Source organism: Coregonus lavaretus (assembly GCF_964263955.1).
Source record: "Coregonus lavaretus genome assembly, chromosome: 6".
Lineage (NCBI taxonomy): Eukaryota > Metazoa > Chordata > Actinopteri > Salmoniformes > Salmonidae > Coregonus > Coregonus lavaretus.
In genome coordinates this window covers 29,422,628-29,528,395 of record NC_139993.1, presented here as the reverse complement: position 1 = coordinate 29,528,395, position 105,768 = coordinate 29,422,628, and the positions used below count along the sequence as shown (strand labels likewise).

Genomic DNA, 105,768 nt, shown 5'->3' with positions numbered 1-105,768 from the left:
AAGTAGGAGATTTGGTGTGTGCGTTTAGTTATCTCTTATCTTGAGTAAGTCTGTGTGTGTGAGTGCATCTTTGCAAAAGTCACGAGATGTTATTGTCTATAATCAGCAATGACCCTAACACCCTGTGGTCAGGCGTTACCTGTTTCATCAATGTCTATGCAAGGTTGGTGTCAGCATTCTGTCTCTGAGTGTGTGTGTGTGTGTTCAGCATCATGTGCCTCTTGTGCAATGCAGAACATGTTTTCTGCAATATATGTGCCTTTGAGTTTTTGACAAAACTTGTCTTGAAAAAGGAATTAGTTATAGCAATGTAATAGCAATATGCTATTTATAAAAATAGCATTTCTTACACTTGTTTTCCATGAAAACATAAATGAAATGAGTTTGAATAGGAAACATAGCAAAATGCATAGGAAATGTAGTCATTGACAAGGTTAGAAATAATGATTTTTAATATAAATAATAATTGTGTCCTTCAAACTTTGCTTTCGTCAAAGAATCCTACATTTGCAGCAATTACAGCCTTGCAGACCTTTGGCATTCTAGTTGTCAATTTGTTGAGGTAATCTGAAGAGATTTCACCCCATGCTTCCTGAAGCACCTCCCACTAATTGGATTGGCTTGATGGGCACTTCTTACGTACCATACGGTCAAGCTGCTCCTACAATAGCTCAATAGGGTTGAGATCCGGTGACTGTGCTGGCCACTCCATTATAGACAGAATACCAGCTGACTGCTTCTTCCCTAAATAGTTCTTGCATAGTTTGGAGCTGTGCTTTGGGTCATTGTCCTGTTGTAGGAGGAAATTGGCTCCAATCAAGCGCCGTCCACAGGGTATGGCATTTCGTTGCATAATGGAGTGATAGCCTTCCTTCTTCAAGATCCCTTTTACCCTGTACAAATCTCCCACTTTACCACCACCAAAGCACCCCCAGACAATCACATTGCCTCCACCATGCTTGACAGATGGCATCAAGCACTCCTCCAGCATCTTTTCATTTGGTCTGCGTCTCACAAATGTTCTTCTTTGTGATCCGAACACCTCAAACTTCGATTCGTCTGTCCATAACACTTTTTACCAATCTTCCTCTGTCCAGTGTCTGTGTTCTTTTGCCCATCTTAATCTTTTATTTTTATTGGCCAGTCTGAGATATTGCTTTTTCTTTGCAACTCTGCCTAGAAGGTCAGCATCCCGGAGTCGCCTCTTCACTGTTGACGTTGAGACTGGTGTTTTGCGAGTACTATTTAATGAAGCTGCCAGTTGAGGACCTGTGAGGCATCTGTTTCTCAAACTAGACACTCTAATGTATTTGTCCTCTTGCTCAGTTGTGCACCGGGGCCTCCCACTCCTCTTTCTATTCTGGTTAGAGCCAGTTTGCGCTGTTCTGTGAAGGGAGTAGTACACAGCGTTGTACGAGATCTTCAGTTTCTTGGAAATTTCTAGCATGGAATAGCCTTCATTTCTCAGAACAAGAATAGACTGACGAGTTTCAGAAGAAAGTTATTTGTTTCAAACCCACAATTGCTGATGCTCCAGAAACTCAACTAGTCTCAAGAATGCCAGTTTTATTGATTCTTTAATCAGCACAACAGTTTTCAGCTGTGCTAACATACTTGCAAAAGGGTTTTCTAATGATCAATTAGCCTTTTAAAATGATAAACTTGGATTAGCAAACACAACGAGCTATTAGAACACAGGACTGATGGTTGCTGATAATGGGCCTCTGTACACCTATGTAGATATTACATTAAAAATCAGCCGTTTCCAGCTACATTTACATTACATTTTAGTCATTTAGCAGACGCTCTTATCCAGAGCGACTTACAGTTAGTGCATACATTATTATTATTATATATTTTTTTCATACTGGCCCCCCCGTGGGAATCGAACCCACAACCCTGGCGTTGCAAACACCATGCTCTACCAACTGAGCTACATCCCCGCCGGCCATTCCCTCCCCTACCCTGGACGACGCTGGGCCAATTGTGCGCCGCCCCATGGGTCTCCCGGTCGCGGCCGGCTACAACAGAGCCTGGATTCGAACCAGGATCTCTAGTGGCACAGCTAGCACTGCGATGCAGTGCCTTAGACCACTGCGCCACTCCATTTACAACATTATAGGCCTCTTTCTAGAGCTCCGACTTTCCGACCTGATGATCACTGACGTCATGACTCAACCTAATATTTTTCAGAGTTCCCAGTTATTTTGAACGCTGCATCCTATCTAGAAAGATGCCCGAGTTTCCGACTTGGAATTCCGAGTTGGATGACCATTCAAAACTATTTTCACCAGTCGGATCTCTTTTTTCCCCCCGAGTTCCCAGTTGTCTTGAAAGCACGGAAGTTGGAAATGTCAGAGTTCCTAGTTATTTTGAACACCCGTTTCAGCGGGAGGGAGAGAGCGGCAGAGGGTCCGCCTCTCACGGTCGCTGCTCTCTCCTTCCTGTCCTCCGGTGAGACTGACCAGAGAGAGGGGATAATATACCTGTCGGTTCTGATTGCAGTTCCAGTGCTGTGGAGTTCATACCGACTGGGCGATAACATCTACCTCCAGTGCATTGAGGAGAACCCCAGTCTGGGAGCCTGTGGAGTGCCTGCCTTTCTCCTGCTGCCTACAACTGCGCAATGAGGTCAGACACAAACAAATAACAACCTCAAATAGTAAATCAGAAGGATGCATTGCAAAAGGAAATAGGAAATAGTAAAATGAGAGTGTACTGGGAAAGATGGGTTAGTCTGTGGACATCTTAGGGTTGGAATTAAGATTGGAGTGATTGATTGATTGATTGGCCGATACACTTGGAGTCCAGTGCGATTAGGAAATATAAACACACATATATATATTTTACATTGCAATGTTCTTCAACCAGGGGAGAGGGGGGTGGGGGCTTCACATTAATCATGAATAATGTACTATTTACTATTTCCTTCACTCAGCTTGAATAAAGCATTACAGTATATAAATTACCTCTGGGAACAACCTTTGCTATGATAATGAAATGAGAAGAAATGGACCACAACACTATGCACTGCATAGACAGAACAATGGACAACGGACCACTGACTCGGCTGTAATACTTCCAAGAGCAATTTAGCACAACCTACTGTCCTAGAACATAATGATGGAACTGCAGTGAAGCAACTCAATCTTAACCTGGAAAAAAGGTTTAAATCAAGTTTATTCACAAAAATTTGAATTTGATTGGGTAAAACCTGTTTAGTTTGCTTGGCTGGATATTCCAAACATAGTCGATCCCGGAGAAGTGCAGATCAGACAAGTGCAAACTCCTTTTGAGTGCAATGCAATTTAGCAGTCACAATTTAAATAGATTTGTTTTTACTTGCTCTGGATATCTTTATGCCCCAGTTAAGGCAACAAACGTACATTTCAAGTCATTAGGAATCAACTGTATGCAGGACCAGTAAGAAGATGGCATGTACAGTGGGGGAAAAAAGTATTTAGTCAGCCACCAATTGTGCAAGTTCTCCCACTTAAAAAGATGAGAGAGGCCTGTAATTTTCATCATAGGTACACGTCAACTATGACAGACAAAATTAGCATTTTTTTTCCAGAAAATCACATTGTAGGATTTTTAATGAATGTATTTGCAAATTATGGTGGAAAATAGGTATTTGGTCAATAACAAAAGTTTCTCAATACTTTGTTATATACCCTTTGTTGGCAATGACACAGGTCAAACGTTTTCTGTAAGTCTTCACAAGGTTTTCACACACTGTTGCTGGTATTTTGGCCCATTCCTCCATGCAGATCTCCTCTAGAGCAGTAATGTTTTGGGGCTGTCGCTGGGCAACACAGACTTTCAACTCCCTCCAAAGATTTTCTATGGGGTTGAGATCTGGAGACTGGCTAGGCCACTCCAGGACCTTGAAATGCTTCTTACGAAGCCACTCCTTCGTTGCCCGGGCGGTGTGTTTGGGATCATTGTTATGCTGAAAGACCCAGCCACGTTTCATCTTCAATGCCCTTGCTGATGGAAGGAGGTTTTCACTCAAAATCTCACGATACATGGCCCCATTCATTCTTTCCTTTACACGGATCAATCGTCCTGGTCACTTTGCAGAAAAACAGCCCCAAAGCATGATGTTTCCACCCCCATGCTTCACAGTAGGTATGGTGTTCTTTGGATGCAACTCAGCATTCTTTGTCCTCCAAACACGACGAGTTGAGTTTTTACCAAAAAGTTATATTTTGGTTTCATCTGACCATATGACATTCTCCCAATCCTCTTCTGGATCATCCAAATGCACTCTAGCAAACTTCAGACGGGCCTGGACATGTACTGGCTTAAGCAGGGGGACACGTCTGGCACTGCAGGATTTGAGTCCCTGGCGGCGTAGTGTGTTACTGATGGTAGGCTTTGTTACTTTGGTCCCAGCTCTCTGCAGGTCATTCACTAGGTCCCCCCGTGTGGTTCTGGGATTTTTGCTCACCGTTCTTGTGATCATTTTGACCCCACGGGGTGAGATCTTGCGTGGAGCCCCAGATCGAGGGAGATTATCAGTGGTCTTGTGTCTTCCATTTCCTAATAATTGCTCCCACAGTTGATTTCTTCAAACCAAGCTGCTTACCTATTGCAGATTCAGTCTTCCCAGCCTGGTGCAGGTCTACAATTTTGTTTCTGGTGTCCTTTGACAGCTCTTTGGTCTTGGCCATAGTGGAGTTTGAAGTGTGACTGTTTGAGGTTGTGGACAGGTGTCTTTTATACTGATAACAAGTTCAAACAGGTGCCATTAATACAGGTAACGAGTGGAGGACAGAGGAGCCTCTTAAAGAAGAAGTTACAGGTCTGTGAGAGCCTGAAATCTTGCTTGTTTGTAGGTGACCAAATACTTATTTTCCACCATAATTTGCAAATTAATTAATTTAAAAATCCTACAATGTGATTTTCTGGATTTTTTTTCCTCAATTTGTCTGTCATAGTTGACGTGTACCTATGATGAAAATTACAGGCCTCTCTCATCTTTTTAAGTGGGAGAACTTGCACAATTGGTGGCTGACTAAATACATTTTTTCCCCACTGTACAAATATACAATAATATAATGTATATTGTATAATGTAAACAATGTATATTTGTAGTGAATTGTCAGCTGCAGAGGGGACATAAAAACCATAATTAGATTAACAGTCCAATAATATATTTAATCACATTTGAAGAGATACTGTATAAGTTCAGTTGAGAACAAGCAGAAACACATAGAAAGCTACACAAGTCACAGAGAACAGAAAGGCAATGCTTTACATTGGAAAAGCTCTAATGAGTGGATGAACATGTTGATTTAAACAACATTGTATGAAATCATGTTAGCAAAGAGTCTGGAGAAAAATAATACAGACTCCAAAAAGATATGGGAACGATTCTAAATAATATCATGACCATGAAATACATATAATTTATATATGTATTTATTTGTGTTTTGTATTTCTGTTTTTTTGGTGTAATATGTTGGTTGTTTTATGTTAAAGATGAAAAAAATATAATAAATTGTCTATACAAAAAAAGAAAGGAAATGCTTTCTAAATAAACAGAAAGACAGTGCTTTGAAAAGGACTTGAATATATGAGTGATTGTAGGCATGTTTGTAGAATGCCCATACTTATTTCTCATCATGTACGAAGTTTTTGTGTCTTTTTCTTGCAGCTGTGTAGGATCACTTTGGCATCTTGCCAGGTGTGTCACATAAAGACGGTCCAACAGAGGGAAAAACAAGATGGTGGAAGAGAGCCTTCCTTCACTAGAGAAAGACTAGACAGCAATGTTTGGTACCCTGCTTCCTGGGACTTCAATAACAAATGAGAGGGCCCTTCTCTTGGTCCATTGGAGTTGTTTAGCAACAACTTTGAACAGAAGTAGTCTGTACGCACTGTGAATCTATGTACTTTATTGTCAAAAGGTTGTTCAAGAAAGTGCTGTGTGGTACACCTTGATTTTTGTATTGGTTATTGAAACTGTGATTTTGATTGTCGCTGGGTTTTTCATTGCAAGCCAGAAGGCAAAGACATTAACTATTAAATACATGATTTCCAACAACAGGAAATGTCTGATTATTTTTATTCTAGCATTCTACAATATATGAACATTTTAATAATAATATGCCATTTAGCAGACACTTTTATCCAAAGCGACTTACAGTCATGCGTGCATACATTTTTGTGTATGAGTGGTCCCGGGGATCGAATCCACTACCTTGGCGTTACAAGCGCCGTGCTCTACCAGCTGAGCTACAGAGGACCACAGCTGAGCTACAGAGGACCACACTGAGTGTACAAAACATTAGGAACACCGTTGCACTCCCTTTTGCCCTCAGAACAGCCTCAATTCGTCGGGGCATGGACTCTACAAGGTGTCGAAAGCATTCCACGGGGATGCTGGCCCATGTCGACTCCAATGCTTCCCACAGTTGTGTCAAGTTGGCTGGATGTCCTTTGGGTGGTGGACCATTCTTGATACACATTTACATTTACATTTTAGTCATTTGGCAGACGCTCTTATCCAGAGCGACTTACAGTTAGTGAATACAACTTTTTTTTATTTTTTATACTGGCCCCCCATGGGAATCGAACCCACAACCCTGGCGTTGCAAACGCCATGCTCTATCAACTGAGCTACATCCCTGCTGGCCATTCCCTCCCCTACCCTGGACGACGCTGGGCCAATTGTGCGCCACCCATGAGTCTCCCGGTCGCGGCCGGCTGCGACAGAGCCTGGATTCGAACCAGGATCTCTAGTGGCACAGTTAGCGCTGCGATGCAGTGCCTTAGACCACTGCGCCACTCAGGAGACATGAGAAACTGGGAAACTGTTGAGCGTGAAACCAGCAGTGTTGCAGTTCTTGACACACTCACACCAGTGCACTTGGAACCTACTACCATACCCTGTTCAAAGGCACTTAAATCTTTTGTCTTGCCCATTCACCCTCTGAATGGCACACATACATAATCCATGTTTCAATTGTCTCAAGGCTTAAAAATCCTTATTTAACCGGTCTCCCCTTCATCTACACTGATTTAAGTGTGTAAAGGAACATTTTATGTTCTTGCTTTTCTAATAACCAATTCGACTGGGTTCATGCAAGTGACTGATTGATCGTGCCTGGGAGGAATCCTCACTATCAGTATAAGCAATTTGGCAGTATGCCCAGAACATTGCTTTGAGATCCGAAAGGGGTATCTCAGTTTCAAGGTCTCAGCTTGGAGAGAATACGTTTGTGAGGTATTGGTCGGTCACATGCATGAACCAAGCGTTAATGATGAATTAATTATGAATAAGCTAAATCATGCAAATATAACTTGTCTTTGTAAGCAGTATATAAGAGAACTAACGGTACTGCCCCGGCAGAGCTCCTGACCGACGTGTACTATGGTGCATTAAGTTTGTTGGAACCTCTCCAGCTTGCTGATAATAAATAATTATTATTTTAAAGTTTGACTTTGAGTCCCTGGTGGTAATTTCCACGACAAGTGGATTTAACAAGTGACGTCAATAAGGGATCATAGCTTTCACCTGGATTAACCTGGTCAGTCTATGTCATGGAAGGAGCAGGTGTTCCTAATGTTTTGTACACTCAGTGTATGTGTGCTTTGTATAGCAATTAGCCCTTAAATGTTCTGTATATTGACACTTTTACACATAATCACAGCATTTTGTAACAGTTTGTATACAGTGAGGGAAAAAATATTTGAACCCCTGCTGATTTTGTACGTTTGCCCACTGACAAAGACATGATCAGTCTATAATTTTAAATGGTAGGTTTATTTGAACAGTGAGAGACAGAATAAAAACAAAAAAATCCAGAAAAATGCATGTCAAAAAATTTATAAATTGATTTGCATTTTAATGAGGGAAATAAGTATTTGACCCCTCTGCAAAACATGACTTAGTACTTGGTGGCAAAACCCTTGTTGGCAATCACAGAGGTCAGACGTTTCTTGTAGTTGGCTACCCCGTTTGCACACATCTCAGGAGGGTTTTTGTCCCACTCCTCTTTGCAGATCTTCTCCAAGTCATTAAGGTTTCGAGGCTGACGTTTGGCAACTCGAACCTTCAGCTCCCTCCATCCAGATTTTCTATGGGATTAAGGTCCGGAGACTGGCTAGGCCACTCCAGGACCTTAATGTGCTTCTTCTTGAGCCACTCCTTTGTTGCCTTGGCCGTGTGTTTTGGGTCATTGTCATGCTGGAATACCCATCCACGACCCATTTTCAATGCCATGGCTGAGGGAAGGAGGTTCTCAACCAAGATTTGACGGTACATGGCCCCGTCCATCGTCCCTTTGATGCAATGAAGTTGTCCTGTCCCCTTAGCAGAATAACACCCCCAAAGCATAATGTTTCCACCTCCATGTTTGACGTGGGGATGGTGTTCTTGGGGTCATAGGCAGCATTCCTCCTCCTCCAAACACGGCGAGTTGAGTTGATGCCAAAGAGCTCGATTTTGGTCTCATCTGACCACAACACTTTCACCCAGTTCTCCTCTGAATCATTCAGATGTTCATTGGCAAACTTCAGATGGGCCTGTATATGTGCTTTCTTGAGCAGGGGGACCTTGCGGGCGCTGCAGGATTTCAGTCCTTCACGGCGTAGTGTGTTACCAATTGTTTTCTTGGTGACTATGGTCCCAGCTGCCTTGAGATCATTGACAAGATCCTCCCGTGTAGTTCTGGGTTGATTCCTCACCGTTCTCATGATCATTGCAACTCCACGAGGTGAGATCTTGCATGGAGCCCCAGGCCGAGGGAGATTGACAGTTATTTTGTGTTTCTTCCATTTGCGAATAATCGCACCAACAGTTGTCACCTTCTCACCAAGCTGCTTGGCGATGGTCTTGTAGCCCATTCTAGCCTTGTGTAGGTCTACAATCTTGTCCCTGACACCCTTGGAGAGCTCTTTGGTCTTGGCCATGGTGGAGAGTTTGGAATCTGATTGATTGATTGTTTCTGTGGACATGTGTCTTTTATACAGGTAACAAGCTGAGATTAGGAGCACTCCCTTTAAGAGTGTGCTCATAATCTCAGCTCGTTACCTGTATAAAAGACACCTGGGAGCCAGAAATCTTTCTGATTGAGAGGGGGTCAAATACTTATTTCCCTCAATCAATTTCTAACATTTTTGACATGCGTTTTTCTGGATTTTTTTGTTGTTTTTCTGTCTCTCACTGTTCAAATAAACCTACCATTAAAATTATAGACTGATAATTTCTTTGTCAGTGGGCAAACGTACAAAATCAGCAGGGGATCAAATACTTTTTTCCCTCACTGTATTTGTCATTTCTACATGTCTCGTGATGAAAACGTTCATAACATATGCAAAAAAAAATCCCTACATTTCACAGAATTTTTTTATAATAAGTAATGTGTATAGCTGATTTAAAGCAAGCGAATTGAGCTGACAGACATAGCCCCTATTTTCATATAATTCCGTGTGGAAAACTGAACCCAACTTACTGTATACAGTAGCAGCACACCTTAGAACATTATATAATGCTAGAGCTCTACAATTGACACTACGTCTGTTATGGTATGTCAGTTTCCTTACAACAGTTGGCATGAGTGAGAGGGTTTGGTCTTGAGCATCAGGGCCATGAAGTTAAACTGAGCAGGATTGTACTCAGGGATCTCTGTGATGACGCTGTGAGGGCTGTCTGCACTCTTCTCCCGGGACGTGACCCTGTACTGTGCCTTGACATTCCGGAGTGGGTTGTATTCCGGACTGACGTCATCCGGACAGCGGAATCCTTCCTTGATGACGTAGCCCAGCTGAGAGATTGCCACGAAGCCATTCCTGTAGGTCAACATTTTGGTGACAGGAGCATAGACGTACTGGACGAATAACAGACTCCCTGGGTCAAAAAAGGGATAAAGAATATGAAAGGTTATCACATTTAGTGGTATTTGCCAATTTGTGTATACCAATATCGGTTTGACATATGGTTTGAAATAGTAGCGAACAATGTTTTGTAATAGTAGTAAACAAACAATGTACAATTCTCAAAAAACTCAAATAGAGAAATGTCATGAGCACATACCACTAGCAACATCCCAGACTTTAATAGTTCTATCCTGGGATCCAGTGAAGACGTACTTGTCACTCTCAGAGAAAGCTGAACAGAGAACCCCTTCAAACCAGAACCCCTGTATTTCAAAAGGTACAAACACATTTATGTCAATGAGTCAATCTGAGGTGTGTCTGAAAAATAGATTCTCCCTAACTAAACCGTTGACCTTTAACCTCTGACCTTGTACTCCATGGTGTGATCCAGCACCAGGGGGGTAAGCCCCCACAGCCTCTGCACGGCGTCCTCTGAGCCCACAAGGGCGTGCGTCCCCCAGTTGCTGGCCGTCACACAGGTGACCCTGCTGCGGTGGCCATCCAGGGTGGCGGCTGAGGCGGACTTGAAGTCATACATGGTGACCTTATATTGATAAGGAGACAGGACATCATAATGTTAGTTATAGCAACATCTTTACTAAGTTAAAACCAAATATGTTGTAGGCATACAGAGCATTATGGGTAATGTAGGCCAATCTTGCTACAGACCTCCCCGCAGGCCGTCCCGTACAGCAGCCTACAGTCTGGGAGCAGGGCCATGGAGGAGACGGGCGAGTGGAGCAGGGAGAGGGCAAACCTCGCGGAGGGCCCCTCCACGCTGGGGAAACTGTCCCTGGCCGTGATCTCGAACAGACACACTGAGTCCTCGTAGGCCACGGCCATGTGCTTCTCCTGGCTGCCAATGGCCATGCAGCGCACCATGGGTAGAGCCTCAGGAGGTGGGATGCACAGGGTCTCTTTGGGGAAGGCCAGGGGGTAGATGAGGACCGTGCCAGTCTTGAGGCCACAGAAGAGGAGTTTCTTGCGCTGGGCCAGCTCCAGGCAGCACACCTCAGCAGAGACAGCCATTGTGTCAGCGGAAGAGCCTGAGATAAACATGAGAGAGATTCTCTTTAATGGACCCCCATTGTCAAATACAAGCCATTATTTTCCCTGTTGCATGTGGATATTGAGAACATACAATGAGACTTGTCCGTTAGCCCCTCTAGGTTTACATTATACACTTACATTTGTAACATTATTTGCTATTCTTTCTCTATGATAAATATATCCCTATGAACTTTTGCTTGACAATTTTTATTCCACATAGTTCATATTTTCACCCAAACATATGGTGCAAGTATGTATTTTTACCTGTGTGACAATTCCATGTAATCACTTCTTTCTGGCCTATGTTTCTAACATAGTACACCATGTCGCCATCTTTAGTGAGGGCAACCTGAGGGCATCCAGCTGGGATGCAGCCTTTGGGTTTCTGCTGAGGGTCGTTGGGTGAGGGCAGCTGCCACAGCTTCAGGTAGTAGGCTGAGGAGGAGGCTGAGACGACAGTGCCCTCATACAGAGCCAGAGTGGTGACAGGGGCATCCATGCCAAGGAAAGAGTCAAGGAGGTTTCCCGTGGTTATAGACCACACCTGTAAAAAGCAGAGCGGATCAATGTTAGCCTGGTCCCAGATCTGTTTGTGCTGTCTTGCCAACTAGTAAGTGCCAGGCGCACTGGTTTGTGTCAAGAACTGCAACGCTGCTGTGTTTTTCACGTTCAACAGTTTCCTGTGTGTATCAAGAATGATCCACCACCCAAAGGACATCCAGACAATTTGAAACTGTGGGAAGCATTGGAGGTGCAACTCAATATTAGGAAGTTATTCATGTTTTGGGGCACAATTTAGGAACGTAGGATATCACAAGGACACATTATCTAGGGATGTTACATCAAAGTTGTAGCTATACCAATGACCAAACAGATCTGGGTCCATGCTAAAACAGTTGGTTCAAAGTTCATTATTGGGAACAAGTGACTTCTTTGAGTAAGCCCATCTATACAGTGGGGAAAAAAAGTATTTAGTCAGCCACCAATTGTGCAAGTTCTCCCACTTAAAAAGATGAGAGAGGCCTGTAATTTTCATCATAGGTACACGTCAACTATGACAGACAAATTGAGGAAAAAAAATGCAGAAAATCACATTGTAGGATTTTTAATGAATTTATTTGCAAATTATGGATGAAAATAAGTATTTGGTCAACTACAAACAAACAAGATTTCTGGCTCTCACAGACCTGTAACCTCTTCTTTAAGAGGCTCCTCTGTCCTCCACTCGTTACCTGTATTAATGGCACCTGTTTGAACTTGTTATCAGTATAAAAGACACCTGTCCACAACCTCAAACAGTCACACTCCAAACTCCACTATGGCCAAGACCAAAGAGCTATCAAAGGACACCAGAAACAAAATTGTAGACCTGCACCAGGCTGGGAAGACTGAATCTGCAATAGGTAAGCAGCTTGGTTTGAAGAAATCAACTGTGGGAGCAATTATTAGGAAATGGAAGACATACAAGACCACTGATAATCTCCCTCGATCTGGGGCTCCACGCAAGATCTCACCCCGTGGGGTCAAAATGATCACAAGAACGGTGAGCAAAAATCCCAGAACCACACGGGGGGACCTAGTGAATGACCTGCAGAGAGCTGGGACCAAAGTAACAAAGCCTACCATCAGTAACACACTACGCTGCCAAGGACTCAAATCCTGCAGTGCCAGACGTGTCCCCCTGCTTAAGCCAGTACATGTCCAGGCCCGTCTGAAGTTTGCTAGAGTGCATTTGGATGATCCAGAAGAGGATTGGGAGAATGTCATATGGTCAGATGAAACCAAAATAGAACTTTTTGGTAAAAACTCAACTCGTCGTGTTTGGAGGACAAAGAATGCTGAGTTGCATCCAAAGAACACCATACCTACTGTGAAGCATGGGGGTGGAAACATCATGCTTTGGGGCTGTTTTTCTGCAAAGGGACCAGGACGACTGATCCGTGTAAAGGAAAGAATGAATGGGGCCATGTATCGTGAGATTTTGAGTGAAAACCTCCTTCCATCAGCAAGGGCATTGAAGATGAAACGTGGCTGGGTCTTTCAGCATGACAATGATCCCAAACACACCGCCCGGGCAACGAAGGAGTGGCTTCGTAAGAAGCATTTCAAGGTCCTGGAGTGGCCTAGCCAGTCTCCAGATCTCAACCCCATAGAACATCTTTGGAGGGAGTTGAAAGTCTGTGTTGCCCAGCGACAGCTCCAAAACATCACTGCTCTAGAGGAGATCTGCATGGAGGAATGGGCCAAAATACCAGCAACAGTGTGTGAAAACCTTGTGAAGACTTACAGAAAACGTTTGACCTGTGTCATTGCCAACAAAGGGTATATAACAAAGTATTGAGAAACTTTTGTTATTGACCAAATACTTATTTTCCACCATAATTTGTAAATAAATTCATTAAAAATCCTACAATGTGATTTTCTGGATATTTTTTTCTCAATTTGTCTGTCATAGTTGACGTGTACCTATGATGAAAATTACAGGCCTCTCTCATCTTTTTAAGTGGGAGAACTTGCACAATTGGTGGCTGACTAAATACTTTTTTTCCCCACTGTACAATAACTACATTACAGTCTAGAAAAAAGTTTTAAATAAGTGCATCATTTTCATGGGGACAAAAAAAACAATACTGACCCGTATCCTTTGGTCCTCAGACCCTGAGACGACCACTCTGCTGTCGCTGGACACACAGGCACACAACACCGTGTCCTCATGGTGCAGATCCAGGAAGCTCTGGACATAGTCCGACTCTCTATGGAACAGGACCAGTGTCCTCTCACAGCCTGTAATGATATGAATATTACTGTATATAATAGTCATTTGCCAGACACTTTTATCCAAGGAGATTTACAGTTAACACATTCAGTATGTGGCCTAGCCTAGTTCCAGATCGGTTTGTGCTAATTCCCATAGTCAAGAAGTCAGCGAGACAGCATAAACTGATCTAGGACCAGGCTATATGTGGCCCCTATGGGAATGAAACTCTACTCCATTCCATTGAACCATAGAGACACAGAGGTAGGCTACACCGTGTCAATGCCATTCATGGGGTTCCCACTAAGGTCCTCCCGTACTGTAGTACTGCTACCTGCCAAAAGTATCCTTTCGTCATCTGAGGCGTAGAGGAAGGTTGCACAGACTGGAAGCTCTGTGACTGTCTGTCTCAGAGTCCACTGTGACTGTCTGCCCTGTACAGTGCTGGAAACCTACAAACGACAGATGGTCAAACAGAATGCGATGAGAAACCAATTATGCCATTAAAATCAGAAATACAGTCCATCTATAGCAAATTGAATCATCCTCCTCCTGGACATGTTTCATCAATTTGTACCTGATAGAGGAAGCCCTCCTTGGATGCTATAAGTAGTCGGCCATGTTTTTGCAGTGTAAGGGTTGCTGTGATGGTCAAACTATGTGAAGTGTTTTCCAAATATATCTGCGCTGTCTTGGCCTCGGCGGATGGGTGGGAAAACGTGACAAGTCCTCCGTCTGAGAGGGAGACGACCATTCCGTTCAATAATCCAAGAATAATGGAGACACCGGTATCTTTGACTTGGAAGAGTAGTTCTGTTGTGTTAAGATGCCATACTTTCACCTGCAGGTAAAGCAGAAGCGTTACTTTGGTTAAAGTGCAGATTATAATAATTTGGGGAGTCCATAGTGTAAATATAAAAAAGGTTGGAAACAGAATGATAGAAAATTTGATAGAAGACAATTAACCCCTTCACATCTTTGTCATACTTGGCCTCCAGAGTGGGTGAAGACAAGCGCCCTCTCCTCAGACACGTGGATGTGTGTGGTGGAAGGTGAGGAGTTAATGGACACCGCCTCCTGGGTACAGTACAGCTGCCTGCCACTCAGCAGGCTCCACCTCCTCAGAGTCCCGTCAGCAGCCAATGAGAGACAGTGGGCGCCACTGTCAATCACTCTCACTGATAGCACCTTAGCTGTAGAGCATAAATAAGTAGACACACAGAGAAAGAATTTGCAAGAATAAGCAGAATGTGGATATGATGTACAGTGATTCATTACAAACTCAAATAACTTTCCTTAGAAATACACGCACGCACGCACACACACACACACACTTGCCCTCACCTGTGTGTCCCACTAGGGTTTGGATGACCTCTAGATCATTGAGGTCCCAGGCGATCACCTTCCCATCCTCTGAGCCTGCCAGCAGGATCCCTTTCTCTGGGCAAACATCCAGAGCTGTGACCCCTTCAGACAGACAGACAAGAAGTTGTCCTTAAGCACAGATGTAGGATCAGCTTACCCATCCCATATTCTAACCTTAACCATTGGAGAGGTGAAATACAGACGGATCTTAGATCAGCATCTGGTGGCTACTTCATCCTACTCCTGGGCTCAACTGCAACGAACAAGCAAATCCTACACTATGTGTACAAACCTTTATGGAAACCAGCAAGTGTTGTCTTTAGCGCCCCCCCTGGAGGCTGGAGGAAGGTGCACTTGGGGACAAGGATGGGGTCGGGACAGCACGAGAGCCAGTCGTGACACTGGCAGCAGAGTCGTCCTATTAGTGAAGGGTACATCTCAGCGAAGGAGTGGAGCCTGGCCAAGACCTCTGTGTAGAAGAGGGAGCGGTCTTTGGAGAGGAAATATAGTATTAGAATGGAGTGAGACGGTTGGTGAGACAGTGTGAAGAGAAGGCTCTCCTGATACAGTACCATCCATCCACCCATCTATCCATTACATTTACATTTTAGTCATTTAGCAGACGCTCTTATCCAGAGCGACTTACAGTTAGCGAATAGATCCTTTTTTTTTTATACTGGCCCCCCGTGGGAATCAAACCCACAACCCTGGCGTTGCAAACGCCATGCTCTATCAACTGAGCTACATCCCTGCCGGCCATTCCCTCCCCTACCCTGGACGACGCTGGGCCAATTGTGCGCCGCCCCATGGGTCTCCCGGTCGCGGCCGGCTGCGACAGAGCCTGGATTCGAACCAGGATCTCTGGTGGCACAGTTAACACTGCGATGCAGTGCCTTAGACCACTGCGCCACTCGGGAGACTTCATCATAAGTATAATGTCAATGTTTCTGGTTCCAAGCCATAGAGGGACATATGAGGGACTAGAATCATCAATAACCAAATAATCTACCCTACAGTTAGCACTCATTCTCTTTTGATCTATGATTTTTTGTTGTTGTTGCATGGCTCGTAAATATGTGAAATAGTGATCTAGCTACTTTATCTGAAACAGGACAGATTTAAACCCAACAGAACATGCATTAATTGAACACGTAACACTCGACTACAATACCACCCCCCCTGACCAAATAGATACTGACCCATCTGTCCATCTAGAAAGTCCAGGGTGGGCTTGAGGAGAATGAAAGTGTCTCGGATCAGTTGAGTCTCGGGACAGTCCATGAGCTCGGTGCAGAGGGTCAGGTCCTCAATGACACTGGCCACGCCACAGGTCAGAGTCTTACAGTACAGCCACTCGCTACTGCCTGTGGGGCAAAAAGTCGCAGCTTAAAGGTAGACTTTGTAATATGACCTCATCATACACAGTAAGGCAACTTCCTGACATCAACAATAAGAGAATTCAAATCAGCCAAGCCTGTCTGCCAGTATCGGCTCTTCCCACCATTGACTCTTGCATTCCCTTGGGGCATGTGACCTTGGGCCTTACCAATGACCTCCTGGCACAGCTCCTCCCAGAGGCCTGCGTGGAGGAGGTGGTAGGGCAGCTCCTGCAGCTTCTTGACATTTGCCACTCCTTTAGCGAACCACAGGGGCTGACGGGGCACCTTGGCAACATGCCAGTGGAGAGAGGAGACAGGTGTACATTAATGATTCAACAAAACACAACTAACCTGTGGAAACATTGTCACTATGGAAACACGTCCGGTTAGCTTCATGGTAGTATCAAAAGCGCCATCCATGTCATTAAGTGGAAAACATGTCCTCTTGTGCATCTCTATCAATTTGACTTCCTTAGTTCCATTTCTTATTTACTGTAGGGTTTTGTTGTTGTATTGTGATCTCTCTAAAAAGGCCCTGAGGGTCAGAGATTTTATCCAGCTCAAACGGACCACCATCTCTCTAAACATCTAAGGGACCACACACATACCACACCGAATGTTGATCTACCGTTCATCTGCTGTTTGTTTGGCGCAGTGTGTTTTAGGGACCACCCTGGTGGACGTCTGACTGCAGACATTTTCGCGAGATTCTACCTGTAGAATCGGTTTGCAAATCATGGCCGCCACTCTGTTGAGGTGCTAAGTACTCTCGGCTAGCAAACGCTACCGGTGTGTCCGAGCCTTAAACAACACCGTGCCGTGCGTGAGGGGCCCCACCGACCCAGAGGACTGGGTGATCTTGCTCTCCGAGGCCGACGTGAGTAAGGTTTTTAATCAGGTCAACACTTGCAAGGCCAGACGGTATTCCAGGGCACGTTCTCAGAGCACACGCAGAACAGCTGGCAGGCATATTCACGGTCATTTTCAACCTCTCCTTGTCCCAGTCTGTAATCCCCATGTCTTAAGCTGACCACCATCATTCCTGTTCCCAAGAACTCTAAGGCTTCATGCCGCAATGACTACCACCCTGTAATACTCACATCTGTAATCATGAAGACCCACTCTAATTTGCATTTCGCCCCAACAGATCCATAGATTATGCAATCTTAATTGAACTCCACACTGCCCTCACCAACCTAGATAAGAGGAACACCTATGTGAGAATGCAGTTAATTGGCTACAGCTCAGCATTCAACACCATTGTCCCATCCAAGCTCGTCACCAAACTTAGGACACTGGGACTGAACACCTCCCTCTGCAACTGGATCCTGGACTTCCTTACAGGTCGACCCCAGGTGGTGAGGTTAGGCAACATCACCTGTGCCACGCTGAATATCAACATGTGGCCCCCCACAGAGGTGTGCGCTTAGTCCCCTCCTGTACTCCCTGTTCACCCACGACTGCATGGCCACGCACCATCAAGTTTGCTGACGACACGCCGGTGGTAGGCCTGATCACCGACGACGATGAGACAGTCTACAGGGAGGTGGTCAGTGACCTGGCAGTGTGGTGCCGGGACAACAACCTCTCTCTCTCAACGTCAGTAAAACCAAGCTGAGTGTAGACTGCAGGAAACTGGGGTGGGGGGGGGGGGGGGGGGGGCAAACACACCCCCATCCACATTGGGGGGGCTGCAGTGGAGGGGGTCGAGAGCTTTAACTTCCTCTGTGTCTAAATCACTGAGGACCTAAAATGGTCCACACACACACGCACAGACATGAAGGCACCCTCAGGAGGTTGAAAAGATTTGGCATGGGCCCTTATATCCTCAAAAAGTTCCACAGCTGCACCATTGAGAGCATCTTGACTGGCTGCATCACTGCTTGGTATGGCAACAGCACCGGCCTCGATCGCATGGCGCTACAGAGGGTGGAGCGGACAGCCCAGTACATAAATGGGACCGAGCTCCCTGCCATCCAGGACCTCTATATCAGGCGGTGTAAAAGGAAGGCCAGGAAAATCGTTAATGATTCCAGCCACCCAAGCCATAGACTGTTCTCTCTGTTTCCGCAGGGCAAGCAGTACCGGTGCATCAAGTCTGACACCAACAGGCTCCTGAACAGCTTCTATCCCCAAGCCATAAGACTGCTAAATAGCTAACAAAATGGCTACACAGACTATTTTTATTTTGGACTGTCTTTATGCACACTCACAGGACTCTACACACTCACGCACACTGACACTCCAACACACACACACACACACACACACACTCACTGCATTTGCTCACACACACATTTATACTGACTCCAAACACACACACATCATACTGTATATGCTGCTGCTACTCTGTTAATCGTATATATCCTAATGCCTAGTCACCTTACCCCTATACATATCTACCTCGATCACTCCAGTATCCCTGCACATTGTAAATATGGTATTGGAACTGACCCTGTATATAGTATGCTTACTTAGTGTTCTTATTTCAATTTTTTGTTTTTGTTCATATTCATCATTTAGCAGACGCTCTTATCCAGAGCGATTTACAGTTAGTGAGTGCATACATATGTTTTTTTTCTTCATTCTACCTCATGTTATTTTCGTACTACATTGATATTGACTACTGCATTGTTGGGTTTAGAGCTTGCAAGAAAGGCATTTCACTGTACTTGTGCATGTGACATTAAAACTTGAAACTTAAAAGGTCCCTGGTTTGTTATCGAGCTTCAATACCACTCTGAGGACGTTTCTTACACTATGACTAATGACTAGAGGAGTACACAAATTCTTATCTTATCTAAGGGTTCTTTGAGGTGCCATTCTGTGTCATCATAGGAACTGAAATCCCATCATTCTGTTACCTTGCGGTCAGCGTCCAATGTGGTCGTCAGTGGAGGTAGAAGGACAGCTTTGAATCGGCCTTGGCTCCAGCTACCCAGGAAGTACTCAGCCATGACCCTGTGTCTGTCAGCCTGCTGCTCTGACCTCTGGTACCTCTCTTGCACTGTTTCAGTCAACAGCCTATTACCATATTAAAGTATACAGACACAGTACAGGATTTGAAGGTGCAAACACAAAGTTCTGCCATAAGTAGATCAATACAAGTAGTCTTTGCCGGTTTCCCGGACATGGATTAGGCCTACTCCTGGACTGGAAGCATGCTCAATGGAAAATCTCCATTATTAAAATAGATTTTAAGCCAAAAAATAGGCTTAATCTGAGTTTGGGACACCAGCCCCTAAACCCATTTGGCTGAGATATATTGAGAGGATATTTACTTGTGGTGGAAGTTGAGCACCCTGATTCCATTGGCCTGTCCCTCCACGAGGAGTTCTCCCAAGTCGTGCCTGAGGCGCACCCACAGTAGAGGGGGGAGGCGAATGAGGGAGTGGTTGGGGGGAAGCCAGTACTGGTAGACTTCAGCCAGGACATTGTCATCAAGGGACAAGATATCACGCAGCTCTGCCTCTGATAAACTACCCCTGGAGAATAGAATGAGTAATAATCATTAGGAAAATAAATAATTATAAACATAAGGATGGATTACCATTTCTAACCCCAATTTATGATCCTGTGATAAGGGGGGAAATAAGGCAACTTTTGACCTGGGAATTTGTGATATGGATTGTCTGTAAATTAAAGTAGGACTCTGGCTTGATATTCCAGTGGTCTATTGATTGAATTATCAATGTTGTATTGTCGGGTAATGCACCAGGTGTGTCTGTGTGTGTGTGCATCACAGGTGGCTGGAGGCACCTTAATTGGGGAGGACGGGCTCATAGTAATGGCTGGAATGGAATCAATGGAATGGAATGAAACATCAAACATATGGTTTCCATGTGTTTGATACCATTCCATTCACTCCATTCCAGCCATTATGAGCCGTCCACCCCTCACCAGCCTCCTGTGGACTATGCATCTATGTGTGTACACAAACACCTCACCTAGCAGAAACAATGTATCCTAAGGCCGCGCCAACCAGTTTCTTCCCATGCCTCTCCTCAAGGGCCTGGAGTAGCTGTGACATCACTTCCTGTGCACTGCTGCTCAGAGCCAGGTCAGTCACGGGGGTATAGGACGCCCATCGCCTGGCCAAGTCCAGCAGTAGCTTCAGATGCAGAGGATTCCCACTCAGCTGAAAGCTACGCAGGACCACTTCACACTGTTCTGGAGTCAGGCTTCGTTGCGCTTCCCTCATGTAGGCATCCATGATCTCTCTACCCTGGTCACATGATAGGGGTTCTACTTCAAAGAAATTTCCCAGCACCTCGACCGTTCTCCGAAGGTTAGCCAAAACTGGAGAGCCTGTATCGGTGGACACCACCAAATGGACATTGGGGGGGATGTCTTTGGGTAGCCAGTGGAGTTTCTGGCCTTGGGTGGCCGGAGACAATTGGTCCAGGGAGTCTAGTATGAGAAGAAGTGTGTCTCCTCGCTCCGACACCTCAGCTAGAAGGGCATGGAAGAACCTCACAAGGTCCTCGCGCGTGTGTGCTGTTATCGGGGTGGGGGGCGGCAAACTGAACACAGAGCAGATCTGGAAACAGACACTCTGGAGGACACGGTCCAAGTCGGAGCTCTCTGCCGACGTCCCCAGCAACCTGAGCACCACCACAGCCCTGGGGTCCAGGAGGCCACGCATCTCCTGTGCCAGCTTGCAGAGCAGCGTTGTCTTGCCCACACCCGGTAGCCCGTGCACCACCAGGGGCATGTGGCGGGTGTTGGTGTGCTCCCACATGGCCAGGCAGATCTTCCCCAGGAGCCCCTCCCTGCCGCGGAACACACCCAAACACTTCCCGGTGCTCAAAGCCATGTGGTGACTAAGCTCCTGGAGCAGCCAGCCTCTGTCCTCTTCCCCCTCCCTCTGCCTTGCATCTCCTCCTCCTGCCCCATTCATCCTCCCTGCACCAGCCTTCATTGGGGAACCAGCACCAACCCTCCTGGCGATGCAAGCCTTCGTCTGGGACACGAGCTGCTCGCAGAGACTCTCCAGGTACTGTGCGTGCTCCTTGCGGCTGGGCTCGATGGCTCCCTTGCACAGCTCCACACAGTGTAGGTTGAGGATGCCCGGCGAGGCGGCGTAGAGACGCGACTTGAGGCCCGAGAGGAGGTCCTGAGCCTCTGTATCTAGCAGGCCATCAGCCGTCACATCCATGTACTGGGCCAGCCGCTTCGGGCCGTCCTTCTTGCGCAGGTGAGGTAGCTCCCGCACGAACAGGACGGCGGAGGGCTCGCTCTCGTCCCCATCTGGCGTTCGCAGACCCTCCTCTATCTCATGCTCCGCCACTATGGAGGAGGAAGAACAGAAGAAAATGGGTTGATCGGTTCTACAAATGTGGATTTTCTACAATAAGTTACAGCTAATAAGCAAATAAGTCATTGTGAATAAATAGTAGTTTAAGTGGAAATGTAACTAGAAAGCCACCACGACAGAATCTAGCAACACTTGTCTACAAATCACAAGGTAGAACATAACAGATTTTTAGCTTGCTCCTATTCTAACATGACTGGTCCAAGACATTGGCAAGCTCTGACCAGATTTGAAGAACTGGTGTTTTTGTTCAGCAGAGATATCCCCGTCTTCCTCAGCCTGCACGGCCGCAGTGCGTAAGAGCTGCAATAGTCGAGCCTCTGTGTAACGCCAGGAAATGACACTGTTGTCCTGCAGTGGCCCACTCTCAGGCCAAAGGTCATTGTAGTGGGGCAATAGAGTTGTGATTGGCTGAAGAACGTAGACGGGCGGGATGGCATTGTTGTCTTTCCTGAACCATTGGTGGAGAAGCCCCACCTGGTCCTGTGGTAGCTTGGACAGCAGCACCTCAAATTGTTTTCCTGGGAGGACACGGGGGATAGGGCGGTGGCCATACCGGTTCCCCAGCAGAGCCTTGAGAACCAGGAGACATATCAAATCAAATCAAATCAAAACATAAAACACTGCTGGGATTATATCTTTCAAAAACCATTGAATTCAAGGAAAAGAAGAGCAATTAACATTTGTGCAGGGTTCTCCAACTCCTGTCCTGGCGAGCTACTGGGTGTGCAGGCTTTTGATCCAGCACAGCAGACAGCACTTACAGTACCAGTCAAAAGGTTGGACACACCAACTCATTGTGGGTTTTTCTTTAATTTGACTATTTTCTACATTGTAGAATAATAGTGAAGACATCAACACTATGAAATAACACATATGGAATCATGTAGTAACCAAAAAAGTGTTAAACAAATCAAAATATATTTTAGATTCTTCAAAGTAGGCACCCTTTGCCTTGATGACAGCTTTGCACACTCTTGGCATTCGCTCAACCAGCTTCATGAGGAATGCTTTTCCAACAGTCTTGAAGGAGTTCCCACATATGCTGTGCACTTGTTGGCTGCTTTTCCTTCACTCTGCGGTCCAACTCATCCCAAACCATCTCAATTGGGTTGAGGTCGGGTGATTGTGGAGGCCAGGTCATCTGATGCAGCACTCCATTACCCTCTCCTTGGTCAAATAGCCCTTACACAGCCTGGAGGTGTGTTTTGGGTCATTGTCCTGTTGAAAAAAAATGATAGTCCCACTAAGCACAAACCAGATGGGATGGCGTATCGCTGCAGAATGCTGTGGTAGCCATGCTGGTTAAGCGTGCCTTGAATTCTAAATAAATCACAGACAGTGTCACCAGCAAAGCACCCCCACACAATCACACCTCCTCCATGCTTCACGGAGGGAACTACGCATGCGGAGATCATCCGTTCACCTACTCTGCGTCTCAAAGACACGGCAGTTGGAACCAAAAATCTAAAATTTGGACTCATCAGACCAAAGGACAGATTTCCACCAGTCTAATGTCCATTGCTCGTGTTTCTTGGCCCAAGCAAGTCTCTTCTTCTTATTGGTGTCCTTTAGTAGTGGTTTCTTTGCAGCAATTCGACCATGAAGGCCTGATTCATGCGGTCTTCTCTGAACAGCTGATGTTGAGATGTGTCTGTTACTTGAACTCTGTGAAGCATTTATTTTGGGCTGCAATCTGAGGTGCAGTTAACTCTAATGAACTAATCCTCTGCAGCAGAGGTAACTCTGGGTCTTCCTTTCCTGTCGCGGTCCTCATGAGAGCCAGTTTCATCATAGCGCTTGATGGATTTTGCGACTAAAATTGAAGAAGCTTTAAAAGTTCTTGAAATATTCCATATTGACTGACCTTCATGTCTTAAAGTAATGATGGACTGTCGTTTCTCTTTGCTTATTTGAGCTGTTCTTGCCATAATATGGATGAGGTATTTTACCAAATTGGGCTATGTTCTGTATACCACTCCTACCTTGTCACAACACAACTGATTTTTTCAAACCCATTAAGGAAAGACATTTCACAAATTCACTTTTAAGAAGGCACACTTGTTAATTGAAATGCATTCCAGGTGACTACCTCATGAAGCTGGTTGAGTGTGCAAGCTGTCATCAAGGCAAAGGGTGGCTTTTTGAAGAATCTCAAATAAAACATATATTTTGATTAGTTTAACACTTTTGTGGTTACTACATGATTCCATGTGTTATTTCATAGTTTTGATGTCTTGACTATTATTCTACAATGTAGAAAATAGTACAAATAAAGAAAAACCCTGGAATGAGTAGGTGTGTCCAAGCTTTTGACTGGTACTGTACATCCCACTGGTTGAATCAACGTTGTTTCCACATCATTTCAATGAAATTACATTGAACCACCATGGAACAGACGTTGGGGATACTGGTTTCAAATTCTCAGTCTTCAGTCTGGGCCACAGTTATTTAATGTCCTGGGTTAGAAAAAAAGCCTGTAGCTCTCCAGGATCGGAGTTGGACCCCTGTGCTAGAGGAACAGCACGGAACAACACTTACAATGAAACTTGGTCCTACGGATACTTTCTTGCAAGCCTCTATTTCCTGAAGACACAGTTCTGTGGTCATGTGGTCCACAGCAATTGCATCCCGGAGACCCCATCTCATATCCACAACCTTCAGGGATAAAGAACTTTAAATACAAAAGTTCCTACAACAATACTAACATCACACTCTCAGAATAATGATCTTTGAATTCATACAAAATTAAAATTAATTTACATGTATTGTATCTGATGGCCACCCGTAATGTACTGCTACTCACCTCAAACGCTAAGCCCAGACTCTGACAAAAGACTTGAAGTTCAGGATAGGCTTTGTTCAATAAGGCATTCCTCTCACTGCTCATATCTGCCAACGGTCACATCAGGTTAGAAAACACACAAGGTTTGCAGTGTTACCCAAAACTAAACACAAGGCTATTCACTGAAAGATTACAAATTAGCAGGGGCGCAACTTTCACTGGGGACATGTCTCCCCCACATTCTGAAATTGCATTTTTGCCCCCCCCCAGTTTTATTATTGGAATGTGATACAAAACGAGGCAACGGACCATGCGGACGCCTCCGAGCGGTCAGGTACACTACCGTTAAAAGGATTGGGGTCACTTAGAAATGTCCTTGTTTTCGAAAGAAAGAAATATATTTTTTGGTCAATTGAAATAACATAAAATTGATCAGAAATACAGTGTAGACATTGTTCATGTTGGAAATGGCTATTGTAGCTGGAAATGGCTGATTTTTTATGGAATATCTACATAGGCCTACAGAGACCCATTATCAGCAACCATCAGTCCTGTGTTCCAATGGCACGTTGTGTTTGCTAATCCAAGTTTATCATTTTAAAAGGCTAATTGATCATTAGAAAACCCTTTTGCAATTCTGTTAGCAAAGCTGAAAAATGTTGTGCTGATTAAAGAAGCAGTAAAACTGACCTTCTTGAGACTAGTTGAATATCTGGAGCATCAGCAATTGTGGGTTCGATTACAGGCTCAAAATGGCCAGACACAAAGAACTTTCTTCTGAAACTCGTCGTCTCCACCTCACAGGTCCTCAACTGGCAGCTTAAATAGTACCCACAAAACACCAGTCTCAACGTCAACAGTGAAGAGGCGACTCCGGGATGCTGACCTTCTAGGCAGAGTTGCAGAGAAAAGGCCATATCTCAGACTGGTCAATAAAAAGAAAAGATGGGCAAAAGAACACAGACACTGGGCTTTTTCTTTGCAACTCTGCCGAGGTCAGCATCCCGGAGTCGCCTCTTCACTGTTGACATTGAGACTGGTGTTTTGCGGGTACTATTTAATGAAGCTGCCAGTTGAGGACCTGTGAGGCGTCTGTTTCTCAAACTAGACACTAATGTATTTGTCCTCTTGCTCAGTTGTGCACCGGGGCCTCCCACTCCTCTTTCTATTCTGGTTAGAGCCAGTTTGCGCTGTTCTGTGAAGAGAGTAGTACACAGCGTTGTACGAGATCTTCAGTCTATTGGCAATTTCTCGCATGGAATAGCCTTCATTTCTCAGAACAAGAATAGACTGACGAGTTTCAGAAGAAAGTTATTTGTTTCTAGCTATTTTGAGCCTGTAATCGAACCCACAATTGCTGATGCTCCAGATACTCAACTAGTCTCAAGAAGGCCAGTTTTATTGCTTCTTTAAATCAGCACAACAGTTTTCAGCTGTGCTAACATAATTGCAAAAGGGTTTTCTAATGATCACTTAGCCTTTTAAAATAATAAACTTGGATTAGCAAACACAACGTGCCACTGGAACACAGGATGGATGGTTGCTGATAATGGGCCTCTGTACGTCTATGTAGATATTCTATTAAAAATCAGCAGTTTCCAGCTACAATAGCCATTTACAACATGAACAATGTCTACACTGTATTTTTTATCAATTTGATGTTATTTTAAATTGACAAAAAAATTGCTTCGCTTTCGAAAACAAGGAATTGTCTAAGTGACCCCAAACTTTTGAACGGTAGTGTAGGTTGTTTGGAGTGTTAATCTGACTGGATAAAAAAAAAAAATGTCCCACCCCACGTCTAAAACCAAAGTTGCACCCCTGCAAATTAGGGATATGATTCTTTCAAAACAGATATATCATCACTACAATGGCCCAGTAGCCGTTGTAACATCTGCTAAATTATGAAGAATCACATCTCTGATAAATACAGTTGCAGCCAAATATATTGGCACCCTTGCACTTTTCTTAAATAATTCCCAATTTCTTCTAAAATAAGTTGAAATGTAAAGTAAATAAAACTTTGTCTCCACATCTTGTTATTGGATTTTCAACATTACAAAAATACAATTGGTTATGCAAACTTAAATTCACCATTTTAATTGAGAAAATAAAGACAAATGCATGGGCAAAGTTATTGGCACCCCGGAGCTAGTACTTGGTTGCACAGCCTTTGGCCAAGATAACTGCCAACCAAATGCTTTTTGGAGCTACCAATGAGCTTGCTGCACCTTTCTACTGGCATATTTGCCCACTTTACAGCAGCACAGTGCTTTACTTCTTCAATGTTTGAGGGGTACCCTCCAACAACTGCTGTTTTCAGCTCTCACCATATGTTACGGATGTGATTCAGATCTGGACTCTTCGATGGCCACTCCAGAGTAGTCCAGTGTTTCATAATGAACAATTCCCAGGGTGCACACATCAAAAAGCACCCAGGAATGGTTCAATAAGAGACGCTGGACTGTTCTGGAGTGGCCAGTGAAGAGTCCAGATCTGAATCACATCCATAAATGATGGCAAGAGCTGAAAACAGCAGTTGTTGGAGGGTACCCCTCAAATATGGATTAATTAGAGCAGTTTGCTGCTAAAAAGTGGGCAAAATTGCCAGTAGAAAGGTGCAGGAAGCTCATTGATGGCTACAAGAAGAGTTTGTCTGCAGTTATCTTGGCCAAAGGCTGTGCAACCAAATACTAGCTCTGGGGTGCCAATAATTTTGTCCATGCTATTTGTCTTTATCTTCGAAATTAAAATTGTAAACTTAAGTTTTCAAAAATAAATGTGGTTATGCAATGTTGAAAATCCAATAAGGTGTGGGGACCAAAGGTTTTCTTCAATTTCAACTTATTTGAGAAGAAATAAGATATTTAAGTGCAACGGTGCCAATATATTTGGCCGCAACTGTATATGCCTTGTTATAATGCGAGGCTGAGCCCGTGCTACAATGAAAATACTGAACCCATATCATTATGAAAATACTAAGCCCATGCCATCATGAAAATACACCTACCTGTAAATGTGGAGCTGACAAAGACTCGGACCACGTTGGACCTGAGCTTCAGTCCTTCAGTTGACTGTCTGAGCACCTCCATGAGTGCTCCTCTTGGCGATGCCATGGTCCTCCTCACCTATCACTGTCCCAGGCTAAAACCTTCCTCTCATCACAATGACCCACACTAATTTCTCAGCTCTCAGAAGTAATCAGAGATGCATGTGAGCAGATTTATCTACTCTGACTGTAAGCATGTACTTGTCGTACAGGTTAAGATATTTACTGAAGCATCCAATCCAATTGCCTCTTGCTTCATGTTGCAAAGTGAAATTAGATGGAGATACACACCTGAATGCTTTTTCCCCCTCTCCCGTTGAATCCTATTTGTGATATCCTTGGAGATCAAGCTCTCCAAGACAACCTTTGGCGCTGTTCAAATACTTTCAAATGGCACCCTTCGTTCCTCTTTTCCTTGAGGTAATCACTGGTGTAACACTAGTGGGTAGGTGAAAGCCAAGGTTTTTCTAAATAGCTTTCCCCCACCCAGTCTGATCAGTGATTGCATTAAGGAGGGGAGGAAGGTAGGATGCCTTTTCAAAGTATTGGAGCAGGGCCTTTGTTTACGAATGGTGCCTTCCTGGGACTGGAGGTCCCTAAGGCAAGGAAAGGAGAGGAGGGAGTTGGCTGTTGCCTTGCAGCTGAGGCTCACCTTTAATGACATGGGGGAGAAGGGGCGAGACTAATAGAGTGTTTTAATATATACAGTCATTGGTTTCAACTTATCAGACTGTAACTTTCACCAAGCACTTTTAGGAGCTGAATGGCTTGATGCCACTAAACAAATCAATTATCAGATATCTCAGAAACTGAGCTTTTATTTTTTAACGTGGGACACTTAAGAATGTTCTGCCACAATGGTAGCTTGGATTATACTTAAGCATAACATTTATTTGATGCTTTATGAAGCTTTTCTGAAATATCAAATTTTTACTATTTCATATAAAATCAGATATTTCAGAAAGCTTTATACAGAAGTATAACCTGGTTATAGTTGCTTGCCTCTCAAATAAGTTCGAGATCTGAGATCTTGTTTTAATGTACTTAATTTGCACAATGACTAGGCATTCCAGCTCATTACCCTGACCATACGTCATGATGTTTGTTCCCCAGTACTGTACTACCTTTAAGCTGTTTTGACACTGGCTCCATTTGACCAAATGGAATCCGGAGAACACGACAGAAATCTCCTGGGAGTTCATTTGATCATCAGGGTATTTAACTACAGAGCTTACAAAGTGAGTCAAGGCTGAGTTTGCCTCTGGCTACGACTGGCAATAACATCTACTACAATATTCCTGGTAGTGCAAGTTAAAAACACCTAACAAAACACCAAAGGCTGCAACCTTTGTAACACAAGGTTATACTTCACTTGGAATGTACTACTGCTATACAACCATGAGGTTTCTAAAGTAAAAATATTCGATGGTTTCTCTGACGTGACTCTTGACAGTGACCAATCCGCAGAGATATGTTAAGATTATAATTATACAGTAACAGTTGTATTTTTACGACAGTGTGTCGTAACAGCTTTATAGCAGCGAGTGTACTTCAAGGCTACAGACTCATTCTCAGGGGAGTTCGTATTATGTAATACTAATGAGACACAGTATTATGCCTCGTTTCAAAGGATACTGAATCTGTATGAGATACTGGCTGAATGCCTCTATATCAGGGCCTTAAACATGCGGCCTGAGAGCCAAATGCTGCCAGCGAGCTGTTTTAATGTGGCCTGTGATCATCTTCGTATAAAATCAGCAAAATAAGTTTGAAACCCCTGAAGAGCTACTTCTTTTGAGAAAACTGACAGAAGGCGACAAATGGGTCAAGTCAATTCTTTGCTAATGTATTTTGTTCAACCTTCCTTGCATACAATCACAGTTTGTATTTTAAAACATCTCCAAACCAAAAAAACACAGCACAAAAAGGGTGGAATAGCACATATAAATTCTTGTTTTCATCGTTTCTTTCTAGAACATGTAGGTCCTGTGTCCTAAGTGTATGTTTGGTTGGGGGGTGTTTACGCTGAGCTGGTTGTGATTGGTCAACAGGCACATGGAGTGCCTGCCTCCAGCTCTACCGTTAGTCCTTTGCTCAGGAGGAAAGCTTCTTGCTTTGGCTCCCTCCCTAGGAAGTTCTTGAGCATAATTTCAGCGTCCTCCGAGCCTCCAGGCTTTAGGATACAGTTTCTGTAGTCCAGCCCCACCTAGAAGAGATGGAAATACACTTCATCAGCATCAAGTAGGTGACCATTTTAGCCGACAACAATGACATTTCTGCCAAGGTGAAATGATTTGGCGCTGAAAAAGACAAGTCAGACTACATGACTCCAGTTCTGGAGGGCTGCAAGCAGTCACTGCTCACTAGCATCAATAACCAATGATGCCTGATACCAACTACTAGATAATAGGTGATGGTCAAGTGTAAAAACAGCATTGTAAATAACAGCTAAGATCGTAAATAACTAGCTCAGCTGTGCCAACCTTGGGGTTCATGATGCCTTCCTGCTTGAAGCGGGCGTAGAACATGTCCATGGAGAAGACCTCGCTCCAGAGGTAACCGTAGTACTGGGCGTCGTAACCACCTGCCAGGTGGCCAAATGTGGCTGGCATGTCGGTTCCTATGGGCACAATGGCGAAGGAAAAATGATTTGTTTTAAAAGCTGACAATGACTATAGGAGTTGGCAAGATGACTAAAACAGATCTGGGACAAGGCTACCAAACTACAGCTGTGATGGTGGTTTGGCCCATTGGTTGAGGTTGTCTCTGACCTGAGGATGCAGGCACGCCCAGGATCTCCTGGCTCAGCCGGGCGTACTCCTCGGCCGGGTCCAGCCCATTCTTGGTGTGTAGGGCCTGGTCCACCTTGGCCAGGACGATCTGACGCAGGTTAAACAGACCTGCATGGGAGGGAGAGGGTTAACGCATTAACACACTGAAGCCTTTAAACCTAGTAGCTCTTCAGGAGTGCCCAATAACCTAAACTCCAGCACTGGTGTAAAGGGTATTATTAAGCGGGGTGTTCTATGAAAGAGCCAGGGTGTTGTTTCATGGTGACCCACCAGTGTTGGCCAAGCGGGACTTAATGAGTTTGTCCAGCAGGTCATCAGGGATGGGGGCACCCGTCTTGTAGTGTTTGGACATGCGCTGCAGGGGCTCCTTCTCCCACACCCAGTTCTCCAGCATCTGGGAGGGCGCCTCCACAAAGTCCTGCTCCACGTGTGTCCCACTGAACATGGCAAAGTCCGCCTGGGAGCAGCAGAGAGAGGAGAGACATGCATCTGTTAATCCCAGCATCCTGCAGTATAACTACTATTAGACATTAAACTAGACAGAAAAAGGGGAGGGGCATATCATTTTGGTGTTCATTTCAGTTTGATTACATTTTGTATACCATATCAAATATATATTTTATACTGAATAGTCATTGAGGAGTACACTGCCCTCTCAGGCATTAAAACGGGCTAAAAGTCACTGCTTACAAATGTGTTTTACGTTGATTTTACAGGTATTAAATAGCTAATGACGTATTGAGAGCAGGAAATATATTAACCATCACACTAAAATGCCTTTACTCAAACATTAATTTCAGTGCTTAGGAACTAAACAACGTTGTATACTGTGTACCAGCAATGACACCACACACACAAACACACCTGAGCGCAGAGCTGGTGCATGACGTGGCCAAACTCGTGGAAGTACGTCTCCACCTCATCGTGCTGCAGGAGAGAGGGGGCGTCGGCCGTGGGCTTGCTGAAGTTGGCCACCATGGCCGCCACCGCCATCTGGTGGGTCCCGTCCGACAGTAGACAGCCGGGCTGCAGGCCAAAGCAGGCCGCGTGGCCGAACTTCCCCTCTCTGGGAGGGGTTACGCACAATTACCATGACTGTTCAATATGACTGGCTAAACATTTGTATTTTATTGTCTCCCTCATAATGTGGAGGAGCAAAGGTGGGCTCTTCTCTGTTTCAATTGCAGTAGACAAATTCAACCGCAACTCTGGAGAGCAATGAAATAAAATACCTTACCCCCAAAACTATAAAATCCTTACAAAAGATGGTTATATCAAAATAAATCATCATACATAACTAATTGTATGCAGCCATCATTAAAATCCTCTGCCCTTTTCAATCTCCTCCGCTTTCCTCTGACTCACCTTGGGAAGAGGTCCAGGTAGAACTGTCCCACCACCGTGCCCGTGGTGCGGTCCTTGACGGAGTAGAGGGTGACGTCGTCGTGCCACACGGGGGCGTCCTCCACCAGGTCAAAGGTGAGGTTCAGCAGTTCCTGGTAGATGTCCAGCAGGCCCCGGGTCACAACCTCCATGGGGAAGTACTCCTTCAGCTGGTTCTGGTCCACCGCATATTGGGTCTCCTCCACCTACAGTGGGGCAGATTCAATTCAACACTTTATCCCTTCAGGGGAAAATATAGGCCGCATAGGCCACTAGGTCAGCTCTACCACCGCAGTGAAAAATACAGAGCTATGATTTTTTAAAATTACGTTATATATTTTTTGCATTATACACTGCATTCGGAAAGTATTCAGACCCCTTGACATCCTTGAGATGTTATTACAACTTGATTGGAGTCCACCTGTGGTAAATCCAATTGATTGGACATGATTTGGAAAGGCACACACCGGTCTATATAAGGTCCCACAGCTGACAATGCATGTCAGAGCCAGTGGTGTAAAGTACTTAAGTACAAATATTTGAAAGTACTACTTAAGTAGTTTTTTTTGGGTATCTGTACTTTACTATTTATATTTTTGACTACTTTACCTTCACTACATTCCTAAAGAAAATGATGTACTTTTTACTCCATACATTTTCCCTGACACCCAAAAGTACTCATTACATTTTGAATGATTAGCAGGACAGGAAAAGGGTCCAATTCACGCGCTTATCAAGAGAACATCCCTGGTCATCCCTACTGCCTCTGATCTGGCAGACTCACTAAACACACATGCTTCGTTTGTAAATTATGTCTAAGTGTTGGAGTGTGCCCCTGGTTTTACGTAAATAAATAAAAAACAAGAAAATGGCGCCACCTGGTTTGCTTAATATAAGGAATTTGAAATTATTTGTACTTTTACTTTTGATACTTAAGTATATTTAATACCAAATACTTTTAGACTTTTACTCAAGTAGTATTTTACTGGGTGACTTCAGAGCGCTCAGGACCTCAGACTGGGGCGAAGGTTCCAACAGGACAACAACCCTAAGCACACAGCCAAGACAACGCAGGAGTGGCTTCGGAACAAGTCTCTGAATATCCTTGAGTGGCCCAGCCATAGCCCGGACTTGAACCCAATCGAACAGCTCTGGAGAGACCTGAAAATAGCTGTGCAGCGACGCTCCCCATCCAACCCGACAGAGCTTGAGAAGATCTGCAGAGAAGAATGGGAGAAACTCCCCAAATACAGATGTGCCAAGCTTGTAGCGTCATACCCAAGAAGACTCAAGGCTGGAATCGCTGTGAAGGTGCTTCATCAAAGTACTGAGTAAAGGTCTGAATACTTATGTAAATGCTCAATGTTAAATTCAAATCTTCCTACCATCATATCTAAGCCAATATGACACCAATGTCGATGAAACTTTGCAAATAAACTTGGAGGTACACAACACACACCCCGCCTCTTGGCATGATCAGTTCAGCCGTTACCGAGAACCACGTACTGGATTTTTCAAAGTCTTTAGCGTAATTTTTTTGCCCAAACCTAGCTCAAATTCTAGACGTCGGATTAAAACGACACTACAGCGTCCATAAAATGACCATCAGACTTGGTTCCATTTGGACGGAATAAGTTGAGCTGCAACAGTTTGTACGATGCACAATTTATCACCCTCACGTGCCCAATAAGAACCAACAATGTGCTACCTTTTTGAAGCATTTCTGACAATGCCAACATACAGTACCAGTCAAAAGTTTGGGCACCTACTCATTCCAGGGTTTTTCTTTATTTTTACTATTTTCTACATTGTAGAATAATAGTGAAGACATCAAAACTATGAAATAACACACATGGTTAAACAAATCAAAACATATTTGATATTTTAGATTCTTCAAATAGGCACCATTTGCCTTGATGACAGCTTTGCACATTCTTAGCATTCTCTCAACCAGCTTCACCTGGAAAGCTTTTCCAACAGTCTTGAAGAAGTTCCCACATATGCTGAGCACTTGTTGGCTGCTTTTCCTTCACTCTGCGGTCTGACTCATCCCAAACCATCTCAATTGGGTTGAGGTTGAGGGATTGTGGATGCCAGGTCATCTGATGGAGCATTCCATCACTCTCCTTCTTGGTCAAATAGCCCTTACACAGCCTGGAGGTGTGTTGGGTCATTGTCCTGTTGAAAAACAAATGATAGTCCCACTAAGCACAAACCAGATGGGATGGAGTATCGCTGCAGAATGCTGTGGTAGCCATGCTGGTTAAGTGTGCCTTGAATTCTAAATAAATCACAGACAGTGTCACCAGCAAAGCACCCCCACATCATAACACCTCCTCCTCCATGCTTTACGGTGGGAAATACACATGCGGAGATCATCCGTTCACCCACACCGCATCTCACAAAGCCAAGGCGGTTAGAACCAAAAAATTCCAATTTGGACTCCAGACCAAAGGACAAATGTCCACGGTCTAATGTCCATTGCTTGTATTTCTTGGGACAAGCAAGTCTCTTCTTATTATTGGTGTCCGTTCGTAGTGGTTTCGTTGCAGCAATTCGTCCATGAAGGCCAGATTCACACGGTCTCCTCTGAACAGTTGATGTTGAGATGTGTGCTGTTACTTGAACTCTGTAAAGCATTTATTTGGGCTGCAATTTCTGAGGCTGGTAACTAATGAACTTATCCTCTACAGCAGAGGTAACTCTGGGTCTTCCATTCCTGTGGCGGTCCTCATGAGAGCCAGTTTCATCATAGAGCTTGATGGTTTTTGCAACTGAAATGTTTCGTATTGACGGACCTTCATGTCTTAAAGTAATGATGGACTGTCGTTTCTCTTTGCTTATTTGAGCTGTTCTTGCCATAATATGGACTTGGCCTTTTACCAAATAGGGCTATTTTCTGTATACCCCCCCTACCTGTGGTGAATGATGGACGGAGTCAGGCGCAGGAGTAAAATAACCGGATGCAGAATTTATTCCTTCCAGACATACAATGCGCCTACAACGGCAATCGAAACAGGTACAGGGGAAACAATCCTCCCTGACCAAACACAGTCTCAGAAAATACAATAAATGTAATAACACAGGGGAAAAATCAACCCTGGCTAAATAAATGAGAGTATCTCAACCGAGCTACTCTCCTCCCACATAGAACAATCACTCACAAAGACAAGGGGGCAGAGGGAACACTTATACACAGACTAATTAGGGGATGAGCACCAGGTGTGTGTGATTGACAAGACAAGTGGAGTGATGAGAATGGGAGCGGCAGTAGCTAGTAAGCCGGTGACGACGAACGCCGAAACCTGCCCGAACAAGGAGGGGAGGCAGCCTCGGCGGAAGTCGTGACACTACCTTGTCACAACACAACTGATTGGCTCAAACGCATTAAGAAGGAAAGAAATTCCACAACTTTTAAGAAGGCACACTTGTTAATTGAAATGCATGTGACTACCTCATGAAGCTGGTTGAGAGAATCCCAAGAGTGTGCAAAGCTGACATCAAGGCAAAGGGTGGCTATTTGTTTAACACTTTTTGGTTCCTACATGATGTGTTATTTCATTGTTTTGATGTCTTCACGATTACTCTACAATGTAGAAAATAGTAAAAAGAAAAGAAAAACCCTTGAATGAGTGTGTCCAAACTTTTGACAGGTAGTGTATTTTTCAGCCGATTCTCCGAGTTCTAAAACTGTGTCTAGCAACTCGGTTGCTCAGCAACTCAACAACATGCCTGCACCAGGTAGCCAGTCATAAGTGGACGGCAACAAACCTAGTCTACTGTAGATACAGTGGAGAGAACAAGTATTTGATACACTGCCGATGTTGCAGGTTTTCCTAATTACAAAGCATGAAGAGGTCTGTAATTTTTATCACATGTACACTTCAACTGTGAGAGACGGAATCTAAAACAAAAATCCAGAAAATCACATTGTATGATTTTTAAGTAATTCATTTGCATTTTATTGCATGACATAAGTATTTGATCACCTACCAACCAGTAAGAATTCCGGCTCTCACAGACCTGTTAGTTTTTCTTTAAGAAGCCCTCCTGTTCTCCACTCATTACCTGTATTAACTGCACCCGTTTGAACTCGTTACCTGTATAAAAGACACCTGTCCACACACTCAATCAAACAGACTCCAACCTCTCCACAATGGCCAAGACCAGAGAGCTGTGTAAGGACATCAGGGATAAAATTGTAGACCTGCACAAGGCTGGGATGGGCTACAGGACAATAGGCAAGCAGCTTGGTGAGAAGGCAACAACTGTTGGCGCAATTATTAGAAAATGGAAGAAGTTCAAGATGACGGTCAATCACCCTCGGTCTGGGGCTCCATGCAAGATCTCACCTCGTGGGGCATCAATGATCATGAGGAAGGTGAGGGATCAGCCCAGAACTACACGGCAGGACCTGGTCAATGACCTGAAGAGAGCTGGGACCACAGTCTCAAAGAAAACCATTAGTAACACACTACACCGTAATGGATTAAAATCCTACAGCGCACGCAAGGTCCCCCTGCTCAAGCCAGCGCATGCCCAGGCCCGTCTGAAGTTTGCCAATGACCATCTGGATGATCCAGAGGAGGAATGGAAGAAGGTCATGTGGTCTGATGAGACAAAAATATAGCTTTTTGGTCTAAACTCCACTCGCCGTGTTTGGAGGAAGAAGAAGGATGAGTACAACCCCAAGAACACCATCCCAACCGTGAAGCATGGAGGTGGAAACATCATGCTTTGGGGCTGTTTTTCTGCAAAGGGACCAGGACGACTGATCCGTGTAAAGGAAAGAATGAATGGGGCCATGTATCGTGAGATTTTGAGTGAAAACCTACTTCCATCAGCAAGGGCATTGAAGATGAAACGTGGCTGGGTCTTTCAGCCACGTTGGTCCTCTGTAGCTCAACTGGTAGAGCACGGCGCTTGTAACGCCAAGGTAGTGGGTTCGATCCCCGGGACCACCCATACACAAAAATGTATGCACGCATGACTGTAAGTCGCTTTGGATAAAAGCGTCTGCTAAATGGCATATTATATTATTATTATTATCCCAAACACACCGCCCGGGCAACGAAGGAGTGGCTTCGTAAGAAGCATTTCAAGGTCCTGGAGTGGCCTAGCCAGTCTCCAGATCTCAACCCCATAGAAAATCTTTGGAGGGAGTTGAAAGTCCATGTTGCCCAGCGACAGCCCCAAAACATCACTGCTCTAGAGGAGATCTGCATGGAGGAATGGGCCAAAATACCAGCAACAGTGTGTGAAAACCTTGTGAAGACTTACAGAAAACGTTTGACCTGTGTCATTGCCAACAAAGGGTATATAACAAAGTATTGAGAAACTTTTGTTATTGACCAAATACTTATTTTCCACCATAATTTGCAAATAAATTCATTAAAAATCCTACAATGTGATTTTCTGGAGAAAAAAAATCTAATTTTGTCTGTCATAGTTGACGTGTACCTATGATGAAAATTACAGGCCTCTCTCATCTTTTTAAGTGGGAGAACTTGCACAATTGGTGGCTGACTAAATACTTTTTTCCCCCACTGTATTGGCTTGCACATACTTGTATAGCAATTATTTAATACAACAGCACAATAACCTTTGCATTCTACAACTCTGACATCCCCCCACGCCAATGTATTTATGTATGTGTTAAAAAGATTACTGTTGGGTGCCCAGCATAACAGAGCTGCAGACATTTGTTGTTTTTCCCTATGGTCTACCTGGGTCATGAAGTAGCGTGTGTCCCACGCATATAACTCGCCCTTGAAGGGCAGGCCCCTCTTCTGGCACTCCTTCTTCTTCAGCTTGAGGATGACCTTGCGCTCCTCCTCTCCCAGGGGCTTCAATTTACAGGCCAGTTCCTCTGGAGAAAAGGAAGATTACCTTACTGTCAAATGTACCCAAAGGAAGTTTGTCTCCTGCTTGATCCCAATCCCTCCCAAAGACAGACAGACACACACACACACACACACATTAGAGCAGAGATGTGAGGGGTGGAAACTGTGTGTGCGTTAAGGTTTTTTCTGGATCAAAATGGAGTTTAGGTAGTGGGCGTGACAGGGGCAAAGCAGTGTGTGGTTAGGGGCGCAGTCGCCAACTGAACATTTTAGAGGCCCTCCTCTTGGCCGCAGAAACAAAATGTTGCTGTTTTAAAGGGATACTTCGGGATTTTGGGATTTAAAGGGATACGAGGCCCTTTTTTATCTATTTCCCCAGTCAGGTGAACTTGTGGATACCATTTTTATGCAGTTTGTGGCATCGATATGAGTCAGAAACATTTATTCTAGTGTCAAAATTGCCTACAAAGTGTAAATAGGATAACTGGTCCTAAAGTCAGTCTCATCAAAAAAAACAGTTTTGTAAGTGCGTTCGTCACAACTTACTTGACGGTTGGGTATGAATTACTTACATGCCCACTTTTGCCAATGATGCCCAATTGCCCAGAGACAATGCATTGTGGTCCGCCCCCAGCTGCCATGTGGAGTTAGTGGATAATGTTGTCAAGTCTGTATATGGGTGCAACGCACGCACATTTCGATCAATAAATAGGAGTGAAAATGGGCTTCAATAAAGTTGGTGCAAACTTCCAATGCATTTCAACAGTATTGCCAGATGGCCAGGAATGGATTACATCCATTGTTGAGTATGTTAGCTAAGTGCAAGATAGCTGGTACTACCTAGCTAGTAGCTACTTTTGGCTATACAACATTATAATGCTAGCGAGCCAGGCTAGCTATGATACCACAGATAAAAGGGGAATGATACTGTAGCTAGCTAAATACACCAAGCTAACTTGTAACGTGATGTAGCATGTCAGAGGAAGATGTGCATAGCTCACGTTAGCTAGCTACCTTGCTAACAACAGCTAACTGTAGGCTATTTGCATTTAGGATCAATGCAGGGCAGGCATTGGATACTTGCTTTCAATAATGTTGACTCGAACTGGCTCACTAGCTAGCCAATACATTTCAACTCGGACAAAGATATTGATACAGTGCCTTCAGAAAGTATTCATACCCCTTGACTTATTTCACATTTTGTTGTGTTACAGCCTGAATTCAAAATTGATTATTTTCTCACTCATCTACACACACAATACCCCCAATGACAAAGTGAAAAAATGAAATTTTTGCAAATGTATTGAAAATGAAATACACAATACTTTTGTAGAAGCACCTTTAGTAGAGATTACAGCTGTGAGTCTTTCTAGGGAAATCTCTAAGAGCTTTAGACACATGAATTGCGCAATATTTGCACATTCTTTTAGAAAAATTTAAGCTCTGTCAAATTGGTTGTTGACCATTGCTAGCCAACCATTTTCAGGTCTTGCCATAGATTTTCAAGTAGATTTAAGTCAAAACTGTAACTCGGCCACTCCGGAACATTCACTGTCTTTTTGGTAAGCAACTCCAGTGTAGATTTGGCCTTGTGTTTTAGGTTGCTGTCCTGCTGAAAGGTGAATTAATCTCCCAGTGTCTGGTGGAAAACAGACTGAACCAGGTTTTCCTCTAGATTTTGCTTGTGCTTAGCTCCATTGCATTTATTTTTTATCCTGAAAAACTCCCCAGTCCTTAACAATTACAAACATTCCCATAATATAGGGCGGCAGGTAGCTTAGTGGTTAAGAGCGTTGTGCCAGTAACCGAAAGGTCGCTGGTTCTAATCCCCGAGCCGACTAGGTGAAAAATCTGTCGATGTGCCCTTGAGCAAGGCACTTAACCCTAATTGCTCCTGTAAGACGCTCTGGAAAAGAGCGTCTGCTAAATGACTAAAATGTAAAATAACATGATGCAGCCACCACTACGCTTGAAAATATGGAGTGGTAGTCAGTAATGTGTTGTATTGGATTTGCCCCAAACATAACACTTTGTATTCAGGACAAAAAGTATTTGCTTTGCCACATTTTTTGCAGTATTTTGAGGAAGCCTTGTTGCAAACAGGATGCATGTTTTGAAATATTTTTATTCTGTACAGGCTTCCTTCTTTTCACTCTGTCAATTAGGTTAGTATTGTGCAGTAACTACAATGTTGTTGATCCATCCTCAGTTTTCTCCTATCACAGCCATTAAACTCTAACTGTTTTAAAGTCACCATTGGCCTCATGGTGAAATCCCTGAGCGGTTTCCGTTCTCTCCGGTAACTGAGTTAGGAAGGACCCCTGTATCTTAGTGGGTGTATTGATACACCATCCAAAGTGTAATTAATAACTTCACCATGCTCAAATGGATATTCAATGTCTGCTTCTTTTTTTTTACCCATCTACCAGTAGGTGTCCTTCTTTGCGAGGCATTGGAAAACCTCCCTGGTCTTTGTGGTTTAATCTGTGTTTGAAATTCACTGCTCAACCTTACAGATAACTGTTTGTGTCATTCAAAAAATTATGTTAAACAGTATTTTTGCAGTAAGTCCATGCAATTTATTATGTGACTTGTTAAGCAAATTCTTACTCCTGAACTTATTTAGGTTTGTCATAACAAAAAGGGGTTGAACACTTCAGCTTTTCATTTTTATTCATTTGCAAACATTTCTAAAAACATAATTCCACTTTGACATTATGGGGTATTGTGTGTAGGCCAGTGACTAAAACATCTCAATTAAAATTCACGCTGTAAAACAACAAAATGTGGAAAAAGTCGAGAGGTGTGAATAGTTTCTGAAGAAACTGTAACTAACCCAGATTTGCAAGGTAGGTAGCTAGCTACCTACCTAGCATTCGGGGGCTTCATCTGCTAACCCAAAACAACATGCCTTTTCTTAAATGTTTGTGTATTTTCTAGGGCAAAATAAATGAAGGATGGTACTCGTCTAGCTATGGCACTGGCAACAAATAGCAAAACATGTCAGCAACGTACACAGCTGGTTGCATAGTAAGGGCGTCAGCATCTCTTGCCTGAATCTATTCTGTAGTTACAGTCCCCCTATTAGCATATAAATTATATACTTCCAAACTAGAGAAAGTAATTTTTCACTATATGTTAATTGAGTGGTGCGATTCTATTTCACTTTTTTGTTTTTGATAACTTGTTGAGGGTTGACCTAAAATTTCTGGTGGTAACCCATGGAGTTCCAGGACTGGCGATGGCAAGTCCATTTATGTGGCTTGGCTAGCTAGCTAGTACAGTGGTTTGCGAAAGTATTCACCCCCTTTGCATTTTTCCTATTTTGTTGCCGTACAACCTGGAATTAAAATTGATTTTTGGGGGGGTTTGTATCATTTGATTTACAGAACATGCCTACCACTTTGAAGATGCAAAATATTTGTTATTGTAAAACAAACAAGAAACAAGACAAAAAAACTACTTGATCGTGCATAACTATTCACCCCCCCCCCCCAAGTCAATACTTTGTAGAGCCACCATTTGCAGCAATTACAGCTGTAAGTCTCTTGGGGTATGTCTCTATAAGCTTGGCACATCTAGCCACTGGGATTTTTGCCCATTCTTCAAGGCAAAACTGCTCCAGCTCCTTCAAGTTGAATGGGTTCCACTGGTGTACAGCAATCTTTAAGTCATACCCCAGATTCTCAATTGGATTGAGGTCTAAACTTTGACTAGGCCATTCCAAGACATTGAAATGTTTCCCCTTAAACCACTCAAGTGTTGCTTTAGCAGTATGCTTAGGGTCATTGTCCTGCTGGAAGGTGAAACTCCGTCCCAGTCTCAAATCTCTGGAAGACTGAAACAGGTTTCCCTCAAGAATTTCCCTGTATTTAGTTTCCCAGTCCCTGCCGATGAAAAACAACCCCACAGCATGATGCTGCCACCACCATGCTTCACTGTGGGGATGGTGTTCTTGGGGTGATGAGAGGTGTTGGGTTTGCGCCAGACATAGCATTTTCCTTGATGGCCAAAAAGCTCAATTTTAGTCTCATGTGACCAGAGTACCTTCTTCCATATGTTTGGGGAGTCTCCCACAAGCCTTTTGGCGACCACCAAACGTGTTTGCTTATTTTTTTCTTTAAGCAATGCCTTTTTCTGGCCACTCTTCCGTAAAGTCCAGCTCTGTGGAGTGTACAGCTTAAAGTGGTCCTATGGACAGATACTCCAATCTCCGCTGTGGAGCTTTGCAGCTCCTTCAGAGTTATCTTTGGTTTCTTTGTTGCCTCTCTGATTAATGCCCTCCTTGCCTGGTCCGTGAGTTTTGGTGGGCGGCCCTCTCTTGGCAGGTTTGTTGTGGTGCCATATTCTTTCCATTTTTAAATAATGGATTTAATGGTGCTCTGTGGGATGTTCAAAGTTTCAGATATTTTTTTATAACCAAACTCTGATCTGTACTTCTCCACAACTTTGTCCCTGACCTGTTTGGAGAGCTCCTTGGTCTTCATGTTACCGCTTGCCTGGTGCTGCCCCTTGCTTAGTGGTGTTGCACACTCTGGGGCCTTTCAGAACAGGTGTATATATACTGAGATCATGTGACAGATCATGTGAGACTTAGATTGCACACAGGTGGCTAGGCCCCTTAGTTCCAGTGAAGGGAAATCTTAACGCTACAGCATACAATGACATTCTAGACGATTCTGTGCTTCCAACTTTGTGGCAACAGTTTGGGGAAGGCCTTTTCCTGTTTCAGCATGACAATGCCCCCATGCACAAAGCGAGGTCCATACAGAAATGGTTTGTCGCGATCGGTGTGGAAGATCTTGACTGGCCTGCACAGAGCCCTGACCTCAACCCCATCGAACACCTTTGGGATGAATTGGAACGCCGACTGTGAGCCAGGACTAATCACCCAACATCAGTGCCCGACCTCACTAATGCGCTTGTGGCTGAATGGAAGCAAGTCCCCGCAGCAATGTTCCAACATCTAATGGAAAGCCTTCCCAGAATGAGTGGAGGCTGTTATAACAGCAAAGGGGGGGAAACACAACACGCCCCCAAGGCAACTCTCGTTTGGCTTAAGTCATGATCGCTAAGCATTTCTTAATGACCAAGCTTCAAAATGAGGCCAAATCAGGCAGTTCAGTGGCTCTTTAAAGCTAATTTCCTGCAATTCTACACTTTTTGCCATGGCTTATGCTGTGTTCTTATGCTATCGGAGTGACTCAAACATAACAAAAACAACAGAGGCCCCATGCCATGACAGAAATACCCCTGAATGCATTATTTTGCTGATTGTTAGTTCTCAAAGATGATCTTATTAAAAAAAATATAGGTCCATTATCTTTTCTACATACTTTATATCAGGTGTTAGTCGTTTGAGTTTACACTGAAAACGTTTTCCATCCCGAAAATTATAAAACATTTAAATAGAAAACACTTAGGGCGGCTGGCCCAAGACTTTTCTATGCAGAAAAACATGCATCCTGTGTGCACTGCTGTCATTCCATTTTTGCAATGTGAACCATTTTGTGTTGTAGCAGTTTTGTTTGTAAATGCATAGTTGAGTGTGAGCAATGCCCTCAACAAATACAATATGACATCAATACTTTTACTAAAATGGAACAGGGTGGTTACGGCCAGTGGGGTAAGGGGAGTATAGTGAAGCAGATGAAGCACTACATTGTTTCTGATACAACTGACAGCAGCCTCTGCAGCTATGAATAGTTAATCACAAAACAACTAGCAAAATGTACACTGGTCATTTGGAAATGGAACAACGCACCATAACCTTTCAGTTAGTTGTACCCAGTCTCGATCAGTAACACCCACCTAGGAAGCCGGCCACCTTCTTGCCAGACTTGGCCATGTTCATCTCTAGGACAAAGTCAGCGTGGGTGTTGAAGCCCAGCAGGGAGCTCTTCTGGGCTCTCAACTGCACCAGCTCCTTCAGGATGGCAGAGTTCTTCTACACCAGGGGAAAATGACAGAGGGTGAGGGCTGAAATCCATTCCAGGGGACCATTTTAAGTAACTTTACAGGTTATCCTTGGTGCTCAGAGAATAAACTAAAAAAAAATTGTAAACGTTTCGTGCAGCAGTTCGACTTTCTTTGAGTTTCTCGGGGGCTCTGCGATTTTCTTGTTTCAAGTACTTTCTCTGGTCAACCCTTTCCCAGTACAGGATAGTATCACTGTCTCACACAGAACAGACAATGGCTCACCTCTTTGCAGCGAGAGTTGAAGGCCTCCTCCAGCTTCTTGCGGGTCTCGGGGATGAAGCACTTCTTCATGGTCGGGAAGTAGTGGGGGTACTTGAGCGTGATCTTCAGCTTGTCCCCGTCCTGCTCCAGCGAGCTCAGGAAGTCCTCAGGGAGACCGCCTGAAGTGCATCGTCATACATGTCAGAAGTCATACTTATGGATTTACTTTCAATGTTAGTGCTTTTAGAATCTTCTTTTTTTTAAGCAATCAAATTAGAAACCTGAAAACTCGCTAGATCTTTCATATAGCCAAGAATGAGACATTTAAATTCTACAACAGTTTCCATTAAGTGGGATTCCCCTTAATGTTGATGAATCAGTTAAGGTCGAACGGCACAGCAACTGTCGGTGAAAGTTATGTTTTTGGCATCCTTTTGATCGTTACTGCTACAAGAGAACAGGGAGGCTTCGATAGGTGCCTGTGAGCTTATAGTTTGTAAAGAGCCAGGTTGGGATGAATTTCACTTTGGTTACTTCAGTTCACTTTGAGTCAATTCAGTAGATAGTATACTGAAATTCCAATTCATAGGGCCATCTATTTTTAATGAAGATATTTTAACAAATTGGAATTGATACCAATACTATTAAGTACTATTTAGTTACTATTATTGGATAGTACCTATTATTTATATGAGCAAAGGTCCAACAACAGAAATGGGGTCTGAACTGTTAGGCCCAGTGAACATGGACTCACCCAGCTCCTCTCTGGTGAAAGCCAGACTAGTGGTGTCCTCGTTCAGGTGCTTGTTGAAGTCAATGCACAGGTTGCTCAGCCTCTTCCTGATCCTCTTGACTTCCTGTTTGGATTAGATAGGTAAAGTCAATAAGTTGACAACAGTGAACCTACTGTAGATCAAAGTATGACACGAGTCATTCCACCTCAAAAAGCACAAGAAAGAAGATTGACACCCACCATCTCAGATTGTTCTGAAATCATTTCTGTTAGGAACAGATAAGATTAGCATGCCAATAACATTATTTTGTTGAAAGATTATTTGAACTGTGAGAAATTAAGCTAATCGACTGCACCCAAAATTGGCCATTTCAATGTATAGGATTCATATACTACTCAATAGATATAGCACTAAAACATCCGATTTGGACCAAAACCAAACCTTTTAACAATGATTAAGACGTGAGGAATCCAAATAAATGGTCAAAAGACACCCACAGACCCACCCAAACCTCACACCAAGCCCACCCCAAAGGCCAGTATAAATTCTGTATGTTTGACAAGTAGTATGAAGCTGCGGCTTACAGTATTCTTTATTCATCCTATGTAATGTATTGGTGGTTTTTCCTCCGTTCAGAGAAATTAGCCATTGAAGTCGCTTGCATTTTCCCCCATAAATCACTGTGAAAACACCAGATTTTTCCCAGTAGATGCCGCTGTTCCTGCGGTTACTGCCACACACTTTTATCCATGTCGCTGGTCTCTTGTGTTTATTAAATGGATCACAAAAATGCTTTTGCAACTTTGGGTAGAAAATATATAGTTTTTGCGCATTATGAAAATAAATAGTGTGGTCATCCTCACAAGTCAAGCCAGTCCTCCATGAAAGCAATTCAGTTTGTCCTTCTCTTAGCAACCTAATACTTCAACCCAACAATCGGCAGCTCCCTGAGAGGGTTATCCCTATGGTGCAATTCTCATATGAAGACTTTTCCTACAAGTCCAAAAATGTGATGGAGAAATGGGCTAGAGACTAAAATGTTGTGACAACCCTAATAAAATAATACAATTATAAACCATTACATAGCAGTCTTATGTTTTTCAATAAAATGGTTAGAAAACATTTCTATGTTGTTTGATTAGTGATATTTACCATTAAACCCAACACCATTACAAAACAATATACAGTGTGTATTTGGGACATTGAAACCTTTAGAACTGCTGTTGGTTTGCTTGTTCACCAGAAATGGTCTAACTAATCCAGACCTTTTTGGAAGGGAATAAACTACACACACAGGGGCCGTTTCCTGGACACAGATTAAGCCTAAGAGAAGGACAGTTTGTGTGTGTTTGAATTGCTTTCATGGAGGACTGGCTTGAATTGTATGGATGACCAAACCTTTTCATCATGGACAAAGGCTAATGTTTTATACACAAAGTTGCAAAAGGGTCCATTTAATAAACACAAGAAACCAGCTAAATGGATAAAAGGGTGTGGCAGTAACAGCAGAAACAGCTGCATCGAATGGTCAAAAGTGGTACTTTCACATACATTTATGGGGGAAAAATGCAAGACTTCAATGGCTAATTTCTCTGAACAGGGGGGAAAAACATTACTAAATTCACTGAGAATACATTGCATAGTATGAATAAACAATATTCCAAGCCGCAGTTTCATACTACCTGTCAAACATAGAGAACTGATACTGTATACTGGCCGTTGGGAGTGGGATTGGTGTGGGGTTTGGGGGGGTCCGTGAAAACGGTAAAGTCTCTTACATCCTGTGTTTCTTTGGGCAGGTGGAGGCCGTTTCTTCGGCCCAGCTTGATCAGCCTCTCCATGTACCTCTTGGATTCCTGAGTAAGCGTGTCATCGTCAACCTTCCCCTGTGAGAGGTTAAAAGCAGAACTCAGCCAATGAGAATGATACTCCACCCAACCTTTACGTAGCCATAAGATAATTCTAAAGACAACATGAGGCAATAGCATGTAAAAACATACAGGAATCACCTATCGATATCTTCCTAGGTACAGCTCAACAGGTCGTGGCTCCCCTTTTCCTCTCCTTTATTAGTACTGATCTAATGAAGTGGGAAGATGAAAGCACATGCACTGATTGTATTTTAAGATCAGTGCAGATGAAGAATAAGGAGATGAGGAGAGGAAGCCACTATAGACTATTGACATCTTTTATCTATTGGTACCCTCTGTATTGATCTCATATGGCCCTCCTCACCTCCAGTGCCACGATCCTCCGGTAGACGTCCTCCCTCATGCTCATCTCCACATCAAACTCTGACAGCTTCTTGTCGGCGTCGGTGCTAGCCGTGCGCACGTCCTTGGAGGAGGACACATGCTGGGGGAAGTCCAGCATGTTGCGCTCAACTGGAATAACATGTCAAAATGTAAAAGTGAGCAGGTAATATGAGCGTCATTTTCATTGTAAGTGATACAATTGTCATCATGATACAGTGCATGTCGTGCTTTCTCAGTGCTCAAAGTGCTTTCACACTTAAATAGGGGGACTCAATCCATTACCAATGTGTAGCACGCACAAATAGTTTATAAAACCAGTCTAAACGGATTTGAACACCTGACCATTGTCTGCTTGAAACATAGGCTTAGGTTTTGGGGAATGTGCGTTGTGAGCAAACAGTCTTAAAGGCCTAAAATGATGCAAACAATGATAAAAACAAGCTCTTTTGTACATTTTGAATTAGATATTTTGCTGCTCTGAGTCTATAAAAGGCTACAACTGACTGATTTAACATGTACAGTCCAGTGTCCACTGCCTGTGCCTGGCTTCAACACAATGCCAAAAACACTATTGTAGGGAGCATAGGCTGGTCAGCTAGTCTTTATGTAAATGTGCTGATTTGTCTATACCATTGCATACCAACTTAGACATTTTCCCAATTGCTTACAATGACAGTGGAGTAGATGCTTTGTGTGGTTGCTATGGACTGAACTGCTAGACTGAACCGATTATGTATCCTCAGTTTTGTTTTAGTGAAACCTGCCCATCAGCTACCAACAAAGTGCAGGGACTTGTTCTTTGCCCTCTTTAGCTACATCATAACCTATTAATTTCAATCCACTGTGGTCATACAGGAAAGGGGTTGAAGAAATGATGCTATTTTGGAGTCACACCCACCTGTGTACTCCACCTCCACATCAGCGAGAGCTTTCAGGGTACTCTCATAGGAAACACTGGCCAGGTCCAGGGCCCCGACAAAGTCATACACCTTTTTGGTCTTGGCAATAAGCTCATCTGAGAGCTGATTGATTTGCTCGGGGGTCAGGTCCCAGCGCAGGCGGTTGTCAGCACATAATGGCGCACCACTGCCAGATGCCAACTCTTCTGTTGGGTGAAAGAAAGGTTGGTCATGAGTTGGATGGTTCGTCTTGGAAAAAGGTCTACTTCTAAACCGTGAGGAAGTGTTTGAGGAAATATTTTTTTTTCACTATGCAGGGGATGATTCATGTCATTCAATGGCATGTGGTATGAACTAGGTCTAGTTTCAGCATTGTTCATGCGGTTAGAAGATACTGTGGCAGGTGTACTATCAGATAGTCAACACTACATTTTACATTTTAGTCATTTAGCAGACGCTCTTATCCAGAGTGACTTACAGGAGCAATTAGGGTTAAGTGCCTTGCTTAAGGGCACAGACAGATTTTTCACCTAGTCGGCTCGGGGATTAGAACCGGCGACCTTTCGGTTACTGGCACAACGCTCTTACCCACTAAGCTACATGCCACCCCGTAACACTACAAACACTAGCAACATTTCCCTGTTCCCTTTAAACACTAGCAACCAATTGGCAGTCTGTAAATATAACTGACATTGTTCACATTTCAACTCTTATCTATAGAAACTATGTGGATGTGCATATTAGCTAGCTAATGACATGATAGGCATGAAGAGGTCCAGCACTGCCACCGCACAATGTGTTAACCTCTTAAGGATCTGACCCTTTTTTTCCAATTTTCGCCTAAAATGACATACCCAAATCTAACTGCCTGTAGCTCAAGTCCTAAAGCAAGGACATGCATATTCTTGATACCAGTTGAAAGGAAACACTTTGAAGTTTGTGGAAATGTGAAATTAATGTAGGAGAATATAACACATCATCTTTGAAATGCAAGAGAAAGGCCACAATATAATATTGCAGTTTAGGCGCAATTTAGATTTTGGCCACTAGATGGTAGCAGTGTGTGTGCAAAGTTTCAGATTGATCCAGTGAAGCATCGCAATTTTATTTATTTATTTTATTTAACTAGGCAAGTCAGTTTAGAACAAATTCTTATTTACAATGACGGCCTACAACGGCCAAACCCGGACGACGCTGGGCCAATTGTGCGCCGCCCTATGGGACTCCCAATCACGGCCGGTTGTGATACAGCCTGGAATCAAACCAGGGGGTCTGTAGTGACGCCTCAAGCACTGAGATGCAGTGCCTTAGATCGCTGCGCCATTCAGGAGACCAATACTGGACTATTTTGTATCAGGTCTGCCCAAATGTGCCGAATTGGTCAATTGATACATTTTCAAGTACATAACTATAGAGAACATACAAAAATGATATGGTAATACAAAATGTAAGTTTACAAACTCCCAGAATGTCATACATGATGGATCATTAGCTTATACACTAACTTTCACACATCTAGATGGCCGGGCGGGGTGGGTGTGGAGCCAGAGACAGCAGGGGTTCAAACTGTAGAACCCAGTTCCTACATTTGAATATAAAAATTGATTTTACCAAACAAAACTATGCCACATTTTATATTTGGGACCCTCAGGATGACAAATCAGAGCAAGATTACTGAATGTAAGTACATTACCTTCAGAGGTGAATGTATCAAACCAGTTGCCGTGATACATTTACATTTTACATTTTAGTCATTTAGCAGACGCTCTTATCCAGAGCGACTTACAGTTAGTGAGTGCATACATTTTCATACTGGCCCCCCGTGGGAAACGAACCCACAACCCTGGCATTGCAAGCGCCATGCTCTACCAACTGAGCTACGGGGACTGTTGTTGCGCTGTTGTGCACTCTCCTCAAACAATAGCATGGTATTTTGTCACTGTAATAGCTACTGTAAATTGGACGGATAAACCATGTGATTCTATGTTTAGTGGAGATCTTCGGTGTATAAAGTGACGCGGGAGGGCAAAAAAGCATCTAACGACACATGAGCAGTGATACTGGCCTTCTATTAGAAGGCGCTGCAGGAACGCCTCTCTGCAAACTATGATGCTGAGACAAAATAAATAACTGTCTAAATTACAGACCTGCTCATCCAATGCATTCAGGGCAATGCTGAAATTGTTGGAAAATTATTGGCACTGTCTATTTGTATTTATTTGTATTTTTTTGGGGGGTAGATCAGCTTTAATCTTATGTTTCACCGAGTCGTGACTGAACGCCGACATGGATAACATCCAGCTGGCAGGATATACGCTACATCGGCAGGATAGAACGGCTGACTCCGATAAGACAAGGGGTGGCGGTCTGTGTATATTTGTAAACAACAGCTGGTGCATAAAATCTAATACTAAGGAAGTCTCGAGGTTTTGCTCGCCTGAGGTAGAGTATCTGTGCACCACACTATTTACCAAGAGAGTTCTCATCTATATTTTTCGTAGCTGTCTATTTACCACCACAAACCGATGCTGGCAATAAGATTGCACTCAATGAGCTGTTTAAGGCCATAAGTAAACAGGAAAACGTTCATCCAGAGGCAGTGCTCCTAGTGGCCGGGGACTTTAATATAGGGAAACTTAAATCCGTTCTACCTAATTTCTACCAGCATGTTAAATGTGCAACCAGAGGGTGAAAAAAATTAAAAATAAACTCTAGACCACCTTTACTCCACACACAGAGACGCATACAAAGCTCTCCCTCGCCCTCCATTTGGCAAATCTGACCATAACTCTATCCTCCTGATTCCTGCTTATAAGCAAAAACTAAAGCAGGAAGCACCAGTGACTTGGTTAATAAGGAGGTGGTCAGAAGACGCAGATGCTAAGCTACAGGACTGTTTTGCTTGCACAGATTGGAATATGTTCTGGGATTCTTCTGATAGCATTGAGGAGTACGCCACATCAGTCACTGGCTTCATCAATAAGTGCATCGATGACGTCGTCCCCACAGTGACCGTACGTACATACCCCAACCAGAAGCCATGGAATACAGGCAACATCCGCACTGAGCTAAAGGGTAGAGCTGCCGCTTTCAAGGAGCGGGATTCTAACCCGGACGCTTATAAGAATTCCCGCTATGCCCTCCGACGAACCATCAATCAGGCAAAGAGTCAATACAGGACTAAGATTGAATCGTACTACACCGGCTCCGACGATGTGGCAGGGCTTGAATGCTATAACAGACTACAAAGGGAAGCACAGCTGCGAGCTGTCCAGTGACACAAGCCTACCAGACGAGCTAAACCACTTCTATGCTCGCTTCGAGGCAAGCAACACTGAAGCATGCATGAGAGCATCAGTTGTTCCGGATGACTATGTGATCACGCTCTCCGTAGCCGATGTGAGTAAGACTTTTAAGCAGGTCAACATTCACAAGGCCGCAGGGCCAGACGGATTACCAGGACGTGTACTCCGAGCATGCGCTGACCAACTGGCAAGTGTCTTCACTGACATTTCCAACATGTCCCTGACTGAGTCTGTAATACCAACATGTTTCAAGCAGACCACCATAGTCCCTGTGCCCAAGAACTCTAAGATAACCTGCCTAAATGACTACCGACCCGTAGCACTCACGTCTGTAGCCATGAAGTTCTTTGAAAGGCTGGTCATGGCTCACATCAACACCATTATCCCAGAAACCCTAGACCCACTCCAATTTGCATACCGCCCCAACAGATCCACAGATGATGCAATCTCTATTGCACTCCACACTGCCCTTTCCCTGGACAAGAGGAACACCTACGTGAGAATGCTATTCATTGACTACAGCTCAGCGTTCAACACCATAGTGCCCTCAAAGCTCATCACTAAGCTAAGGATCCTGGGACTAAACACCTCCCTCTGCAACTGTATCCTGGACTTCCTGACGGGCCGCCCCCAGGTGGTAAGGGTAGGTAACAACACATCTGCCATGCTGTTCCTCAACACGGGGGCCCCTCAGGGGTGCGTGCTCAGTCCCCTCCTGTACTCCCTGTTCACCCATGACTGCATGGCCAGGCACGACTCCAACACCATCATAATGTTTGCTGACGACACAACAGTGTTAGGCCTGATCACCGACAACGATGAGACAGCCTATAGGGAGGAGGTCAGAGACCTGGCCGTGTGGTGCCAGGATAACAACCTCTCCCTCAACGTGACCAAGACAAAGGAGATGATTGTGGACTACAGGAAAAAGAGGACTGAGCACGCCACCATTCTCATCAACAGGGCTGTAGTGGAACAGGTTGAGAGCTTCAAGTTCCTTGGTGTCCACATCACCAACGAACTATCATGGTCCAAACACACCAAGACAGTTGTGAAGAGGGCACGACAAAGCCTATTCCCCCTCAGAAGACTGAAAAGATTTGGCATGGGTCCTCAGATCCTCAAAACGTTCTACAGCTGCACCATCGAGAGCATCCTGACTGGTTGCATCACCGCCTGGTATGGCAACTGCTCGGCCTCTGACCACAAGGCACTACAGAGGGTAGTGCGTACGGCCCAGTACATCACTGGGGCCAAGCTTCCTGCCATCCAGGACCTCTATACCAGGCGGTGTCAGAGGAAGGCCCTCAAAATTGTTAAAGACTCCAGCCACCCTAGTCATGGACTGTTCTCTCTGCTACCGCATGGCAAGCGGTACCGGAGTGCCAAGTCTAGGTCCAAAAGGCTTCTCAACAGCTTCTACCCCCAAGCCATAAGACTCCTGAACAGCTAATCATGGCTACCCGGACTACTTGCACTGCCCCCCTACCCCCACCCCATCTTTTTACGCTGCTGCTACTCTGTTAATTATTTATGCATAGTCACTTTAACTCTACCCACATGTACATATTACCTCAACTAGCCGGTGCCCCTGCACATTGACTCTGCACCGGTACCCCCCTGTATATAGCCTCCCTACTGTTATTTTATTTTACTTCTGCTCTTTTTTTCTCAACACTTTTTTGTTGTTGTTTTATTTTACGTTTTTATTAAAAAAATAAATGCATTGTTGGTTAAGGGCTGTAAGTAAGCATTTCACGGTAATGTCTACACCTGTTGTATTCGGCGCATGTGGCAAATAAAATTTGATTTGAGATGCACTCACACCTGTCTGCTGCCATTCTTAAGCAAGCTCTGCACTGGTGGTGCCCCGATCCCGCAGCTGAATCAACTTTAGGAGACGGTCCTGGCGCTTGCTGGACTTTCTTGGGAGCCCTGACGCCTTCTTCACAACAATTGAACCTCTCTCCTTGAAGTTCTTTATGATCCGATAAATGGTTGATTTAGGTGCAATCTTACTAGCAGCAATATCCTTGTGTGAAGCCCTTTTTGTGCAAAGCAATGATGACAGCACGTGTTTCCTTGCAGATAACCATGGTTAACAGAGGAAGAACAATGATTTCAAGCACCACCCTCCTTTTAAAGCTTCCAGTCTGTTATTCTAACTAAATCAGCATGACAGAGTGATCTCCAGCCTTGTCCTCGTCAACACTCTCACCTGTGTTAATGAGAGAATCACTGACATGATGGCAGCTGGTCCTTTTGTGGCAGGGCTGAAATGCAGTGGAAATGTTTTTGGGGGATTAAGTTTATTTTCATGGCAAAGAGGGACTTTGCAATTAATTGCAATTCATCTGATCACTCTTCATGACATTCTGGAGGATATGCAAATTGCCATCATCAAAACTGAGGTAGCAGACTGTGAAAATTAGTATGTGTCATTCTCAAAACTTTTGACCACGACTGTAGAATTGTTGAATGAGTTTTCTGTAAACAATAGATATTATATTCCTTCTCTTTGAGCCATGTAAATATTGTTATTATTTTGTTATTATCTGCTAAGCCATTACAATTATAACTGGCTATACTAATTTCACCACTTACCATAATGCGATACAAGTTTCAAATCTCTTTCTCACAATATATGTTTGTAAATTTACCAATAAAAAGTACCATAGTGATTGAGTGTCCATATAGCTCTACCATGATATTTGCATTGCTACTAAGTAACCCTCCAATTGTTCTCCACTATTCCCCCCGCTAAAGCCCCTCCCCATCCCAAGTTGGGTTGTCATCCCAGTGATCGGCATACCACCCCTGTCCCCCCAGGCACCCCAGGAGGCCAGGACCCGTCCTTCGAAAACAGCACACAGTGCCACCCACAAAACAGAAGCAGGTCAACAGCCAAAAGCATTTCCAATGCTCTCACCTCAATTAGCTTTTTTAAATATACACTACCGTTCAAAAGTTTGGGGTCACTTAGAAATGTCCTTGTTTTCAAAAGAAATGCATTTTTTGTGTCCATTAAAATAACATCAAATTGTTCAGAAATACAGTGTAGACATTGTTAATGTTGTAAATGGCTATTGTAGCTTGAAACAGCTGATTTTTAATGGAATATCTACATAGGCGTACAGAGCCCCATTATCAGCAACCATCAGTCCTGTGTTCCAATGGCTAATCCAAGTTGATCATTTTAAAAGGCAAATTGATCATTAGAAAACCCTTTTGCAATTATGTTAGCACAGCTGAAAACTCGTCAATCTATTCTTGTTCTGAGAAATGAAGGCTATTCCATGAAAGAAATTGCCAAGAAACTGAAGATCTCGTACAGCGCTGTGTACTACTCCCTTCACAGAACAGCGCAAACTGGCTCTAACCAGAATAGAAAGAGGAGTGGGAGGCCTCGGTGCACAACTGAGCAAGAGGACAAATACATTAGAGTGTCTAGTTTGAGAAACAGGCGCCTCACAGGTCCTCAACTGGCAGCTTCATTAAATAGTACCCGCAAAACACCAGTCTCAACGTCAACAGTGAAGAGACGACTCCGGGATGCTGACCTTCTAGGCAGAGTTGCAAAGAAAAAGCCATATCTCAGACTGCCCATCTTAATCTTTTATTTTTATTGGCCAGTCTGAGATATGGCTTTTTCTTTGCAACTCTGCCTAGAAGGTCAGCAAAAATAAATTAGATGTATACTTTGTTTTAAAATGTATATCCCTCATCTGCACAAAATTGAAAGCTCTCTCTCACAACCTCTGCTCACACAAATAGGTTCTGGGATATGCAACCATTTCCTTTCTCACTCACTTAACATCACACTTTTCCAAACACAAAAACGCACACCACACCTTCCATCACAATACATCCACACATACTGTGCCTTCTATGTCTTCTGTTTGCTATGTTTTTATCTCCGCTATGTTGATTGAATACTTGTGTTCTAATTAGTTATATTTGAAGATGTATTATTTCGCTTGTTATCCTTTCTTGTAATGCCGTCTTATCTCTTTATAAAATACTATAAATGTTTTATTATTACAATCCCTACCATGGCTAGTATTGGGTGTTCCATTTTTCGACTCCTCTATTAGAACTTTCAGAATAGCCATGGAGTGGTCTTTCTGTCGCGGAACATTTGGTTATCGACTACGAGAGCAACACGCTTCCGCTTTAATCTATTTTCCTTGAAGATTGGGTACAGAACTTTGCACCGTTCTGCAATCTCCCTCGGGAACTGATCATTCAGGCCTATTTTCTCTTGGAGATTGATTCTCCTCGTTTATCCTCCGTCATGTTTGAGTGTTGCTTGTTGTTGTAATATTTGTCGATACATTTCTCTAGCCTTATGATTTGTTTTGTGTTATCATCCAGATTGAATGTTATTACCCACGAGTATATAAAGTGCTCTTATTTAGTCTAACTTATTGATATTGAATATTACGTTTTTATCTTGAGGTGATTCGCACCGCTGTGTGTTCAATACGCCATCTTGTCATGTGACCTACCAAAACTGTGTTACATGGCGCCACCTATGGTTAGCGCAGGCCAAACTCCATTATACACCATTAGAGAACAACCTGCAGAAGATAGTGACGTTAAAAATATCTCCAGTTTCCGTGTGGTTTTTCAGTTGTGTTAGTTACAACAGCCCATAGGCCTACAATCTTATTTCCCCCCTAATCGATATACGTTTTTGGTGTGTGTGCAGTTTATAAGGTGCTCAATTAAAAAAAAGATACAAGTAATACTATTGTTGCACATGTATGAGTAGATAAACATAACATTTACTGTTGTTCTCATTATAATCACGAACTGTTTCTGCATATTGGTTATGTGGGAAATTATTATCTTATATTTTAGATGTGCTGTTAGCTTAATAAGAAAGCATTAATGATCAAACATAATAGGTTTGTACTGTACTGATATAGATTGTTTAATATAACAAGCTGTGATTAATGTGGGGAACCATTAGGGGGTAGGCTGAGATAGGCTTGTGACTCACTCACACAAACACTGCCTCTTTGTTAAACCGCTCAACGACAAAGTACTGCAACATGAAGAAGAAAACTATGTCTGAGGTTGCTGACTTTGTAAAGATAACAACTAATGCCTGGCAACAGTGAAGCGCCAAGGGGCTGGGACCAGCCTGAGCTCCAACGATAGGCTGGGTAAGTTTAAACCAAGCCCAGCCTCTACTCTGATAGGCCTGCCTGAAGCAGGAACTACCTCTGTCAGAGTATTTAAAGAAGAACTTATAACAATGGCTCAGTTCTCTGACTGCCCTGCGTGGTGTTTCAGTGGACCCGTATATACGAACATCATATTTACCATTGAAGTGTTTTGCATTAATTAAAATACTAGTAAATCTTAGAAGACGTGTGTTCACCTCTTTTTGTTCCTATACCAGATTTGAATTGACGCAACTTAACAGTTAGGACACGTTAACTGTGTTTTGACATTGGGATATTTATCAATATGTCTTGTTAACAGGAAGCAGCGACAGAATAATTTTGTTTCCTTCTGTTTTAGTAATATAAAATTGAACTTTCAACATTAATTTCCAATGGTATTGTACTTAATCAGGTAAAAACTGCTGAATGAGTCCAAAAACGTCCTGCGATTGGTTTATTTTGATGATATACCAGAAATCACCAAAAAGGGTTTGCCCTACCTACTAATGGCACGTATAATTAATTAAACATAATTTCCAAACATGAGTCTGTTGTAGACCCATGCAGTTCCTCAGAGGTCAGTTCCTCTCTGCTTACACCATGTCAAAATAAAACTCCCCCACAAGTTCTTGCTTTTCTGTGCAGGTATGGCGCACATGCAGGACTTTTATTTTGACAGTGAGCGGGAGAGGAAGTGAGTCTACAACAGACCCACGTTTGATTTATGTTTTATTTAGATGTTTTTTTCTCTCGATTCCCCACCCCTGCATAAGAACCAACCCTTCGGATAATCGGCAGAGTAAGTTGAAATTGAATTTTATTTCACTTCTGTCTTCCGGCAGACTATTCCGTTATTTTGTAAGCTATTTCCTAGCTAAACTAGTGTGTAAATATAGTGTTGCTAAAAGCAGGTAGCTTCTAGTATTCAGAAAACCAGAAAGTGTTAGAAAGCCAAGCACAGACGTATGAATATGCAAAACTTTGAGAGTTAGTATTCATTTGGCAATGAAGTGTTAGGAAATAATGTAACATGAATGAATTTCGTACTCACCTGTCGGTGTCATCTTTCAGAAAACCGAGTTGCAACGTTTTCAGAGCGCTTTGCAGCCTGTGTTTGCCGATACAGCGACTGCGTAGTGAGCATGCTTCAGCTACGCAGTTATGACGTCTAACACTTGCGACGAAAATCAACACCTTTTTTGCTAGCATCACCAGACCATCAGCATAGATGCCTTTCTAATATCACTCTGGCACCACCAGCTACTGCAAGGAACACCTGAAGCAAAGGCAACTGGTAAGGATAATTTTTGCTAGCTAACATTTGTATTATCGTCTGTTGTGTTGTGTGTCATAATGTTTCGTTATTTAAACCACATGTCAATGTCAACGAAATGTTATTGGCGTCATGTCAGAAAAGCTATCTAATACTAAGTTGGCTAGATAACTAGCTAACGTTATTTAGCTACAAACTAGATAGATAGCCCTAGCTAAGATATCCACGTAGCTAAGCTTAATCAGTTCCCATGCACGTAAGCAAAACTATACAGCTAGCTTGTTAATTTGGCAATAGTATTCACGGAGTGCTTTCACATTAGCTCTGTTAGCCTTATTAGCTAGCAGCAGCCGACCATAAGTAACTTGCTAGAACATTCTAGCTAGCTAGCGACGTCTTGCCAAGTTATCAAATGTACAAGCTAACGTTACCTAGTTATTAGCCTAGGATTAAGAAGTTAAGCTATCTAAACAGATGACATGGTAACGTGAAGGTTTATTTGTTATAATACCGATATGTCTCCGCTAAGTTAACGTTACTGTTGTAACTACCTACAATATATTCCAACCAGTTTACAATGGAGATGTACTTATAACATAATCTTATCTCTTTCTTCTTCAGGGTCCCTCACAATACACATTCTACTGAGAGGTTTGGACCTCAATCCAAAATGACTGACACAAAGCGTCTTGCCTTCTCCATCATTCAGTTTCTTCATGATCAACTGGGCTCTGGGAGTCTATCGTCAGATGCTCAGGAAAGTTTAGAAGGTAAGTTTGAGTTGGGAAGCCAAGATTCAGTACAAGGAGATGAGCTCTCAGCCTATGTTGGAAGATGGTCAGGGACTCAACTGTGTCCAGTCATTTCCATTTCTCAATATCTGATGCTTTCTTAGTTGCAGTCCAATGCCTGGAGACAGCCTTCGATGTCTCGACCGACGACCAGACCCTAGCTGTCACTCAAACGTTACCAGAGATTTTTGCCTCTGCGACACTGAAGGTAAACTGAAAAGACATCCACTTTATATGAAGGTGAATATGTGGTCAATAGGTTTTTGTCTCAAATGTGTTGACTGTCTGTTGCAGCATCCAAACACCCCCCACGTGAAAATAAACACAGCCACAGATTCCCCCACTGAGGAGGAAGTAGCAGAGGCTGAGCGACTCAAAACTGACGGTAGGACCTTCCCTGTAAATAGTTTGTACATTACTCAGTCTTTATTATAAGCTCTCTTCAAATGTGTCAATGGTTAAGAGCTGTTGATAGGCCTATACTTTCGTCTGGCTAATAATTTTTTTTTTTTCATGGCAGGCAATGATCAAATGAAGGTTGAGAACTATGGGGCAGCTGTGGAATTCTACTCAAAGGCTATTGCCATAAACCCCCGGAATGCAGTTTACTACTGCAACAGGTATTGACCAACAAACTCCTGAACTTGTAGGATAATATGACAATTAGATACACATTGTGTATATTTTGTCGATTTCCAGGCTCTGTCGTAGCCGGCCGCGACTGGGAGGCCCATGGGGTGGCGCACAATTGGCCCAGGGTAGGGGAGGGAATGGCCGGCAGGGATGTAGCTCAGTTGGTTGAGCATGGCGTTTGCAATGGCAGGGCTGTGGGTTCGATTCCCACGGGGGGCCAGTATGAAAAAAATTATGTATGCACTCAGTAACTGTAAGTCGCTCTGGATAAGAGCGTCTGCTAAAATGACAAAAATGTAAATGTATGCAGTTTTCGTCAAGCAATGAAAATGAATTCACATTTTTGTTTTTATGTAAGCTACTGCTAATTGTACGGTTTGCTTTTGTTAGGGCTGCTGCATACAGCAAACTAGGCAACTACGCTGGAGCAGTGCAGGACTGTGAACTTGCCATTGGGATTGACCCAAACTACAGCAAAGCATATGGAAGAATGGGGTATGTTAGACATTAGTGTTCAATATTACTGTGGACATGGGCCAGTGTGTTGCTGATTTGTTATTGACTGATGGTTGACTTACATTGACTTCAACGTCCCATGCTTCCAGTTTGGCTCTAGCCAGTTTAAACAAACACACAGAAGCTGTAAGTTATTACAAGAAAGCCCTGGAGTTGGACCCAGAGAACGACACCTACAAATCCAACCTGAAAATAGCAGAGCAGAAAATGGAGACTCCAAGCCCAGTAAGTTGATAACATCTCAACCACTATGGAGAATACATATCAGCTGTACACATGTGTAATGTATCATTGTTGATCATGTTGTTCTTTCTTATCTCCTTCAGACAGGGGGAGTGGGAGGAGTTGATCTGGCTGGTTTGCTCAGTAACCCTGGTTTCATGAACATGGTGAGTTCCATTTATTAAAACTGGCCCTTTCAAATGGAAAATACTAGGAACAACAAGGCAGATACAGGATAATACTATAATGCTGTGTTCATAACAAATGGGAAACTCAGCAAATACTACTTGTAAACTGGGAGCAACAAGTTGTGTGCATTCAAGTGCTTTGAACTTGTAGAGATTGGCAAATGGCAAACAAGCTGTGTCAACCATAAACGAAAAGTACAGCTATCACACAAGTAAACAAATTAGTGTTCAAAACCCATATAAATAGATTGTTTTTTAAATATCATTTGTTGTTGGAATTAACTGCTGAAATGCTGTTATCAAGTTAATTTCCTTAATTGGTGGTGTCAGAGTTCAGCATGTGGGAGAAGTCGGAGCTTAGGGATGATAGACGAGTTTCCCACTAGTAATTACAAGTTGTAGGGGGGTTGAAGTGGATTTTTACCAGTTGTATGCTCGTATTTATGAGATGTCATGAACGCAGCATAATGCTGCATTCATCACACAAGTGGGAAACATGCTGCTTTCAAGACAACTTGGAACTGTGAAAAAACAAGCTCCAAGGGAGGAAAAAAATAGATTTGAACGGTCATCCAACTCGGAATTACAAGTAGGAAACTCGGGCATCATCATAGAGCTCCGACTTCTCCGTCATGAAAATCACTGATGTCACAGCAACAAAAAACATGGCGACCTTCGTTTATGGTAAAAAAAAATATGTATTGTCACCTTATGCATTTCCTCTCTTCTTCAAACAATTTAGCAGGAAGTTTATAGCATCTCTGCAGGTGTTTTTGTGCTCTGCACGAAGCCAAACAAACAAAAGTTTCCCACAGGCGTCCATGTTTTAGTAATTATGAGTTGGAGGGGCATTCAAGTGGATTTTTCCCAGTCGTATGCTCATATTTACGAGACGTCATGAACACAGCATATGTAGAAAAGGTTTGCCAAAGAGTAGAACTCATATTGACATTAATTGTTACGGCTGCTTTATCCTAGGCATCTGGTTTGATGAACAACCCACAAGTACAGCAACTGTAAGTTATCCATTAATTTTCTATCAAATACATTCTCTTTTTAGATGTAGCGCAAGGACTTCGTAAATGCACTCTGAGATTCCATAATTACTTGTGAAATGTAGGTAGCTTTTAGAGTTAATGCATGTAGAATATACCACCTTTCTTGTCTGTGTTGTACAGGATGTCGGGGATGATGTCAGGGGCTTACGGGCCAATGGGACCTCCAGCAGCGCCTGGAGTAGGGCCTGGCTTAGGTGCAGGACCAGGGCCTGTACCAGGGTTAGGGTTGGGAGCCGGACCGGCAGCAGGAGTTGGAGTAGGGGGAGCGGGTCCAGGTGACATCTCTGGTCTCATCCAAGCGTAAGTCTACCACTAGCTCTACTCAGTCTGTGCCAAATATTACTTGTGTATTATATTATTTGTTATTACATTAGGCTATATTATTGTATGCTATACCAATGACATCAGTTATAAAGACATGAAAACGTTTGACATGTATGAGTGTTAATAAAATGCACTGATTAATGTATTACTTTTTTTGTGACTTGTACTTGGTAACTGCCATTCCATCACCTCGCTGTAACCATGTTTTTATTTAGGGGCCAACAATTTGCGCAGCAGATGCAACAGCAGAACCCAGAGCTAATTGAACAGCTGAGGAGTCAAATTCGCAGCCGGCCGCCTAGCGCTAGCAACGATGAGCAACCTTGACCCGCAGACGGGTAAGATTAACATTTTAAAATGACATTTGATTATGGGTTGGTCCATGTATCGTAGAGTTGTTTTTCTGTTGTACAAATTGCACATGTAGCTAATCCTAAAACAATCTGCTCTTTGTTTTCTGACAGAGGAAGATTTGTGTGTGGAAAAGTGAAGACCGCCATTGTCCTTTTTTATCAGTTGTATTATTCTCACAACTCTGGGGACAAAAAGCTTTTCATCACTGAGTAATTATTGCATGTGCACCCCCCCTTCCAAGGAAACCGATCAGTAAAACTTTGCAGAAATTATCGAATTTGATAAAACCGTTGTCAACAGATATCTAGTCTGAGGTGTCTGGTTTGAGTGGAACGTCACCTCGGTTGTACTCCAATCTGCAATGTCACACCAATGTAGCACTTGGTTTAACTGTTTAATGTTACTAATCCTTGCTAGTGAACTGTTGTCAAAACTGAATCACTACCCCTCCAGTGGACTAAATGCAGTTGCATCACTTGAGTTTTGTCATTTCAGTTACACAACAACAAATTATTATGTGATGATACAGTTCAGCAGCCACCTCAATTTGAGAAGCATCTATTTGTACAGAGATATACTGGTAGGCAGGGATGGCATGTAGAGTACTGTCAACATTATGGGAATTAAATGGAACATTTCAAATAGGACCTTATGGTTGTTGTCTATTGTAATCCAGGAGTTGTTTCAGCATTTTTCTTGAGTTGCAGGATAACATCTCCAGTCCACTTTGTTCTTATTTTGTCATGAGAAATGTCAGTGTCAAATTAGTTTTTTTCTAACATGGGTGGCTGTCTGTTTTTGTTCCCAATCTTTGATTAAATCATACTGGTAACTTAGCCTAACATGTTTGCTTGATTGTAAACCTATTGTTTGTTTATTTCAACTCAGGAAGTGAGTTGAAATTCAATTCATGAATATATTTTCTAAATGGAATTTTCAATTCATCAATTGAATTTCAATTATTTCTTTGAATTGACTGAAGATGGAATTGACGCCAAGTATCCTATGTGCACTGAAACATACATCTAAAAACTGCATTGCATGGTGAGATTGATATATTTAGCACTTTTTGGGGGGTATAAATGTACAATCAGAAGTTTAGCATTAAGTTACAGCAGAGAACTCACTCAAATGGAGACCTCTGTTTACAAAAGCGTTTTCCTCGAAACGTCATCATTTAATGACATGCTCTCCACCAATCAAACTTTTACGGCGTGTGAACAGGAAGTGTCACGAGAACGAGGAAGAAAGCTGTGAAGGAAAGATGTACTACAGAGGTATTTCATATTTCTCATAAAAAAGCTCGATTAAAAACTAGCTATATTCATTGTATTATTATTTACTCGTGTACGATGTAACTGCTGACAAAGCTTGCAATGTGATCCAAATTATTAATGATAACTATTGTAGCATCCACTTAGAAAGCTGTGTTTTATCAACGGGTCGCTCAGATAATTAGATAACGTTATGTTGCCATGCGTGCAAGGTTAGCTAACTAAATTGGCAACAATCTCACATTTTGATTTTATTATGCTACATGTCGTCTGATATGTACATATCTATACTTGTTTTGCAATATTAAAGATTGTGCTTTGCAACATTCAAGATTGCACATCTAGCTAGTTATCGCAGTTGTGATGAGCTTGAATCAGTTCAAACCAGTTGAAGTGGGCATAGTTTAGCTCTCTGTTCTAGTTTGTAACTAATTGTCACTACAAATACATCTCACAGTTGACCTAGTTAGTTTGTTTGCAAATATTTGACAGTTTCATTTCTCATTTGTAGTTGATGTCACAGCTGGAATTGCCTTTGGGACCAGGATGAACAGACTACTCTCTGTTCCTGACAGAAAATAGGAGAAGAGGCTTTGAGGGTTCTGTGCCACAAATATTACTGAGCAATACCATATCTGGACATCATGGAGCTTGTAGTGGCCAAGGTCCTTTGCCTTCTGGGGGTGTTTGCCCTCATGTTGGCTGGGATTCTTGTCCCAGTGCGCCTCATGATTCAGGTGGACTATGGAAAAGCTGAAAGGTACAGGAAGGCTCTTGCACTCTGCAATTCTTTTGGAGGGGGTGTATTTCTGGCCACTTGCTTCAATGCTCTTTTGCCTGCCGTACGAGACAAGGTAGGTAGCTATGTCTTGAAAATATTAGCTTTTGCAGATGAAAAGGTTGATTGGTTTATAAAATCTCTTTGTTGCCTCCTCCTATAATCATGTCCTTTCAGAAGTAGTTTGGAAGACCGAAGCCCTGTTGAGAAGCCCCCAAAATGTATTCTGACAATACGTCAAAGCCTCAACCTTTTTTGCTGTTGTAGAATAGAAGCAGAATGTTTATGCTGATGTTCATTTACTGAGTGTCTCTTCCTTAGGTGGACGAGGTCCTTCATCTGGTGACTATCACCACAGACTACCCACTGGCAGAGACCATGATGATGCTGGGCTTCTTCCTCACAGTCTTTGTGGAGCAGGCAGTGCTCACCTTCAAGAAGGAGAAGCCATCTTTCATTGACCTGGAAACTTTCAACGCAGGGGGCTCTGAGGCTGGGAGCGACTCTGAGTATGACACTCCATTCATCTCCCCCACCCGGGGCTCCCCTGTGGGCCGCCACCACCACCATGGGCATCACCATGGACACCTCAGCCCCACCGAGCTAGCCAGAGCTGGGCCTCTGCGGCTGGCCAGCCTGGTCCTGGCTCTCTCTGCCCATTCTGTGTTCGAGGGGCTGGCCCTGGGCCTCCAGGAGGACGGGGCCAAGCTTGGAAGTCTCTTCCTCGGGGTGGGCATCCACGAGACCCTTGCTGCCGTGGCTCTGGGGGTGAGTGTTGCCAAAGCTGCTTTGCCCATGAGGGATGCCATCAAACTGGGTGTGACGGTCAGCCTCATGATCCCCATTGGCATCGGACTGGGCATGTGCATCAATAGTGCCCAGAACCTGGCAGGCAGTATTGCCTCTGTGGTGCTCCAAGGCCTGGCTGCTGGAACTTTCCTCTTTGTCACCTTCTTTGAGATCCTGTCTCGGGAGCTGGAGGATAAACATGACAGACTGCTTAAGGTGCTCTTTCTCATACTGGGCTATGGGGTACTAGCAGGCCTAATGTTAATCAAATGGTAATGGATAGAAGAGGCCTTTTTAATGCACTGAGTTGTCTATGATTATCACACTGACCACAATTTGTATTGTGTGCACATCAGCACTACCAAATTAAACGTTTTATTTGGTAAAGGGGAACAGTAAATCAAGTATCATCGTTTTTTTCTTTGCACTGGAACATGTTTGCTTACCAAGTCAGGCTATGTTACAGTTTTAGTTTCTGCCATAGGGATTACTTAATGCTCCTGACATTGATTAGTAATGGTAAAGCTAGTCACTTTGATAGTATATGTTTCCAGAGACAGGATTAAAACTGATGTAGAGATATCAGGAAAACTACTTCATAGCATTTATAGTAAAGACGCTGTTGTCTTATTGGCATTTTGGCAGTGAAGTGAACTACTTGTAACATAAAGGAAACCTTTATCGAAGAAAATGTGCTACTTGCAGTGATATGTTACTGATATAAACATATTGATGTTTGTGGTTGAAGGATATAATGGTGGTTAATATGAAGTGGTTCATATTGTCCCGTCTGCTCTATGTACCTTCTGTTTCCATGATCAGTATGCTATGTGTTAAAATATGTGCATATTTCAATGTACAATTTTCATATGTAAACATGATTTGTTTTATTGTCTGTGGGTGTAAGTGTTTCCTAGCATTAATGGCTCAATACAGAGTTGAGAAAAATGTGTGCAAGACTTTTGCGTAAATCATTATTATTAATTGAAGTCAATGGGAGACTTCAGAGAATCCTAATCAGGTCCTCTGTAGCTCAGCTGGTAGAGCACGGCGCTTGTAACGCCAAGGTAGTGGGTTCGATCCCCGGGACCACCCATACACAAAAATGTATGCACGCATGACTGTAAGTCGCTTTGGATAAAAGCGTCTGCTAAATGGCTTATTATTATTATTATTATTATTATTATTATTATTATTATAATAAATAAGAACCAATTCACTGGAAACCGTTTGTGTAGCCTGGTGTATGGTTCTGATATCTATTGTCACATTGAGATTATATCCATGGTGTCCTTTTCAAGATTTTATTTTAACACGGTTTATGTTAACAGGGAGTCACATTGAGACTCATGTCTCTTTTTATGAATTATGGGGTACAGATATGATATGAGCAGTAGAGTCTGTCTATTATATTTTGTCTTTGCCACAGTTAGCTTTGACAGATAATTTTACACAGCTTAGAGGAATACCATTGTCACCTAAAACATGTTTTTTACTTGTGAAAAAAGTTTTTCTCCTAATGTGAATGTGTAGTACTTTACATGTTTTGCAGAAGCCACTTACTGGAGGAAGCCTACTGTAAACGGTACATTTGTAAAGTTCCATCCTTATTGTACTCTTATTGTACTGTTCAAACGTATTGTAGGGCAGTTACATATTGAATGTGTCCATGTCAATTTGTGCTTTTTAGGGTCTTTAAACAAAATAACTTTCATTATTATGAAAATGGTTTTTAATGCTGTCTTCCAAAATTATTTTTCTTCAGTTGCAACCAGATTTCCTTTATATAATGAACAGAGAAATGCAAATAAGTTATGACTTTTATATAACAACATGGGGAAGGTGATGGTTAAATACATTATTTATATAATATAAAAAATTGCAGTCCTTCAATGAAAACTGTTTGCAATGTGACACATTTGTACCTCTTCTTTTTATATATATATATATATATATATATATAATCAATATATATATATAATGTGTATATATAAATATATACTGTATATTCCATGTTTGGCTGTGAGGGTTTTCATTTTAATTAAATTGAATTGAGCACTAAAGAAACCCTTACTCACACCTTGACCAGACAAATCTGTTCCTTTATCATATGTGGTTCATGTTTTAGAAACATGTTGCAATCAGATGAGCAGTACCACAAACTATTTTGACCTTGGATGGTTTAGGTGTGATTTCTGAGAATTAGCTCTGTTTTCGAAAGGAAATGCCCATATACACTGTACAAAACATAAAGAACACCTTCCTGATATTGAGTTCCACCCCCAACCCCCCCCTGTTTTGCCCTCAGAAGAGCCTCAATTCGTCGGGGCATAGACTACAAGGTGTTGAAACCATTCCTCAGGGATGCTGGCCAATGTTGACTCCCAATGCTTCCCACAGTTGTGTCAAGTTGGCTTGATGTCCTTAGGGTGGGGGACCATTCTTGATACACACGAGAAACTGTTGAGTGTGAAAGACCCAGCAGCATTGCAGTTCTTGACACAAACCAGTGCACCTGGCACCTACTACAATACCCCATTCAAAGACTGTTAAATATTTTGTCTTGCTCATTCACACTTTGAATGGCACACATATACAATCCATGTCTCAAGGCTTAAAAATCCTTCTTTAACCTGTCTCCTCCCCTTCATCTACATTGATTTGGAGTCGATTTAACAAGTGATATCAATAAGGGCTCATAGCTTTCACCTGGATTCATATGGTCAGTCTATGTAATGGAAAGAGCAGGTGCTCTTACTGTTTTGTAAACTCTGTGTATATTTAGATGTGATTTCCTCCATTCCGTTGGTGAACTAGCTACTGGCCAAACTATTGTGTCTAACCTGTAGTGCAACCTAACTATTTACATTCACACCTTCAATAACATGTTCCAAATGGCGCTCTTCCAAGTAAAGAGGTGTCAGGACATTTATTAGGATTCCCATTAGCTGTTGCGAAAGCAGCAGCTACTCTTTCTGGGGTCCACATGAAGCATGACATATTACAGAACATTGATAGGCAAGAACAGCTTGATGTGATAACTAGAATTGGCAGTTCTACAGTAGGATAATTTACAAAGATCGTTTGAGCCTCCTGTTAAATATGTCTACATGGTCAGAAGCCTGGGTTTGAGACAATGCCCCGTTCAGGATGTCAAAAGTTCAACTTTAGCTAATTACAGAGTGGGTCATTCAAAGGCACTTAAATATTTTGTCTTGCCCATTCACTCTTTGAATGGCACACATATACAATCCGTGTCTCAAGGCTTATATTGTCTTATTCTAATACAATTGCTCAGAGAAAGAGATTTTGTTTAACAAGTAATACTTTTTTTCTCAAAGGCAGGGGTCAGAATGATTGACACCCCTGTTTTCAATACCTCACCTTTCGAGAATAACTGCACTGAGCCTTTTTCTAAAATGTTTTATGAGTTGGAGAACACATTGGGAGGGATCTTAGACCATTGCTCCATACAGAATCCTTCCAGATCCTTGATATCCTTCGTCTGCTTATGGACTGCCCTCTTCAATTCAAACCACAGTATTTACATTTTAGTCATTTAGCAGACTCTCTTATCCAGAGTGTCTTACAGGAGCAATTACGATTAAGTGCCTTGCTCAAGTGCACATCAACAGCTATCAAGTCCGGAGACTGAGATGGCCATTTTTTTGGCCAATTAACAATTTCTTTGTGGATTTTGATGTGTGCTTGGGGTTATTGTCTTGCTGGAAGATCCACTTGCAGCCAAGTTTCAGCAACCAGGTTTTTGGCTAAAATGTCCTGGTACTGGATAAAGTTCATGATGCCGTTGACCATAAGGGGGAATTCAACCAAATTACAAATTCACCTCACCATATTAATACCTAGAAATACTGCAAAACATCATCAGTCACTGACTCGCCAGGTCCATACATTCTATCTGTGAGATATTAACTCCACTCCTCATAACTTAATGCAAATTAATCAGTATAGATTGGCAACAGGAAATATTACTGCTGTTCTGTGCTGGACCAAAGTATACCAAAATGCTTACATTTGACAATAAATACTGTCACTTAGTTGCACCCAGCTGAAGATGGAGCCCATGTAGACTACATTGTAGGTGTCCATGAGGTTAGGTAAGTATAGCTAAATTGGATAAAGCATTCCTTTAAACTTAATATTGCTTGATTTTGTCAGTATAGGACAATGCCAACAGAATATAAAATGTATTAACATTATAATGTTATATGTTAATAGAATGTTATAATATGTTCATTATTATGTAGCGTTTGTAGATCATACAGATACAGTGCCTAGTGAAAGTCCACACACCCCTTGAACAGTCTTAACATTTTGCAGCCTTAAAATTAAACCTAAAAACGATTACATTGTATTTTTTTCCTAATCTACAACCTGCTAATATTTTTAAAGTGAACGAAAATTATAGAACATTTTCACACACCAAAAATGAAGCTGTCTTGATAGCGTATGTCTTCACACCCCAAAGTTATTTCTTGGTGGAAGCACCTTTGAAAGGCATTCCAGCTGTGAATCATTTTGAAAAAGATTCTACCAACTTTGCACAACTCTTAGGGCAACATTATATCCATTGTTTTTGGCTTTGCTCCTTTCATATTTATTTTGATCTTGGAAAAACTCCCCAGTCCCTGCCGGTGACAAGCATACCCATAACATGATGCTGCCGCCACAATACTTGAAAATACAGAGGGTTTCACTCTGTGTTGTATTGGATTTGACCCAGACCTGTAGTTTTTAATTTAGGCAAAAAAGTTAATTTCTTTGCTGTGTTGTCTTGCAGTATTACTTAACGGCCTTGTTGCAAACAGAATGGTTGATTTGGAGTGGATTTCATAACACAAGCTTCCTTCTTTTCACTTTGTCATACAGGCCAGTAATGTGGAGTTAATGCAATGTTGTTGATCCTCTGTTTTTTCAAGTATTGTGGTAGCAGCATCATGTTATGGGTATGCTTGTCACCGGAAGGGGCTGGGGAGTTTGTCAGGTTCAAAATAAACATGTAAGGAGCTAAACCGGTTGTGTAGATCGGTAGGGGGGAAATGTAATTTAATCCCTTTTTAGATTTAAATTTAAGGCAGCAGAATGTGAAGACTGCAAGGGCTATGTAGACGTTCACTAGCGACTGTAACTGTAAATCCACAGACAACATTCAGGGACACATTAAGAAGATCTTGATTAATTAAAGACCTTTTGCCACACATCTAGGTGAAAAGGTGGCACAGCCACTTTCCAGGCCTCTCAAACCAGTTGCCCAGTTGCATTTTCCATCACTTACCTGTTGGCTGACCTTTTCTCCTACATGTCTTATCATGCTGTGTGACCCACTAAATGTATGTTCCTCACAATTTCCTTTTCCTTCTTTCCCTTAGCTTTGACAATTGGACTCAATACTCAAATGCAGCCAGCTTCTAATAGCCTGTGCAGGGTTTGACTGGATTGCAGCCATGCGTTTGTTTTGTTAACTAGAACAAAATTACAATCAAACCTTATGAGATTGACCTTAAGAAATATTAATCTACTGGTCCTTAGAAGTTTGAGATTGGGTCAGTTCCATTGGGATCAGTTGATAAATTAGATTTAAATTACAATTTCGATAAAATATTGCCCTGGCGCAGAATTGTTCAGTTTGGCAGTGCATGTGAGATTTAGTTTTCTTTGATAAGAGACTATTATGATGACAACTTCGAACTGGAGCAGATTTGGGGTGAAGCTGCAGGGCTGGAACCATGTGGGACCTCATACGGTAGCTGAGGCGTCATGCACCCCAAATATCTGAGGGAGCACAAAGTACGTGAGGGTGGTCTGGAGGGGGGCTAGGCCACCCGACGGTAAATTGGAGGATTTAGCATTCTAACCCTAACACCTGAAACAGCTAGAGCCAATCATTAAGCCAATGTATTATTCTGCATATCTAAGCTCTTGAGCTGTCTGTATCCTCCAGACAGCTGGTTCTTTTTTTAAATAAACGAAATATGCTTCTCTGCATCTTTGCTAAAATCTGGGTAAAAGATTGAATGGATTGTGAGTCTTATTCAGTACATTAGTTATTGCTTGCTTTTCTAAAGTCTACCAACCTTGCCAGAAGGCATGCCAGCTAAGATAGTTAGACAAGCTAGCTACTCTAACTTGATTGATAGCCTGAAACGGCTTCTTGGTAGTTATGAGGTTGGGAACTTATCTGGGCTAGCTAAAGCTAACTGCATAAAATTGCTAGGTGGCTAGTAGTATTACATTTGACCAATGACAGTAGAGAACATACGGCCTGTTTTGAAGTAAATCTAGCCATGACGACGAGCAGGTGCCATTTGCAATCAAGGGGAAATCTCATTAAGCCGTGACGTTAGCGCGACATGGGAGCCTTCTGCATTCTAAGAATAGCAAGTTCATTAGAGAGCCATCAGCATAAAGGCTGTTCAAACAGCAAAACAAAGAGGCCAGATGGTGGAGTTTTTCCTGGCCACTGTGCTTCTGCTTCCACTTCTGCTTGCTCTTTGAGGCCTAGGCTGTGTTACTGTAATAGAACTTACTGCCGATGTAAAAGGGGCTTTATAAATAAATGGGATGATTGATTGAGATGACAAGATATCAACAATGAAGAAGTATAAAAGCATGGCAGCCTGCTACCTAACAACAAAGACTTGTTAGAGTTTATTACACGCTTGTAAGCCTCTTAGTCCCACATTCTCCCTGACTGTGGGCTTTGGCTGGCTGGCGTTCACTCTGCACAAGCCATGATGGCTTAATCCCCATGTAGGCTAAATGAATCACCCCCTCCAGAAGAAGTTGACTGTCTTTCCAGTGAAAGACTTGGAACTATGGAGGAGCTACTACTGCCGACAGATTGCGAGGAAACACAGTACAACAATAGTTCGTATTCTCCAAGAGGAGACACTGGGGGGAAAACCATGTACGAACGTGTCAAGGCATTCTTACATGGGACGTTCGTCGTTGACTTCAAACAGTGGCTGAGGGAGTACCTGAAGTGCAACGGCCTGCTGACACTCTCAGTTTTTGCCGTGTTGACTGGCTGTCTCCTGGGGTTCATGTTGAGAGGGAGCCATCTCTCAACCCAGGTACGTGGCTCTTTATCACACACTCAGATGCATGTGCAAATGCTGCTTGATTATTTGATGTGCCAGCCAGAGCATACATTGTGTTTGTCCATCTCTCCCTCTTTTCAGATGAGGCGGATCATGACGGTGTTCCACTTAAACACCCATAGAGCTTCTATTTGCATTGCCTTAATGTACTGGAGCATTTCATTGTTGGGTTTTGTGGAAAACCATAGGAGAACATCAACCGCCAGACCTAATGGACCATTGAGAGAAGCTTCTAGTGCACGACACCATCAGCAAATGATGGGACTGAAACCTGAAAAGTGGTGTGCATTAATTGTTATAGGAACAGAGAGCTAGCGCACAGCTAGAAGAGTAGCCCTGGTAGCATGCATTCATCCCCTTGATTGAAAAAGTGGTTGTTAGGGAAGGAGTTAATGACCTACTCAGCAACGTGTTTCAGTTCCTGAGAGGAAAGTTCTCCGCTGATGCAAATGTAGCAGTCTCAACGCATTTGTGGCTGAAGAAATTCTAATCTAGACCATAGATGGTGAACCGATTACTGGCTTCAGAAAAATAATTGCAGCATTTTCTTGGAGAGCAACAGTAGACACCTAGAGAGTTATAGGCCATCTATGGTGCTCATAAGTTTAGGAAGGATAGGTATCATATGCCCACATTATCACGCCCCTCCTGGCCATCTTTACATGAAGACGAAAGGAAAACGATGTTCAGAACAGTAGATGGTTGAGGTCAATCCAAGCTCAGTCCTGTCAGGAGAAGAGGGGATTATTTGATCTCAGATTGAGATTTGGCTTGCCAAAGCAAACATAGCCTAGAGTGTGCTCGATAATCACAGGTGACGCATGACCCAAGGTTGATGTTTGTAAGTGTGGGGAGGTTTAACCTGAGGAAATTACCGTGAGTGTTACTACAAAGCTACACTGAACAAAAATACAAACGTAACATGTAAAGTGCTGGTCCCATGAGCTGAAATAAAAGATCCCAGACATTTTCCATACGCACAAAAAGCTTATTTCTCTCACATTTTGTTGACAAATTTGTTTACTGTACATCCCTGTTAGTGAACATTTTATCCTTTGTCAAGATAATCCATCCACCTGACAGGTGTGGTATATCAAGAATCTGATTAAACAGCATGATCATTACACAGATGCACCTTGTGCTGGGGACAATAAAAGGCCACTCTAAAATGTTCAGTTTTGTCACACAACACAATGCCACAGATGTCTGATGTTTTGAGGAAGCGTGCAATTGGCATGCTGACTGCAGGAATGTCCACCAGAGCTGTTGCCAGAGAAACGAAGACCACGTGTAACCACGCCAGCCCAGGACCTCCACATCCAGCTTCTTCACCTGCAGGATTGTCAGAGGGGGGAGGGGGAGTATTTCTGTCTAATAAAGCCCTTTTGTGGGGAAAACAGATTCTGAATGGCTGGGACTGGCTCCCAAGTGGGTGCACCCCTGCCCAGTCATGTGAAATGCATAGATTAGGGCCTAATCAATTTATTTCAATTTAATGATTTCCGTATATGAACTGCAACTCAGGAAAATCTTTGAAATTGTTGCATGTTGCATTTATATTTTTGTTCAGTATATCTGAGTCACTTAGTCATATATGGCTCTGAGACCTATCAATGCCATCCAAACATTTGAAACCACGTTGATTTATAATTTTTTATCAACACCAATGACTGATGTAAAGCAGTGTTGTGATATCTTGTAATGCAAAAGGAATACCTATGAACCTGATCGAATCAACCAATATTATTCACAGTTATTTCTTTACTATTTTGAAAAACAAGAACAACCTTTTACCTTTTCACAAGGGGTGAATCTGAAAAGCCTTTTCCTCAATTTCCCTTCTCAAAACATTGAAGGAGTAGGTGCATTGGAGGAGAAGGAACCTTTGATCTTCTTCAACGTTCTCCTGACCTCCCTTTGATGATTTGAGAAGGAATCTAGGAGAGAGGACACGAAGAATCAAGCAAAAGGCTTTTGACATTCACCCAAGTGTGTGCTGATGGGTACTTTTTCCTAGAAAAAAAGAATACTTGAAACAAAAATATCTGTCCAACCACTGTAAAGGGTCTCCTGTGGAAAGAGACAAAGTTTTGGAATATGTTTGAAGGTGCTCTTTGGCTCTTTTTTTCAACAATCATCCTCCTCAAATGTTTTAAGTCACCAGCTGCCACTGCTTTGGAGTGAGTGCTTCATCCCTACCTACATTAACATTCATGTTTCTTCTGATTTCCCCTCCAGGCTAAGATTTATTTTTCGTTCCCTGGAGAGCTTCTTATGAGAATGCTCAAAATGCTTATCCTTCCCCTCATCACGTCCAGGTAAACATATGTAATGTCAACTTCTGTCCAGTAATATGGTAGCGTATTCAATCAGCAATAGAGGAATAAAAGTATAATTTGATGTTCACTGTGAATTCCTCTATTGTTGATTGAATATACTTCACACACCACAAAAAATATTCAGCTTCAAAAGTGACTTTTGAAAATGCATTTGAGAAAAGTGCATAACTGGACAAGGGGTTAAATGAATTGGAGAGAATGCTGACTGCAGGATGACTTTTGATGTTGTCATCACACCTCACTCACCCATTGATAGTAGCTACCCCCTACAGACAGGCAATGATATCACATCTTCATTGAAGTTGAATGGGGCTTAAAAGATTAAACAAAACAAGACTTTGCATTTTAACTAGATTTCAATAGATTCCATATGGTCTACATAATATGACAGGTTCCAGTTATATTACAACTGTCAGATAGTATATAGCCTCTGCCGAGTCAACAACAACTGGATATTCCGGTTTTCAGGGGAAATGGAAACAAGGGAACGCTCCATCTTAACTCCTCCTCCACATTTACTGGATTGGTTGAACAGTGCAGAAGAGAACCTCCACCCACAGTTTTTTTCTTCTTCTTGTCAAGACCAGTATGGAGGGGATCTAGTTTCAGGCATTTAATTTATGCCTGCTATGTTTGGTTACATAGTATAGGACGTAGTACTTACAACAAACACTTGAAAAGGTGTCCTGCCAATGTTCATTAGATCTCACTTAGGTCCACACTCTCTCCTGGTCAATCTCCTTAGTTTCATTTCATCACTCACTAGAATGGAACCATATTTCAGTACCAATTTAGGCACCTGAGCAATTATTGGGCCATTTCTATTGCATGTTTTCATCATTTGATCCTAACCAATCCTCTCTCTTTTTTCTCTCTCTACAGTTTAATGTCAGGCCTGTCGTCTATGGAGTCTAAAGCCTGTTGTCGTATGGGTGTTCTCACTGTGACCTACTACCTGTGGACCACCTTCATTGCGGTGGTGGTGGGTATCCTGCTGGTGATCATCATCAAGCCCGGGGTGGGCACTGAAATGGACAGCAACAGGCTAGGAGGAGGGCCCGTCATGACTTCTGCTGATGCCTTGCTAGATCTCATTAGGTGAGTGACCAATAAAGATAAACCAGAAGCATAATTGAAGCTTGAAAATATATATATATAGGCGCACAATTTCTACTTAAAATACCAAAGGGACGCAAAAGGCACTCAGTCGTGGAATAACCCAACTATATCTTCAGTCTAGGGACAAACAATATACAATACATATAGTCTAGGAACAACCAATATCTTCAGACTTATTGCAAGCAAAAGCTAAGACAGTATTCAATCAATTGCAGACATAGCCACATGAAGTAGGTGTGCTGAAGGTGCTGCAGCACCCCCTGAAAAATCTGATTGTGTTATTTTTATTCATACAAAAAATATATATATTTTTGACATTTTTCTTTTTTCACTAAAGTAGTGCACTTGGCCTTAACTAGTCCTGTATTAGCGGGTCAATATAGCCATCTGTAGCGCGGGCAAAAAAATCGCTGCACCCCCCGCCCCCAAACATCTTCCCACGGCTATGACTGCAGATATCGATTTCCAGAAAGTGCTTTCAGGAGTAAGTTGGATTTGTTACAGCAGTGTGTCCTGGATGAAGGGAGTTGACACTAGATTTAGAAACTGTCAGTCCTGTGGTGTGGCCCCATTCAGTGCTGATGACAAATCTAGCACCCACAACCAGACTGCCAATTTCAACAGTGAGCTCCAAAAGTATTGGGACAGTGACAATTGTGTTGTTGTTGTTTTGGCTCTGTACTCCAGCACTTTGGATTTGAAATGATATAATGACTACAAGGTTAAAGCGGAGATTGTCAGCTTTAAGTTCAGAGTATTTTCATCCATATCGGGTGAACTGTTTAGATATTACAACACTTTTTGTACATAGTCCCCCCATTTTAGGGGACCAAAAGTATTGGGACAAATTCACTTATATCAAAACATTTATTTTTCACATACACGTGTTTAGCAGATGTTATTGTGGGTGTAGCGAAATGCTTGTGCTTCTAGCTCTGACAGTGCAGTAATATCTAACAAGTAATATCTAACAATTTCACAACATATACAGTACCCAATACACACATAATAATACATAAAAACACAAAATACCGCAAAGTTTCCTAAGAGCTAGTCGCGAGGACACCTTCTTCGTCGGCGCCAATCAAAGTTTGTATACTAAAGTAGTAAAAAGTTAAGTATTTGGTCCCATATTCATAGCATACAATGACTACATCAAGTAAAACAAATTCTAAAGCCATCATTTCCTGAATTGATCGAATTAGGATATATTGACTCCAGTCCTATAGGCCTAATATGCATTCTACTACCTATTGTTGTCTATGCTTGGTAGTCCCACGCAGTAGCAACAACTGTCTCAGGAGGTTGGGACACACACACACACAATCCAGTTAAATGACAGGGGTGATTAAGGTATTTTTAGTAATCCAAAAGGGATGATTTACAGATTAACCCAGTCATGAACAGTGAAGATACAATGATCTTGGTGGAGGATCGCTTCACTGGCACACGTCAGGAGGGCTTCTGGCTCGTGCCTGTCTGAAAGTACTTCCCTCTTTTAAGAGCCCTCACAGGAGTGGTCTGCCCTCTTCATCCACTTGTTAATTTAACCTCTGACATTGCAGAGAAAAGAGAGGAATAGAGGAGAGCAAGAGTAAAAACTGATAACGTAGGGGGCAAATTGCCTCTACTGTGTTCACTGATATAAAACTAAGACACTTCACAAGTTCTTCATTTCTTTGCAAATGCATAGTAATTGTTTCAAATGCATAGAATATTTTTGTATTGTCAAAAAGCTGCACTTTATGCAAACATACTGTACATCAAAAGGTATATACATTCTGTGGAATACACATCAATGATTAGACTGCAGGGGACCACTTTCCTTTGCATGGCTCACAAATTATTGTAACAATTCAAAAGGTTGAAAAAGGATGTTATTCATGATAATCATACTTATCAAGTTGGAATTATTATGATTCCCTCTTATATGGTAATAATTACACTTGACCTTACTGATACTGATCATGAATGAATGGCCATGTGTTTTACCCTTACTGTATGCACCAACATATCAACATGCTAAGCTAAATTATAACATTATCTTTTTACAGGAATATGGTTCCTTCCAATCTTATTGAGGCAACATTTCAGCAGGTAACACCAGACCAATGCTAATGTACAGTATGACACATATAGAGTGACTTCAGAAAGTATTCAAACACCCTGACTTTTTCCACATTTTGTTGTGTTACAGCCTGAATTTAAAATATATTAAATTAAGATTTTGTGCCACAATACCCCATCAAAGTCAAAGTGGAATTATGTTTTTAGACATTTTTACAAATTAATTAAAAATGAAAAGCTGAAATGTCTTGAGTCAATAAGTATTCAACCCCTTTGTTATGGCAAACCTAAATAAGTTCAGGAGTAAAGATTTGCTTAACAAGTCACTTAATACGTTGCATGGACTCACTCTGTGTGCAATAATAGTGTTTAAGACCCCTTAAGGTATAAAAAAACAACAACAATGTTTTATCAAAAATTGAATTTGCCATTACTGCTATTAGCCAATAGAAACGCATTGTATAGCATTCACACTACATGGAACAACAGATAGTCCCCCCATAAATCAAAAGAACGTTTGTTCTGAAGTGTCTGTCCTATATCTGAGAGAGATAAGAAAGATCAGAAAACTATAAAAAATGGTTTTTTACATGTATAGATCCCCTTATTTTAGGCACTGAACTATCTCCATATATACTTCCATTCACCTTCAGAAGAGTCTTGTGAGGCCTGTGCCTAGAGCAAAACAACCGACATTTACATGTTTGTGAGAGTCTCACCTTTCCACAGAGGGGTCATATTAGTGTGTAGCCCAAACTGTTCGGACGCTACACACAGAAGTTGGCAGAAGAGGCTGTACCAACTTCAGATGAGTCCCGTGACGCTTGTGGGTGTCGTAGAGCAAACAGAGAACACCATCGTGAGAGTTAGTAGGCCAAACCGTTCGGTAGCTACAGACTTTTTGTGAGAAGACCGATTTTCGGGACGTCTCATGGTCTGACAAACACCGCTCTAGCTCTGCCACCTTTCACCGCAGATGCGGAAGGGCGATATCGGAGGATGCGGGGGATTGAGACACAGCCCATGCCAGATATCGATAGCTTAAACAGACAGATTTTGATGGGGATTTGTGTATTATGTTAATTAGATTTACGCGGGGCCGCGGAAATTGTAGGCTAAGGGTTAACATGATTTTTTTATGATTACCTCATCTCTGTGCCCCAAACATACAATTATCTGTAAGGTCCCTCAGTCGAGCAGTGAATTTCAAACACAGATTCAACTACAAAGACCAGGGAGGTTTTCCAATGCCTCGCAAAAAAAGGCACCTATAGGTAATCGGTAAAAATAAAATAGAAAGCAGACATTGAATATCCCTTTGAGCATGGTGAAGTTATTAATTACACTTTGGATGGTGTATCAATACACCCAGTCACTACAAAGATACAAGCGTTCTTCCCAACTCAGTTGCTGGAAAGGAAGGGAACCTTTAATGGCTGTGATAGGAGAAAACTGATGATGGATCAACAACATTGTAGTTACTCCACAATACTAACTTAAATGACAGAGTGAAAAGAAGGAAGCCTTCACAGAATAAAAAATATTCCAAAACATGCATCCTGTTTGCAATACGGCACTAAAGTAAAACTGCAAAAAATGTGGCAAGAAATTAACTTTATATCCTGAATACAAAGCATTATGTTTGGGGCAAATCCAACACAACACATCACTGAGGACCACTCTTCATATTTTCAAGCATGGTGTTGGATGCATCATGTTATGCGTATGCTTGTCATCGGCAAGGACTAGGAAGATTTTTAGGATAAAAAGAAACAGAATAGAGCTAAGCACAGGCAAAATTCTCGAGGAAAAACATTTTCTGTCTGCTTTCCAACAGACACTGGGAGACAAATTCCCCTTTCAGCAGGACAATAACCTAAAATACAAGGTCAAATACACTGGAGTTCTTTACCAAGACGTCATTGAATGTTCCTGAGTGGCCTAGTTACAGTTTTGACTTAGGAATTGTTTAACTAATAATGTACAAATATTGTACAATCTAGGTGTGCAATGCTCTTAGAGACTTACCCAGAAAGACTCACAGCTGTAATCGCTGCCAAAGGTGATTCTAACTCAGGGTTGTGAATACTTACACTACCGTTCAAAAGTTTGGGGTCACTTAGAAGTTTTCTTGTTTTTGAAAGAAAAGCAATTTTTTTGTCCATTAAAATAACATCAAATTGATCAGAAATACAGTGTAGACATTGTTAATGTTGTAAATGGCTATTGTAGCTGGAAACGGCAGATTTTTAATGGAATATCTACATAGGCCTACAGAGGCCCATTATCAGCAACCATCAGTCTTGTGTTCCAAATTTGATCATTTTAAAAGGCTAATTGATCATTAGAAAACCCTTTTGCAATTATGTTAGCACAGCTGAAAACTGTTGTGCTGATTAAAGAAGCAATAAAACTGGCCTTCTTGAGACTAGTTGAGTATCTGGAGCATCAGCAATTGTGGGTTCGATTACAGGCTCAAAATGGCCAGAAACAAATAACTTTCTTCTGAAACTCGTCAATCTATTCTTGTTCTGAGAAATAAAGGCCATTCCATGCGAGAAATTGCCAAGAAACTGAAGATCTCATACAACGCTGTGTACTACTCCCTTCACAGAACAGCGCAAACTAGCTCTAACCAGAATAGAAAGAGGAGTGGGAGGCCCCGGTGCACAACTGAGCAAGAGGACAAATACAAAAAGCCATATCTCAGACTTGCCAATAAAAATAAAAGATGGGCAGTCTGAGATATGGCTTTTTCTTTGCAACTCTGCCTAGAAGGTCAGCATCCCGGAGTCGCCTCTTCACTGTTGACGTTGAGACTGGTGTTTTGCGGGTACTATTTAATGAAGCTGCCAGTTGAGGACCTGTGAGGTGCCTGTTTCTCAAACTAGACACTCTAGTGTATTTGTCCTCTTGCTCAGTTGTGCACCGGGGCCTCCCACTCCTCTTTCTATTCTGGTTAGAGGCAGTTTATGCTGTTCTGTGAAGAGAGTAGTACACAGCATTGTACGAGATCTTCAGTTTCTTGGCAATTTCTCGCATAGAATAGCCTTCATTTCCCAGAACAAGAATAGACTGACGAGTTTTCAGCTGTGCTAACATAATTGCAAAAGGGTTTTCTAATGATCAATTAGCCTTTTAAAATGATCAACATGGATTAGCAAACACAACATGTCATTGGAACACAGGACTGATGGTTGCTGATAATGGGCCTCTGTACACCTATGTATATATTCCATAAAAAATCAGCCGTTTCCAGCTACAATAGCCATTTACAACATTAACAATGTCTACACTCAATTTGATGTTATTTTAATGGACAAAAAAAATGATTTTCTTTCGAAAACAAGGACATTTCTAAGTGACCCCAAACTTTTGAACGGTACTGTATGTAAATTAGATATTTTTGTATTTCATTTTCAATAAATGTGCAAACATTTCCAAAAACAGGTTTCACTTTGTCATTATGGGGTATTGTGTGTAGATTGGTGAGAAAAAAAAAAGTATTTAATCGATTTTGAATTCAGGTTGTAACACAATGTTATGATGAGTTTCTAGGGTATCAAGTAATTAAGGATGTAAGAATATAATTAGACAACTCTGTGGAAAGTTAATACAAAGGTTTAATAGTCGGTACCGGGTTCGTTATAACAAAAGACAGTGCTTTGCCTCTTGCCATTCTGAAGTACTGAACAAAGACAAAATCTCAGTTTATATAGCTTCGATTACATGTTTCTTCACGAACATCTGGCAACCCTCAATGGGCACTCCCTTCTTTGATGTTATTACCTTGTACCCCAAGTCAGTATATCATGTCCATCAATCATTCTAAGGTCAACCACCAGTAAGCTCCCTTGACATAATGGAGTCCTTGGTATTCAGACTGTGCGGCGCCCAGAATCGCTTATCTACTAACTTTAACCTGGTTCACACAACACTATGAAATGACATCATAACACACAACAAAATGTGGAATACGTCAAGGGGTATGAATACTTTCTATAGGCACTGTACCATTGTTTATTTAACTAATATGCCAGACATAGAAGACCTTCCATTGGTAGTGATTAACAAATCAAGACAAATCCCTACAGCTCATGGTATTGTAGTTTATATCGCCTTCCTCATCAGCAAAGTTCTTATTGATTCCAGTACAAAACAGAACTGGTCCCTATCCTGAAAGTCCCCAGGGTCATGGTGCAGCCCAACTTTGTGTACATCATGCCTGATGATAGTGGCCCCACTGGTCGGACGGTGTTCCTGGAGCTCACTCCGCCCCCTGAGATTCACTACAAGACCAGCGCTGGCAGCAGCCAACAGATGAATGTGCTGGGGATCGTCATCTTCTCTGCCACCATGGGTAAAGCCAGTTTATCCTCTATTTTCTTTTATATTTTTTATTATTTTCTGTATCAATGTTATATGTATCCATCTCTATCTAAACTAATTTTATTTTTGCTCCTTCAGGGCTATTACTGGGGAAAATAGGCGAGAGAGGAGCACCACTAGTTAACTTGTGTCAGTGCGTCAACGAATGTGTCATGAAAATCATCAACACTGCTGTTTGGTAAGTGGGGGACGAGCTTTGTAAATAGTTTAAATGGTCATGGTTCCACTGGCTCAGTGGGTTAGAGCATGGCAACAGCAGGTTTGTGGATGTGATGTCCGTTCAGTGTGACTTTCTGAGATTATGACCTGTACACGGGCATGAGAATGGGGTCATTGTCTTGTGGTCAAGCTGTGGAGACGTCAGGCGACCATCTTGCTTTGTTCCACCCAGCAGCGAACTGCACATGCCGAGGATTAGTCAAGCAGGAGGAGATCACCCGGTGTTCAGGGTCAACAGTGACTTATCCCAGGGACCTCTGGCACCACCAGGGTAGAACGACTGCCCCCTCTCATTGAAGCCACAGAAGTTCAAGGCTGACCGCGGTACTGCAGGCATTGTTTGCAGAAAACAGGCAATCTTCATGGTCAATCTTTGTGTATTTTTTTATTTTTTTTATCTAAGACAAACATGGTACCAATAATTGCTTCTAATACACCAGATGTATGTCCTTGAACCGATTATTTAAAAATTTGCACACAGGATAATTTAGTTGCTAATAGCAGCCTGCAACGTCACTTCCTGGAGTAGCTCAAACTGTGCATGTTATGTGGCCGTCACTAGTTACCACAGCCACAAAGTCATTATGGCTAAACCCTGCCTATTTCTAAAATGTATCTTCTTAAAATCAGATTTGAAACCTAACCTTAACCACAATGCTTAACCTTAACCTTAAATTAGGACCAAAAAGCCAAAAAAAAAAGCATACATTTTTACGATATATTGACTTTGTAGCTGTGGTAACTAGTGACAACCATGTTCCGTCGCCATGAGACGCCATCTTAACCAACTTCATTTGGCTTCAATGCGCTATTGAGTCTTCACATAAGAGTGAATGGTGTCATGTGATCGATGGCTTTGTCCATTCATATATGTACAGTCATTAGGCACCATGCATGCAGCTCAGGTTTACCTGAAACTGGCCTGGCCATTTTGTATGATGTCACTTACCACAGAGGTTCTGCTGATATAGGACCAACCTCAAAGACTTGAATGGCTCTTGGCTCTGACATGTTTTTCGAGGCAGGAAGCAACTCACGTGACACATACTTTTTTTTGTGAATATAGTTTTCACAATACATAACATAATATCAATTACAATGTATTTATCTTTATTCTGTTTTACTGTGTCGGAAACTGCTCATTAGGAAAAACACATTTGACCTACAGGTAACTGCCAAAATAATGGAGACACTTTAGTAAATGAGGGATACAACATACAGTGGAGAGAACAAGTATTTGATACACTGCCAATTTTGCAGGTTTTCCTACTTACAAAGCATGTAGAGGTCTGTAATGTTTATCATAGGTACACTTCAACTGTGAGAGACGGAATCTAAAACAAAAATCCAGAAAATCACATTGTATGATTTTTAAGTAATTAATTTGCATTTTATTGCATGACATAAGTATTTGATCACCTACCAACCAGTAAGAATTCCGGCTCTCACAGACCTGTTAGTTTTTCTTTAAGAAGCCCTCCTGTTCTCCACTCATTACCTGTATTAACTGCACCTGTTTGAACTCGTTACCTGTATGAAAGGCACCTGTCCACACACTTAATCAAACAGACTCCAACCTCTCCACAATGGCCAAGACCAGAGAGCTGTGTAAGGACATTAGGGATAAAATTGTAGACCTGCACAAGGTTGGGATGAGCTACAGGACAATAGGCAAGCAGCTTGGTGAGAAGGCAACAACTGTTGGCGCAATTATTAGAAAATGGAAGAAGTTCAAGATGACGGTCAATCACCCTCGGTCTGGGGCTCCATGCAAGATCTCACCTCATGGGGCATCAATGATCATGAGAAAGGTGAGGGATCAGCCCAGAACTACACGGCAGGACCTGGTCATTGACCTGAAGAGAGCTGGGACCACAGTCTCAAAGAAAACCATTAGTAACACACTACGCCGTCATGGATTAAAATCCTGCAGCGCACAAAAGGTCCCCCTGCTCAAGCCAAGGCATGTCCAGGCCCATCTGAAGTTTGCCAATGACCATCTGGATGATCCAGAGGAGGAATGGGAGAAGGTCATGTGGTCTGATGAGACAAAAATTGAGCTTTTTGGTCTAAACTCCACTCGCCGTGTTTGGAGGAAAAAGAAGGATGATTACAACCCCAAGAACACCATCCCAACCGTGAAGCATGGAGGTGGAAACATCATTCTTTGGGGATGCTTTTCTGCAAAGGGGACAGGACGACTGCACCGTATTGAGGGGAGGATGGATGGGGCCATGTATCGCAAGATCTTGGCCAACAACCTCCTTCCCTCAGTAAGAGCATTGAAGATGGGTCGTGGCTGGGTCTTCCTGCATGACAACGACCCGAAACACACAGCCAGGGCAACTAAGGAGTGGCTCCGTAAGAAGCATCTCAAGGTCCTGTAGTGGCCTAGCCAGTCTCCAGACCTGAACCCAAGAAAAAATCTTTGGAGGGAGCTGAAAGTCCGTATTGCCCAGCGACAGCCTCGAAACCTGAAGGATCTGGAGAAGGTCTGTATGGAGGAGTGGGCCAAAATCCCTGCTGCAGTGTGTGCAAACCTGGTCAAGACCTACAGGAAACGTATGATCTCTGTAATTGCAAACAAAGGTTTCTGTACCAAATATTAAGTTCTGCTTTTCTGATGTATCAAATACTTATGTCATGCAATAAAATGCAAATGAATTACTTAAAAATCATACAATGTGATTTTCTGGATTTTTGTTTTAGATTCCGTCTCTCACAGTTGAAGTGTACCTATGATAAAAATTACAGACCTCTACATGCTTTGTAAGTAGGAAAACCTGCAAAATCGGCAGTGTATCAAATACTTGTTCTCCCCACTGTATATTGAAAGTAGGTGCTTCTTCACAGGTGTGGTTTCTGAGTTAATTAAGCAATTATCATCCTTTCATGCTAAGGGTGTATAAAATGTATAAAAATGCTGGGCAGGCCATTATTTTGGCTACCATGGCTATGACCCCAAAAGATGACAGTGCCGCCATCGAGTGGTCACTGAATGGTTTGATGAGCATTAAAACAATATAAACCATATGCCATGGCTGTCTCCGTCATCAGCTCTTAACCCAATTGAACACTTATGGGAGATTCTTTAGCGGCGCCTGAGACACCCTTTTCCACCACCATCAACAAAACCCCAAATGGTGGAATTTCCTGTGGAAGAATGGTGTTGCATCCCTCCAATACAGTTCCAGACACTTGTAGAATCTATGCTAAGGTGCATTGAAGCTGTTCTGGCTCATGGTGGGCCAACGCCCAATTAAGACGCTTTATGTTGGGATTTTCTTTATTTTGGCAGTTACCTGTAGGTTGTATAGACAGTCTTTTGGGGTGTTTATTGAACAACAGTGAAACACAGTTCTTCCTTTTTTAATTTCCGGACAGGTATTTTCCATTTGGGATCATATTCCTCGTAGCTGGAAAAATCCTGGACATGCAGGACCCATCTACTATTGGGAAGAAGCTGGGCTGGTACACCATCACTGTTCTGGCCGGGCTTTTTGTCCACGGCCTCATTCTCCTCCCTTTCTTTTACCTCATCCTGACTAGGAAAAACCCCTTCACTTACATCAGAGGCCTGCTTCAAGCCTTGGTCATAGCACTGGCCACCTCCTCAAGGTAAGTCAGTGGTCTGTCTGTGCCTATTTTTCTCATTAAACAATGATATTTTTCACTGTCCTGGAGGGCTACAGTGTGCAACCAACCTGGGTTGGGGTCAATTCCTTTCTTAATTCAGTCAGTTCAGTAGGAAGTGAATTTACATTAAACTCATGTTGAATTGGAAATTGACCGTTTTTTCAATTTGTGAATTGAATTTCAGTTCACCTCCTGAATTGAAATGGAAGTGACCCCCCATTCAGCTAAGTTCCATAATACCTGATTAATTTGATTCAGGTGTGTTAGTGCTGGGCTGGGACAAAAGCTTGCAAACACTGTGGCCCTCCAGGACCAGGTGTGTAGAACACTGTCACAGAGGGTTGAGCTGTGATGCATGAAAAGGATTCCTTATAAACATTGCAATGGCGAGTTTGATTGATCATCTCCAGCTTCAAACACTTTCTTTGAAACTCTTAACTTACTCAAATTAATCTGCATCATGTTGCAATTGATCTACAGTATGGTGTTTAGAGGCGAACAGTCAAGCACAGAAATCTATTAAGAGAATAATAGCCTAAATGTTCAGAATTGTTTAAAAATTCAGTTTGAAAACCATGAAAGCTGATTGTTGTAATTAAGTAGTGTAAACGAAAGTATTCCAAAAGGAGGAAAACAAACTAATATATCCAGAGGATATTAGTTAGAATGGTAGAAGTCCCTTAACTCAACTATCTCTCTTTCTCTCTTAAGTTCTGCCACTCTGCCCATTACTATGAAGTGCTTGCTGGAGAACTGCAATGTGGATCGACAGATAGCGCGCTTCGTGCTGCCTGTGGGTGCCACCATTAACATGGATGGAACAGCTCTTTATGAGGCCGTGGCGGCCATCTTTATCGCCCAGGTCAACGATTATGAGCTGGACTTTGGCCAGCTGGTCACCATTAGGTATGTATGGGGTTTCAAATCACTCCAATTCTAATGTAAACGTTCTCATAAAGCTACCCAATCCATATACTGGGTGAAACTTTGAGTCCTAACTCAAAAGCAGTAACCGTCCGGTGTAGTCTGCCATGACAGTCTTGGTTTTGGGTGCCAATATTATAACCGTTTCACAAAAAGTAACATCCTGATATTACTTCTGTTTCACACAACTACATGGGAATGTCACTGTACAAAACTAATGTACTTTTTTTCATGATGAGATTTGGTCACTGTTTTTGATTGAATGAGAAATCACTAAATGTAGGTCGTGACACTTTTTAAAGGGTATAGCTCATATCATTTTAACCATGGCAGGACAATATTGTAATGCACCTTCTTAGCTGAGTAATTTATTGTGTTGGTCTCTGTTTGAAGTATAACAGCCACAGCTGCCAGCATAGGTGCTGCTGGGATCCCCCAGGCCGGCCTCGTCACCATGGTGATTGTGCTGACATCAGTGGGTCTGCCGCCTGATGACATCACTCTCATTGTGACCATCGACTGGGTACTGTAAGTTCACTATGACAACAATTAGTCATATTCAATATCTACTGTACAACATATACTACACATGTTAATCGTGACTGAAATGGCAGAACATTTTATGTTTAAAAGTGAATTAATTAATTTGTCAAAGGAAACCTTAAATTGTTTCTGCATTCAGAAACAATGTTTTTGGTTGGAGTGGGAGGCTGACCTCTGGAGCCTTTGTATTCCCTGTCCTTTCAGGGACAGATTCCGAACCATGATCAACGTGCTGGGAGACGCCCTGGCAGCAGGAATCATTGGCCACTTATGTCGGAAAGACTTTCCTCGCAGACCTACTGGCAAGGTAGGCAGCTGTCACTGTCTAGCCGCAACCACATCATAACAATTGAGTTATAGTCCTGAGCTCCTGTCAAACTGTTTTCATGTGAGGTATCAGAGGCCCTGCACATTTGAGGCCCTGCACCAAATAATAACTGACGTCTTAAATGTATTTAATGTGTCTGCCAGCCAGGGTTACACATTTAACAATCTGAAATCAATATGTCATGTGAATCTAGACCGCTGAATGTCTGCACAGTTTGTCACTTATCACATAGATACTGATCAGTGTGTTTGTGTGTGTGTGTGTGTGTGTGTGTGTGTTCCTCCTTAGTCGCAGCCTTCATATGGCACACAGAACTCGCACAACATGCAGAATGGTGTGCCTATGACCGAGCTGCCTCTGCACAAGCAGGACTGCTGCTATGATGTGATGGGGGACACAGTCAACGAGAGGCCTACCATCTACTACAATATCTGTCAAGTTTAACTCCTGGAAAGATGCTAACCTCAAATGCTGGACATTTTTGGTGCACTTTTCCCCCACTCGTGCCATAAAACGGTACTGAAAGAACCTATTCCTGCTGTCACCTATCCAGTCTTTTTGTGACTGAACTTTTTGTGACTGAACATTTTGTTTCGCCTCGTTGGTGACACACTGCAATGGACAAATCAGTGTTTTCCACAAAGACCTTTTGTAATTTTTTTAAAACAGTGATAAGTTAGGAATCGCCCCAAAGTACCACTACGATCTTGTCTATGTGCTGTTGACTATTGCTATTAACTCTACTCGTTCCTGCCACACCCTTTTATCCACTTGCTGGTCTCCTGTGTTTATTAAATGGACCCTTTTGCAACTTTGGGTAGAAAACCCAATAGCTTTTGCTCATGATGAAAATAAATGGTGTGGTCATCCTTTCAATTCAAGCCAGTCCTCAATGAAACCACCATTGGGGAGTGGTCAGGCTTACTTGAACATTCGATTGGCCCAGCTACAAATATTTTAAAAAACCTGTTCTAGCTGTTTGTGTACAAATTGGTGCTTCTATCACCAAAGTTACAATCCAAAAACATAGCTGCCCCACGACATGGAATTCTATGGCTAAGCTTCCAACATTCTAATGTCAATAGCACAATATGGGTGATTTACAATAAACAGAAGTTGGTTATATTATATATAATTTGAAAGGTCATTTCAATGTGAGTAAAGTCATACAGTATAAAAAATTATCATGACAGCTGTGATGCAAACAGGAAGTTTCGCTACAATTTTATAAATGCAGACGTATCATTTGTTTGTTTGAGATGGTGGGATCTTTTAGTGTAGGTAAAATTAATTATGAGAGAAATGGCGGTGGAAACGCATTTATGCGCAAATATTGATATAACAACCATCATATCGAAGTAAACTTGGAGTCGATGACAAGGTGTGTGGTCCTCCCACTACGACTCGGGAAACCATGCAGTTTATTAGGCTACAGATGAAATAAATTATGATGAACTTCACAGGGTGGTGAAAGTGCACTTGATATTGATGCTCCTATCCAAGGGTCTTATTCTGGTTACATAATGATCAATGCTTGACTGCCGTTTGACAAAAATATATATTCTCGCTCTAATCCATAATAATCTCATCATGTAGACTAGCCAATCCCCACTGTATCTGCGAGCTGTTGGCTAGAGTGCACATGGCAAGACCAGAGTAGGAACATTTGCTAACGCAACAGTTTTTATGACCAAACTATAGGTAGAGTTGAAAATGCAATGGAAACACATTGAACTTTAGATTTTTATTCAGTACATGAAAACTTAAGGGAAAAAGTACATTTTTAGCACTATGTCTTCACGCACTGATTTCTATCTGCAACAAGTTAGTTTGGTGGAAACACACCACTGGTGGGAAAATACACGTTTTCTTTACATGGATTTTAGAATATTCGCATGAAAATCTCCTGCCAATTGGATGGAAACCTAGCTACAGAAATTTTTTGTGGTTGTTTTGGCTCTGCACTCAACCACTTTGGATTTGAAATGATACAATGACAATGAGTTTAAAGTGCAGACTGTCAGCTTTAATTTTAGGGTATTTTCATCCATGTTGGGTGAACTGTTTAGGAAGCTTTGTCAGGAGGCCGTAAGACGGCTGCTATGCATTGCAGCGCCATCATGGAGATAAAATGGAAGAAGTTACACTTTTGCAAAGTTACTCTTCTGTTTCAAATCGTGCCTCAAAAGGTAATCCACCAATTGATGGCTCCATGTCGAAGTTACCTGCAGAAGGTGGTTGTTTCAGTTGAGCAAGGAAATGGTTGAAATTCTGAAACTGGCTGGACCAACGGTATGCTAAGCTTGATACTTCCCTACTAGGCTACAGGTTTTTATTGGTATTGTTATTATTAATATTATTATACATGATTTGATATTGGGTAGCATAGCACTTTTACAACATGTTTCCATCTGACTGAATGCACTACCATAGACAGCCTAGCTAGCCTACATCCTGAGTGGTAGGCCAGATAAGGCACTGGCCTAGGTAAAGCTTTTAAGATCTTTTCACAGTAAACTTATTATCAGGGGTATTTAGTTTTCCTCATTTCCAAAACTGACAAGACAGTTGAGACATGACATTTCTAAATTATATTCTTCAAGAATAATTGGGTATAGACTATATTATTCATTTAAAAGTAAAACAATTGATGTACCAATCCCAGATAGCCCTTTTGAAAAACCCATGATGAGGTGAATTATATGTCAAATTCTGATACCACATGTCAATGGGTGTATACCATTAATAAAAAAAACTTGTTAAGAAAAACAATAAAGTTGGAACTACTGTATCTCCTCCTTTAGCAGGCTTTGATAGTGGAATATGTATAAAGATACATTTCGACCACTTTTCAAGTTTCTGATGGCACTTACATTAAGCCTAAACTTCACGCCGAACTATGGAAACGGGTAACAGTTTAATGAACCAGTAGTAAGATTGATACCTTTTGTATAGTGTTATAAGTGAACGTTCACTTCAATTTGGACCAAGTTGTGGTGATGTTTTGATTATGACGGCAGGGATTATTTATTTAAAAAGATGATAAAGAATGATTGACGCAAAACACTATTTTTCCTCAGTTCATCTCTATTCTGATGCTCCTCCTGATCAGTTTTGTCAGCACTGTGTTCTGTGGACGCATAGGCAAAACAGAGCTTGCAGCTGTGACTCTGGCCACTTCGGTAAGAGAAGCCCTCTCAGACTACTTAAATTAACAGTGTGTAGCCGTGGCTTGCTTTTAGGTCACTGTAGTACTTGGATATACAGTGGCTTGTGAAAGTATTCACCCCCCTTGGCATCTTTCCTATTTTGTTGCCTTACAACCTGGAATGAAAATTGATTTTTGGGGGGTTTGTATCATTTGATTTACACAACATGCCTATCACTTTGAAGATGCAAAATATTTTTTAATGTGAAACAAACAAGAAATAAGACAAAAAAACTGAAAACTTGAGCATGCATAACTATTCACGCCCCCAAAGTCAATACTTTGTAGAGCCACCTTTTGCAGCAATTACAGCTGCAAGTCTCTTGGGGTATGTCTCTATAAGCTTGGCACATCTAGCCACTGGGATTTTTGCCCATTCTTCAAGGCAAAACTGCTCCAGCTCCTTCAAGTTGGATGGGTTCCGCTGGTGTACAGCAATCTTTAAGTCATACCACAGATTCTCAATTGGATTGAGGTCTGGGCTTTGACTAGGCCATTCTAAGACATTTAAATGTGTCCCCTTAAACCACTCGAGTGTTGCTTTAGCAGTATGCTTAGGGTCATTGTCCTGCTGGAAGGTGAACCTCCGTCCCAGTCTCAAATCTCTGGAAGACTGAAACAGGTTTCCCTCAAGAATTTCCCTGTATTTAGTGCCATCAATCATTCCTACAATTCTGACCAGTTTCCCAGTCCCTGCCAATGAAAAACATCCTCACAGCATGATGCTGCCACCACCATGCTTCACTGTGGGGATGGTGTTCTCGGGGTGATGAGAGGTGTTGGGTTTGCGCCAGTCATAGTGTTTTCCTTGATGGCCAAAAAGCTCAATTTTAGTCTCATCTGACCAGAGTACCTTGTTCCATATGTTTGGGGAGTCTCCCACATGCCTCCCGAGTGGCGCAGTGGTCTAAAGCACTGCATCGCAGTGCTAGATGTGCCACTAGAGATCCTGGTTTGAATCCAGGCTCTGTCGTAGCGACCGGGAGACCCATGGGGCGGCGCACAATTGGCCCAGCGTCGTGCAGGGTAGGGGAGGGAATGGCCGGCAGGGATGTAGCTCAGTTGGTAGAGCATGGTGTTTGCAACGCCAGGGTTGTGGGTTCGATTCCCATGGGGGGTATGAAAACGAAAAATATATATATATGCACTCACTAACTGTAAGTCACTCTGGATAAGAGCGTCTGCTAAATAATGTATTGCCTTTTGGCGAACACCAAACGTGTTTGCTTATTTATTTTTTTAAGCAATGGCTTTTTTCTGGCCACTCTTCCGTAAAGCCCAGCTCTGTGGAGTGTACGGCTTAAAGTGGTCCTATGGACAGATATTCCAATCTCCGCTGTGGAGCTTTGCAGCTCCTTCAGGGTTCTCTTTGTTGCCTCTCTGATTAATGCCCTCCTTGCCTGGTCATTGAGTTTTGGTGGGCGGCCCTCTCTTGGCAGGTTTGTTGTGGTGCCATATTCTTTCCATTTTTTAATAGTGGATTTAATGGTGCTCCGTGGGATGTTCAAAGTGTCAGATATTTTTTTATAACCCAACCCTGATCTGTACTTCTCCACAACTTTGTCCCTGACCTGTTTGGAGAGCTCCTTGGTCTTCATGGTGCCGCTTGCTTGGTGGTGCCCCTTGTTTGGTGGTGTTGCAGACTCTGGGGCCTTTCAGAACAGGTGTATATATACTGAGATCATGTGACACTTAAATTGCACACAGGTGGACTTTATTTAACTAATTATGTGACTTCTGAAGGTAATTGGTTGCACTAGATCTTATTTAGGGGCTTCATAGCAAAGGGGGTGAATACATATGCACGCACCACTTTTACGCTATTTATTTTTTATAATTTTTTGAAACAAGTTATTTTTTCATTTCACTTCACCAATTTGGACTATTTTGTGTATATCCATTACATGAAATCCAAATAGAAATCCATAAAATTACAGGTTGTAATGCAACAAAATAGGAAAAACGCCAAGGGGGATGAATAGTTTTGCAAGACACTGTAATACATTGTATGTTCTTGAAAAAGTCACAAGAAATGACATTATGTCCCTTCAATTGCAATCATGCAAAGTATATTACCTTGTGTAGTGCTCAGCTAAGAGCTCCTGAATAAAAAATATCTGTGCATTCTGACCAGGGTGCATACATACTTAATTTTAATTGTAAAAATGCATTCAATTTTGATTTATGTTCATATATGTACACAACCAGCTCCACACTTTTTAAGTGAAATAAAAAATATATACAACTCGAATTAAAATTTACTGAAAACAGATCTTCACCTCATAAGTATTTGCACCCCTGAGTGGAAGCACGTTTGGCAGCAAATTCAGCTGTGAATATATCAATGAATAGTTTCTGGCTTTATGTCATATCCCTGATTTCAAATCAAGTGAGTCAGCGATCAACCAATGCAAAATAAGCAATCTAGTTCTGCTAGCTACAGTTGAAGTTGGAAGTTTACATACACTTGATTGGTGCACGTTTGCCCACTGACAAAGACATGATCAGTCTATAATTTTAATGGTAGGTTTATTTGAACAGTGAGAGACAGAATAATAACAAAAAAATCCAGAAAAACGCATGTCAAAAATGTTATAAATTGATTTGCATTTTAATGAGGGAAATAAGTATTTGACCCCTCTGCAAAACATGACTTAGTACTTGGTTGCAAAACCCTTGTTGGCAATCACAGAGGTCAGACGTTTCTTGTAGTTGGCCACCAGGTTTGCACACATCTCAAGAGGGATTTTGTCCCACTCCTCTTTGCAGATCTTCTCCAAGTCATTAAGGTTTCGAGGCTGACGTTTGGCAACTCGAACCTTCAGCTCCCTCCACAGATTTTCTATGGGATTAAGGTCTGGAGACTGGCTAGGCCACTCCAGGACCTTAATGTGCTTCTTCTTGAGCCACTCCTTTGTTGCCTTGGCCGTGTGTTTTCGGTCATTGTCATGCTGGAATACCCATCCACGACCCATTTTCAATGCCCTGGCTGAGGGAAGGAGGTTCTCACCCAAGATTTGATGGTACATGGCCCCGTCCATCGTCCCTTTGATGCGGTGAAGTTGTCCTGTCCCCTTAGCAGATAAACACCCCCAAAGCATAATGTTTCCACCTCCATGTTTGACGGTGGGGATGGTGTTCTTGGGGTCATAGGCAGCATTCCTCCTCCTCCAAACACGGCGAGTTGAGTTGATGCCAAAGAGCTCGATTTTGGTCTCATCTGACCACAACACTTTCAACCAGTTCTCCTCTGAATCATTCAGATGTTCATTGGCAAACTTCAGACGGGCATGTATATGTGCTTTCTTGAGCAGGGGGACTTGCGCGCGCTGCAGGATTTCAGTCCTTCACGGCGTAGTGTGTTACCAATTGTTTTCTTGGTGACTATGGTCCCAGCTGAGTTGAGATCATTGACAAGATTCTCCCATGTAGTTCTGGGCTGATTCCTCACCGTTCTCATGATCATTGCAACTCCACGAGGTGAGATCTTGCATGGAGCCCCAGGCCGAGGGAGATTGACAGTTATTTTGTGTTTCTTCCATTTGCGAATAATCGCACCAACTGTTGTCACCTTCTCACCAAGCTGCTTGGAGAGCTCTTTGGTCTTGGCCATGGTGGAGAGTTTGGAATCTGATTGATTGCTTCTGTGGACAGGTGTCTTTTATACAGGTAACAAACTGAGATTAAGAGCACTCCCTTTAAGAGTGTGCACCTAATCTCAGCTTGTTACCTGTATAAAAGACACCTGGGAGCCAGAAATCTTTCTGATTGAGAGGGGGTCAAATACTTATTTCCCTCATTAAAATGCAAATCAATTTATAACATTTTTGACATGCGTTTTTCTTGATTTTTGTTGTTGTTATTCTGTCTCTGTCATGTTCGTTGAGTAAAGGATCGGACCAAGGTGCAGCGTGGTATGCGTACATAGTCGTTTATTATTATAAACACCGACAAAATAACAAAGATCCCACAAACAAAGGTAGGAACATGGCTGCCTAAGTATGATCCCCAATCAGAGACAACGATTGACAGTTGCCTCTGATTGGGAACCACACCCGGCCAACATAGACACATTCTAGATATACACATAGATATTCACACCCTGACCAAACCAACTAGAGATCTCTATGTCAGGGCGTGACAGTACCCCCCCCCCCCCCAAAGGTGCGGACTCCGGCCGCAAAACCTGACTCATTAGGGGAGGGTCCGGGTGTGTATTTAACTGCGGCTCAGGGCGCGACGTCAACCTTACTGTCCTCTCCTTTTCTGGCTCCCCGTTGCACACCTGGTCCAGTCTGGACCCCGGCACAATGCTTCCCCTCTCAGTCCTCCCACAATGCACCAAGCCCTGTCTGGACCCTGGTGTGGGAGGCCCCGACCCTGGAGAGGGGTTGACGTCTGGTTCTGGCTCTGCAGTCCTCCCGCGATGCACCAAGTCCTGTCTGGACCCTGGTGTGGGAGAGTAGACGACCGGACCCGGACTAGGCACCGGTGGAGCGGACTGCTCTGGCACTGGAGTGGAGCCGCTGACTGGAGCTGAACTGGACCCCGGTGGAGCGGACTGCTCTGGCTCTGGACTGGAGCAGCTGACCGGGGCTGGACTAGGCACCGGTGGAGCGGTATGCTCTGGCACTGGAGTGGAGCAGCTGACCGGAGCTGGACTAGGCACCAGTGGAGCAGACTGCTCTGGCACTGGAGTGGAGCAGCTGACCGGAGCTAGACTAGGCAACGGTGGAGCAGACTGCTCTGGCACCGGAGTGGAGCAGAGGATCCTCGCTGGAGGTCGGGTTCGTGGTGCTGGAACGGGCTGTACTGGACTGGGGACACGCACCACTGGTTTGGTGCGAGGAGCAGGAACGGGCCGTACCAGACTGGAGACACGCACCACTAGTCTGGTGCGAGGAGCAGGCACGGGCCGCACCGGACTGGAGACACGCACCACTGGTTTGGTGCGAGGAGCAGGAACGGGGCGCACCGAGCTGGAGACACGCACCACTGGTTTGGTGCGAGGAGCAGGCACGGGCCGCACCGGACTGGATACATGCACCACTGGTTTGGTGCGAGGAGCAGGAATGGGCCGTACTGGACTGGAGACACGCACCACTGGTTTGGTGTGAGGAGCAGGAACGGGCCGTACCAGGCTGGAGACACGCACCACTGGTTTGGTGCGAGGAGCAGGAACGGGGCGCACGAGCTGGAGACACGCACCACTGGTTTGGTGCGAGGAGCAGGTACGGGCCGTACCGGACTGGAGACACACACAACTGGTTTGGTGCGAGGAGCAGGTACGGGGCGCACCGGACTGAAGACACGCACCACTGGTTTGGTGCGAGGAGCAGGCACAACCCGTCCTGGCTGAACGCTCATTTTAGCCTGGGAAGAGCGGGGCGCGGGCACCAAGCACACCGGGCTGTGAATGTGCACTGGAGATACAGTGCGTATCACAGCATAACAGGGTGCCTGTATGGTCCCACGCTCCTTAACGCGAGTGCGGGGAGTTGGCTGTACTCTGAAACCTGGCTCCGCCAGCCTCTGCTCTAAGGACTGTGTTCTCTTTTGCTCTAGGGTTAATTCCTCTCTCAGCTCCTCTATCTGTGTATCCACTGACTCCTTCTCCCTTAGGGCCTCCTGCAGCGCCTCCTTCTGAAGGGAGAGCTCCTGCTCCCTCTTATCTATCAGCCCCCATAAGGTGGTGGTCTCCTCTCTCAGAGTGCTGAGCTGCAGGTCTTTCAGGGCCTCCTGCTGCTTCGCCCACCACCCTGTGTCCCCCCCCCAACATTTTCCTTCGCCCAGGGTCCTTTACCGGCTAATATCTCCTCCTATGTCCAAAATGTCTGCTCCTCCTGGCCACGCTGCTTGGTCCGTTGGTGGTGGGATCTTCTGTCACTTTCGTTGAGTAAAGGATCGGACCAAGGTGCAGCGTGGTATGCGTACATAGTCGTTTATTATTATAAACACCGACAAAATAACAAAATCCAACAGAACGTGAAGTTCAATAGGCTAAACATCAAACACGCCAAACAGAAACAAGATCCCACAAACAAAGGTAGGAACATGGCTGCCTAAGTATGTTCCCCAATCAGAGACAACGATCGACAGCTGCCTCTGATTGGGAACCACACCCGGCCAACATAGATATACACATTCAAGATATACACATAGATATTCACACCCTGACCAAACCAACTAGAGATCTCTATGTCAGGGCGTGACAGTCTCTCACTGTTCAAATAAACCTACCATTAAAATTATAGACTGATCGCCCACTGACATTGCTTTGTCAGTGGGCAAACGTACAAAATCAGCAGGGGATCAAATACTTTTTCCCCTTACTGTATATCCACAGTAAAACAAGTCCTATATTGACATAACCTGAAAGGTCGCTCAGCAAGGAAGAAGCCACTGCTCCAAAACCGCCATAAAAAAAGCCAGACTACGGTTTGCACATGGGGACAAAGATCGTACTTTTTGGAGAAATGTCCTCTGGTCTGATGAAACAAAAATAGAACTGTTTGGCCATAATGACCATTGTTATGTTTGGAGAAAAAAGGGGGTCGCTTGCAAGCTGAAGAACACCATCCCAACCGTGAAGCACGGGGGTGGCAGCATCATGCTGTGGGGTTGCTTTGCTGCAGGAGGGATTGGTGCACTTCACAAAATAGATGGCATCATGAGGAAGGAAAATGATGTGGATAAATGGAAGCAACATCTCAAGACATCAGACAGGAAGTTAAAGCTTGGTCGCAAATGGGTCTTCCAAATGGACAATGACCCCAAGCATACTTCCAAAGTTGTGGCAACATGGCTTAAGGACAACAAAGTCAAGGTATTGGAGTGGCCATCACAAAGCCCTCAATCCTATAGAAAATTTGTGGGCAGAACTGAAAAAGCGTGTGCGAGCAAGGAGGTCTACAAACCTGACTCAGTTACACCAGCTCTGTCAGGAGGAATGGTCCAAAATTCACCCAACTTATTGTGGGAAGCTTGTGGAAGGCTACCCGAAACGTTTGACCCAAATTAAACAATTTAAAGGCAATGCTACCAAATACTAATTGAGTGTATGTAAACTTCTGACCCACTGGGAATGTGATGAAAGAAATAAAAGCTGGAATAAATCCTTCTCTCTACTATTATTCTGACATTTCACATTCTTAAAATAAAGTGGTGATCCTAACTGACCTAAGACAGGGCATTTTTACTAGGATTAAATGTCAGGAATTGTGAAAAACTGAGTTTAAATGTATTTTGCTAAGGTGTATGTAAAGTTCCAACTTCAACTGTATATACTGTAAACGTTAAGAAAATGACAAAATTATCATATAAATCAAGGTTTAACACAGAAATCCTCCCAGGTCATGCAGCTGTCCTCATTCATGGTGACGTGAATGACATGGTCTTGGTACAGCCCGCCATCGTCAGTGATCCTCAGATCAATGTAGAAGTTGTTCTGCTCCTTCATGGCCTTGAATGTCAATTCAACCACAGTTCCTGGGACAGGAGAAAAAGGGGACACATTTCAACCTTGAACATTGTGAAGAATCTCCTGAGTGGCGCAGTGGTCTAAGGCTGTGCCACTAGAGATCCTGGTTCGAATCCAGGCTCTGTCGTAGCCGGCCGCGACCGGGAGACCCATGGGGCGGTGCACAATTGGCCCAGCATCGTCCAGGGTAGGGGAGGGAATGGCCGGCAGGGATGTAGCTCAGTTGGTAGAGCATGGCGTTTGCAATGCCAGGGTTGTGGGTTCGATTCCCAAGGGGGGCCAGTATGAATTATTTTTAAAAATAATAAAAATAAAGAATAATGTATGCACTCAATAATGTAAGTCGCTCTGAATAAGAGCGTCTGCTAAATGACTAAAATGTAAGAATATATTTATGTTGTCAGAACAATATGCAGACAAAATTAAATACTTGGTCTTGGTCTGTTGATATTATTATGGATACAAATGAACAGTGATCCAGAGTGAATTTGAAAACCATAACTAGACATATCCCCCTATTTCTCACCTGTTTTGTCCATTTGGGCATACCAATACTTGCAGAAGCTGTACCCTTCCAGAGGCTCTACAAGGAAGGGTTCAGCAAAGCCTGGGCCGTCTCTGTCTGTCACAGCCAAACGCACTAGACGGGGGTCTTGGTCGCAGAGCTTCAACAGGCTCTCATCAATAGTCGGAGCATTGTCATTTACATCTACCAGCTCTATCAGAATGGTCCCAGTGCCAGTTGCAGGGATTTCATCTGTTAACCCAAAACAAGATACTTTGAAGAATTCACAATGAATAAATGGCAACAAAATCCATTAGGAACATGACAAAATGAAAATACCATTGTTGACGGCGAGAATGAGAACTCTGTATTTGCCATCTTCGACAAAGGGAGATTCTCCGTCCAGGGGGTGTTTAATTTGGATGATTCCAGTCTCATTGTTGATATCCAGCCATTTGACAGGATCTCTGTCTATGTGATACCTAGAATACAGTATATTGTGTTAATACATTGCCATTCACAAGGCTTGTTGCATCTTAATGGACATCAGTGGTGGTTGGTGCCGTTCAAGATTAGGGAGGACGATTTGTTTTCATGAGCATGGCCTTATTTCTTTTATAGCATATTGGATGACTGTCATTCATATTCCATTCACCCAGCTCAATGTAACATCAATAGGTTTAGGCTACTGCTTAATAATCAAATTTGCCCTATATCCATCATGAGGTTACTACAACCTAGCCAGGTCGAGAGACAAATTGTAATAATCAGACATTGACACATTCAATACCACCTTGCACACTGTTGCATGTATCTAGCTGATCTGGGGTGTAATCATTAGTCCAAACAGTTGCAAAATGTTCCGTTTTGCCCCCCCCCCAAAAAAGAGCTTTGATTGGACAAACACAGGCTTAACACCTAACAAACACTTTGTACTTTTTTAAACACTTTTAACATAGGCCCTGTTGTTACCTCATATTCCAGTGATAATGCCTTGCATTATACGCCTAGAAATAAAAAAAAAATTATTTGCTCAACTTGCCATTGGCTCAACCATTGGCTCAACTTACCCCAAGGCAAACATTTTGGCTACATTAGCCCACACAGCTACAAGAATGCACTTTCATGACCACTTCCTAAATATTTGGTCAAATTATTAATTTTGTATATGGTTTCCTAGAAACAAGGGTGGCTCAACTTATCCCGTTGGCTCAACTTACCCCCACTCTCCCCTACAGCATCATCATTTAGCTTTCCTTCTCTAACCTTTTCCCTTCGCTTGTGGACTTCAGTGCATAACACAACAGCTGTCTGACCAGGCAAAAAAAACTATCCAAGCCAAACCTTCATACCATAACCACTAACCGCTACACAGCCTACATTGTTGTCACCATTTTATCGTTATAGTCAACAAACTAGAATAAACGTGTTAGTAAACAAACAAACATCCAATCACGCAGTACAGTGTAGCCTACAGCAAGCAGTTTAGCAGTTACACCGGTGGCAATGAATTAATAAAACCAAATGTTTACCTTCACTTGGCGGCAGGTAGCTTAGTGGTTAAGAGCGTTGTGCCAGTAACAGAAAGGTCGCTGGTTCTAATCCCCGAGCTGACTAGGTGAAAAATCTGTTGATGTGCCCTTGACCAAGGCACTTAACCTTAATTGCTCATGTAATTCGCTCTGGATAAGAGCGTCTGCTAAATGACTAAAATGTAAGAGTTGCAGTGTTGGATAGCCTTAGCCAGCTAGCTAACATAAATAGCATTCCTCTCTGTTTGAGTCAGGTTGTTGAGTAGGCTAAATTAGCTAAGTGAAAGGTAAACTAATAAGAAGAACAAATATAGCTAGCTATCTTTCTCTACTGCTGCTTCTCCTTCATTTCTGAAGAAATTAATTTGTTCAAAACAATTGGATGGACAACATGTTAGTCCATTCGGTCGGCGCGACTATAGTATGGCATTGGTTGATGCTCAATGTTAAATTAAAATCTCCCTACCATCATATCTATGCAAATATGATGGCGATGAAAATCAACTTGATTGGAGGTACACAACACACTCCCCGCCTCTCGTCATGATCCGTCTGGCCATTACCAGGTTTTTTACAGGTTCATTAGCATTAGGGTTGTTAGACAATTTTTAGGCCCAAACCTAGCTCAAATTCGACACATCGGATTAAAACGAGGCTACAGCTTCCATAAGGTGACAGTTAGACTTGGATCCATTTGAACTAAATACGTTTGTAGGTGCAACAGTTTTTATAAAATGTCTAAGTTAGCACTCTCACATGCTCATTTCTGTCCATTTAGGAACTAGCGATTTTCTACCTTTTTGTAGCATTTCTGACGATGCTAACATATTTTCAGCCGAATCTCAGAGATCTAAAACCGGACCAAAGCACTTGGGTTGCACAGCAACAGTGCTAGTAGCTAGCTAACACCGGTCGGTTGAGAGGTAAGCTACAAGCAAAGGAAGCAGGCTATTTTTTGTTTATTTCACATGGCTGAAGTCATCTGTGTAAACTCTTGGCCTTGACACTTGAGTGCTTCATTCTATAGCTAGAGAACTCCTGATATCTCCAAGAGTGATAAGTATAAAAAAATTGTCTTTATCTGTTGTGGTCTAGTACTGTCTTTTTGCTAGTTAGGGCCATCTACTTTCAGTGCATCTACTTTGGTGTGTGAACTGCTGAAAGCTCATAATTTGCAGATAGTTGTTGACACATCAACCAGGTCAAGGGGCTGGGCAATTTGTGACTTGTTTTGGTAATCAGTGGCTTTATTGGAGGGGGAGTGGTTTCACCTCTCCTAGGCAATCAGCAATTAGTGTTAGTTCTTCAGTCTCCACTGGTTTCTCAGCGGCAGCTGTAAGCGGCGTTCGTGTCAGTGGCGGTTTTGTCACAAAACTAAGACCGTCGCCTGAAATAAAGACAGTTCTGCAGTGTTGTTCGAGGAAGAAAAGAGAGGAAGGCTCCACACCACTCTCTCACTTGAGTATCTTACCTAGTTATTTACAGATTCTCATTTTGCTCTTTTGTAGCTTTGTCAACTATGTATGTGTTTTTTTATATACAGTGCCTTCGGAAAGTATTCAGACCCCTTGACTTTTTCATCATTTTGTTAGGTTACAGCCTTATTCTAAAATTGATTAAATAGTTTTTTTTCCCTCATCAATCTACACACAATACTCCATAATGACAAAGCAAAAACAGGATTTTAAACATTTTTGCTATTTTTGTTTTTGTTTTTACGGAAATATCACATAAGTATTCAAACCCCTTACTCAGTACTTTGTTGAAGCACCTTTGGCAGCGATTACATTCTCGAGAATTCTGAGGTCCTAAATGTGCTCTGGAGCAGGTTTTCATAATGGATCTCTCTGTACTTTGCTCCGTTCATCTTTCCTGACTAGTCTCCCAGTCCCTGCCGCTGCAAAACATCCTCACAGCATGATGCTGCCATCACCATCCTTCACCGTAGGGATGGTGCAGGAAAAACACATTTGACCTACAGGTAACTGCCAAAATAATGGTGACACTTTAGTAAATGAGGGATACAACATACAGTGGAGAGAACAAGTATTTGATACACTGCCAATTTTGCAGGTTTTCCTACTTACAAAGCATGTAGAGGTCTGTAATGTTTATCATAGGTACACTTCAACTGTGAGAGACGGAATCTAAAACAAAAATCCAGAAAATCACATTGTATGATTTTTAAGTAATTAATTTGCATTTTATTGCATGACATAAGTATTTGATCACCTACCAACCAGTAAGAATTCCGGCTCTCACAGACCTGTTAGTTTTTCTTTAAGAAGCCCTCCTGTTCTCCACTCATTACCTGTATTAACTGCACCTGTTTGAACTCGTTACCTGTATAAAAGACACCTGTCCACACACTCAATCAAACAGACTCCAACCTCTCCACAATGGCCAAGACCAGAGAGCTGTGTAAGGACATCAGGGATAAAATTGTAGACCTGCACAAGGCTGGGATGGGCTACAGGACAATAGGCAAGCAGCTTGGTGAGAAGGCAACAACTGTTGGCGCAATTATTAGAAAATGGAAGAAGTTCAAGATGACGGTCAATCACCCTTGGTCTGGGGCTCCATGCAAGATCTCACCTTGTGGGGCATCAATGATCATGAAGAAGGTGAGGGATCAGCCCAGAACTACACGGCAGGACCTGGTCAATGACCTGAAGAGAGCTGGGACCACAGTCTCAAAGAAAACCATTAGTAACACACTACGCCGTCATGGAATAAAATCCTGCAGCGCACGCAAGGTCCCCCTGCTCAAGCCAGCGCATGTCCAGGCCCGTCTGAAGTTTGCCAATGACCATCTGGATGATCCAGAGGAGGAATGGGAGAAGGTCATGTGGTCTGATGAGACAAAAATAGAGCTTTTTGGTCTAAACTCCACACGGCGAGTTTGGAGGAAGAAGAAGGATGAGTACAACCCCAAGAACACCATTCCAACTGTGAAGCATGGAGGTGGAAACATCATTCTTTGGGGATGCTTTTCTGCAAAGGGGACAGGAAGACTGCACCGTATTGAGGGGAGGATGGATGGGGCCATGTATCGCGAGATCTTGGCCAACAACCTCCTTCCCTCAGTAAGAGCATTGAAGATGGGTCGTGGCTGGGTCTTCCAGCATGACAACGACCCGAAACACACAGCCAGGGCAACTAAGGAGTGGCTCCGTAAGAAGCATCTCAAGGTCCTGGAGTGGCCTAGCCAGTCTCCAGACCTGAACCCAATAGAAAATCTTTGGAGGGAGCTGAAAGTCCGTATTGCCCAGCGACTGCCCCGAAACCTGAAGGATCTGGAGAAGGTCTGTGGGCCAAAATCCCTGCTGCAGTGTGTGCAAACCTGGTCAAGACCTACAGGAAATGTGTGATCTCTGTAATTGCAAACAAAGGTTTCTGTACCAAATATTAAGTTCTGCTTTTCTGATGTATCAAATACTTATGTAATGCAATAAAATGCAAATGATTACTTAAAAATCATACAATGTGATTTTCTGGATTTTTGTTTTAGATACCTTCTCTCACAGTTGAAGTGTACCTATGATAAAAATCACAGACCTCTACATGCTTTGTAAGTAGGAAAACCTGCAAAATCAGCAGTGTATCAAATACTTGTTCTCCCCACTGTATGTATTCATGTTTTGAGAAGGCAACTACATTTTGAAGATTTACAGTTTTACAGTTTTTTTTAAATGCCACATCGTTCTGTGTCTTGTGGAATGTGTCTTGTGGACTTGTTCCAAAAAATGCTTGTACACAATTGAGAAAAACTGTAAATAGCGGTTCACAATTTTGTTGCCCCCATCACCCCAAATTTGCTGAATTGGTATCAGAAGTCTTATGGCACTGTTATGTGAGGCCATGAGAGGTGTTGGTGGATGAATGGAGGTGCTTGAAAGACAGTTGAAACACAGTGCTGCACTTCCAGAGTGAGGATAATGTAATGCAGTAAATTTGTTCCAAAAGGGGAAAGTGAACTATACTTTGAAAGCAAAAACACTGTTATTATACAATTTTTTTATATACTGTATGCCTAATGAGACACGTTAGTTATCACCTTTGTGCACAAAACATTGATTGAATTATTCAAATAATAGTTTTTTCATCACTCACAGCCATGGTTTTGGATGACGTGATGGCGTTGTCGTTGCTCGCACTGCTCCCTGTGTGCACTGAGTGGTAGTGCGCATGTGAGGTTGGTCCATATAAACCAGATGCAACCCAGATATAGACGGTCCATGAATCGACGTATGCGAACGTGAATGGATTTCCTTAAAAACAACGGTCGGACATCTTGGACAAAGTATCCAGTTCTTATTATACCTCAGTGGTTGAGAAAAATCCTGAACGTCACCAGAGATACTGTATATAATAGCAAGATGGTCTCTGCCCTAACAATGGGAGTCATTGTCCCAAATGCAGGAAGGTCTACTTACCGGTCTGCTTATCGGTCTGCTTATTTCAGACAGATTTTGATGGGAGTAAACCCTCTCGCTTTGCCTCTTCCTCTCTGACTACACACAGTATTATGATAGAACATGCTCTATTAAATCTATTTGGCCAGATATTCTCAGCATGAGAAATTTGCTTTGCTCTAAAATGTTTATTTTAAAAAAGCTCCCTCTTACATGCCAACCTCCATGTCAAACAGTTTGAAAACACCAACAATACCTCTGTCTGAGTTATTATCCTATGTTATATTGAACAAAAATATAAAGCAACATGCAACAATTTCAAAGATTTTACTGAGTTACAGTTCATATAAGGAAATCAGTCAATTGAAATAAATTCATTAGGCCCTAATCTATGGATTTCACATGACTGGGAATACAGATATGCATCTGTTGGTCACAGATGTCTTTTAAAAATGTTAGGGGCATAACCACCATGCAGTGCGACACATCTCCCACCTCTTGAGATGTTGCTTCAATATATCCACATAATTTTCCTTCCTCATGATGCCATCTATTTTGTGAAGTGCACCAGTCCCTCCTGCAGCAAAGCACCCCCACAGCATGATGCTGCCACCCCTGTGCTTCACGTTGGGATAGTGTTCTTCGGCTTGCAAGCAACCCCCTTTTTCCTCCAAACATAATGATGGTCATTATGGCCAAACAGTTATATTTTTGTTTAATCAGACCAGAGGATATTTCTCCAAAAAGTACGATCTTTGTCCCCATGTGTAGTTGCAAACCGTAGTCTGGCTTTTTTATGGAGGTTTTGGAGCAATGGCTTCTTCCTTGCTGAGCGGCCTTTCAGGTTATGTCGATATAGGACTTGTTTTACTGTGGATATAGATACTTTTGTACCTGTTTCCTCCAGCATCTTCACAAGGTCCTTTGCTGTTGTTCTGGGATTGATTTGCACTTTTCGCACCAAATACGTTCATCTCTAGGAGACAGAATGCGTCTCCTTCCTGAGCGGTATGATGGCTGCGCGGTCCCATGGTGTTTATACTTGCGTACTATTGTTTGTACAGATGAACGTGGTACCTTCAGGCGTTTGGAAATTGCTCCCAAGGATAAACCAGACTTGTGGAGGTCTACAATATTTTTCTGAGGTCTTTGCTGATTTCTTTTGATTTTCCCATGATGTCAAGCAAAGAGGCACTGAGTTTGAAGGTAGACCTTGAAATACATCCACAGGTACACCTCCAATTGACTCAAATTATGTCAATTAGCCTATCAGAAGCTTCTAAATCATTTTCTGGAATTTTCCAAGCTTTTTAAAGGCACCGTCATCTTAGTGTATGTAAACTTCTGACCCAGTGGAATTGTGATACAGTGAATTATAAGTGAAATAATCTGTCTGTAAACAATTGTTGGAAAAATTACTTGTGTCATGCACAAAGTAGATGTCCTAACCGACTTGCCAAAACTATAGTTTGTTAATTTGTGGAGTGGTTGAAAAACGAGTTTTAATGACTCCAACCTAAGTGTATGTAAACTTCCGACTTCAACTGTATAAGATGTAGTACAGGATGCCTTCAGGGCCTTTCAGGAAGATCC

At 42.7% G+C, this 105,768-nt stretch overlaps 5 protein-coding genes across 5 annotated transcripts; 3 read left to right on the top strand and 2 right to left on the bottom strand.

Moving 5' to 3' along the window:
* Window positions 1-9,551: 9,551 nt before the first annotated feature.
* Window positions 9,552-27,652, bottom strand: LOC311131009 (NACHT domain- and WD repeat-containing protein 1-like; the record flags this gene model as incomplete). The annotated part of the gene is made up of 19 exons (XM_084163840.1): window positions 9,552-9,859; window positions 10,046-10,151; window positions 10,256-10,432; window positions 10,558-10,934; window positions 11,203-11,482; window positions 13,574-13,722; window positions 14,028-14,145; window positions 14,681-14,886; window positions 15,038-15,160; window positions 15,351-15,548; window positions 16,258-16,422; window positions 16,605-16,722; window positions 19,302-19,461; window positions 19,719-19,922; window positions 20,385-21,726; window positions 21,976-22,324; window positions 24,293-24,409; window positions 24,558-24,643; window positions 27,547-27,652. The coding sequence occupies 19 exons, from the start codon at window positions 27,650-27,652 to the stop codon at window positions 9,552-9,554; spliced, it is 4,689 nt and encodes a 1,562-aa protein (XP_084019966.1).
* Window positions 27,653-29,410: 1,758 nt separating this feature from the next.
* LOC311130633 (thimet oligopeptidase-like) lies at window positions 29,411-57,290 on the bottom strand. Its single transcript, XM_084163423.1, has 14 exons — window positions 57,202-57,290; window positions 47,671-47,877; window positions 46,753-46,901; window positions 46,296-46,403; window positions 44,538-44,640; window positions 43,805-43,962; window positions 43,415-43,550; window positions 37,487-37,629; window positions 31,743-31,966; window positions 31,242-31,443; window positions 30,648-30,834; window positions 30,357-30,485; window positions 30,069-30,205; window positions 29,411-29,791 (listed from the first exon to the last, which is right to left on the bottom strand). The coding sequence occupies exons 1-14, from the start codon at window positions 57,212-57,214 to the stop codon at window positions 29,630-29,632; spliced, it is 2,058 nt and encodes a 685-aa protein (XP_084019549.1). The 5' UTR covers window positions 57,215-57,290; the 3' UTR covers window positions 29,411-29,629.
* LOC311130634 (small glutamine-rich tetratricopeptide repeat-containing protein alpha-like) lies at window positions 56,853-62,345 on the top strand. Its single transcript, XM_084163424.1, has 13 exons — window positions 56,853-56,949; window positions 57,222-57,444; window positions 58,045-58,193; window positions 58,319-58,422; window positions 58,509-58,599; window positions 58,735-58,834; window positions 59,238-59,342; window positions 59,453-59,588; window positions 59,690-59,752; window positions 60,752-60,789; window positions 60,952-61,131; window positions 61,371-61,493; window positions 61,620-62,345. The coding sequence occupies exons 3-12, from the start codon at window positions 58,094-58,096 to the stop codon at window positions 61,480-61,482; spliced, it is 1,029 nt and encodes a 342-aa protein (XP_084019550.1). The 5' UTR covers window positions 56,853-56,949; window positions 57,222-57,444; window positions 58,045-58,093; the 3' UTR covers window positions 61,483-61,493; window positions 61,620-62,345.
* Window positions 62,346-62,741: 396 nt separating this feature from the next.
* Window positions 62,742-65,300, top strand: LOC311130635 (zinc transporter ZIP3-like). Its single transcript, XM_084163425.1, has 3 exons — window positions 62,742-62,786; window positions 63,295-63,637; window positions 63,883-65,300. Exons 2-3 carry the CDS (start codon window positions 63,428-63,430, stop codon window positions 64,624-64,626), a joined length of 954 nt encoding a protein of 317 aa, XP_084019551.1. The 5' UTR covers window positions 62,742-62,786; window positions 63,295-63,427; the 3' UTR covers window positions 64,627-65,300.
* Window positions 65,301-71,276: 5,976 nt separating this feature from the next.
* Window positions 71,277-87,883, top strand: LOC311131008 (excitatory amino acid transporter 5-like; the record flags this gene model as incomplete). The annotated part of the gene is made up of 11 exons (XM_084163839.1): window positions 71,277-71,444; window positions 73,710-73,789; window positions 74,693-74,908; window positions 76,984-77,026; window positions 81,149-81,356; window positions 81,464-81,563; window positions 84,989-85,222; window positions 85,952-86,146; window positions 86,558-86,692; window positions 86,912-87,014; window positions 87,324-87,883. The coding sequence occupies 11 exons, from the start codon at window positions 71,277-71,279 to the stop codon at window positions 87,477-87,479; spliced, it is 1,638 nt and encodes a 545-aa protein (XP_084019965.1). The 3' UTR covers window positions 87,480-87,883.
* Between the last annotated feature and the right edge of the window lie 17,885 nt (window positions 87,884-105,768).

Excerpts from the sequence above, each read along its gene's own strand:
- LOC311130633 (XM_084163423.1), bottom strand. Across the intron at positions 43,963-44,537 it reads TTTCACCAGAGAGGAGCTGG|GCGGTCTCCCTGAGGACTTC; the intron begins GTGAGTCCATGT and ends GATGCACTTCAG. Across the intron at positions 31,444-31,742 it reads TACCTGGACCTCTTCCCAAG|AGAGGGGAAGTTCGGCCACG; the intron begins GTGAGTCAGAGG and ends AACCCCTCCCAG.
- LOC311130634 (XM_084163424.1), top strand. The coding sequence starts at position 58,094 with ATGACTGACACAAAGCGTCTTGCCTTCTCCATCATTCAGTTTCTTCAT. Across the intron at positions 58,423-58,508 it reads TTGCCTCTGCGACACTGAAG|CATCCAAACACCCCCCACGT; the intron begins GTAAACTGAAAA and ends TGTCTGTTGCAG. Across the intron at positions 60,790-60,951 it reads AACCCACAAGTACAGCAACT|GATGTCGGGGATGATGTCAG; the intron begins GTAAGTTATCCA and ends TGTGTTGTACAG.
- LOC311130635 (XM_084163425.1), top strand. The coding sequence starts at position 63,428 with ATGGAGCTTGTAGTGGCCAAGGTCCTTTGCCTTCTGGGGGTGTTTGCC. Across the intron at positions 63,638-63,882 it reads TGCCTGCCGTACGAGACAAG|GTGGACGAGGTCCTTCATCT; the intron begins GTAGGTAGCTAT and ends TCTCTTCCTTAG.